Source organism: Macaca fascicularis, chromosome 3 (genome assembly GCF_037993035.2).
Source record: "Macaca fascicularis isolate 582-1 chromosome 3, T2T-MFA8v1.1".
In the NCBI taxonomy this organism is placed as follows: Eukaryota; Metazoa; Chordata; class Mammalia; order Primates; family Cercopithecidae; genus Macaca; species Macaca fascicularis.
Window position 1 is genome coordinate 94,497,581 of NC_088377.1, and position 144,179 is coordinate 94,641,759.

The 144,179-nt window shown below is 40.2% G+C and overlaps 1 protein-coding gene, 3 long non-coding RNA genes and 1 pseudogene across 12 annotated transcripts in view; 2 read left to right on the plus strand and 3 right to left on the minus strand.

The window, feature by feature from the left end:
* Positions 1-15,722: 15,722 nt before the first annotated feature.
* On the minus strand, positions 15,723-18,882 carry LOC107129209 (uncharacterized). Of its 2 annotated transcripts, XR_012432540.1 has the most exons (3): positions 18,654-18,882; positions 18,395-18,488; positions 15,723-16,425 (listed from the first exon to the last, which is right to left on the minus strand). It is a non-coding gene; the product is annotated as an uncharacterized lncRNA (long non-coding RNA). The 2 variants fall into 2 exon arrangements; XR_010585704.2 differs by lacking the exon at positions 18,395-18,488.
* Positions 18,883-41,025: 22,143 nt separating this feature from the next.
* Positions 41,026-97,611, plus strand: HERPUD2 (HERPUD family member 2). 8 transcript variants are annotated; one of them, XR_012432538.1, is made up of 9 exons: positions 41,026-41,361; positions 41,535-41,978; positions 63,008-63,085; positions 65,799-65,912; positions 68,495-68,649; positions 91,764-91,886; positions 94,592-95,133; positions 95,839-95,956; positions 96,419-97,611. XR_012432538.1 is itself a non-coding variant. In XM_045389004.2 (9 exons), exons 2-9 carry the CDS (start codon positions 41,832-41,834, stop codon positions 96,578-96,580), a joined length of 1,221 nt encoding a protein of 406 aa, XP_045244939.1. In that variant the 5' UTR covers positions 41,026-41,361; positions 41,535-41,831; the 3' UTR covers positions 96,581-97,611. The 8 variants fall into 8 exon arrangements, 6 of the variants coding, with proteins under 6 accessions (XP_045244939.1, XP_045244940.1, XP_065398209.1 ...); XM_045389004.2 differs by having other exon boundaries at positions 94,810-95,133; XR_012432539.1 differs by lacking the exon at positions 94,592-95,133.
* A 17,753-nt stretch (positions 97,612-115,364) lies between these two features.
* On the minus strand, positions 115,365-115,581 carry LOC123572350 (guanine nucleotide-binding protein G(I)/G(S)/G(O) subunit gamma-5 pseudogene; annotated as a pseudogene).
* An 18,370-nt stretch (positions 115,582-133,951) lies between these two features.
* On the plus strand, positions 133,952-136,402 carry LOC141409869 (uncharacterized). The gene is made up of 3 exons (XR_012432541.1): positions 133,952-134,083; positions 134,544-134,595; positions 136,283-136,402. It is a non-coding gene; the product is annotated as an uncharacterized lncRNA (long non-coding RNA).
* A 3,149-nt stretch (positions 136,403-139,551) lies between these two features.
* The window catches only part of LOC141409870 (uncharacterized), a 9,231-nt gene continuing 4,603 nt past the window's right edge, over positions 139,552-144,179 (minus strand). The window contains exon 2 of the long non-coding RNA XR_012432542.1: positions 139,552-141,589. This is a non-coding gene — a long non-coding RNA (uncharacterized lncRNA). The remainder of the gene's footprint in view (positions 141,590-144,179) is intronic.

Here is a 144,179-nt window from a genome sequence, read left to right on the forward strand (position 1 = left end):
GAACTCCTTTAAAATCTTCTAGGTTGTTGCTTCCACCACGAACATAGGACTTGGAACAATTCTTATGTTCAAAAATAAGTGTAACACAAGCCCACGGTAGAACCTGTTATAGCTATTTGTTGCAACTCCTTTAAAAGATGTTCAGCTATTTGAGGATGTATGCTGATCGTATGTCCTAATTTTCTAGGACAGTCTGAATTTCAAATATTTCATGCCAAATTCCCTCTAAGACACTCATATTCAGTATAACAGACGATGTATCTTGATTTGGGTTCATAAAATACAGTTGACAGATTAATAAATTTATTCATTTGTTCTTTAGCTATTTTTCCATTCTGCAAGTATTTACTGAGCATCTACTACTGAGTGCCAGGCTCCGTAGTAGGCTCTGGAGAAAGAGATACATAAAATCATTCTTGAGAAGTTAATATTGGAGATAGATAGACAGGCTAAGATATGAATTCAGTTCCTCCAGGGCATGATAGCATACAGGAAAAGCCCAAATCTAAGGCAATTCCTGTACCATAAAATTTATTGAGAAAACTTTTCTACTTTATTGTGTGTATGTATATATTTTAATCATATAAGTAATATAAAGTTGTTTTCTAATACTAGCATTTGGAAGATCTCATTAGACCACTATCTATAAAAATATTGAGTATTTACATACATGTATTATACACACGTATATGTTTTTTAATAGGAGATATTGCACTCTATTCTCAGTGCTTTCGCTAGTATAGCTTTTGGTTAGAAATCTTCCTCTGACTAGCTTGACAACATTGCAATTACTTTCAATAACAGCTGGCAGGTAATGAATTCTGCCAAATGTCAGGTAATTTGCACACACCCTTTCTAATGCTCATACAATTCAGTGGAGTAGGCATCGTTCTCTGCATTTTATAGACTAGGTGGAGACGGGTTTTACAGAAGGTGAGTGACCTGTCTGGAGCCACCAGCCCACTGGAGGTGGCAGGCAATCTAATCTGCCTCTGCCTGACTGAAAGCAGTGTGCTCTTACGCTCTTCTCCAAACCACACAGCCCTCATTGTTGGCATGCTTTTAACTCTGTATCTGGGATGCATTTATTTAAATCTCTGTGGCCACTGGAAAAGAAAGTGAGAAAGAGGGAAGTAATTAGGATGCAGTTACTGCCAAAGCAACCCTTGTAATCCAATATTCTTGCTGCAGCCAGAGTGTTCCCTTTAAATGCCAGTTGGGCCATGTCTCTCCACTGCTCTGAACCTTTCTGGTGCTCCCATCAGTTTGAGGCACACCAGCCCATTCTTATTTATCCAGCTCCATGTAGTTGTACTATCACCTGGAGCCACCTCAGCCACGCAGGGCTCTTTTTGTCTTTTTCTTCCTCCTACGTGCTCTCTCCCACTCCCGGGCCCTTGCTCACAGATCCTTTTGCTTGGAATGCTCCCAGACGCCCTCCCACCTTCTTCCCATCCATTTAACTCTGTCTGTGGCTCTCAGAACCCTGTGGCCCCCTTTAGAAAGCCTGTCCCTGCTGTGCCAACCATCCTTACATATCCTCACATATGCATCCCTCTTCATGGAGGCCATTATTAGGTTGTAATTTACAGATAGATGCAATCGGATTCTCTGACAATGTCTCCTCCGGTTCTAGGAAGACAGAAGACAGGAACTCTGCAGCTTTTGCTTACCTTATTCCAGGCCTTAGCACTGTTTGGACAAATGGTAGGCACTCAAAAATAATTGTTGAAGAAATGAATCCTTCAGATCTCAGTCTTTCCTGTCACCCCCACTAGATTAGGACCCCCTGTCCTACTGTCATAGGACCCTGAACTTTTCCTGTCTAGCCCAGTGGCTATATACTTGTCTGATTATTTGTTTATGTATCTCCTCCCTGAGGGTCTCATGGAGGCAGGATCTGTGTTTACTTTCCCCACCATTTGAGTTTAGCACAGTGGCTGCAGAAAGTATGCCTTCAATAAATTTTTGTTGGATGAATAAGCTTGGGACTGACTGATCTAAAAGGGAGTTAATCAGAAGCGAGAGTGTCAATGTTACAAAAAGTGGCTTATTATCTAGTAATTCAAACTGTATTAATTAATCATCTAGTAATATTATTAGCAAGTTCTTAGCTGAATAAAACATTATTGCTACAAACAATGGCTAATAAATCCCCTTCCTATAATAGAATCAGCTCTCTGGTCATGAAGGTAAATTACTTCTGTTCTAGGCAAAGGCTGATTTTCTATGAGAAGGTTAAGTTTCTGCAGTTCTCCTTCGCAGAACCCCTTCCCAGGCCCTGGGACGGGCCTTTGCAATGTGTACACTGGGTCAGATGGTTTTTGTAAAATTGGCAAAAGGGATTTTAAATCACAATTACTCGAGGCCTCTGACTTTCCTTTCATCATCTTGTCAGGGGGATTAGAGTGGCCAAGGGTATCCTGGGGCTTTGGCCAAGGGGAAGTTGAGTTGGAGACATATTTAGTTTGACTTTTGTGGGATATATTTATGTGGTTCATAGACACTTCTGTGTATAGTTATTTCTAGTAGTCCCATTGTCAGAATGGCTTCTGGGCATAACCCTGCTTTCCGCTGTGACAACTCACCTGATATTGTGACACAAGGTGATGGCCATTATCAACAAGGATCCTTCTGAATCACATGCTTTGGAGCTGTAGGTGTGGAGTTATTGGTAGTGGCTTCTCTCTTATCCCTGTACTTCCTAATATTTTTTTTCTTGAAAATGACCTTTTGATCTTCACTCCCCCAGTCCATCCACTAGCGGAGTCAGCCTCTGATTCCCTGCCTTATCATCCTTTCAGGTATCATCTGAAATACCTGGAGGGACTCCTCTTGTGGATGAGAGGGGTACAAATGCTTTGCTTGTGGTATCAGCACAATCTTCATGGCAGAGACATCTCACTGGGCACCTTCTGCAAGTCATCCCTCCCTGCTTCCTTGTCCTTCTGATATCATCTGTTGGAATGTGACTCTTGGAATCCATAGGCCAAAAGGCTTGCTGCTGTCTCTTCAAGATTCAAAACAAACCTTCAAAACTGTGCCCTTATAAAAACATTATAGTAATAAAAGGAAGACAACAGAGTGAGAAGGAGGCAGAGAGAGAAGAAAGGGGGAAGAATATTAAGGATGGGGTTTAAGAAGATTAGGGAAAATGATGATGATGGTAGTAGATGGATGGTTGAGAAAGATGCAGAAAAGAAAACAAATCTGAGATCTTCCTTTGCTAGCTATGCATGTGTGGATTCAGGTCACAATAGAACACTAATGAGAATCCTTATCCAGAGTTGGTTTCATGTCAGGTGCCAAGATAAGGACATCACACGCATCATCTCTCACCTGGATCATGGTAGTCGTTTCTTAACTGGTTTCTTTGTTTCCACCCTTACCTTCCTAAGCGTATTCTCAACCCAGCCGCCAGAGAGATTCTATTAAAGTGTATGTCATGCCATGCCACTCCTGTGCTCAAAACCCACCAATCTCCTACTCTCTGACCTCATTTCCCTCCACTGTGCTCCACCTTCGGTTGGCTCCAGCCACACTCACTGTTCCTCAAACATTCAGGTTTGCTTCTGCCTCAGGGCCTCTGTGCAGACTGTTCCCTCTGCCTGGAAGGCTGTCCGCCTGGTGTCTACCTGTCACTTTCATGTCCATAGAGTCACCTTCTCACTCAGGCTGTTGGTCACTCCATCTAAAATAAAAGCCCTCCCCAATGCTGCCGAGCTCTTTCCTTGTAACATGATATATAATTATATATAATTAAATATATATATGATATCTATTTATTTTTGTTGTCTATCTTCTTCCACTGGAACGAAAGCTCTAGGGCAAAGATTTTATTTGCTCACTGCTGTATCCCCTGTTCAAGGATAGTGCCTGGCACATAGTAAGAGTATACTAAATATTTGTTCAACAAATGACTCCATGAGGTAGGGAGATAGGTGCTGTTTTATGTTTTTTTGTTTGTTTGTTTTTTTGTTTTGAGACAGAGTTTCACTTTTGTCACCCAGACAGGAGTGCAGTGGTGTGATCTTGGCTCACTGCAACCTCCACCTCCCGGGTTCAGTGATTCTCTTGCTTCGGCCTCCCGAATAGCTGGGATTACAGGCACCCGCCCCCACCCCTGGCTAATTTTTGTATTTTTAGTAGAGATGAGGTTTCACCATGTTGGCCAGGCTGGTCTCGAACTCCTGACCTCAGGTGATCCACCTGCCTTGGCCTCCCAAAGTGCTGGGACTACCGGTGTGATCCACTGTGCCCAGCCAGTGCTATTATTAAGCACATTTTGTAGATGATAAAATTTGGACTTACAGGTGTAAAGTAACTTGCCCAAGATTGTATGGTTAAGTGAAAGAGCAAATGTTGAACCCAGCCATGGCTGTTTTTTTTTCTTTTTTCTTTTTTTTTGACGGACTCTTGTTCTGTCGCCCAGGCTGGAGTGCAGTGGTGCAATCTCAGCTCACTGCAACCTCTGCCTCCCAGGTTTCAAGAGATTCTCCTGCCTCAGCCTCCTGAGTAGCTGGGATTACAGGCGCATGCCACCATGCCTGGCTAATTATCATATTTTTTTTTAGTAGAGATGGGGTTTCACCATGTTGGTCACCAGGCTGGACTCGAACTCCTGACCTCATGATCTGCCCACCTCAGCCTCCCAAAGTGCTGGGATTACACGCGTGAGCCACTGTGCCCGGCCAAGCCATGGCTGTTTTTAAAATCTGTGCTTATAAACACCTCACTGTCATGTTGTCTTCCTCTTGCTACAAGCAGCTGAGCTTAGTATAAGAAAATAGCATTTCTCACACCAGTCTTTCTTTATGGTTAACCAGACCACTAGAGCTTCAGATGGCCTTCCTGGGTTGCAGGTTGAGTGTTTGTTGACAGAAAGGGGTAAAGAACAAAGTCATAATGCATGTGATATATGGGGAAGTGAAAGAACAACTTTAGTCCATTTGGTTAAGAATAGGAATATGAACTTATGAGGCCAACCTCACCTGGGGTTTCTGATGTGGGAAGGGGCTGCCTCATCAGTGCAGGGTCACCCATAAGCAGGCATGGGCACTGGCAGAGCAGGGGCACCAAAAGAATCAGAGTAACATTACGTGGGTAATAGTTGGCTATTTGATATTTTCAAAAACATCTAAAATGTGTCCTTGTAGGAAAAACCAGAACTTTGCTGGACTTCCTTATAGGCATGTGCATGATGGCATTGTTTCCTACATTAAATTACATATGGAAGCACCATCAACTTTGCAGTGCCCAGAGTCTCTGAAGGTCTTAATCTGGCCCTGCTGATCATGGCTGATAGGGCAGTGAACTCATTTCCTCTATCATATACTTTCAAATATGTGTGTGTGTGTGTGGGTGGGTGGGGGAGTCCCATTATGTAATGAGAGGTAAATGGGATAAGAACAGTTTCTGTGTAAATCCTTGAGGAATAATAGTGGTCTTTGGGGAAGGTTGGTCTAATTCAGTTATTAACATTAGGGTTAGTGTTCTGAAAAGTTCCTATTTCTCCTTCAACACCTTCCCTGCTGTTACCTTTGTGAAACTTTCTTTTCCCAGTTCCCTGCTCTCGCCTCCCCCACAATCATCCACCCCTCTTCTGTGCAAAGTATTATTATATTTATCATGTTACATCATGCTTCCTTGTATTCACTTCTGATTCCCTGTGAGGCTCAGAGCTCCTGGAAACATATCTCTTGTTCATTATCTTATCTCATTCATCTTTGTATCGAGCACAGTCCCTGAGACCTACTGGAGGCTCTGAGATTATGCCGCAGACAGTTAAAACCAGACTCTGGAGGCTAGGGGAGTTTCTAAGAAAAAGATGTCCTTTGGTGACTCCACTTTTAAGACATGTCAGGTGTCTAACACTGCCCCCACCCCCAGCAGGATAGATGAGATTGAGCTCCTCATTTCTCCTCACAGCTTTTCTGCTAGGCTGCTTGGTGACTCACAGCAGGAAGAGGAGGCATTGGTGCTAAACTGTCCCCTAACACCTCCTCCACCATGCACCAAAAAACCAAAAATCACAAAAAAAACTAGCTGAGATACCTTTGGGTTGCCAGGCCCATCACTTTCGGCATTTCATTTCCTTATTCTATAGAAGTCATGAGTTGAAATGGGAGACATAAGTTTCCTTCAGACTCTAAACTCTCTGAGTCTTTGATTCTACTGCTGGGCAATGGTCAGCTCATACTCCTGCCCTCCTCCCACTCTGCAGAGCAGATCAGGCCTGGTTCCCAAGGAATAAGACCTGCACCCATCCCAGCCCCTGGGGCTGCCCTTCTGTAGTATGTCTTTCCTTGCTATCTGCCTGTGTGCTCTCCTGCTGTACCTTTCGTTCTGTGGATCAAGCCTGCTCTCAATGGCCATTTTAACCAGATTTTATCTCTGTAAAAATGGTAAGTGATAAATTTAGAACATTACATATACCGTGATGCTATTTATGTGTTTTATTTTAAACTTCATATGCCGGCCTTTTGTCTGCTTGCTCTCAAATCCATTCCAGACCATCCTCTATCTGGGCTTTGTATCCTTGGGAACTACTTTTTCCAGGCTCATTTCCAGACTGGCTAAAGAGAGCCAGTGACAGACACTGGAGAATGAGGGTGAGAAGAAGCCAGGTTATGTCTCCCTTTCTCCCTGCTTTACATGATGTCTGATAGGTCTCGTCCATGTCTCCACCTACTGCCAGATAGCCTCTTCCTCCACTGCTCCCGATTTAGCTGGAAGTGTTGCCATGGTCCCAGATTCTTCCAGTTGACCCAAGCTCCTGGGCTCTGGTCACTCCGCTTCCTCCCTCTGTCCCTCCAGCCCCAGGGTTGATAGTAGCTTCCTGCTGTTCTCTGGCCACTGAACTCCCCCACCATCTGTGTTAAATTCCCTCTGTTTGCAATGTCATATCTAGCACAGCTCTGCCTTTTGATTGCACTCTGACTAAAACACTCTGAATGTATATGCACAAAACCACAAATACTTGAGTATTCATCTGAATACACATGTATGAAAGCACATAATGTATGAAGATATATACATGTATGAAAACACACAGGAGAAGATCTAGAAGTTTACACATGAAACTGTTAAGAGCGGAGCGTGTGTCTGGGAAAGGAATGGGACTGGGCTGGTGTGGAGTTGTGAAGGGGGACCATGGCTTTTTAAAAAGTAGCTTTATTGTGGCATCATTTACATGTAAAAGACTGTAGCTTTTATATGAGTTTGAGTTTTTTACAATGAACTTGTATTCACATGTTGTTTATATAATATGAAAAATAACTAGTTAAAAATATTAACAGCAGAAGTGGGGAATATATTAAGTGCTTTAGCCTAAGCTGTAAGCCATGTAGGGAAAGCTCTGCAGAGCTGCTGACATTCATAAATGTTACTATTTACCGTGTTCCAGGCACTATGCTAGGCCTTGAAGGGCTATCAGTGAACAATATGGGCATGATCCCTCCTGTGTTATCTGCAGTAATTAAATACACAATTTGTGTCAACCTTTATTCATTATGAAGAAGTAAAGAAGGCAACACCAGGCCTAATCTAGGCAGTATAGGCTTCCTTGAGGCCATGACTCACCAGCTAACACCCAAAACTGAGTAAAAACAGCTTAGTTACTGGAGAGACACGCACAGGCAGTGGGGGACAGTCAAGCTGAGCTGATGCTGATTGCTTCCCTGGTTCCTATGCTCAGGGAAGCTGTTCTAACAAGAGAGAGTTCTTTAGAAGGTGTTTCTCATTGGAAACTGGTGGAGGTGTGGGGGTCGCCAGTCCATTGGAAGTGTGTGTAAATTCTGGGAGGAGTCTGTCAGGGCCGTCGCCATGCCTCCCACAATGCTGGACTCACTGTCTGCACCCCGGGTGGCTCTCGCCTGAGAAGAGGAAGCCAGTGGCATGCATCTTGCAGTGGTTGACAAGGCTGTTTGAAGGTGGCTCAAAAGCTAAGGACACTCTGGAATCAACAATGATGCCAAAGGTGCTGATGTCTATCAACCCCCTCTTCCTTTGATAGGAGCAACTGATACTTCTCTCAGTCTTTAGCATAGTAGCATACAATGTTCAGGATGAGGCCTCGGTTCATCTTCCATCCATATTTCCAGCCATAAGTTCTCCTTGAAAAGAAATGCTGAAACTTGTGGTTAAAAGGTGCTCATGGCACAGGTTTCATTCTTCCAGAGCTTGTATTTTTCCTCTTTTTTGCGTAATTCAATTCAAACGTTTTTTGCTTGAGTCTCGGTTTAACAAATTTATAGATGTTTTGGCTATGGCTGTCATCCCCTTTTTTTATTAATCTCCTTATTTTCACCAATCTCCTTATTTTATTGTAAGCCACCAATTTTTTTCATGAGATTAGATTACTTATAAAGTAGCCCATTAATTGCAATTATAGTTTAATTACAGCATGTCTAGGTCTCTCCAGACCATATAAAATCAGGTTACATTTCCTTTTGATGTCCAAATTACAAAGGTAACAACATGCTCTTAGCTTGACCTCAGTGTCCTCCAGCTATTTCTAGGCGTCTCCAATGGGGTGTGTCATTCATGCTTATAAACCAGCTGCCATGACCGCGTGAATCCACCTGGTCCTTTCTCTCCTGCTCTGGTTCCTCCAGGTCTCCTTTCTGCAGGGCCACATGGAAATCCTCAGTGCTGTCACAGCCCATCATGAAAGCAGTGCTGATTAAGCTCAAAACACAGTGCTGCCCTGTGCTGCCTGGTGGGGGTGAGGGGAAGCCGGTCCATTGGAAGTGTGTGTAGATTCTGGGAGGAGTGTGTTAGGGCAGTTGCCATGCTTTCCCCAGTGCTGGACCCACTGTCCATACCCCAGGTGACTCTCACCTAAGAAAAGGAAACTAGTGCCATGCATCTTGCAGTGGCCTGCCAGTCCAGCCAGTCCTCAGGTTGTCAGAGCAGAGGGGGTTTTATGCACAAGCAGGGAAAATGGCCTCTCTTCTCAGCTCTGAGCTACGCTTTGTCACCTGGGAGCTGAAGCAATGATGCTTGGAACAGAGAACCATAAAGGGTTTTTTGTGGACAGTTTCCCTACTTTCTGGCTCGTATGCATCTAACCATTGGGGTCTAAAACCAAATCCAAAGAGCTAGGAAGGAAGAGAATCCATACCATCCTTCCAACCTCCTCCTCTTGGTTCTCAGCTGTCTCAGCAACACTTGGTTCTACTCCCCAGGTCACAAAGCAAAACTTACCAACCATATCAACAGAGACAAACAGATACTCTTGTGTCTGCGAGCATGTAAGTGTGCTGATGGGTGTCTATGCTAACAGTCTACAATTAGGTTCGACTGGTCAAAATATATTTTATATGCTACTTAATAGTTTTAATTCACTCTAATAACTGAAATATCTGGTTTTAAGTAGATTCTGAAGAGAAAAGCTCCACGTTACAATGTCTTTCCCCAAAAGACAGAACCTACATACACCTTGATGTCATGTAATTCACAGGAGCTGCCAACGGGTAAGAACCTGTTTGTTGTGGGAAGAAACAAGAGCTCCTCCCCACTTCCCGTGCAGGGCTGGGGTACGTAGCTGTGGTTTACGAACAAGGCCTGAGGTCTAGCAATGTTCTTGCACATGTGAGGCCTGGTTTTGCCTCAAAGTAGAACTTCTGAAACAGAAAGTTTCCTTAGCCCCCTCGCAGGACATGCGACAGATGTGCGGTTCGCCTGTTCAGTGTTCCACTGCTCAAACCCCTAGGGGGAGCGTGCAGACAGGCAGGTCGTGGGGAGCTCCGAACAACTGACATTTTTCTCCGTCTTTAGTAGAGGAGCGTGGAGTGTTAAAGACGAGTCCTTGGTTCATCTTCCATATTTCCAGCCATGAGTTCTCCCTGAAAAGAAATGCTGAAACTTTTAGTTAAAAGGTACCCATGGAGCTCCGACCTAACAGCAGTGCCTAGGGTTGTCTTTACAGCTCCCGAAGCCCCAGTGGGCGTGTATTACTGTGTGCTCTTTCAGTTTTGTCATCTGCAGGCCAACTGGTGTTAATCAGCTCAATTAGACCCTCTGCCTTATCAAAAGGACAGAGGGCTTTCTGTATCCTCAGTTCTTGCCCTAGTGTACCAGAAAGAATCGGATAACACGTAAGCTTTGGAAGATGGGTGCAAGGTTTTATTGAGTGGTGGAGGTTGCTCTCAGCAAGGTGGATGGGGAGCCAGAAGGGGGTTGGAGTGGGAAGGTGGTCTTCCCCTGGAGTCAGGCTGTCCAGCGGCCAGACTCTCCTCTGACTGCCCCGACCGAATTTTCTGCCTCATCTTGTCTTAAGGGCCTGCTGTTGTCTGCTGGTGACTGTCGGTGTGCTCTTCTGCACCTCTGCTCATCTCAACATCCAACTGCTTGTGTCCATGCCCACTAGGGTCTCGGGGATTTTATGGGCACAGGATGGGGGTGTGGTGGGCCAGAGTGGTCTTGGAAAATGCAACATTTGGGCATGAAAACGGGGTGCCTGTTCTCACTTAGGTCTGTGGGCACAAGCCTGAGGGTGGAGCCCTCGCCAGGAATTCTGCCCTTCTCTACCCAACACTTCTCTGTCCACCTCCTGTCACTTCTACTGTTTCCTGGTGAAAATAGTAATACTGATAATGAGTTGGGGTGGGACGGTGACCTCTCAAAACATTTATCATTTTCTCATTTAACAATGATGGTGTCACTTCCTGTTAGGGGCTTTGGGGAATAAAAATACTTAAAAAAAAATATAAAACATAGGCCAGGTGCGGTGGCTCACGCCTGTAATCCCAGCACTTTGGGAGGCCGAGACGGGCAGATCACAAGATCAGGAGATCAAGACCATCCCGGCTAACACGGTGAAACCCCGTCTCTACTAAAAATACAAAAATTAGCTGGGCGAGGTGGCGGGCGCCTGTAGTCCCAGCTACTTGGGAGGCTGAGGCAGGAGAATGGCGTACACACGGGAGGCGGAGCTTGCAGTGAGTGGAGATTGCGCCACTGCGCTCCAGCCTGGGTGACAGAGCGAGACTCGGTCTCAAAAAAAAAAAAAAAAAAAAAAAAAAAAATATATATATATATATATATATATATATATATACACACACACATTCTCTTTGGAAATTTACAATTTAAAAAAAAAAAAAACCAACACGATTCTTTAGTGAGTACTTATCCAGGCACTGTTTAATTTATACTCAACATGGAGCCTCTCAGTCAATTGTCACATAAGGTAGAAGCTACCATAGCTTCATTTTATGAATGAGGAAACTGAGGTGTAGACAGGTTGAGCAGCTCGCTCAAGGACACAGCAGAGCCAAGATTCAGACCTGGATATCCAGATGCTGAGACTTTTGCTGTTATCTGATGCACTGTTCCCTTCATCTCCTTTAATTAAAAATTCTAAGACTTTTGCCAGTCAGTTCATCAAATTCCCGTCAGTACGTATTTGAACACAGCGCAATCTGTAAGTTGGTGTAAAAGCAGTCATTGACTGGCAAGAATTCTAAGGGTAATCTCATCAAATTACAATGTTCCATCTTTCTGAGTAGAAATTTGGGTTAAAAGCTTTAAATTCTTAAAAGATAACACAGCCTCTAAAAAAACCCTACCACTGGTTTTATTTATATCTACTTGTGTTACGATATGGAAACTTAGTTTTATAAGTAACTGCCAACCTGTCTTCCAAAGTGGCTGTATCATTTTGCATTCCCACCAGCAATGAATGAGAATTCCTGTTGCTCCTCACCCTTGGCAGCATTTGGGATTGTCATATTCTGGATTTTGGCCGTTCCTATAGGTGTGTGTAATGGTATCTCATTGTTGTTTTAATTGACATTTTCCTGATGACAGATGATGTGAAGCATCTTTTCATATGCTTATTTGCTATCTATGTATCTTCTTTGATGATGTGTCTTGTCAAGCTCTTTGGCCCACTATTCAAAGGAGTTGTTTTCTTATTGTTGAGTTTTAATAGTTTAAATATAGAGAGAAATAAAGGAGGTCTGTTTACTAATCAAGATGTATAATCATTTTAAGAGCTAGTTGATAGTAAATATAAGTTATTTTCTCTAAATTTGATAATATAGAAATCTATTTCTAATATAATAATAGTGAGATACTGTATTCTTGTAGGGAAATTTTTTCTAAAAAGCATGGCAAAGCTCTGATGATTCTATAATGGGCTCAAAGCGTTGGATTTGTTAGATGTTGATGATGTTGATGAGTTATGATCTAACATCATCTAACATGATCAAACATGATCATCGTCATGACTCGTGATGAGAGAAAGCACAGCATAGTGGTTAAGAGTATGGATGCTGGAGTTCAAGTCCCAGTGTTGCCACTTATTATTTGTGTGACATTGGGCAAAACTCAACCAGTCTGGCCTCAGTTTCCTAACCTGAAATATGGGGAGACCAATATTACCTACCATTGTGGACTGAATGTTTGTGTCCCCCAAAATGCATATGTTGAACCCCTAACCCCCAGTGTAGCTGTATTTGGATATGGTGGCTCTAAGAAAGTAATTAAGGTTGAATGAGGTGTTAAAGATGGAGCCCTGATCCCATAAATTAGTATCTTCATAAGAAGAGACACCAGAGAGCTCACTCACTCTGAGGAACACAGAGGAAAGGCCAGGTGAGCACACAGTGAGAAGGCAGCTGTCTGCCACCTATGAGGAGAGCCCTCACCAGACACCAGCTCTACTATACCTTGGTCTTGAACTTCCAGTCTCTGGAACTGTAAGAAAATAAATGATTGTTGTTTAAGCCACCTAGTCCATGGTGTTTTGTTATGGCAGCCCAAGCTGACTAAGATACCTGCCTTGTAGGGCTGTTGAAGGATGAAATGAGTCGATACACATGAAGAGCTTTGCACAGTGTCTGACACATGGGAAGCACTGTATAAGGGTTAGCTGGAATTGCTGACCTCAGATCTGTGGATCTGGGGTTTGAGAATTGGTGATGTTCTGCAAAAGTGTGACATACATAATTGTACTGAGTTTTGAAAAACGTATTTGTATAACTAATTTTAAATTAATTAAGTGGGAAGATATTTTCATTCTAAAGTCAACCCAGTTGGATGAGAATAAACATACCAATCTAGGTTAGGGCCAATATCTCATGCCTTCCTCCTTTCCTCCACTTCTCCTTGATCCCCTCTTCCCTATATATAACCTCTAACCAACAATAAGCAAGTTGTAATGGGTCTCTGGGGAAAGAGAAGACAGAACAGGAAATGTCTGCATAGATAGAGGAAGCCTGTAAAACACAGATGATGGTTGTAATTTTAGGAGTTCAAATATAAATGGCATCAAGTTGAACTCTAATTTTAAAATAGTAGAGGCTGAAATGCTTAAATGTTAGTCTTTAAATGATTATTTTTTCCTTTTATTGTATTTGATTTGTACATATTTGGATCTTTAAATCTTTGGATAACTATCATAAAAGTCAATTTAGGATGGAAGAATTATTTTTTTGTGAAGGGTCAGGGAGCCATGAACAAAAAAACAACTGCTTTAGATAATTATTATAATATACTTCAAGTTCCAAAGTATCACCTTAAAGGGGGAAGAGGAAGAAAAGCTCGACAAGCAGGAAGAAAGAGGGAGAAACGTAAAGAAAGAGAAAGAAAAAGAAAGGGAGAAAAGAAATAGAAAAAGAAGAGAAAAGAGGAAATAGAAGCAAGGGAATAAAAAGAACGTTGTAATAAAATTTGGTTCTATAGGTTTTGAGAGGTTTTTGTCAAGGTCATTTGTAAGGTTCCTCCAGGGGAAAGGAACAACAATTTTCTGCACCTTTTAAAAATGTAGATGAACTAATTGGTCAGTGTTTATATGGCTTCCACTGTCCACACCCTTGGAAGAACAATTTTTGGCCTGCCTGTGTGACAGATATCTTGGCCCTCCAGGTTTGGAGATGTAGCACTCGGTCGAATTTTAGCAGTAAGATTTAGACTGGTGAATGACTGTCCCACTTTCTCCTTCCTCAAATACATGGATGGGGAAGACCTTCCCTGTGCTGGGGGATTCCATCTGGCCCACCCGTTGCTTGCCTGGGATTGAGACTCTGCAAGCTGCTGTCTCTACAGGGCTTGGGTCCTGATAGAAGCCAACTGAGAGACAGTGGCATTTAGGACTATACGTGTGGGCATATGAAGGACACAGAGAATGACTGAGAGAGATATCTTTACCTCCCTTCCTGTCTTCTTTAGGCTCCCATCCAGCAAGAATATACCCTTCCAGGTTTTTACAGTTTGGGAGTAGAGAATGAAAATTTTTAATTAGTTCAATCCGTATTTATTGAGCATATACTATGTTACAGGCAATGTGGATACAGATAGGCATTGCAGAAAATATCAAAGTTCCTGCCTCCTTGAGTCTGCAGTCAGGAAGGCAATAAATATCCCTTATTTGGGCAGTTTTGTACTCCTCCAATATGTGACCAAATATGGGCACATCTTCCAAAACACAGACTGACCCCTGTCCCCTTTGTGTAAATAAAGAGAGAAATCTGTGATGACCAGGAAATAAATAATCTGAAAGGCAACTGTTCATGTTCTTATTTGTAAGAAGACTTTTAAGGGGTTGGGTGTGGTGGCACATGCCTGTGATGCCAGCCCTTTGGGAGGCTGAGGCAGGAGGATTGGGAGCCCAGGTGTTCAAAACCAGCCTGGGCAACACAGTGAGACCCTGTCTCTACCGATCAGGAAAAAACAAACAAACTTAAAATATCGTATTTAAAAAATAACCCTTAAACATTATTTCGCTTTAACTCAACCCTCATGCAGTCAAAGCAAAACAAAACAGAAAATTTGCTAACCTTTAAACCCAGGACAGGATCTTTTACAAGGACAGCCCTTGCAACCTCCTGGGAGAAAGTTCATTCTCTGGGTTTCGGCTATAGCAGCCTCTCTCCCTTGTTTCTTACTTAGTTCGAAGTTCCCGCACCAGTGTGGCATGCTGGACCCATTGACCTCGTGGTGTGGAATCAGAAGCAAGTTCTAAAAGTGTGTTCCTTCTGGTCGTTCTGGTTGCTGTGGAGCCTTTCCATCTTCATCACCTTCTGAGCTGGCCTGAAGCTTCACCATGGCTCCTTGGGGAGGAGTTGCCTATTAATCACCCCATCTCTGGTCTTACTCACCAGCAGAGCACTGATTATGTTCAGGCATAACAACCCCCACCCCCATTCTCCTCCATCTAAGAATAATGGCAATCTCTCCCTCCTGGCCAAGTGATCCACTTAAAGAGGTGTTTGTGACTTGTTCTACAATTAAGTAAGTGGGTCAAGAGACTGGCAGAAAGGCCTGCAGGTGTTTCCTTCCCCTTAAAATGAGACTTATGAAAAGAGATACGTTTTGTGTCTGCATACTTTTTGCGTTTGCATTTTGCATGGCATGATAGCAGCCACCTTGCAGCTACCTTTGAGCCAGCTGGAGGACGAAACTGATAGGCTGAGGATGGCAGGGTAGAAAGTGGGAAAGAATTTGGGCCTTTGATTATGAATCAAGCTGCTGAATTAACTGACTCTAGGACTACCCTACTCAAGATGTCTCATTATATAATACTCTGTATTTTCCTTTGCTTATATCAGTTGAGTCAGTATCTTCCATTATGCATAACTGGAGGCCTCCTGATTCACCTGCCTATGTCCACTAATATGGGCACCAAAGAGTCTCAGATGATGGTCATGGGTAGGTTTCTGTTTGGCTATTCTGCAATTTCAGGAAGAAAATGACAGGATAAGAAATTCATGCTGTTACTTGTTAATTAACTGTTAATTAAATTTTTATTTTGAGATAACTGTAGATTCACATGCAGTTGTAAGAAATAAGACAGAGATATCCTGTGTGTGCTTCAAGCATGTTCCCCCAGTGGTAACATCTTGCAAAGCTATAGTACAGTATCACAATGTTGATTTCTACCCCTCTACCTCACTTCAGAGCATATCCATGTATATACATTTTATAATTTAGGCTTCATAAGTTCCTACTTTAAAAACAAACAAACAAAAAAGAGCGGAACTGGTAACCTATAGTAAATACATCTTTGATATTCAAGTTATGTTACTTGGATTGAGCTTTGTACCTTTCCAAGGCACTTTCTAGTCCACTATCTCTCTTAAGGCTTAAGACAGCTGTGATTAAGTGAACAAACAGATGAACAAATGAAACAAACATCTATACAATCAGAAGTTAAGGGAGGTTCAAAATAGGCACTGCCACAGAGTAACTGTTAGAGAAGGAGTTCCATGGTACAAACTCTGCACTCTCCATCTGGGAATGGTGGCAGAGTCCTTGAAGTGTTTTCCCTCTCCAGCCGGTCCCCACCAGAACTGATAATTAAATTCTTCTTGTCAAAGGACAGGATTGGTTCTGGAACAGGTGATTTCAGCATTGTGGTGAGTAGTATTGTGGAAGATGGCAAGCACTGTATAAGATGGATCCTTTTATGATCATCACCTGTCACGCAAAAAGGTTTGTTATTTTGTGATGATTTCCATGAAATCTCGTGGACTCTATTGGGGGAAAATGACAAAGCAAGAATTAACAAATAAAGATAAGAGATGGGCCAAAGTTATCTGTTGGACACACCATGGGTGGACATTCCTTGTCCCCTTGCTGCTCTCCTTCTTATAGGGCAAGAGTGAGAACAACCTAGTGAGTGGGAGGATAATCAGACTTCTTGAGTAACATTGGTGTGGGGTTAGACACTGGCTCTCTGAGTTGCCTGGGAAAGTCAACTGTTCAGCACCTGAAGGCACTGGGATCCGTGGAAGGGAGAAACTGGTCTCATGAGCAGTTTGGGCGAACCCCTCCTGTGGGGACAAGGTTGGGGGCCTCAGGTGCCAACGGGCTTATTATGCAGGCAATGCAGGTGAGCCACCTAGGTCAGTTGTTGCCAATCCTAGGTCAGTTGTTGCCAATCCTGATTGTGGCAGTGTACGTTTTATTCATCTTCAGATCCCCAGCTCTTAGCACACAGCCTGGCATACGATAGGTACATGAGCAATGTCTGATAATGTAATGATTGAATGTGCTTTTGTGCCAATTAAAAATAAGTAATTTTGGTTTTGCTCATGGAAGGACAGGAGGGCTAATAATAGACATTGGTGCCTATGTTTCTTGAATCCCTGAAAGACAGTATGCACATTCTGCCCCTACTTTGGTAAAACCTCTCTGAAGAGTCCACAACTCTATGAAGAGGCTTCCTGGTTCAAGCAATATTTTTATTGAATGTTTACTATTTCCTCGCACCACTGGCCAATAAAGTCAGTGTCTGGGATTTGTTATACTGGCACTGAGACACTCTGTAAAGGAAGGCTCTGCTGGTGACAGCAACTGTGGAATTTCCCACAACCACTCTAACAATCTTTTTGAATCTTCAGTACTTTTATTGAATTAGATATATAGTACAGTGGGACACTAGCCACTGTTTGTAAATTTTTCATAAAAACAATTTGGAAAATGACACCCCTTAAACAATTTTATTTATTTATTTATTTATTTATTTATTTATTTATTTATCTTTGAGATGCAGTTTTGCTTCTGTTGCCCAGGCTGGAGTGCAATGGTGTGATCTTGGCTCACTGCAACCTCTGCCTCCCGGGTTCAAGTGATTCTCCTGCCTCAGCCTCCCAAGTAGCCGGGATTACAGGCATGCACCATCATGCCCGGCTAATTTTTTTTTCTTTTTTTGTATTTAGTAAACACAGGGTTTCACCATGTTGGCCAAGCTGGTCTCGAACTCCTGACCTCAGGTGATCCACCCTCCTCGGCCTCCCAGAGTGCTGGGATTACAGACATGAGCCACTGAGCCCAGCCAACAATTTTCTTTAGAGCAGTGTTTCTTATCACTGCTGAAAAGTCCTTTTAAGACTATTTCCTCCACAGAATCCTGTTCTGAAAGATTTTGTTTATAAATACATATTACATATTTTTGTTAAATAATAATCTTCCCAAGAGGAAATCAAGGAGTCAAGAAATTTTTTTTTAACTAAAAGTATCCTTGAGGTTGTATTTTAAGTAAACAAACAATTATCTTTAAGTTTCCTAAAACTTAAAGTTTCAGTTTCAGTAAAAACTGAAAATAACTAGAAGAATTCTCATCCTCTTTCTACCCTTGCTTCCCTCCCCACCCTCGCCCCCAGACACTGGTTATTACTTTCCTCAGCTGTTGGGATTCTGGGTATTCTAAGTTTGAAACTAGAGTTCCAGAAACACCAGGCAGATAGGGTAAAATTAACAAAGGCCTGTGGATTCTCCTAGGTTTTTTGCTATCCATTTACCCTCCCTACTGTTAATGGGTCTTTTACTGTGGCAGTTATCCCTGCCTCAAAGTCTCCCAAACTAGGGAAGATTCACCCCAGCTTTTTGCTAAGATAACATCAAAAGAGGCCATAAGCAAGCTGGCATAGCCAACACCTCTCACCTTAAGGAACTGTCTCCTGAGATGTAGAATAAGTCACTTGTCCTCTTTAAATCTCTTCACCATGGTTTTGCTTGATTCCCCCATCCTGAAGTTGCTGCTTTAAGATGGGGGGAAATGTTCTCGAGCAAAAGTATAACAAAACAGCAAGTAACAGCAATTTTTTTTTTTTAACAGAAAAAGGATTATTTTTATTACTTTCATACATTGCCACAGCACTGTTTGGGAAAGATTAGAATCAATAGGAGTTTGGAAATCTGACCTTGGCTGGTGGAAGAATAGAAAGAATCTGGTTCTTCTTAATTTCCCATTCAGGTTCTCAGTGTTCCAGGAAGCAGTTTGCTCAAGTTTTTTTTCTCCATTTAGCTCTCCTGAATGCCCGGCTTCAGTGCCTGGGCATTGCTGCCAAGGATCCCGCTGGTGCATTCAGTTGCCATTCAAGGAAACAGTCCTCCACACTGCCTCGCACTTGGAAGTTTGTCTTACAGCATAAAACAGGTGGAAGGACATTCTGCCTTTAGAGTTCTGCTGGCATGTCTTACCACTTCTGCTGTCCAATGCCAAGAATGACAAAAATCTTTTGTGTATGTTTGGGGGTGGGAAAGACCAGATATAACTGGGAACAGCAGTTAACTTGTTGTTCAGACAAGATTCCCAGGGCAGCTGTTATAACTCAGGCAGCAATAACTCTAACACTTGGCTCTGCTGCTAGGATGGATTGATGGAAACTTTGGACAAATCATCAACAGAAATTATGTTCTCATGAGACTATTGAATATACTATGGATCAATTTAAAGATAATCACATATTCACTAGACTTACAACAAGGAAATACAATAAGCATATTAATCAACCGGGGTTGTGTTTACACTTTCATTTCTAAACATCTGCTTTCAGTGAAGTAATTAGTATCTGTTGGCAAAAATTTGAATTGACACAGGACTTGCAATCTGTAGCTACAATTGAGACAGGATTACCTTTTTATGTGCTGACACTCACAATCTTCTTTAAACTAACAATTTAGTCAACTTCATGATGGAATTCTAAGTTCTAATTTGTGAACTTGCCAACTGTTTGTCCTTTGCCAAAGACCTTTACCCCGTGCTTAATTTTTAGTCTTGACACGTATGTGTACACACACATAAACAATCTTTTTGTATTTTTTATACAAAGAAAAAGATTATGTTACTATTCAAATGGTAGTTATTTACACTAAATTAAGTTTACACTTCAGTAGAAGATAAAAATGTGACTAATTGAAATAAATAATTCCTGGAAAGAGAATTCTCAACATAAAGTTACATGAATCTCAACACTGTCTGTTAAATCGCAAGACTTTCTAAATCTTATTAATGTGCATCGATTTAAAAAAGTAGTTCCAGCTGGGCGTGGTGGCTCACGCCTATAATTCCAACACTTTGGGATGCCGAGACAGGCAGATCACCTGAGGTCAGGAGATCAAGACCATCTTGGCCAACATGATAAAACCCCATCTCTACTAAAAATACAAAAATTAGCAGGACGTGGCAGCACGTACCTGTAATCCCAGCTACTCGGGAAGCTGAGGCAGAAGAATTGCTTGAACCCAGGAGGTGGAGGCTGCAGTGAGCCGAGATCTCACCACTGTACTCCAGCCTGGGCGACAGAGTGAGACTCCATCAAAAAAAAAAAAAAAAAAAAAAAGTTCCTTGGTTGTGCCTTCTTCCTTTCCATTTTGTTAAACATAACCAGACCAAAATTACAATTGCCCCCATTGTAGAATGAGTTGAATGTGGGCATTATTGATACAGTTAATGATTCTGTGTCACCAGCAAAGCATAGGATTAAAATTGACCTTGGCTTAAGTTGACTTAAACATTTTAATTTGGCCATTAAATTGATGCTGGAAAGTCGGGACACACCGCATGGTTAACAGCCATCTGGCCTGCCTGTCTCCTATCCTGACAACTACCTTGGCTTACCTACTGGTCTCATCTTTTCTCTCTCATCATTGCCTCCACCAGGATTCCTAAGTCAAAGCCCAGCATGGCCCTCTGCTGTTGTACTGGCCAATCTGGTCTATGCTCTACAGCTGCCAGTCTTCTTTGTCACTCCTGGTGCCTCAACAGGCCCAGCAGCCTCTGCCAGTTCTGCAGTTCACTTCCTAACTGACGCCTCAGCAACTCTTGTGGTGTCTTCTGCCATCATATTTCACTTCCATTAAGGCCCTAAATCTCTGACACATCTGCTTTCTGCCTCTCTTGACAGTTCTCAGCTCAGCTGCTAGCACTTCCATATACCCACATAAAGCCAAACCACAAGGTAAACTCATGGCCCTACCACACTGACTTTGGTTATTTCTCTGACCCCTTGGACATGGCACTGATACTTGATCTTGCTGGGACTCTTCCTTAGAGAATTTTCCCCCTTGCTACCTTGAGGTAGGGAGCACCCACGTCATTTCTGCTCTCGGAATGGACAGTGATGGGGCTGCCTCCTGCCTCCTGTTGCCTTCTCTTACCACCTCTGAGTCAGGCCAGCCCAGCAGGTTCCCTGGTTCAGATTCACTAGAATGCTTTTATTACCACCTGCTTATCTGTCCTCCACAATCGCAGCACTTTTTTTTTTTTTTTTTTTTTTTGACAGGTTGACAATGTTTCCTTTGCTGGGTTTTAGGTGAAAAATGCCCACAGATCAGAGTAGATGTGATTAATGTAAGTGGGGAAATAAAACTTACTGTGGAGCAAGAGGTATGGGAAAGATCAGATGAGAGAATCTAAATGGAGATATTAGTAGGAGTAAGTAAGAATGAATAGAAGTGAAATGAAAGACTTCGGGGGGATGGGAATATGTAAGAATGAGATTGTGAATATTAAGAGATTATCCTTGATCGTGAAATCCAACCTACTCAGAACCTTGACATTTGACTGGTTACATGCCTTACACACTTAACATACTTTAACAACCCATTTTATTTAATAGATAAATGTCCTAGAAAAATTAATGAGAATAAAATTAAGGAAGGAAGTTTTCTAATTCCTTAAATATAATTAGTGAAGTCCATGGAGGTAAGGCTGATATGTAGATCAGAAAAGAAAAAAAAACCTATAGCTTTAACATGAATTTTAAACATAATTTTATCACATCCCAAAGACATGATACAATTGGTGTCTATGAGTGCAAACATCTTGAGTAACAGTGTGCTAAAATGTTACATGCTAGGATGGTTTTTCACAAAAGTAGATTGTTTCTTTTTGAAATAAGACAGTATACCACAACTCCCCCAGCAATAAATTAGGATTATTCCCTCCATGACAAAGAAGGGGAAATGGGTTATTCACAGGCAAATCATTATAAATAATCCATTATTCATATAAATTTATGTTTTTAGAAAGGGAATATTGGTTAAAAAAAGATATTAAATGACTGGGCAATCACCAAAATTTATTTTATAGCTCTAGCACATGTGTTGTCTATATCCCTGATCACACTTTTAAATTGGCTTCAATGTAAATGATGGCTTAAAAAGAATTTTAGGCCGTCTCTTTTGAAATTGTGGACCAGGGTTGGTAATAGTGGGAGGATGAGGGAGGTGGGTTGGGTGTGGCATCCTTTGTGCTACTATAAAGCTCTCAATGTTATAAGGGACATTATATTTTTTATTACACTTAACTACTTTCCAGACCACTAATTATTTGTATCTGTGATCAGGAATTTAAAAAACCTCTACAATTCAATTGTTGTTGTTGTTTTTCTGACGAAGATTGAGGAGGTTCCCATTCCAGCAGGAGTAGCTTAAAAAAATAAAAGCTAAAAAAATTAAAAGATTGAGGAGGATTCTGCAGCTTGCAGCTTTAGTAAAGGGCCCTATCCTTATAACAGAAGGATCCAGGAATAATTTTTAAAACTGCCAAAAAATCTGCAGGTGATTCTAACACAGTATGCCTACATCAGTAGTCCTTATCGTTCACCTACATAGAGAAGTTTCTACAATGTGCTCCTGAATCTCCATGGCACAGATCATGGAAGTGGATCCTATTTCACCCCAAAAGCAATATCATAATCAGGGGAGGGGCCTATCAGCAAGGACTCAGAAGTAAATAAATTATAGATGTGAACAAAGTGTGCAATGTAGGCAAAATTACATGGCTATATAAGCTAAATAGTTAAATATACTCTATGTCCTGAGAAATGGGTACTCATACACGATGTACTTTTTTCACCAGCATATCATAGTGAAAATTTGTTTCATACAGAAAATGAAAGCATGTGAGCTAGAATAAATTTTTGGTCTTCATAGTTTTTATTGTATGAGGTCACAGATCGTTGAAAATTAGCATCAAGGACATCTGGTCCAACCGATTTATTTTATTTTATTTTATTTATTGAGACAGATTCTCACTCTGTTGCCAGGCTGGAGTGCAGTGGCGTGATCCTGGCTCACTGCAACTTCCGCTTCCTACGTTCGAGCGATTCTCCTGTCTCAGCCTCCTGAGTAGCTGGGATTACAGGCGCATGCCACCACGCCCGGCTAATTTTTGTAGTTTTGATTGAGATGGGGTTTCACCATGTTGGCCAGGCTGGTCTTGATCTCCTGACCTTAGGTGATCCACCTCCCGCTCGGACTCCCAAAGTGCTGGGATTAAAGACGTTAGCCACTGAGCCCGGCCAACTGATTAATGTTATAGATGAGAAAATTGAGAGCCCAAAGAAGTTAAATAAACTGTGACAGCAGAGTCAGGACTAGACTACAGGACCACTAAATCCTAGCAACAAACCTCTCTCTCTCTCACCCTTATCTCAGCCTAACTGCTTAGTAATGCATTTACTGGTCTTCATAACATATGGAAGAACTTTTGGGTCATTACTTGAATAGCTTAGATTATTTCTATTTTGCTTTTTTTTTAACTTATATTTTAGGTTCAGGGATACATGTGCAAGTTTGTTGTCTAGGTAGACTGTGTGTCACGGGGGGTTTTTGTACAAATAATTTTGTCACTTGGGTAATAAACATAGTACCTGATCAGTATTCTTTTGTGATTCTCTCCCTCCTCCCCACTTCCCCGTCAAGTAGGCCCCAGTGTCTGTTGTTCCCTTCCTAGTATCCATGTGTTCTTATTGTTTAGCTCCCACTTATAAGTGGGAACACTGTGTATTTGGCGTTTTGTTCTGTGTTAGTTTACTTAAGATAATGGCCTCCAGCTCCATCCATATCCTTGCAAAAGATATGATCTCATTCTTTTTTATGGCTGCATAGGATTCCATAGTGTATATGTACCACATTTTATTTATCGAGTCTACCGTTGATGGGCATTTAGGTTGATTCCGTGTCTTTGCTATTGTGAATAGTGTTGCGATGAACATAAACATACATATGTCTTTATTTTTCAAAACTATATAATACATTCTGAAAATATGCCTTTTTTCGTAATCTGTTTCTTCATGCTAAACAGATGAGATTAAAATCATAGCTGCATTTCAAGAAATTGTCTGCAATCCTTCATTTTCTCCAGTAGATGTAAATTTTTATGTGGCCAGACTGTCCAGTGAACAAGCAAAAGTAGGGAAAACTGAGCTTCGGGTCTAAATTAAAGCGAATGAAAACTGATGGTAAATGTAGCATTACTAGATTTTAAAAAATAAATGTAGCATTTAATCTTAAAAACAAAATGTTAGGTAAAAATAGCAAATTGCAGAAGGCTATGTAGGGTTTTGTGTGGATCTGTGTTCACTTGGTAGAAGATAGCTGAGATCCACTCTCTTCCTGATCACCTAGGGGATTCCTTAATCCTTTCCCCTTCTGCAGAGAACTCTGCGAATTAAGTACGTGATATGAAATTAATGTCAAATCTCGGATCCATAATCTTATATTACTTATTCCTTCTCATTTATTTGACTATTTAAAACAGTGTATTCTTTAACTCATGACTATATGTTTTCCTGATAAGGTGAACTTGATATTTAAATTCTACTTTCCGACTTGAAGTTCTGTCACCTACACCAAGTTCTGTGTTTAGTTACTCTATTTGTAGTTTGTAGAATCAAAAATATGTCCTCTCTAATTTCGCTGCTGTTTGAATTCAAAGTTTTTTCTTCTGATTCCACCATTCATTAGTTTCCTTAAGCAGATAAGTAAATCAGTTATATAGCTAATTTATTATATCACAGTGAATACTAGCTGAAGTATGCAATTGTATTTGTGTTTAGGGAGCATCTTAAACTTTGAACAATTTATATTAAATTTCTAGAATTCCTCTCTTCTGATGGAATGATTTGGGGCTAAGGTAGGATTTTTTAAAAACAATGACTTTCATTCAAAAGAGTTATCTACTCAACCAAGCAAACGAAAAGGGGCAGCAAAGAAAAGATAAAAGTGAGAATGGTAGATGGCAGAAGAAACTGAGAACACAGAAGAAAGCAGTAGGTTTGGAGTGGAAAAATTAAACTAAAAGAAGTCAAGATGAAGAAAAAAATATACCCTAAATGAACAAATTGCAAATTTAATGGCATCTAGAAATATAAACTAAGGTTAAGTTTCTAAATTATAGTCAGTCCCAAGGTTTAGATCTGCAATCCCAGGAAGGGTTAGCTTTTTTTTTTTTTTTTTTTTTGAGACAAGCTTTGTCGCTCAGGCTGGTGTGCAGTGGCATGATCACTGCAACTTCAACCTCTTGGGCTCAAGCAATTCTCCCACCTCAGCCTCTTGAATAGCTGTGACTATAGGTGTGCACCACCGCACCTGGCTCATTTTTGTATTTTTAGTAGAGATGGGGTTTCACATGTTGCCCAGGCTGGTCTGGAACTCCTGAGCTCAAGTTATCTGCACACCTCAGCCTCCCAAAATGTTGGGATTACAGGCATGAGTCACCCTGCCTGGTGGAGAGTTAACTTTAAAGATTACCTACCCAGAGGCCAGTTCTACTACTCTGTAGCTGATTCCTGTCTTTTTCTTCTATTCGCTAGCCCTTTTGGGACACAGTGACATTTCTCAGAGGTAGAAAGCTACCAGCAATGTAGTTTCCTACTTTTCCAAAAGGAAAACATACCATATTCCTGCCTAGTGGTAAATTTTCTTGGTTTTACTGAAGTTATTTCATTACAGAACTCTGAAAATGGTAGCTATGAAAATAGCCAAGATGTCACAAATGAAGAATTTTTGTTTCCTTTAATTTTTAAAGGAAAAATTGGAATAGGAAATGATAGGATGTTAAGAAAAATAATAAATGTTTCCCTTCCTCTCCTTGGCAAATCAAATGCTCAGTTATCAAAGAACGCAAGAAAATATTGCCTACACGAGCAGAAATGTTTCTAAATAAAATGTCTGGCATGTAAATGCTGCATCAGTTCCTAATTAAGAATTCTGTAAATAAAGCTTTGCTCTTCATCTCCTGTTTTCGTTGGAAACTTCCATCAGAGATAGTGACTGGTGTGAAGCAGTGGAGACACCCAGTGGCTACTGTGGTTAATCACAGCAATGGTACATTTCACGCTGCGTTTCCTCCGTTTCCTGTTTTAGATGTATCTATTTCCTTTTGAAAATATGGCGCTAAGTACCTCTAAATAGAAATTTAATAATGTAATAGTAATTGTGAAATTAATGACTTGAATATTACTCACAAATTAGGCCTTAATCTAAAGGATGGAAGGATTTGTGAATAAGCAACATTTAAAAATACAATAAAAGAAAAATATTCAATCTTGTCTAACTTATTTTTAAAAATCATAATTTTTCAAAACATAAAGGTAGATCCCTTTTATTGAAGAACAAATTTTGATTTAGGAAAGGATTTTATATAGAAATTAACACTTGAAACTTGAAATTTAAACTTGAAAATGTTTCCCTGACTTCACCCAAGACTTGCTACTGAATGAAGGAATAAATGAACTTAAAATTTCTTTTAAATCGCTTTTTTCTTATCAAAATAGCAAAATGAGTTCACTTAGAAAAAGTAGAAAATATAAACAAAAGGAAATAAAATGCCCACTACAATTCACTCCATACTTTGGTTTATATAGTTCTAGAAATTCTTAATGCACGGAAAATACATATATATATATATATATGTTTTTTTTTTTTTTTTTTTTGAGATGGAGTTTTGCTCTTGTTGCCCAGGCTGGAGTGCAATGGTGTGATCATGGCTCACCGCAACCTCCACCTCCTGGCTTCAAGTGATTCTCCTGCCTCGGCCTCCTGAGTAGCTGGGATTACAGGCATGCACCACCACGCCCGGCTAATTTTGTATTTTTAGTAGAGACAGGGTTTCTCCATGTTGGTCAGGCTGGTCTTGAACTCCCGACCTCAGGTGATCCACCCACCTCGGCCTTCCAAAGCGGTGGGATTACAGGCGTAAGCCACAGTGCATGGCCGATTGTATAATTTTTTAAGTAAAAGATCTTACTGAACAGAGTTTGTGCAATTTGTTTTTCCCCTTTGTGCTATGAACAGCCTGTATCTCAGCATATATTTATCTATATGTCATTTAAAAAAAGATGCATAGTATTCTATCATATGGATATGCTATGGTTTATTTAACCAAACCCTTGCTGTTGTATTTGCTATTATAATCAATGCTTTGAAATAGCCACTTACACTCTTTTTAAATGTAGGAAGAATTATTTAAAGTGAATAACCATATGTACATTTTAAAATAATTCTTGAATTGTGAAATACAACATAACATACAGAAAAGTACATAGAACTTACATATATGCTTTTTAACAGTTATAACGCGAAAAACCATGTAGCCACCATGTCAAGAAACAGAACATTATTGGTACTCCAGAATGCATCCCATCCCTTCTTATTACAGTCCTCTTTTAGGAGTTTGATATGTCTATCAAATTATTCCCCAGAAATGTATTCATTTACATTCCTGCAAGCACTACATAGCTGACTTTATTTTATTTCTTATTTATTTATTTATTTATTTGAGATGGAGTTTTGCTCTTGTTGCCCAGGCTGGAGTGCCATGGCATGATCTCAGCTCACTGCAACCTCCGCCTCCTGGGTTCAAGTGATTCTCCTTCCTCAGCCTCTCAAGTAGCTGGGATTACATGCATGTGCCACCACAACTGGCTAATTTTGTATTTTTAGTAGAGATGGGGTTTCTCCATGTTGGTTAGGCTGGACTCAAACTCCCAACCTCAGGTGATCCGCTGGCCTTGGCCTCCCAAAGTGCTGGGATTACAAGTGTGAGCCACTGCATCCGGCCCATAGCTGATTTTTAAAAGCCTATAAAACAGTCATCTAAAAATGGTTTTTGTTTTTGTTCATGATAAGTAAAAATGAGATTATGTATAAAAAATGGAGATTTCTAAAGGAAATATGAAAAGACCGGAAACTAGGCTGGGTGTGGTGGCTTATGCCTGTAACCCAGCATTTTGTGGTCTGAGGTGGGTGGATGGCTTGAGCCCAGGAGTTCAAGACCAGCCTTGGCAACAGGACAAAACCCCATCTCTACAAAAAATTCAAAAAATACAAAAAAATTAGCTGGGCGTGGGGGCATGTGCCTGTAGTCCCAGCTACTCAGGAGGCTGAGGTGGGAGGATCACTTGAGCCCAGAAGGATGAGGCTGCAGTAAGCTGTGATCACGACACTGCACTCCAGCCTGGGTGACAGAATGAGACTCCATCGCACTAAAGAAACAAAACAAAACAAAATGAGAAGAGTGAAAGGGAAAAAGAAACTAATATATATAAATGGTGGGAATCAAAAAGTGTCATCTCTCAGATGAATCTGAGCAAAATTGAGTCTCAAGTTAAGCTGAGACTTTTTTTCTTTCTTTAAGCTTATTTACCACCATTGATTCCCTGGCATCCTTAGAAATTTAGGTGGTTTATAAAGAGGATGCCTCAACATTTTCCCTTCCTGAAGTGTGCTATGAACTGTAATTTTGGGTGAAAGTGAATAAAAGATGGTTATGTTAACCAAAGAATGACTTTCATAGACACAAGAGAAAAGCTACAAATATATAATAATTATAGGAGATTTTAGTCATATGTGCAACAACAACTAATACATTAAAATACTTAGTTTGGCGGAGAAGGAGTTAGCAGGAAAATGGCCTCTGGTACGGCCAATCATTAAATGAGAGAGGAATGTGTACAAGAGATAAGACAGGTACAATGCTGAAATTCCTATGGGTTTTCTCTGTTTTGCTGAGTAGATAACAAACAAGTTTATCAGGGATGCTGCTTTTAGCTGCATGAGATTCCTAACAGATGTGTAAAGACCGATGTCCCCCCCATCACTTCTAAACTTTGTATCCATGATGCTTCTGTGGCTTTTTCCTTAACTCTTTTTGCCAAATCTCCTCAATGTGGCTCAGACTCTCCCAGACATACTACTATTATTGCTCACAAGATAGAGGATGTGACCGCACAAAATCCTACAGAACTGCAGCTAGGATGGTGTTAAATAGAAACACTGCCAATAAAAGTCAAGGGCAGCCGGGTGCGGTAGCTTATACGTCTGTAATCCCAGCACTTTGGAAGGCCAAGGCGGGTGGACTGCTTGAGGCCAGGAGTTTGAGACCAGCTGGCCAAATGGTGAAACCCCATCTCTACTAAAATTACAAAAAAAAAAAAAAAAAAAAAAAGCCAGGCGTGGTGGTGCACAGCTGTGATGGGAGGCTGAGACACAAGAATTGCTTAAACCCGGGAGGCGGAGTTGAAATGAGCTGAGATCGCGCCACTGCACTCCAGCCTGAGTGACAGAGGGAGACCTTGTCTCAAAAAAAAAAAAAAAAAAAAGAAAGAAAGAAAAAGTCAAGGGCTTTTGTATCAACAGCTCTATCGATTACTAACTGGAGAACTTAGGCAGATAACTTCCCTATAGCTCATTTCTCTCTGCAAAATAAGTATTATAATTTAGTCCGTAATATTTACTGTTACTCTGCAAAAAGGATTGTGCTAGGCAACAATGATGTTGAAATGGCTGAGGCACAATATCTAGCCTCAGGGAGCACATAGTCTAGTGAGGGAGACAGATTTAAGTCATTACAAGCCAGGTGTGGTGGCTCACCCCTGTAATCTCAGCACTTTGGGAGGCCAAGGCAGGCAGATCACCTGAGATCAGGGGTTTGAGACTAGCCTGGCCAAAATGGCAAAACCGTATCTCTAAAAAAAATACAAAAAGTAGCTGGGTGTGGTGGCACATGCCTATAGTCCCAGCTACTTGGGAGACTGAGGCAGGAGAATCGCTTGAACCCGGGAGGTGGAGGTTGCAGTGAGCCGAGATCATGCCACTGCACTCCAACCTGGGCAAGAGAGCAAGACTCAATCTCGAAAAAAAAAAAAAAGTCATTAAAATATAGTAAATGCATTATTAGATTTCACACGGAAGCACAGAGACAGTGTCTAAGGACAGAATAGGACAAGTTTGAAAGTGGTGGCTCAGAGCTTATCTTAAAGGAATTCAAAGAGATCATCATAAAACACCTAGCACACTCCACATCTGTAATAGGAACTCCACTAATGTTAAGTTGTTTTATCCTAATTACACATTCTTGCAACAGAACTGAGCATTTTTACTACTGGACAATATCAAAGTTGTAAAACATAAATCCCTTCAGGGAGATAAACTCCTGCATTCTTTAAAAATGAATGTTACCAACATTATACTCAGGAAGCTGTCCCATTACTTTCTAAAGCCTGAAATTTAACAAGTTTTCTTAGTCAAAGCTAGCTTGCTTTTTCAAAGATTCAACCTACTTTACAAACCCTAGGGAGTCATGAAGGGAAATACACAAAAAAACTAAGATGGAGAAAAAATGCGAACTCAGCCAAGATTTTTCTCAAGAACTTTGACCTTTTCTCTTGACCAGTTATGTAACTATTTAAAATGTGTTATGCATGTTTTTGGAAATTTTTCAAGATAAGACAGGAAGTATAAAAGTTTGTAACTCTGGAGTGCTAAATCCTTAGAATGAATGAATGAAACGGGTTTCTAGCATGTAGTATTTGAAGTACTTGACTTAGCTGTCATTCCCCATTCCTTACCCTTGTCAGTCAAATTAACCAGTTATTCTGCTGATCCTAGATCTGGTCTCAGAACTTTAACAAAATTAATTAGGAAGGCACTACCAACTTAAAGAAGTTGCTGTAGATACTGGAAGTGACATGGGAGGAGACAGTGCAGAGTGTGATGAAAAAGAATGAGGTTGTTGTTAATAATGGCAGTGGGGACACAGACATTGATATAGGGGAGGTAGATATGTACGCCTGGTCATATGGGGTCCATCTTATTTCCTGGGGCACAGCTGGGTCTCTTTTCCCGGTGGCCAAACTGAAGGAGTCTCAGCTGGGCCTGAGGAAGGGCAGTAGATGAGGTTTTGGCCAGGTGTGGTGGCTCACGCCTGTAATCCCAGCACTTTTGGGGGCCAAGGCAGGCGGATCATGAGGTCAGGAGTTCAAGACCAGCCTGACCAACATAGTGAAACCCTGTCTTTACTAAAAATACAAAAAAAAAAAAAAAAAAAAATTAGCCAGGTGTGGTGGCGGGCACCTGTAATCCAAGCTACTTGGGAGGCTGAGGGAAGGAGACACTTGAACCTGGGAGGCAGAGGTTACAGTGAGCCGAGATAGCGCCACTGCACTCCAGCCTGGGCAACAGTGCAAGATTCCATCTCAAAAAAAAAAAAAAAAAAAGTAGATGAGGTTTTTAAGGAAGGCATACTCTGGGAAAATGTGAGGAAAAGTTGGAAAAGACTGAGGAAAGGAAGAATCTTGTACACCCTTTCCTTACTTCCCTCTTCCACTTTTGGCTGAGACATAAGGTGGCTGATGTACACAAGGGCCTGGGATACCTCCTTTACTCTATTTTGTTTTATAGTCACTTGCATGTGTGTCTTATTTTCTCCTACTAGATTGCAAACTTGTTGAAGGCAAGTATATCTCGCTATCCTTCGTGTCCTCTATAATAGTGACTGAGACAAATATTAATGTAAATAATGGACATTAAAAATTTTTGCAGTCGAGCTTGAATCTGCACGCCTCTCTGCATACAATGGTCTTGAATTCAAAGAATATACTTCATCCTGTAAAACATATCCCCAGCCTTCCATAATGCTGTCTCTCAAGTGGCACAACTAGGAGGTTCATTTAAATGGCATCCCTATACCCCACCTGGTCTACAAAGGGCAACCACAGAGCTTTACAAAAATTCAGGTGCTCCCCCTTACTAATGGCCTTCTCAATACCTTAGTGAAGAGAGTGTCTTATGGGCCTTCTCATGGAATGGTGGAGGGGGAAGGGTGTGCTGGTAGCACATGATACAGTTTAACATTCCTATCTCCCTAAGTCCTTGGATTGCTTTCTCCACATGATGCCAGGAAAGCTCTGGCATCTCAGCTGTATTAAATGTAGGCTGTCTTTGAGTCCAAGTTTCAGTCAATACACCAATAAATTGTAAGAGCCACCTTCAGCTGCATGAGCTAACACATGAAATCTGGAATCTCTAGCAAGTACAAGCATAGCAAGCTGGCTCTATATTTTACCCTCCTTGGTCTAACACCCTTAGGATACACTCTCCCACATATTCCCCGGATTTCTGCCAATATATATTAGCAAAGTCTTACAATTCTTTTGGAGTGTCAGCAAGTTCTTCCTGGGTCAGAGTGTGTACCTGTCCCTGTGGGGCATGCTGAGATGTAGCTGTAGTTATAGGTCTAGCGGCGATAGCGAGTGGTTATGATAGGTCTTGAGAAGGAACATCCTCTTTTAAGGACTCTGCCCCAAGTGAGGTTATCACGGAGTTTTCAGGTAAACAAAGGTTAGCCTCCAGAGGGCAAGCTACTTTCACGAATAGGCAAAGCTTAGAGTGACTTGGAGTTTCAAGATTGTTAGCATCATCTGGGCCTAAGGAGATAGCCCCATTCCAATTTTCAGGTCTCCATTCTTTTCCAATCAGTGACTTATAATATATATACACATATGTGTATACATGTATATTACATATACATATACACATACATAGTGATGTGACTGTGAATTTAACTGTTACTATAATTCAGCAACCCTTAAAATGAAATTCGGTGCTTGATTTTCAACAGTATCACCCCTATGCTTGCAAGAACTAAAAGGTTCTTTGTAGTGCTGGTCGTAGTCTGTGACTTGAGCTGAGAGTTGAAAGACATTTCATTTTCTATCTACAAGTGCTTAAGGGCACTCAGAAGGATCTATCCCATATCACTGTCCTTATTATCATCTTCATTGCCCTAATTGTGAAATGCATCAACTGCTGAGGCAGTCACTTGCTTCAGTTGGCATGTCATCACAATCAACCACAGATGGTAGTCTGATCAATTGTAATGCCCCTGCATGCCATGGATTTCTAGCATCTAATTTCCCTCTGAGGAAGAGCTCAGCCAAAGGGAATGACCAAACCAATTCTTAAATTTTATCTTCATTGTCCATCTCCTGGGACCACCTCTGATACCAATGCTGTATCAACCAGGGTCCAACTAAGAGAGAGAAAAGAGAAACCACACCACGTTTTGAACATGGAAGGTTAAGTATAAAGAATTATCACTTACAGGCTGGGCGCAGTGGCTTATGCTTGTAATCCCAGCGCTTTGGGATGCTGAGGCAGGTGGATCACTTGAGGTCAGGAGTTTGAGACAGCCTGGCCAACATGGTGAAACCACGTCTCTATTAAAAAATACAAAAGTTAGCCAGGCATGGTGGCATGTGCCTATAATCCCAGCTACCCAGAGGCTGAGGCAGGAGAATCGCTGGAGCCTGGAAGGCAGAGGCTGCAGTGAGCCGAGATCATGCCACTGCACTCCAGCCTGGGGGTGACAGGACTCCGTCTCAAAAAAAAAAAAAAAAAAAAAAAAAAAAAAAAAAAAAAAAGAATTATCACATAACAGAGAACACAGTAATAAGGAGGAGATGGCTAGTGAGAAGGAAAGCAAATTCTAAAGAACATAGGAATAGCAGATATAGGGATCAGCCACTGCCCTTAGGGATGAGAGGCTCTCATTGACAAAGTTCAGTGATTCAGGCTCATTGAATGTCAGAGAATTTGCTGAGGATGCAAAGCTGGCCAAGGAGTGTGAGGGGAAGCCATTCAATGGAGGGTGTTATACCAGTGGTACTAGTGGTACTAGTGGAACTCCACTGCAAAGCCACTTGAAGGGTGCCAAGGGAAAGCTCTTCATAGCAGTTGCCTGAAAAGTTACCTGAGAGGGTTCCTGGAGCAGTTGTTCATGGGAGGTGCTACACACTGTTGGCCACTGGTCTCTGCTGGAACTGGGTGCTACAGAAGCCACATGCACTGTAAGAACCTGCCTAAAGAAGCACACTACACTGTACAGATAGAAAAATTCCTTTTTCTAGCGTCCCCTCAAATGTTCTCTACTAACAAAGCTTAATGTCATGCCTGCCAGAAAAGAATTTTTTATGACTTATCTATATTATCACAAAGCAGACAATGATGGGCATATTTGGAGCCTTGAGGGCATAATCTGGTAATTGGCTCATGTAATACATTTCCTTTAACTGGAAAAACCTCACAGTGAGGACTGAATTTCATTGGGGTTCTGAAAGGCATTACGAATGGCCTCTTTGAGAAGCTGATAAAAGCTATGGGCTCTCCTTTAGATCAATGCCATGTGTACACATGCACACAGTACTATAGACAGTACAGGGGTATACACATGTTGGCCATCTATCTCTGAACCCAGATGAAGAACCCCTGGGGTAGGCCAATGACTCTTCTCCAGGTTCATTTCAATTTAGTGATATTTTCTTAACTTTATTTGAATGTAGTAGGAAATGTTTTTCCAAACTGTTAAACTATATTTCCTTTTTAGCAATAACAACAAACATGTGAGAAATATGGAATAATGTTAAGATAGTTCTAAATTTGGAGGAGGAAATTGGTGAAACGCCTTTAGAAAGAGAGAGGCTGAATGCCAGTGGATGGGCAAGCAGATGTGAAACAATCGCAACACTGGTATTGGGATTTGGAATTGGATAGTAGTATATAGAAGGAAAGAGATATCTATTAGACCTGCCATGCTTTGATGAAGTATATTTGGTTAGTTGGCCTCCAATAAGAGACTAATAGTCCTTATCTCCAAGTATTCATGCCCATATTTACTCTCCTCCCAAACTGACTCAGGGCTGGTCTATGTGACTAAAGAACACAATGCAGGTGACAGTATTCATGTAATTTCCAAGATTAAGTCATGAAAAGCATTGGTCTTTTGGCTCTCTCATTCTGGGGGAATCCAGCTGCCATGTTTTGAGGATGCTCAGGCAGTTCTACAGAGAGGCCCACATGGGAAGGAACTGAGACTTCACACTAGTAACCAGCACCAGCATGCCAGCCTTATGAGTGAGACATCTGGAAAGTAGATCTTCCAGTCCCAATCAAGTCTTCAGATGACTGAATGCCACCTGAAATCTTGACTGCAATGCCATGAGAGCCTCAAACCAGAACTCCCAGTTAAGCTGCTCCCAAATTTCTGACCCACAGTTTTGGAGGCAATTTGTTTTACAGCAATAGACAACTAACACATACACTTAGGTAAAAATTCTCAAAGGGTGAACAATGTAAATGATTTTCCCTCTTTCCCCTACTACTTCTCTGGTCACCTAAAAGAGCCTCAGTGAGATGGTATTTAGCTACAATATTCTCCAATTTTTATCCTAAATAAGTCATTAGACTGAATCATCAGAGAAACAAGAGGTTTCTTCCTTAGCCAAATGTTCACTGTAAATACTGACTAGACATAGAGTTCCTGAAAAGCAGGAAACTCAACTGCTAAACCAGATTAGGTAGATTTCTATTAACAAACTAATAGAAATATAGATGTGTCTTTATGAAGACTATTACAGAGAAATCACAATATGTATGAACTACTGTGCTTACTGTGTTCATAATTTATGGGGGAATTTACAAACTAGTATGTTCAAAGGTGAGTCACTATTCTGAGAGATCTGGAAACTAAAGAATTGTTGAAGGATCTAAGGCTATTTAGTCTGCAGAAGATATAAAGAGCATTTTATGGTTGTCTATTTGAAGGGCTGGTATGTGGAATAAGAGTAAACACATTTTGGATTGATCATTGTAGGCCCAATGACAAATTATAGGAATGCAAATTTCAATTCAGTTATAATTACCATGGCTGTTTAAAACCTGTCATGTTGCAGCAAAAACTATGGTGATCCATCTCTCTAGAAAGAGCTAAGTCAATTGGCTCATCACCCTTCAGAGATGTGGTAAGACTGATTCATTCTGGAGGTACCTAGAAGACTGATCTAGGTAACCTCTAAGATGTTCCTGAAAGCCTTTTCCTCCTGAATATGTCTTGTTACCCATGATTATCTTTAAGTAATAAAGTTCAGTGTAGTGGAAAGTGTGTGCATTACAGTGGAGACAGAACTCTATTTGGAACTTACTGTGTGATTTTGGGCAGGATACTTACCCTTTCTGAGCTTCAGTGTCCTCACTATCTCTCAAGACTGTTCTAAGAATTCATTAGATGACATATAATTCAAAACACCCATTTGGCATTTAATGAGTGGTTTTCTTTCATTTCCTACAAGATGGCTTGTGATCAAACATCTGGGACCATTTATGATTTTTAAAGTGGAGTATTGAAATGAGCTAATTTTCTTAGGCTTCCAGTGTAGGTTTTCATTTTTTAAAAACAATAAACTTGATTAAGATTTGATTAGATGCTTTGTGACACAGTCTTTTTAAAATATGACAAGTATGGTGAAAGTAGAAATGAATGGAATCAGAAGCCAGATGGCCAACATCATCTCTGAAACTTGAAACTGCAAGATCATCACTTGAAGTCTTTCCTTCCAAGAGAGCTATCAAACAAACTCAAACTATGCTACTCAACATCATAAAAGTATTTTAGCTTCCTGGAAGGCACTCCAAATTTCAGTAAGAAAAGCTCAGTGACAAGCACTTTCTTTGAATTTTTAAAGGAACCTGTAATCTCACTGAATGAATCAATGTGTGTGTGTGTTTTTTTCCCCCCAAGACGGAGGTGTCACTCTGTCACTCAAGCTGGAGTACAGTGGTGTGATCTTGGCTCACTGCCACATCTGCCTCTTGGGTTCAAGCGATTCTCCTGCCTCAGCCTCCTGAATAGCTGGGACTACAGGTGCGTGCCACCATGCCCAGCTAACTTTTGTATTTTTAGTAGTGATGGGGTTTCATCATGTTGGCCAGGCTGGTCTCGAACTCCTGACCTCAGGTGATCTGCTCACCTCAGCCTCCCAAAGTGCTAGGATTACAGGTGTGAGCCACCATGCCCAGCCACAATATGTGTTTTCTAGCTGTTCTCTTTTACACCTCAAAGAAGTGGAAGTAAACAAACATCCCATTAATTCACAGAAATCCATTATTATTATTTACAAATAACTTTCTTCAAATTTATATTTTATTTGTTAACAAAGAGAGCTACCCAACAGTCAGAAATCACTGAATTGCTAAGCTTACTTACGTGTGCTGAATAGTTAATATGGCTAAAGCAGAGAAGTACTATACTTATTTTTTAATTTTTAATTTCCATAGTTTTTTGGGGAACAGGTGGTATTTAGTTACATAAGTTCTTCGGTGATTTGTAAGATTTTGGTGCACCCATCACCTGAGCAGTATATACTGAACCCAATTTGTAGTCTTTTATCCCTTACACCCTTCTCACCCTTTCCCTGCAAGTCCCCCCCATTGTATCATTCTTATGCCTTTGCATCCTCATAGCTTAGGGACGTATGAGAACATATGATGTTTAGTTTTCCATTCCTCAGTTGAAGTAGAAGTATTCTATTTATTATTAATGATCATGACTGTTTTATTATCTATTACCATATTATATTACCATGGTACTCTTGAGAGTTCTCATTACGGGCTTTTTTTTTTTTTTTTGAGGCTGAGTCTTGCTTTGTCGAACAGGCTGGAGTGCAGTGGCACAATCTCAGCTCACTGCAACCTCTGCCTCCCGGGTTCAAACAATTCTCCTGCCTCAGTCTCCCTAGTGGCTGGGATTACAGGAATGCACCACCACACCTAGCTCAGTTTTTGTATTTTTAGTAGAGATGGGGTTTCACCATGTTGGCCAGGCTGGTCTCAAATTTCTGACCTCAGGTGATCCACTTGCCTCAGCCTCCCAAAGTGTTGGGATTACAGGTGTGAGCCATCGCACCTGGCTGGGGCTATCTTTAGTAACAGATGGTAACTGAGCTGGCAATTATTCTTTGACATTTCCAGTTCTTATCTGCTAAAATGGACGGTGATTTAAATCAGCAGCTCCATGGACGGCCTCTCCCTAACTGCTGCTATCTTGTATCTCCTCATTGGTAATTATTTTTCCTAGCCCAAATTCCACATTAAACACTATCAATATTCTGGGAACCACCCTTTCATACACTGCTCTGGACACATACCTGTTTATACATATTTTAACAACAGTGGGATATTTACATACTGTTATCATGGCCAAGCTCAACAGCATCAAAAGCATTTTTAGGAACTTAATTCAAGTGGCTATAAAGTTAAAAAAAAGTCATTTTTTCTGATACTATAACATCTTTGTACCCATATATTTCAATTTCTTCAATGTTCATTACAATTTTATTTTTACTTTTTATTCTTTTTTGAGACAGAGTCTCACTCTATGACCCAGGCTGGATGCAGTCTCAGCTCACTGCAACCTCTGCCTTCTGGGTTCAAGCAATCCTCCCACCTCAGCCTTCAGAGTAGCTGGGAACACAGGCGTGCACCACCACACCCGGCTGATTTTTGAATTTTTTGTAGAAATGGGGTTTCTCCATGTTGCTCAGGCTGGTCTTGAAGTCCTGAGCTCAAGCAATCTACCTGCCTTGGCCTCCCGAAGTTCTGGGATTAGAGGCAAGCCATTGCGCCCAGCCTTTATTACAATTTTAAATGTTTTTCTCTGTGTTAGCAAACCGCTGATGGACTCTGTTTTAGAGTGTTAAAAAGTATTTGAATCACTGTGAAATGCACATTCTGTCTTAATATTTATTAGGGTAGCTTCATTAATAATGTACATTGCATAGTGCCAAACGAGATCACCACATCACTTCTAAAGGATTCCTGGAAGTCTAAGTCACAAGCATGAGACAACAGCTGCAGGAATGGGTGGTGAAGGTTGTGAAAACTTTCTGGCTTAAACAGGAATTTGACCCAAAACAAGAAGTCTTAGGGAAGATAGCCTAGGGCTTGTCTGGTGGCACAACAATGGCATTAAATGCCCAGCCTCTTTACACTTTTCCGCTCTGCCATCCTTGGCATGCAGGCCATTGTTTGTTGTTTCATGAGTGAACTATCAGTGCTGTAGCTCTTCAAGACAGGTATAGGGCAAAGATGAGCTCTGATTCGCAGAGCCCTTCCATCTAAGCGCTTTCCTAGAAGCCTCAGCAGTAAGTTCAACATTCAACTCACTGGCTAGAAGTGTGTCAAATGGCTGCGCCTTGCTTCAAGAGAGTCTGAGAAAATAACTTTAGCTAGAATTAAAGTTCCATTAGAGTGCCTGGGTAGATAAAGAAGAGTCTGCTACAGAAGGCCAGTATCATAGCAAGTTGTTGCTCCATGACTGGAAACAAAGGAGACTTCACTATTTACTTCAGATGTGCAATTGATAGAGTACAGCTAAGATATGGTATGTGTTCTACCGTGAAGAGCAAGGTGAGGGAGTGTAGGGTGTAAGAGATCCTGGTGCATTAGCTGTTGAGAGGAAGAATCTCCCCCTGGTCACTGTGTTACTGGGAGGTCCTTGCTCCCCGAGTTCCCAAGATGGTGGTGGGCCTCTTCCAAGATGGCCACAGGCCACTTCCAAGGTGGCAAGTCTTGTGTTCTCTGACCTGGGGAGCTCTTGGCCTCACAGATTCCAAGGAATGGAATCTTCGACCATGTGGTGAGAGTTATAGCTCTATTAGAAGCTGTGAGTCATGGAAGAGAACCATGGAACCCAGTGACTAGTGTTTAGCTCAATTAGGACGAACCTGGGCACTTAGCTGTGCAGGAACAATGGCAAGCCTTTAGCCTGATCAGGAGCGGCAAGGGGTGCCTCGCTGTATCAGGAGCACAGTGGACGCCCTGCTGGATCCAGAGGGATGGCAGTCAGCTGCTGGTCTGCGACAGCAGCAAACAGCAGTGGTGGACGGCGAGCGAAAGCTCAGCTTGAGCGATAACAAACACTGACCAGAAGTGTGTGCAGTTGCAAGATTTAAGAATGAAAACAGAGCTCCCTTACAAAGGGAGGGGACCCAAAGAGGGTAACTGTTGCTCGTTCGAATGCCTATAGGTTTATATCCTGATCATTGTCCCTCCTGTTGTGCTCTCAGGCGACAGATGATTGGCTATTTCTTTACCTCCTGTTTTTGCCTAATTAGCATTTTAGTGAGCTCTCTTTACTACCTGATTGGTCGGGTGTAAGCTAAGTTGCAAGCTCCGTGTTTAAAGGTGGATGCGCTCATCTTCCCAGCTAGGCTTAGGCATTCTTAGTCAGCCTAGGAAATCCAACTAGTCCTGGCTCTCAGTTCCCTCTCTCAACAGGAAAACCCAAGTGCTGTTAGGGAGGTTTGACCACTGCTCTAACTGCTTCCTGCTCAGTTGGGGCATAGTAGGGGTTGTGCAATTGAGATTTCCTCAGGAGGGGTACCTTGTCTCTCAACTAATTCAGTGGTGGCTACCTCGAAGCCCTTCTGAAAGTGAGAGGGAAAGAAACCAGCTCGCAAAGTCCCCTGTATTATATATTCTTAAGTGGAAGTCGGGAGCTGTGAAAATGCACTTCCAACAACCCTTAACTTACTATACCGACTCCTAAACCACAGCAGAAAATGAAGACAAGGTTGGCTATGGGCAATAGACTCAACTTTTTGTTCCTATGTCTAACGTATAAAAATAGAAAAATAATACAGTCATCCCTCATCTCCCACCATACTGAACACGCATTAGGTGCTCAATGAATACTTGTGGATTTTAGTGAAGATTAAGAGGAACGAGACGGAAACTGACGCTTGAGAGGCTGGCACACGCTAGAATTGCACCACAGTTTGCTCTCATAGCTCAGTTACTCAGCTTGCGGTCAGGTAGGCATTACCGTCCCCATTAGAGGAGTCAAGGGAGGCCCAGCAAGGACGGCCAGGGTCCCCCAGAAAGTAGAGGAGAACTTCGGGTTTTACCAAAAGCCTGTACTCTTTATGCATGTACCCCACGGCTTCTCCGCCAAAGCTCCTGGCACCTTGCTTTGCAGACAGACGGCGCTCAACAGATTTTGAGCAGAAGTGTGGTTCAGCACCAGGAAGGACATTAGCTTTTGCAGAGACGACTCTTGGGATGGAGAAAGACTTCCTAAATCTTCAGGGTGCGGTCAAGACAGGGTAGGCTAGCGCCAGCCGAGTTAGTGGGTAGGCCTCAGGGCAGCTGGGGCCGAGTCCAAGCAAAGGGCCAGGAGGGAGAGGCTCCGAGGAGCCTGACCTGCCGCTCGGCGACGCGAAGCCTGGCAGCTAGAATCCCGGGCAGCCCGAGCGCGGCCAGCGGGCGACACCGGGACGGTTGGCAGGGCGGGCGGCGACGGAGGAGGGCCATGTGCAGGGGCGTGCCGCCGGTGACGCACTTCCTCCCTGCCTGTTCCGGCTTAAAGGGGCCCCAGACTATCCTCACAATAACAACAAAACCAGCGCGCCTGAGGCCGGCCCAACGGCTCTTGTCCCCGCCCTCCTGCCACCTGCAGTCGCCTGGGCCGTCCGCGGCCCTGCCCTGCCTTGCGCCACCCTGAGCTGTCCAGACTGAAGGGTCAGGCGGAAAGCCGGGCCGCGCCCTTGGGTCAACTTCTCTCCCTGCCACCCGCGCCTCCTCGCGAGACCCGGGGCTGGGCCGTGCCCGCAGCCGCGCAGCAGGAAGGGAGCGGCTGCCGCGGAGAACGCCCCGCCGGACGGTGTGGCTGGCGGCCCTGTCTGGGCGCGGAGGGCGGCGGTGGCGGGCCCCGCGGCCTTCTCTCAGGTACCCCATTCCCGGCTGACCGCCCTGAGCGGCCCAGCCCCTTCCCCAACCCGCACCGCGGGGCCGTGGCGTAGGGGCCTTGTTGCGTTTCAGCTTGGGGGTCGCGGTGGGGCGGGGCAGTGACACCTGGCCGGCCGTCGTGCCCTCATCCCTCCCACCCTTCCTTCTTATAGCTTCCTCTCTCCTCGCGACTGCCTTCACAGTCTGGAGCCCGGCGGAGCCCGGACCTGGCGGGGAGAGGTGCATCCACGGCCCAGCACCCAGACCCCACCGTCGCCGTCGCCACCACCTCAGTCCATCCTTGGTACCGGCAATGGCCTTCGTATCGCCCAGTGCACTTGTAACTAACTTGGACACGGAATATTAAGAACTCACTTCTGGCCGCATCCCAGTCGCGCCGGCGGTGACCACCTCGGCTCTTTTGGGGTTAACTGCTGCTCCTCTTGACTTTGTCTGACTTTGGGGGCACCATGGACCAAAGTGGGATGGAGATTCCTGTGACCCTCATCATTAAAGCACCGAATCAGAAATACAGTGACCAGACTATTAGCTGCTTCTTGAACTGGACCGTGGGGAAACTAAAAACGCATCTATCTAACGTTTACCCTAGCAAACCAGTAAGTGTGTAAAAGCTGGGGGCAGCTGCTCTGACCAGCAGCTTTTCGTGCCGTGTACCCTCCTTTTCCTGCTCCTCCCCTCCAGTCTTGAATCAAATAGGTCTCTTTTGGTAGACCGCGAGATATTTTGAGTTCTGAGGTTGTGTCTCCTGAGTGTTCGAACCATCATTAATATTTTCCTGATTAGATTCAGTTAATTAGTAAGAGAAAGCAGAAATGTCAAGGGACTTAAGAATTGGCAGGCAAGGCCGGGCGCGGTGGCTCACGCCTGTAATGCCAGCACTTTGGGAGGCCGAGGCTGGCGGATCACGAGGTCAGGATCACGAGACCAGACTTACCAACATGGTGAAACCCCATCTCTACTAAAAATTAAAAAATTAGCCGGGTGTGGTGGCTTGCACCTGTCATCCCAGCTTTTCAGGAGGCTGAGGCAGGAGAATCGCTTGAACCCGGGAGGCAGAGGTTGCAGTGAGCCCAGATCAGGCCACTGCACTCCAGCCTGAGTGACAGAGTGAGACTCTGTCTCAAAAAAAAAAAAAAAAAAAAAAAAGACTTGGCACACCTGGAAAAGGGACCTCTCTTTCTTTGGACTTAGAGTCATCAACCTAATATGGGAGTGAGAGATAGATCCTTTCTTAAAAAAAAAAAAAAAGATAAAAGCACTACAACCCGTATCAGAGCTTTTATTGCTTCTTAGACTAACATTCCTTTTTACTTTCAACACTTGACCCAGAAATTTAAACAGAAATTGAAGATTTTTTTTTTTCTTAGAAATAAGTGGCCGGGCGCGGTGGCTCACGCCTGTAATCCCAGCACTTTGGGAGGCCGAGGCGGGCGGATCACGAGATCAGGAGATCGAGACCATCCTGGCTAACACGGTGAAACCCCGTCTCTACTAAAAAAAAAAAAAAAATGCAAAAAATTAGCCGGGCGAGGCGGCGGGCGCCTGTAGTCCCAGCTACTCGGGAGGCTGAGGCAGGAGAATGGCGTGAACCCGGGAGGCGGAGCTTGCAGTGAGCCGAGATCGCGCCATTGCACTCCAGCCTGGGCGACTAAGCGAGACTCTGTCTCAAAAAAAAAAAAAAAAAAAAAAAAAAGAAATAAGTATATGACCCCTATAAAAATTATACTTTCAAGTTTACTATATATATTTCAAGGACCAAAGAATTATAAGTATATTCATTTTCACCACCACCCCTTTCAACATTTTTCTCCTGTAGAGGATACATGGACATTAATTTTAAAGAGAACTGCCCTCCACCCCACCACCATTTGGTGCATTCTTCTCATATGACTTTTCTGTTCTGTGTTCCATTCTGAATCATGTCTGGATATTGCAAAGATAATAAATAAAATACAGTACAGCTCCATCTGTCCCCAAAGTCAGTTTTGAAAGGACGTAGTTGGTAATCAAGGAGTCTTGGAATAGTTTAGAAAAGAAGTGAGTGTACTGTCATGTAGAGTACTGTATATGAAAGTGAGGCTTTCACATTCTCCATTGTATACATTTTTTAATTCTTGAATAAGTAGTGTTTATTAAAACTTTTGTTTAATGAAAAGGATTGGATTTTAGGGTGGGAAATACTTTTGGAATCAGGCACGTTTAAGCATGGATCCGTTGAAAGGCGACTATGCTTTCTATGCTTAACACTTGTTTTATGCACCTAAGTTAAGGAAGACACTTGATCTATATTATATTAATGAATTATGACCGTTTCAGTGTTGTATTAAGTTTAGTTAGGCTTTTAGGCTTGCAGAAGAACCACAGAAATGGGGCGGTTACTGCAAAAACAGGAGGTTTAGAAAAACAACTCTTAGTTGGCGTTAGCTGTGTTTATCAGTACTTTGTGATACAAATATTTTTAGCAGGAGGAGAAAAAAAACCCTGAGGAATTTAAGTACTTGAAACAAACTAGTTAGAGCCCCTGTTTATTCACATCTTTTGTTTGAAAGTTAAGATTTACACAGGGAGTAACAATTTGTTTGAAAATATCTTGATTACAAAAGATTTCCTGTTGCATATGATTAGTTTTATACATTTTTGAAGTGGAAAATAGGTTTTTAGGATAGTCAATTGAAAGTCATAGACTTCCACAATACTGTTCATAACAAATATATGCTCTGGTATGTACTTAGGCAAGATCTTTATTTACATTGTACTATTAAACCAAAGGAGACTAAGTCTGCAGTTTATAGACCAATTTATCACTTTTCTAAAACTTTGTTTTTTAAAAAAGTACCTGAGACGGGAGTGGAACGTCTGTCTGCCTTACCTACCCCTGAAGAGGTCTGCTTTTGGTAGGAGGTGTGTCTGTGCAGCACTGATCACTAGTGGAGGATGTCAGTGCCGCTGTGCATTAGTTAGCTGTCTGAGGATGAGATCTGTTGCAGAACTTCTCTTCTCCTTCACAACCTGCCTGCCTCTTATAGCCACACTGGAGGCACTTTTGGAGGCTAAACCAAATACTATGCAGCCTATTAATGATTAACATGGCAAACCTTTTTTTCTCCTTTGACAAGTTTTCTTTAAGTGAATTGTAATGGCTAACTTTCATTTCTAGGTTGAGAGTGGGTGGAGCTCTGGAGCAGCGCGGGTTATGTGTGCTTATCGTCATAGAATTTCACTGAAAACTTTGTATAGTTACTAGATGTAGTAAGTTTACATTCTTATCACAAGAGAATTGACTTGAAGCATCACAGTTATTGAGCAGCAGTTTAATGGTATCGCAAAGCCATAGGTAGTCCTCAACATAGGAGTTGGAGTCCTAAAAGTTTACTTTGTAAGGTCATTTTTTAGAATTCAGAACAGTTTGCTGTTAAGTAATATTATAAAGGAAGTTTAGGTTTTTCTGACCACCTGCCATGACTAAACATTGATTCTGTGTTTTAGTTTTCAAGTGCTGTTATGTTTAACAGAGATAATTTCTTGTGCATCTTCCTTGCAAATATGCCTACTTTCGTTATCAGTGTGTGGACTTAGCGGAGTAGAGCTGCAGTGTTTTGTAGGAACAGGAGTGTGCCAGTAAGTAAAAAGTTGATGGCTGTCATTAACATTGCTCTAATTGGATCTGATGGGTCAGGGGTAGGTGGAGGGCCTTTGTGCCTGTGGGCAGTGGCTTCTAGGAAAATAAATTGGTGCTGCTAGAGGGGAAAGAATGAAAATTTGAGATTGTCCTTTTAGGATCCTGCAAGGATAAGTCATATGTCTATATGCTGTTAATGGAATTCTGGCTGAACTCTGTGAAGTCGTAAAATCCTAGGATCCTAGTTTCATGGTCGGATACTGATTTGACTAATCACAGTCTCCATATGGATATGTTAAATGCGCTTCTTCCTCCCCTAGTAAACTTAGAACAAATGTACCCCTCCCCCTCAAAGCACATTTTTTTTTTTTGTCTTCATTTATTTATTTAACTAGGATTTTATTGGCCTAGCATTTGAATATTTATGCTAAGTGTGAAGATGATGGTAAGAGTCCTTTGCTTTTATGAAGCTCAGATCCAGTGACATGTAAGTAAATAATCATAATAGCATGTGACTAGTGTTATACAGGAGGGGTGTTCTGTGTGCTGCATAGGAGCACAGGAAGGGAATGGTTGTGTCTGGAGTAGGGGTTAGGGGAATGTGTAGCTGTTTCAAGAAAAGATTCACAGGGACATTTACATTTTCTTCAAGAGTTGCTTACAGTTTTAAGCAGACAAGAATCATACTCTGATAGCTTCGTTTTTTAAACTATTCTTTTTTTTTTTTTTTGAGACGGAGTTTCGCTTTTGTTGCCCAGGCTGGAGTGCAATGGCGCCATCTCGGCTCGCTGCAAGTTCTGCCTCCCGCGTTCAAGCAATTCTCCTGCCTCAGCCTCCCCAGTCGCTGGGATTACAGGCATGTGACACCACGCCCGGCTAATTTTGTATTTTTAGTAGAGATGGGGTTTCACCATGTTGGTCAGGCTGGTATCAAACTCCTGACCTCAGATGATCCACCTACCTCGGCCTCACAAAGTGCTGGGATTACAGGCATGAGCCACCACTCCTGGCCTTAACTATTCTTCTGGAGTTAATGTTTGCACTGATGACTTTGTTTTATATTAGTATGTTACTTAGTAATACAGTATTAGGTAAAAAGATTATAGATCCTTAATGATCTATGAAGGGAAAGGTGTTTTCTAGTTAGGAATTTAGGCAGTTGCCATACAAAGTCATAATTAAAAACCTTGGATGTGGAGTTTTCAGCTCTTTTGGAGTTAACTTTGAATGATATTGATAATTGCTTTAGGACTTGGTTTAGGAAATGGGCAGTGCACTAGTTTATATTAATAGAATATATAGATAATTGTGAGTTGTATTGTAATATGACATTTGACATCACTTCATGACTAGCTTTTCAGATCCTGAAATTGGCCTGCACTGTGAAATAATTCTAAAATTTAGGTAATTGCTGTTTGGTGATAAAGATACTTGGCAAGAAGACCACTTTTACTTGAGTTTCAGACTTTAATCTGAGTTTAGACTTAGTTGTTAGAGATGTAAATATCAAAATGGTTGATAATAGATGGATCATCCTAGAGAAAATTTTAAAAATATCAATCTCTAAGTCCCGTTAGGTACCTTTCTCGTTCTCTTACTGTATCTGTTCTTGTGAACAAGCAGTCACCAAGGTGGACCTAATTCACTCTGAATTCAATTTTGAAGGCAAACCTTTTTGGGGCTTGCATGACTTGGCTCTCCATTTTTCAGTCTTGGGGTCAAAATACCTCTTGATTGTGTCCCTCAGTTCTGGATAGTTTTCCTCTGTCTTTGCCATTCATGCTGTTAAACTAAGCAGTCATTTTCTTATCTACCTCTCCTGATCAGCTAGGCAGGTTTGTGCTGTTTTTTCAAACTGTTCCTTTACTCTCAGATTCTATTAGAATTAAAGAAGCAAGAATAGAACCAATTGTATATATAGGTTCTATTGTGAGATTATAACACTCCATAACCAAATTGCCTGCAATCAGAAGTCTTACTTTTATTATAGGTAGAAATAGCTTATATCATTTGAAATTTTATCTTTCTTAGTTTTGTAATTTCCTATTACCTTACTTAGGTCATTTAAAAAAGTCTACTTGTTTAACCACTTTGGAATTGTTGATTTAATCCATAAACAAAACAATCGATAAACAAAACAATTTTTGTTTTATAAAACTATTGTCTTAGAAGATTTTAATGCATTTAAGAGGGTTTCATGTCACCGGGAAATATAGTTCAAGATTTTAAAACCTCTTTTGAACAAAGGGTACTATCAAATTGAATGTTAAAGTTGATGAAAACCAGACTAAAAGTTTTGAATGACTGCTCACTAAAATTTTACTGCTTAATGTTATTTGTAGCCTTATGTCTTTTTGGAAAATATAATAACATTATTATCAAGGTAATGTTTAATCATTTATCAATACTTTCCAGATAGGATTTTTGTAGAACTTTTAGCTTAAGTTACTTTTTTTAACATAATAAATTCTGCTTTGATTGTCTAGAATGCTTTTATTTAACTGCTCTGACTTTACCATTTACTAAGTGTTTGCCATGTGTGCCAGGCATTATAATAAGCATTTGATATGCTTTATTACATAGACTTCTTATGATGTAAGGTTTATAATTAGCTCTACTTTATAGATGAAGAAACCGAGGCTTGGTGATTTTTTTTTTTTGCTTAGGTCAGACTCTAAGGAGTAGAATTAGAATTGAACTCAGGTTGGACTTACTGTACACATTATATATGATGGTTGTATATAATAAAATGAAGAAAGGCATTAGGGACTCGGCCATCTCAGGTATATACTTGTAAACTAAAAAGAACCAGTTGAGCTATAAAAAGAGATGTATATGTTTGGCAGGTTTGTTGTCTAAAGGCTGCAGCTAAATGGATAACAGCCTTACTGTTGTGCTAACACTTAGCTTAATGTGTGGTTATTTCTCTTTATTCTGAGAAATTATAGGAAAGATTGGATGCATAATATCTGAAGACTGCAGTGCACGTATCTTTGTCCTATCTTCACAGTCTACCAGTTTGTGTGAACCATAGTCATATACTTTGACATGCTCTATTGTACATCAGAGGTGTACATCACTTGCTGTGTGAATATCATATATCTCCACCCATGAGTGGAAGCAGTTAAACTGGGAATGTCTCTTTGGAGTTCCAGAGAACATTACTCTGTAATATTCTGTATGTACAGTTTTGCTTACTGTTACTGCGAGGAGATAAGGGGTAGAGGCAGTTTGGGTGACTGTGCCTCTATTTATAGTGTTTCTGAATTTTCAGGGGTTTTAGATTGGATGCTTTTAGTGGGAAATGGGAAGGAGATGTGTTCTAGTACAATTTTACAGAATTCATTTCCCACAGAAATGATATTTTGTGCACTTCCTGGGACCCAGCTCTTTAAAGCTATTTGATATTTGTGACTGAACTCTATGTAAGTACTTAATAGTTACTGCTTTTAAAGGACTAGATTATAGTTCATTGAACTAACCTGTAAGTTGAAGATTGATTTACTGAACTATTAAGATGATAGGTATTTAAAAAATTTTTAATTAATATTTTTAAATTAGCATATGAAGTTTGATTATGCTGAAGTTGGATATACTAGGAACATGATTTTTAAGCCATACACAATTGAAAGACCCATTTAATCCTTGACATAAAAAATTTAATCATTTGATACTAAGTGACGTTCTTGAAATATAGAATTGTTGGCTTTAAACTCATTTATCAGACTGCAGGAGATAATTTAAATGTGTTAGAGATGTATGATATTTGATCTGTTTCTGATATTTAGTTAAACATTAAAGGGTCAGACACTTTCAATAATGGCATATACACGAACCTTTTAGAAACAACAAAAAAGTCCAGGTTAGGACTTATTTTCACCTGTTATACCAGCAAGTGAACTTTCCTCACCTTGGTTTTTAGCAATGTCTGTTAAGTGGGTAGCAGAGGTTTTTTTGGCCAGTTGTTAAGCAGCTGGTTATTTGGAGTGGGTTATTTCTGTTTCTGGGCCAGATATATCAGGATGTTTCCAGCTTGTTCTTTGTCTTATTAATTTGGCTGATTCTGCACTGCCATATGTGACTAGGCTTCATCTAGGGTGAAGTATTGGTGGTGAAAGTAGTGAACCTGATAGAATTTGCTGACTATCGGATGTGGGGTGAGTACCAGGAAGAATAGTGGTGGTGTTAATGGAGAGGCCAATTATATTTATATATTACTCTGTGGAGCCAGTATCTTATCAGTAGAATCTTTAAATTGACAATTTAACTAGTACTTTTAGATTTGTCAATGCTGAGCCTTCTGAATTCTTATTTTAAAAGGGTACCATGCAATGTTTTTTAAATTGAGAAACGAAGTTTTATTGTGTTAAGCTACTGAGATCTTGGGATTTGTCGTAGCAACTATCATTACCCTAACTAATATAGAAACGGGTTTGTTTTGGTTTTTTTTGAGACAGAGTCTCACACTGTCTTCCGGGCTGGAGTGCAGTGGGACGATCTCAGCTTACTGCAACCTCTGCCTTCTGTATTCAAGCGATTGTCCTGCCTCAGCCTCCTGAGTAGCTGGGATTACAGGCGCCTGCCACCATGCCCAGCTAATTTTTTGTATTTTCAGTGGAGATGGGGGTTTCAGCATGTTAGCCAGGCTCGTCTTGAACTCCTGACCTTGTGATTCGCCCCCCTTGGCCTCCCAAAGTGCTGAAATTACAGGCGTGAGCCACCGCCCCAGCCCAGAAATGGGTTTTTAATCAAGCCAAAAGATAATGTTTTTAGCAGGGCTGGGTAAATAATATTATATTACTTTTTACAAGTCAAATTGAATTGACATCTCAAAATCTGTGCTTTTCCTAATGCTGTAGCTTACAATACCAAAATAACTAGTTGAAAATTCAGTTGATTATTGTCATTTGTTATTAGGTCTAACACATGATTTTCCTGATATTTAAATTATTTATTTATTTATTTATTTATTTATTTATTTATTTTGAGACAGAGTCTCGCTCTGTTGTCCAGGCTGGAGTGCAGTGGTGCAATCTTGGCTCACTGCAACCTCCGCCTCCCAGGTTCAAGTGATTCTCCAGCCTCAGCCTTCCACACCTGCCACCACACCTGCTGCTGCCACATATTTTTAGTGGAGATGAGATTTCCACCATGTTGGCCAGACTGGTCTTGAACTCCTGACCTCAAGTGATCCGCCTGCCTGGGCCTCCCAAAGTGCTGGGATTACAGGCATGAGCCACCGCTCCCAGCCCTGATATTTAAATTAAATTCATTGGTATTTAAACTGAAGAGGCAGTTTTTTTTTAATGGCATAAAAAATATCCGGCCAGGCACAGGGGCTCATACCAGTTATCCCAGCACTTTGGGAGGCTGAGGCAGGCAGATCACCTGAGGTCAGGAGTTCGAGACCAGCCTGGTCAACATGGTGAAACCCTGTCTCTACTAAAAATACAAAAAAATTTGCTGGGTGTAGTGTAATCGCAGCTACTCAGGAGGCTGAGGCACGAGAATTGCTTAAGCCTGGGAGATGGAGGTTGCTGTGAGCCGAGATCATGCTACTGTACTCCAGCCTGGGTGACAGAGCAAGATTCTCAAAAAAAAAAAAAAAAAAAATTCCAAGTGTTACTTTTTACCTAGTTTAGGCACATGAAAAAATTAGTAAGTTAATCTTTCTGTTTTCTTTTCTTTGTTTTTTTTTTTTTTTTTTTTTTTTTTGAGACAGTCTCTCCCTCTGTTGCCAGGTTGGAGGACAGTGGAATGACCTTGGCTCACCTCTCTGCCTCTTGGGCTAAAGTGATCCTCCTACCCCAGCCTACTAAGTAGCTGGGACTACAGGCATGCACAACCATGCCCAACTAACTTTAGTATATTTTAGACAGGGTCTCACTATGTTGCCCAGGCTGGTCTTGAACTCCTGGGCTCTAGCAATTCATCTGCCTTGGCCTCCCAAAGTGCTGGGATTATAGGTGTGAGAAACCATGCCTGGCCAGTTTTTCTGTTTTCAATTACTGTAAAATTAAAGAATACCTTTCCTTTCCTTTTACTTTACTTTTATTTTATTTTATTTTTATTTCCATAGGTTATTGGGTAACAGGTGGTGTTTGGTTACATGAATAAGTTCTTTAGTGGTGATTTGTGAGATTTTGGTGCACCCATCACCCGGGCAGTAAACACTGCACCCTATTTGTGGTCTTTTATCCCTCACCCCCTTCCCACCCTTTCTCCCTGAGTCCTAAAGTCCATCGTGTCATTCTAATGCCTTTGTATCCTCATAGCTTTAGCTCCTACTTATGAGTGAGAACATACAATGTTTGGTTTTCCATTTCTGAGTACTTCACTTAGAATAATAGTCTCCAGTCTCATCCAGGTTGCTGCAAATGCCATTAATTCATTCTTGTTTATGGCTGAGTAGTATTCCATCATAGAGATAGATAGATAGATATAGATATATAGATAGATACAGATATCTCACAGTTTCTTTATCTATTTGTTGATTGATAGGCATTTGGGTTGATTCCACGTTTTTGCAGTTGCAAATTGTGCTGCTATAAACGTGTGTGCAAGTATCTTTTTATTTTATTTTTTTTTAGATGGAGTCTTGCTCCATCACCCAGGCTGGAGTGCAGTGGCATGATCTCGGCTCATTGCAAGCTCTGCCTCCTGGGTTCACGCCATTCTCCTGCCTCAGGCCTCCCGAGTAGCTGGGGCTACAGGTGCCCACCACCAAGCCCAGCTAATTTTGTTTTTGTATTTTTAGTAGAGACAGGGTTTCACTGTGTTAGCCAGGATGGTCTTGATCTCCTGACCTCATGATCCACCCACTTTGGCCTCCCAAAATGCTGGGATTACAGGCGTGAGCCACTACACCTGGCCGCAAGTATCTTTTTTCATATAATGACTTCTTTTCATCTGGGTAGATACCCAGTAGTGGGATTGCTGGATCAAATGGTAGTTTTAGTTCTTTAAGGAATCTCCACACTATTTTCCATAGTGGTTGTACTAGTTTATATTCCCACCAGCAGTGTACAAGTGTTCCCTGCTCACCGCAGCCACACCAACATCTACAATTTTTTGATTTTTTTGATTATGGCCATTCATGCAGGAGTAAGGTGGTATTGCATTTTAGTTTTGATTTGCATTTCCTTGATCATTAGTAATGTTGAGCATCTTTTCATATGTTTATTGGCCATTTGTATATCTTCTTTTGAGAACTGTCATGTCCTTAGCCCACTTTTTGATGGGATTTTTTGTTTTTTTTCTTGCTGAATTGTTTGAGTTCCTTGTAGGTACTGGATATTAGTCCTTTGTCAGATGATTAGATTATGAAGATTTTTTCCCACTCTGTGGGTTGTCTGTTTACTCTGCTGACTGTTCCTTTTGCCTTGCAGAAGTTCTTTAGTTTAATTAAGTCCCAACAATTGATCTTTGCTTTTATTGCATTTGCTTTTGGGTTCTTGGTCGTGAAATCCTTGCCTAAGACAGTATCTAGAAGGGTTTTTCCAATATTATCATCTATAATTTTTATAGCTTCAGGTCTTAGATTTAAGTCCTTAATCCATCTTGAGTTGATTTTTGTATAAGGTGAAATATGAGGATCCAGTTTCATTCTTCCACATGTGTCTAGCCAATTATCTCAGCACCATTTGTGTAAAAGGATGTCCTTTCCCCATTTCTTGTTTTTGTTTGCTTTGTCAAAGGTCAGTTGGCTGTAAGTATTTGGGTTTATTTTTGGGTTCTCTATTCCTTCCATTGGTCTATGTGCCTGTGTTTATATCAGTACCATGCTGTTTTGGTGACTATGGCCTTACAGTATGGTTTGAAACCAGGTAATGTGATGCCTCCAGATTTGTTCTTTTTGCTTAGTCTTCCTTTGACTCTGTGGGCTCTTTTTTGGTTCCATATGAATTTTAGAATTTTTTTTTCTAAATCTGTGAAGAATGATAGTGGTATTTTGATGGGAATTACGTTGAATTTGTAGATTGCTTTTGGTAGTAGGGTCATTTTTACAATATTTATTCTACTCATCCATGAGCATGGGATGTGTTTCTATTTGTTTGTGTTGTCTGTGATTTATTTCAGCAGTGCTTTGTAGTTTTCCTTATAGAGGTCTTTTGCCTCCGTGGTTAGGTATATTCCTAAGTATTTTATTTTTTTTGCAGCTATTGTAAAAGGGGTTGAGTTCTTATTTTGATTCTCTGCTTGGTTGCTGTTGGTATATAAAAGTGCTACTGATTTGTGTACATTAATTTTGTATCCGGAAATTTTGCTGAATTCTTTTATTAGTTCTAGGAACTTTCTTTCTGGAGGAGTCTTTTGGATTTTCTAGGTAAATGATCATATAATCATCAAACAGCGACAGTTTGACTTCCTGTTTACCAATTTGGATGCCCTTTATTTCTTTCTCTTGTCTGATTCGTCTGGCTAGGATTTCGAGTACTATGTTGAAAAGGAGTGGTGAGAATGGACATCCTTGTCTTGTTCCAGTTCTCAGAGGGAGTGTTTTCAACTTTTCCCCATTCAGGATTATGTTGGCTGTGGGTTTGTCATGGATAGCTTTTATTATATTGAGGTATGTCCCTTGTATGCTGATTTTGCTGAGAGTTTTAATCATAAATCGATGCTGGATTTTGTCAAATGATTTTTCTGCATCTATTAAGATGATCATGTGATCATCTTATTTTTAATTCAGTTTATGTGGTGTATCAGATTTATTAATTTGGGTTTGTTAAACCATGCCTGCATCCCTGGTATGAAACCTACTTGATCATGGTAGATTATCTTTTTGGTATATTATTGGATTTGGTTAGCTAGTATTTTGTTAAGAATATCTTTCCTTTTAAAACTTCATTGTGGTTGGTCATGGTGACTCATACCTGTAATCCTAGTACTTTGGGAGGCTGAGACTAGTGGATCACTGGAGCCGGGGAGTTTTAGACCAACTAGGGCAGCATGGCAAAACCCTGTCTTTACCAAAAAAAAAAAATATATATATATATATACACACACACACACACACACACACACGTATATATACACATATATACATACACACATATGTATATATACATACACACGCAAAAATTAGCCAGGTGTGATAGCACATGCCTGAAGTCCCAGCTACTCAGGAGGCTGGGGTAAGAGGATCACTTGAGCCTCAGGAGGCAGAGGTTGCAGTGAGCTGATACCATGCCACTGTACTCCAGCCTGGGCTACAAAAAACCAAAAACTTCAGATTATTTGAAGGCATTTGAATATTCAGTTGAAAGTAACAGTTTTTCTTAATGCAGATATAATTCACATACTGCAAAATTTGCCCTTTTAAAGTATATGACCCAATGGTTTTTAGTACTTCACAAAGTTGTGCTGTCATAATCACTATCTAATTCTAGAATATTTTCATCACCCCAGAAACTCCATACCTATTGGCAGTCACTCCCCATTCTTTTTTCTTCCATCTGCTAATCTACTTTCTGTTTCTTTTTTTTTTCTACTCTGTTTCTATGAATTTGCATAGTCTAGACATTTCATATAAATAGAATCATAGTTATATGGATTTTTGTGCCTGCTATCTTTAACTTGGCATAATGTTTACAAGGCTCATCTACATTATAGCATGTGTCAGTATTTCATTCCTTTTTGTGGCTGAATAATATTCCGTGTGTGCATATATTTATATACACCATATTTTGTTTATCCATTTGTCAGCTGATAGACATTTGGGTTGTTTCTACTTTTTTTTGACTATTATGAATAATGATGCTATGAACATTCTTGTACAAGTTTTTATGTGCACATATGTTTTCCATCATTTTTGGTACGTACCTAGCAATGGAACTGGGCATATATTGTGTCATAGGGCAACTGTATGTTTAACTCTCTGAGACACTGCCAAACTTTTTTCCACAGTGGCTGCACCCTTTTACATTCCTACCAGCAACATATGAAGGGTCTAGTTTCTCTGCATCCTTGCCCATATTTGTTTTTGCTTTATGTATTTTGGGGGATACTATGTAATTTTGTTATATTTTTATGTTCTACATTTCTGAAAATTGATGTGACCTTGCTGTGGAAAGATAAAACCATTTTTTCAAAGTTGACTACTAATTTAAAGAAAAAAATACTACAATACTAATATATGATTGCTTCTTTATCATAATTTGCTAATATCAGTATCATTTGTAGAAATGAATCAGATGAATTTAGCACCAGCAAGTGTTTTAAGTTAGTGTTGTAATTCATAGACTGAATATTTCATTTCTGTTTTTCCTGATTACATGTAAAATAACTTATTTAACAAACTTCAGATTAGGTGGTTTCTCCAAGTCTGTGTAAGCAGTTTTGGACTCATGACACCTCATAAATCTACACTTAGCATGTACTCTGTGAGGCACAGTAGTGGGCTATGGGAACACAGTGACAGCAAGATGGCTATGGACCCTTTGTTCTTGGCACTTTTATTTAAGGGAAAAAAAAAACATGTTGGCATAATTAGAGGTTGTGGTTTGTGTTACGAAGGATATAAACAGGATGTGTGAGAGGGAATACTATACTGTAGATTTATAAGTCAAGGAAGACCTCGCTGAGGGAGTGATTTTAAAACTAAAATCTAAAAGGTGATTAAGAGTCAGGTATGTAAGAGCTAGGGGAGAATACAGCAGGCAGGGTGTCTGAATTGGAAAAGAGCTTGGGATCTAAGTGAATGTCAATTTGGCTCATAAGGAGGAAAGAATACTACTGGGGAGTTTGGAGAGAGACAGAAGCCAGATCTGGCCATGGAAAGGAATTTGAATTAAATCCATTGTAGTGGGACTCCATCAGAGAGTGACAGGATTGATCTAAGTTTTTTTGTTTTGTTTTGTTTTGTTTTGTTTTTTTGAGACAGGGTCTTCCTCTGTCACCCAGGCTGGAGTGCAGTGGGAGTGATCATAGCTCACTGTAGCCTTGAACTACTGGGCTCAAGTGATCCTCTCACCTCATCCTCCCAAGCAGCTGGAACTACAAGCATGCCCTACTACACCTGGCTACATTTAAAAAATTTTTTTGAGGAGATGGAGTCTTACTATGTTGCTCAGGCTGGTCTTGAACTCCTGGGCTCCAGCAGTCCTTCTGCCTCAGCCTCCCAAAGTGCTGGGATTACAGATGTGAACCACCATGCCTGGCTGATTTAAGTTGTTAAAAGATCACTAGAGCTGCTGACTGTAGACTGGAAGCAAGAAAACCAATTAAAAGGTTATTGCAGATGACCAGGCAAGAAATGATGGTTTAGATTAGGGTAATGGCAGTGTAGGTGGAAAGAAGTAGACTGATCTGAGAGGGACTTACGGAGATAGAGTCTATAGGATTTGACAGTGGTTAGATATGGGAGGCAAGGCAAGAGAAAGAAAAGTTGAGGATGATGCCCAGGTTTTTGGCTTAAACAGTTGGTCACAGGTTGTTACAGGACAGGGAAGAAATAAGAGGAAAGATTTGGGGAATTGGGAATTGAAGTGCATTGTAGAATTTGAGTTGCCTATTAAAATATATGAAGATGTCAAATCTCTTAACAGTTGGGTATATGAATCTGGGTCTGAGAGGGTGAGGCCTTGGACAGAGAGACAAATTTGCGACTTGTCTGAAGAACCCTAACGTTTAGAATTGGATGAGAAATTTAGCAAAGACTCTGGCAGGGCAAAAACCAGTGATATGAATGAAATGTACATATGCCTACTAATGGTTTTTCTAAACCTTGATTCCTTTTCTAGAGAAGCAAATGATAAAGACTGTGGTGTCTTTCTTTCTCCTTGCAAAAGTCAGAAACTTTTGCTGGGTGCTATTGCATCTTTTCCTCCTACTGCTGACGGACTTGCTTAGCTATTGCCTAACCTTTCTGTTTAGTAGGTGTAGGTGGTTTTAAAAAAGAAGGACTTGGAGATAAGGGATTACCAGTCTCTTTCTGGGATACTAGTCATACTACTTTAGTTAGCTATATTTTGGGTTAAATACAATATGTGCCTAGCTTTTAAATTTAATAATTATTTGTATGTGTGCGACCCATAGTTCCAGGACTAGGAATTCTCAAAATCTTTTGAGTTTTTATCTTGATAAAAAATTAATATTATCAATAATCTGGATAATCACTTTATAGCTATCATGAGATTTCAGTACCTCTACTTTTAACTAAATGGTTTTCCTAAATTTATTTAACTTGTATTGCATTGCAAAGTTTTCCAAGCTTTGGCTTTTGAAGTCTCTGACTGAAAATGACCTATTGTTTCTGTGAAAAATTTGTTTTAAACCTGTCTACTAACAAATTATGGGAGTAAACATTTTAAGTAGGACTGTCAGTGTGCGCCATTTATGTATATTTTGTTCAGTAGTCCCAAATACTGAGTTTTCCAGAATATTTTTTCCCTATCTTGCTTAGAAGTGATGCTTGTGATAAAATATCTGACAAATTCCATTACTATTACAGTTTAATAGGAAAATGGAGATTATCCATGTAGAAAGCAGATAATATATTAACATCTTGAAGTAGTTGGTAAATACTACATTCTTTCACTAAAAATAAAAAAGCGTAAGTTGGATAACTTATGTTTTGGACATGGACTTCTTTTGACTAATATGAAAGTATTTTTTCTCGTAGAGAAGGTAAAATTAATTAAAAGATTTCCTTTTGTTGTTTATAGATGTCATTTTAAACTGAGACTTTAGGCTGGGCATGGTGGCTCACGCCTGTAATCCCAGCACTTTAGAATACTGAGGTGGGCGGATTACTTGAGGCCAGGAGTTTGAGACCAGCCTGGCCAACATGGTGAAACCCTGTCTCTACTAAAAATACAAAAATTAGCAGGGTGTGGTGGTACATGCCTGTAATCCCAGCTCCTCGGAAGGCTGAGGCAGGAGAATTGTTTGAACCTGGGAGGTGGAGGTTGCAGTGAGCCAAGATCGTGCCACTGCGCTCCAGCTTGGGTGACAGAGCGAGACTCTGTCTCAAAACAAAAAAACAAAAACAAAAAAAAAAACAACAAAAAAACTGAGACTTCAAAGTTCTAATGTGAATTGGGACTTTGTTTTTTTTTTTAAATCACATGAAGTGACAGTCATTGCAACTTTAACCCAACCTGTTTTAGCAGCATCCAAATCATGTTCTTATGCATAATGAACATACACAGCCTGCTGTTAGTCATTCAACTTTTCGGTACTTTTCTATAATCTCATTAGAGCCTCATGAAACTGCATGATGTGGGAGGAGCAGGTACTAGAAATTAGCACCTAATGTTAATTGAATACTCAGTAGGCATTGTGTTCTGTTCTAGTTTATGTGCATTTCCATTGTTACGAAAATTAAGCCCTGTGAGATACAAACTATTATTGCCCTTATATTACAGACAAGGAAATCGAGGCACAGAGTGCTGGTGATGGGATATTGTATAAGTTTCTTATCATCTCTTTACCTACATCTGGCATATTGTGCTGTAAGTCGAACTCCTCTGCACAAGACCCCCATCCCTTATTAGCTACTGAAGGACATTGCTCTTGAAACTGTTTTTCTCTCTTGCATCATCAGTTTTTTCCTTTCTACTGAATTACTCCTATTGGCATACAAACACGTTATTTCTCTCTTGAATAAACAAAAGCACAAAAGAATAAAACAAACCAAAAGCAAGACCCTCTCTTGATCCCATTTCCCTTCTAGCTGTTGTCCTGTTTCTTCCTTTAAGTGCAAAACTGTTTATAAGTTGTATATATTTGCTGTCTTTATGTGTCTCTCCTTTTCTCTTGAATCAATTCCAGTTAGGTTTTTATTCTGCTACACCACCAAGATTACCTTTATCAATGTCATTAATGATCTCCTTGTTGCAGGATGCTGTGGGAAGATATAGAGATACATAGAATAATATGAAGGGAGGACACTGTGCATAATAACGAAAGCCTAGAAACGCTCAAATATCCATTAACAAACTATAGTCCTTTCATATAATGGAGCATTGTGCGTTTGTTAAAAAGAATGGGGAAATATTTTTATGCTGCTAAGCAGTAATCTCCCTGGCTTATTGAGTGAGAAAACAAGATGCAATAGAGTAAGTGTATTGTACTACTTTTTATGTAAGAAAAGGAGGAAAATAGGAGTATGTGTGTATTCAGCTTTGTTGTTAAGCGTTGTAAGGGCAATCCAAAATCACAGAGGGGACAAGGACAGAACTAAAGCCTCTTTGAATGCACCTTGTTTATAGTTTTTACCTTATCGCCATTTTTTGTTATATATAATTATAAAAAAATAGAGAAATCTCTAAATGAAAACACAAGAATTAAAAAACGTCAGGATGGTGACACAGTTACAAGAATTATTATTTCAAGTAACTTTGAAACACTGTATTTTGCCTAGTGACCTATATCCTAAGGACAGAGAAGATCAGTAAGAAATCTTAAACTTTGTTCAATATTGTTAGTAACAATCTTGTTATTGTTATTTTGAGATTACATATAGTAGGATAAAACAAATAAGTACATTTGCTAATGGCATGTATTTATTAATGTCATTAGCAAGAAAGATTTTCAGGGTGAGAAGATACAAATAAAATGAGTGAATACTATTTAATTGGAAATGTCATAGTGAACTCAGGATTTAAGTTTCTCTTTATAAAAATACATTATTTTCTAGCTCTGCTTACTGAAGAAGTAATGACAAGTAAAAATCAGTATTTGTAGCTCCTAGATTTTGGTCTTTAGATACCATTTCCCATTAAAATGAATCATGAATCCTGGAGCAATGGCTGATTCCAGGTCTGGGGCATGGAATGTGTAAGATGAACTTCTGGGGCATTTTGTGCCTGAGAGCAAGGAAGCTACTATTAGAGATGACAGAGGTCATGTTAAAATGCAGGAGCCACCTTGTAGGGACTCCTACTGGTAAAAAATGGTGCAATTTGAGGTCCCCCTTGTCAAAAGTCCTCTTGTCATACAAAAAGGAATTGGAATCTGATCAGCCCTCTAGATCTAACTACATTGTACAGGAACTACAGGAACATGCTGAGCAATACCAGGAGGATACAGTTTGCCTAATCAGACTGGAAAGTTCTATGAGACGAACAATTTCTTCAACACGTAAATAGCCTGGGAAAAATTTTTTTAAAATAGAAACTGTTAAAAGATTAAAAGAGGCATAACAGCCAAATTTTGTGTGTGAACCTTATTTGGATTCCGATTCAAATCATCTTTAAAAAACATTTTTCGGCAAGTGGGAAGAGTTGAACTGCACTGGATATTACATATTAAGGAATTGTTGAATGTAGTAACATTATGGTTATTATAAAACTTACTGAATTTGTACAGGTGAAAAGAAATGATGTGTCGTATTGCTTTAAAATACAGTACTCAGCTGGGTACAGTGGCATATATCTGGAGTCCCAGCTATTCCAGAAGCTGAGGTGGGAGGATTACTTGAGCCCAGGAGTTCGGGGCTGTAGTGTGTACCATGATCGTACCTGTGAATAGCCACTGCACTTCAGCCTGGAAAACAGAGTGAGGCCCTGTCTCTCTCTCTCTCTCTTTTTTTTTTTTTTAAAAAGATTAAAATGCAGTATTCTCTTTGAAGAAAAAAAAAAGCAATGAGGGATGGATGAGACAAGAATAGCAGAATTTGGTAATTGTTGAAGCTGGGTACTTGAGAGTTCTTGAAGATGGTACCTGGGGGTTCATTTTATTCCCTCAACTGTATGTATGTTTGAGAATTTTTATAAAGGAAAAAAATTCACAAAAAGACACCGATGTCCTTTATGCAGAGTGATGATATGACATAAAAGTATCTATCTATTAAATTTTTGGTCTGGTAAAAAAGTGATAGTTTATGATGACTGTAATACTTATTGAAGAAACTTCTTTAGGTTCCAATTGTAATAAGTACATTATAAAGATTTATAAAGCATTGCATAATTCATTTTGGGCAGGAATTAAATCATTGAGTGTATATTTAGCATTCAACTTATGGTCATATAGTTGGCCATTCAGTGCCTATAAGGATATAGGAAAAAACAAACTCAGTTTCTCTTATGCTCTCACAACACTCAATACAGAATTCTTCTGTAATGTCTGGTCACCAAAATGTGTGGGGATTTCTCTCCAACAATAAGGAGTTCTGCAGAAAATTCTCCGGAGGACACCAGCTGAATGTCCTTTAATTCAGTTTACTTCTGACACTATCTACCTGGAGATAGATTCCACAGGTTGAGGGCTCAATCCCACAAGACTGCCCCCTTCATATGTGGTCCCAAGCACAGGTTGTGGCCTGTGTTTTTGACCAGCTGTTTATAAATAGGGGTTCCCATGACCCCCTCCTGGGGTTCAATTAATTTGTTAGTGCAGCTCACGGAACTCAAGGAAACATGTTACTTACATTTGCTCACTTACAAAGGATACAAATGGAAGAGAGATGCATAGCACAAGGTCTGGGAGAAAGGGCTCAGAGCTTTCATGCCCTTTCTGGGCCCATCCACTCTTGAGGAACTTCGACTCATTCTCCTATGCTGGAGCTCTCAGAACTCTCCTTTTGGGTTTTTATGGAAGCTTCGTTAGGTAGGCATGATTGATTAAATCATTGGCCGTTGGTTTATCAACTCAACCTTAAGCCACTCTCCCTTTCTGGAGGTTGGGGGTGGGGGTGGGACTGAAAGTTGCAAACTTCTAATCACTTGGTTGTTCCCCTGGCAACCAGCCCCCATCCTGAGGCAGTGTGGGGTCCCCCAGCCACCAGTTGTCTTATTAGCACACTAAAGATACTCATCTTTCTGAAGATTCCAATGATTTTAGGAGCTATTTGGCAGAAAACAGCATGAAAACCAAATATATTTTACAATACCACAGTGCTCCTCTCTCTCTCTCTGTCTCTCTCTGTATAAACAGAAACCTTTATATATAAATAATAAACCTTTATATATATATAAAGGTTGTAAGACTTATGATTTTAAAACCTGTGCATTGTATTTGATTGTTTATATACAGGAGTTTGTACATGTGCATTTGAGGAATGGTACGCTCCAAAATGCTTCCAGGAGAAACTGGAATATGTGTAATGGTTAAGTATCTTGGAAGGATAGCTATACCTTTGGTGTGTAAGGATGCCTGAACCACAGATCTTAGTATGATAATTTCTATTATGGCTAGTTTTAATATAAGAAGACCCTTTTGTAGTAGCTATGTTGAATACATAATCTTAAAAATTGTTATAGTTGTGGCTTGGATTTGGCATATTTAAGAATTACTGATATGGCTAGTATTTGTTTTGATAAAATGCAAAGAACATTCACCTGTTTTGCAGTTATTAAATAGGCCTTATGTGGAGTATATACAGATGCTTTAATTTTACATAATTTCATATTTTGGTTGCATATAGAGATGGCAACTGACTCTCCATGCACTTGTGTTGATTTTTCTTTAGTCTTGTGTTTTTGAAAAGCTTAACAAAGGTATTTGTGAGAGTGGTAGGAATAATAATTAGAATAGTAAGTAAATTTATAACTAAATCTAAATGGCTCTTGAATTAAAACCAATAAATTGTTCTGCACAATATTAGTAAGGAAGAAAATAAGTCATATATTATCTTAGATGAAAAATTGACAAAATAAGGCAAAATGATTCTGGTGACCTCGAAATTTTATCCTACTGTTGACTATTAATATAAGGCCAACCCCTTTCTCATTTATATAGTCTTGAAGATTTTTTAATGATAGTCATATATGCATTGCATTATAGTTGAAAAGACAGACTTCCAATTTACCTACCCCCTACCCCGCCAGGATAGTATTATCTGTACTTTATTATAGCTGCAATAGATAAATTACCATTTGCTGAACTCTTAAATGTTTTTTCTTAAGTAGAATTTGGAAAAACAAAAGTTCTTAAATTGTGTCAGTTTTCTGCTTACTTGTGCCTAAAGGGAGTTTTATTTTACCCATAATTAGGCATGTTATTCCCAGCCTTCAATTTGCATAATTAGAAAAGTTGAATTCTTTTCTTTGTCCCATTTCTTAGTTGACGAAGGATCAGAGATTGGTGTATTCGGGCAGACTGCTTCCCGATCATCTGCAGCTGAAAGACATTCTCAGAAAAGTAAGCTTTTCTATCACTATTTGATACCAGATACATTCAGAATGTGAGAGGAGATATGTTCTGAAATTGTATTCAACCAGTTCAGTTTTTAGATACTTAAAATCAATCCCTTTGGGTAGCATAACAAGTAAAGATAAATTAGAAAGTAACATGATAGTTTCTTGCTAGTTTAGGTAACGGTTCTGTATATTCATCTGATAGTTAAATCTAAAGTAGGATTATGTATTTGTGTTCAGGTATTTGTCATTTTTTGTAAGAAAATGCTATTGACGTCAGTAGTGCAGAAGTAGAATGTTCAGTAGTGGTGACGGATTTTCATTGATAACAATCTTTCCTCTAAATCTCCTTTTTGCCAGCTGCATGATATTTTTATACAAATTGCTTGAGTTGGGAGTTTAATTTCAGGAGGAAGTTAACTGGTCCATCAGTTAGCAAACTTTGTGGGTGCTCAGAGCTAAAATATATTTCAATACATTTTTATATTTCAATATTTTCAATAAAGTCAGCTTGAAGGCTAGTTATTTTAGTAGTAGCTTTTAGCTCATGTTCGTTTGTGGAATTTATACTTATAGAGCTTTTCAGCATTTGAAATGTTGCTTTTTGTTGGTGAGTATAGCAAAATTGAATTTCTTCTATGTTTTGCCTTAGCTCTTTGACTTAAACTGTTGTTGTAGATATTGCTTATCTAATTTAGAAGATCTGTATCTTCTCCTGTATGTTTATGATCACCTGTGGGAAACTTTAAAAAAAAATTAGTATATTCCTTCTGCTTAGACAGTTGACATTTTAGCTTTGCCAGTGTGACTTCTTGCTGTTATTGGAATTATGTAGTTTCAAATTGCTAACATGGTGCAATACCCACTCCCTCAAAAATAGCGGATTTTGCAGCAGGTTTTTTGTCTTTTTTCTTTCTTTCTTCTTTTTTTTTTTAAAGACATACATTATTACCCAAAGCCTGTAGTTTATGTTTAGGGTGCACTCTTGTGTTGCACATTCTATGAGTTTTGGCAAATATATAATGACTCCACCAGTATAGTATCATTTAGAATAGCCCTGAAAACCTCTGTGTTCTGGCTGTCCTTTTTTTTTTTTTTTTTTCTTGTTTTTATGCTGGTACTCAGAAATAAAATATATTTCAATATAGTCCTTTCTGCCATCTGCTCTTTGAAATACAGATATATTAATTATTTTACCCCAAGGATAGCTTAAATCTGCACATGAAGACTTTTTAAAACATTTTTGCTGCCAGAAATGGTTTCAGGCCAGACAACTTAAAATAAAAACTGCTTCAGTCAAAGAACTCTTGTGCCCCTATATAAAACATGTTGAGTAATATGTTTATATTTTAAATAGTTCTTTCAACTGTTTTTGTTAAAGTCAATGTACCCCTTTACTTTTTTCAGTTTAAATGCTGCCATTAGCTTTACCTATTTAGTCACAAAATGTTTTATGGAAACATTCCCGAGATAAATAAATTCTGTGAATTAATTGTGATTAATAATGACCTTTTGGAACTATGTTTCTAAGAATCAACATCTTATACTTGTATGCTTGTTAATATTCTGTATTAAGAAGCTAAGGGGGGCATTGAAAATTAGGAGTGTCTTCAACCTCCTTTGCCAGGCATACCTTCTGTCGTGCTGTCTCTGAAGCCTTTCTTTAGCATTCTAACCCTTAGTAACTTCTTCCTCCAAACTCCTAAAGTAATTAAGGTTGGACTTCTCAGTTTCATGCAAAAAAGACTGTTCTCTGTTTCTGTAATTGTGCTGTAGTGCACAAGTCTACTCTCTTAATAATGTCATGAGCCTCTTTAAGGAAGGGCCTGTTATACCCTTTCTTGGATTTGCCTCCAAATTAAGCACAATTATAGGTTCGTGGTAGGCAAGTGATACATTCTTAGTTTCTAGTAACTTTGTTTCCCTTTCTCATCATTTGGGTATCTTTCTTTCTGCTCCTTTTTCTTTGTCATTCTGTTCTTTTCTTTTTTAAAAACTTGCTGACTCATCCCTCATTGTTCTCTGTCCTCCTTTATTCCTTCTTTCCTTTCCCCATCTTATTTGCTAGCTTTATGTCTAAGTATAAATAAATATGCTCATGATCTCACTAAGCTAAAATGCCAACCGTAATCGTTATTTGTAACATTTTTCTTCAGTCATATTTGTAGGTTTATGGAAAAACATGGGATATTTACAGAATATAGTTTAAATGTATGCTTTATATCTGCGTATAGGTGTTATAGATGAAAATAGTTTTTGACTCCAAAAAGAGTAAGAAAATCACCTTGCTAAAATTAAGGCAAACATGATTATGATGAAGTTATTTGAGTTTCTTTTATGGTTGCTAAGCCTCAAGTGATGGAAATATATAAACTGTAAAAAGTTTAAGGTGCTAGATGTTTTCATGCTGAAATGATAGATTGTGCTGATACAACTTTCACAACATTGTTTGCTTTAAGACTGCTTTGTATGCAAAATAATTTTTTAATACAGCAATTAGAGTATTTAGATCATTTTCCAAGTATGGAGAAGATACTGAATTCAAAAGGATCCCAAATAAAATGACAGATTTACCTTCAAATGATAACAGTTTATCAGTAATAGAATGGCTAGGCGGTAAAGGGATCTAAGTTTTAAGTATTTCAGTTTAGCTACTGACTTTTTGAACTGTACATTTTGTAGTACTACCCTTTAAATGTAATCTTCTTTAATTTTAGCAAGATGAGTATCATATGGTTCATCTAGTATGTACTTCTCGGACTCCTCCCAGTTCTCCAAAATCCAGCACCAATAGAGAAAGTCGTGAAGCATTGGCATCCAGCAGCAATTCTGTGAGTTGTTTTGGGAGGAGTAAACATTGAACTTTTCTTCTTCTTCATCTTCTTCTTATTTTTTGCCTCTAAAAACTAAATGAAAAACAACAATTGGAGCTTGTGGATTTTGAGATTGCGTTTTGAACTAAAGTTAGACATTTTGTAAAGTTTACGATTTTGAAAGGTCTAATATGCAGTGTTATCCCTTGAAGTCTGTTCACCATGAGTTATAATTTGCTGTATGGCAGGTCAGTAATAGGTTTCATCTTCAAAGGTTTAATTATTGGAATACTTAGAAAACGGAATTATGTTATGGTTATATAATATAAATTCTTAGGCCAATGATGTTTCAGAATATGCCAGGTATTTAAAATAGTATATTTGATTCAAGGTAGATTAAATTGTTTAAAATTTAAGTACCCTAAATCTTCTTGAAGTAGATGACTTGGTCAAGGATTTTGTTTTTTAAAAATGACTGGATTTGGGTGTACCTTCCACCTGCTTGGGGAGGTAATACTTAATGTGCTAATTTTTTTCAGACTTGGGTATTCATTCCTCCATCCTTATTTTTCCATCTGCCTGAAATTGTTTTGGAAATGTTTTGTAATAGTTGACTTTCTCAATTTAGACATTTTCTATAAATTTCAAAGACATTGTCTCCAGTCCTCTTATGTTATTTTTGATTTCCCATAAAGGCTTTCTATGACACCTTTGCAGGTAAGAGGACTGGATGAGTGGAAGCTTGCTTTCAACTTCTTGAGCAGGCAGGGAACTTGTATACTGCTAAGTATGCTTTCCTTGTCAAGAATCCAGCCAAAGCTCGAAAGAGAGCACAAATGACAGGGGTGGGAACTAGTTGAAAGCTCTCTCAATAGATACTAGTTAACTGCTGCTTTAAGAAACTAGCTTCTCCAGTTGCTGTATTTAATTAGTATTCTCTTAATGGTAAGTATTTCCTAGTACCAGCCATGGGAATTTAGCTTACATTAAACTAAATATAATATGCCTTGTCAAAACACCCAAGGGTCTTTATATGTTTCCTGCCTTGGCATGGAAAGGCACAGACATTGGCATTGGCATAGAGTTTTTTTTTGTAGCTGTCGGACGCAGTTGCATTGCTCCAATTTTTGTTCAGAAACAACCCTCTGACTTTGACTTGTCCAGTGGGTTGCTCAGCCATGATTTTGTATCTTTAGTGTGTATATTTGTTTTTTTCAGAGTGTTATGAAAGCCTGAAAAGTATCAAAGGAATGTTAAGTTGAATTCACCTTAATTTTTCATGGTTCAGAAATTTCAAGGGACTTGAAAATGTTTTAAAGATCTAATCATAAAATAATTACCTAATAAGGTCAGAAATCATTAGTTCTAGAGAAATTAGGTTGTGCTGCCAAATGACTAGGCTTTTCTTCTAATAATTGTATTAATGAACACCATATTATGATGGCCCATTTAATGAGAAATCTTACCGAAAAAGCAGCCTTTCCCAGTTTATGTTCCTAAGAATCCAGACTCCTTAGTAAGATATTTGATATCTAATGTGTGTGAAGTAACATTTTAAAGTAAGTTTTTGTTAGTCTTGCAAAAGACTGGTGTGGGCTGTTTTGCAAAAGACTGCTTTGGACCTTTCACATGGCAGGACTTAGCATGGGAGTCATGCAAAAAGACATCCTGTCAATAGGAAGGCAGTACGGGTAAAATACAATTTAATAAACTTGTTAAAGGAAGGATGTTAAAGTAATACTGTACCTAGCTTTTTAAAGTGGAAGAACTGTAATTTATGTAAAATGTAATTGTGTTTTAAATGTACATGAAACACTTGACAAACTATTTTTAAACAAATTGGGATGGTCTTCAGGGAGTTATATTGTTTATGGTTACTGAATCCATGAGCACGAGAATAAAAAAATTTGAGCATGAGAATAAAAAAATCCCGATTAACATTTTGATCCTCATAGTTCATTTTGTAAAAAAGTAATATTTGTTGGTGATTTCTATAAACTAATAGAATTTTAGAACTGAAAGGAATCTTGAAAATTTAGTCCAATCTCATTTTCTGTAGGAAAGTGGAGACTCTGAGAGGTTAAGTGAACCTTTAAGGTTATACTTCTTGTTAATGTCAGAGATAACACTAGATTTTAGATCTTTTGATTTCTAGCCTGTTTCTCATTACTTTAAACCAATGTGTTACCAATAGGATGTTGTACAGTACTTGGCACATAGTAACTATTTAAATGACTCAGTAATTAGTACCATTTATTGAACACTTTATATGTGTTAGGCATCATGAAAGGAGCTTTGCATTAATTTAATCATGTGAAAAGAGCTTTTTAATGCATTAACTTAATCTTCAGAATTTAATATGCTGATTTTGTGTATTATTCTGCTCCTCAGCCATTTCTAGTTGAAAAAAATGGAATATTTTAATTTAATTAAGCAGTTTTGATAAGTTTTGACTGGACACAAGATTTAAAACAGTAAATTTCTGAAATTTCGTTGTTTTGTGGAGGGATTTCATGAATGCATTTTTAGTAATGTGCCTGTAATTTTATGATTGTAAAGAACTAAATCTCCTTTTAAAGATTACACATTTTTGTTTGTAGAGTTCAGATCATTCAGGATCAACAACTCCATCATCTAGTCAAGAAATGTTGTCTTTAGCTGCGGGTTCTTCCTCGGAAGGATTGAGGCAGCGTACCCTTCCACAAGCACAAACTGACCAAACACAGAGTCACCAGTTTCCATATGTAATGCAAGGGTAAGTGAAATTGTGGTAGCTGTGGAAAGTGATTGGGGCCCCCTAAAAATGAATTCCTTTTGATTTTTACCATAGCCTCTTTGCAGCAATTAAAGTACATTTTAAATTTATTCATATACTTGATTTTATATTTTGAGAACTAGAGGGTTAAGAAGAGCACTGCTTTTGAAACCTGACTGCACATCAGAATCATGTAGGGCAGCGCTTTCAATCTTGAATGTTTGTCCTAATCACTGGGAGACCGTGCTGAGCTTCAGGTTTATATTCAATAGGTATGATGGGGCCTGAGAATCTGCATTTCTGACAAGCTCCCAGATGATGCTGATGCTTCTGATGTTTAGACCACACTTTGAATAGCAAGGATCTATGTAACTAATTTTTTTTTTTACTCAGTCTCATTATAGATCTACTCAATTTAGTCTTCAGGGGAATGTGGTTGAGTGAAGGTATATTTGGAAGAGTACAGATCCCAGCAATCTGTTTTTAAAAGTTTTTAAAAGTTCCACAAGTGTTTCTGATCAACTTGGTAACAGCTGTGCTAGAGTAAAACCATGATGTATTACAGGGATATGCTAACCGCTGCATGTTTTCCAGGATCTTTGTTGTATTGATAGTTTTATAAAGCAGTTTTCTTAAGAAGCTTGCCACAGTCACCCTATATTTAGCAATTACAGCAGGCCCTTTGGGTTAGGCACTTCTAGAGGAAATGCAGCCACAGGTAAAGCAGATCAGAGAGTAGGATCTTGGAGAACATGGTTTGGACCAGGGTTGTGTCGAAAGCAGACTGTTTTACTGGGGTATTATTGTTTGTCATTTTTGAGCTAAAGGAAGCTTGAGTAACAGGTAGTGATAATTTCTGTGTTGCATATCAATCCACGGGGCTGCAGTGTGTGTCACTGGTCTGGATCCATGATGATGGAGCAGGAAATGAGAATATGGCTAGGACCTCAGAATTGTAATGTAGGTGATGTAGCCAAGGAGTAGCTATTGACTGCTGTGCTAATAAACAGGATAGCATAAACACTCAGGTACTTTTTAGTTAGAACTTTTAACTTAATTCAGTTATTAATATAGAAAAACAAAGCTGAATATATAGCAAATAGAAGAGAACTAATTTGTCTAAGATTTCTTGAATGTGAAGCCTTTTCTTTCAAAATAAGTGTTTAGATGAGGCTGGTTGTAGACTTTCATAAAGTACCTGTGAAACTATTTTTGTTTTCAGAAAGTAATTACTATTAATATAAACCAAGATTTATTTGTAAAAAGCAGTGTTCTCAGGGTTTATATTATGGAACAGTAGCTTAAAATACTTCCTATCTTATGACAGTAATTCATTTCCTTTCTTTTTTACAGAGTAAGTTCCTCTCAGTTTTTATAGAGTGATTTTACTTACTTTATTTGGTGGTAGTGGTGGAAGGTGGGATTATAAATAAGCCTGGAAGAGTATATAGTGCCACGTTAATAGTGGTTATCTCTGGATAAAATTTTTAACTCTTTCTCATACTTGTAGTGAATATATTTTGTAATAAACAAATCAAGCTTATAAGATTACAGGTCTTCAGAATAAGACCATAGATACATTGGTAAAAGATTAATAATTTCTCTAAACTAGGCTATTGAGAAAATTAATAAACATAAAAGACAAAAGCATTCAGCTCTTCGAAATATATTAAGCAGATTAGAAAAATCTGAAATAGTGTTTATTTTGCCAAAAGTGAATGTTAAAGTACTGAACAACAAAGATATTTGAGGTTCACTTAGGGAATCTATTACTAGATGAATAATATTTTATTTTAAATAATGAAGGCAGTATCGCTTAATGATTGTACAGATTCTCAAGCCAGCCTGTCTGGGTTTGAATCTTGTGAATCTGGGTCTGAATTTAGTGACTAGTTTGGACAAGTCTCTTCTCTACTGTGCTTCAGTTTTCTCATTATTTGAGGGATAATGGAACTCTTACAGGATTTCTATGTGGTTTAAAAGAGTTAGTGTATATAAAGTGATTAAAACAGTAACTGGCACGTAGTGATGTATTAGCAATTACTTATAAATTCTTTCATCCTCATAAGTGAATGTTATACATTCAGCAGACAAATTTATAAGCATATCTGTGTATGGTACACTAAAACAGTCGAATGAATGCTTGTGTTAGGTGCCAGAAAATAAGGCTTTATATTTGGAGAGAGTATTTTGTGATTTATGAAGCAATTGATGTGACAGTTCAGTAATTAGGTTATTCAGTTCAACAATGAACATGATTTAACTTATTCTCATAGTTGTCATTTTGTACTAATGAAGACTTTATACTTGTCTTTAAGTAAATTTTATTTAACATAGTCTTAGCCTTAAAATGTGCAAGAGCAGTAATTGAGTGACCTTGAAGAATTCGCTATCAAAATAAAAAAGCTCTGCTCTTTATTTTCAAACTTCAGTATAGCTTATATTTAGCTAGTCTGCATGTGTTGTTTACCACCATGTAGGTTGGTATTCTCAATATTTAGTGAGTGTATTAAAACTGAAAATTGCTCATTTCTGGTCCCTGCTTCCTGAGGTTTTGAATCACTAGTTTTGAGATGGCGTTCAGAAGTCTGCCAATCTAACAATATCCTGGGAACCTCACTTTGGGAAATCCTGATGTAGTTGATTGTTTGCCTACCTAGCTCTTGAGAAAACATGAGAAGGACAAAGCAATACATCACCTACCACACTGTCTGTTCATTTACAAAGTTCCATTTATAAGTCTTGACGGTTTTTAGACTCAGTCTGTTGTGCTGTTTATTTACTCTAACAATTACTGGCTGGTTTATAAAACACCCAGTTTTGTACATTCAGTTTTTCCTGCTGAAATATTAACAGCCTTGTTTTATAACAAATCTGAAAAGTTACTTATTGTACCCATCTATATTGTCTGTTTTGTTAGAATTTATTTTTAAAATTGTTATTCGCACATATTTATGGAGTTCATGTGATGATCATTACACATGCATAGAATGTGTAATGATTAAGTCAGGGCATTTATGGTATCCATCATCTGGAGTATTTATCATTTCTGTGTGTTGGTAACATTTCAAATCTGCCCTTCTAGCTGTTTTGAAATTTACAACATTGTTGCTAACTGTAGTCAGCCTACTCTGCTATATTTATACCCATTAACCAACTTCTCATCTTCCCTTCATCACCTCACCCCCACCACTCCCAGCACCCTTCCTAGCCCCTTGTGTCTATCAGTCTACTCTCTACCTCCATGAGATGAATTTATTTAGCTTCCATATATGAGTGAGAATATGAAATATTTGTTTTTCTGGCCTAGGTTATTTCACATAACATAATGACCTCCAGTGCCATTTGTGTTGCTGCAAATGACAGGATTTCATTCTCTTTTATGGTGAAATAGTATTCTGTTGTGTATATGTAGCACATTTTATTTATCCATTTGCCCATTAACGAACACTTAGATTGATTCCATCTTTGCTATTCTAAACAGTGCTGTAGTAAACATGGGAGTGCAGGTATCTTTGACATACTTTTCCTTTGGATAAATAGCCAGCCAGTAGTGGGATTGCTGGATCATATGGCAGTTTTATGTGTAGTATTTTTTTTTTTTTTGAGAGAAAGTCTTGCTCTGTTGCCCAGGCTGTAGTGCAGCAGTATGATCATACTCCTGGGCTCAAGCAGTTCTCCCACTTCGGCCTCCCAAAGTACTGGAATTACAGGTATGAGCTACCACACCCAAACTGTGTTTAGTTTTTTGATAAATCTCCATACTGTTTTTCCATAGTGGCTGTACTAATTTACATTCCCACCAACAGTGTATGAGGTCCTTTTTCTCCCCATCCTAGCCAGCATCTATTGTTTTTTGTCTTTTTAATAATAGCCATTCTAACAGGGGTAAAATTAAATTTCATTGTGGTTTTGATTTGCGTTTCCCTACTGAGTCATGTTGAGCATTTTTTTTCAGATACCTGTTGGCCATTGTATGTCTTCCTTGAGAAATAGCTATTCATGTCCTTTGCCTACTTTTTAATGGGATTATTTGTTTTATTAACTGTAAGAAAAGTTGTATGAGTTCTTTATATATTCTACATATTAGTTCCTTGTCAGCTGAATAGTTTGCAGGTATTTTCACCCATTCAGCAGTTGCCTCTTCACTCTGTTGATTGCTTCCTTTGCTATGCTTTTATGCTTTTTAGTTTAATATAGTTTCATTTGTCTAGTTTTGTTTCTGTCATCTGTGTTCTAGATGTCTTAGCCATAAAATCTTTGATGAGACCTATATCCTGAAGTGTTTCCCCTGTTTTCTTTCAGTAGTTTCATATTTCAGGTCTTAAGTTTAAGTCTTTAACCTGTCTTGAGTTGAATTTTTTATATGGTGAGAGAAAGGAGTTCAGTTTTATTCTTTCGCATATGGCTAGCCAATTTTTCCAGCACCATTTATCAAAGGGAGGGTGTTCTTTCCCCACTGTATGTTCTTGACACCTTTGTTGAAAATTGGTTGGCTTTTTGAGAAACATTTAGAAAAAAGAAAAAAGGAACTACATGGATTTATTTCTGGCTTCTCTGTTATGTTCCTTTGGTCTTCTGTGTCTATTTTTATACCAATACCATGCTATTTTGGTTACTATAGCCTTGTAATATATTTTCAAGCCGAATAGTGTGGTGCCTCCAGCTTTGTTCTTTTGTTCAGGATTACTTTCACTGTTCAGGCTCCTTTTTTGTTCTTTATGAATTTTAGGATTTTTTTTCTAATTCTGTGAAAAATGACATTGGTATTTTCATTGAATTTATAGATTGCTTTGAGCAATATGGTAATTTTAGTGATAGGAGCTCTTCTGATTCATGAGCATAGGGTGTCTTTCCATTTGCTTATATCCTCTTCAATTTCTTTCATTAGTGTTTTATAGTTTTCCTTATAGATGTCTTTAATCTACTTGGTTAAATTTATTCCTAAGTATTTTATTATTATTATTATTATTTTTTTTTTGTAGCTATTGTAAGTGGGATTGTCTTTTCAATTTTTTTTCTTTCTTTCTTTTTTTATTTTTATTTTTTCGAGATGAAGTTTTGCTCTTGTTGCCCAGTCTGGAGTGCAGTGGCACAATCTCAGCTCACTGCAACCTCTCTCTCTCTGGTTCAAGCAATTCTTCTGCCTCAGCCTCCCAAGTAAGTGGGATTACAGGTGTCTGCCATCGTGCTGGGCTAATTTTTTGTATTTTTAGTAGAGATGGAGTTTCACCATTATGACCAGGCTGGTCTCGATCTCCTGACTTCAGGTGGTCTGCCTGCCTTGGCCTCCCAAAGTGCCAGGATTTACAGGCGTGAACCACCACACCCGGCTCGATTTCTTTCTTAACTAGTTTGTTTTTGGTGTGTAGAAATGTTACTGATTTTTGTATTTTGATTTTGTGTCCTGTAACTTTCCAAATCTAAGAGTTTATTGGTGGAGTCTTTATCTACAAAGAGGGATGGTTTGACTTCCTCTTTTCCAATTGGGCTGCGTTTTCTTACTTTCTCTGGCCTGATGGCTCTGGCTAGGACTCCCAGTACTGTGTTGAAAAAGACTGGTGAAAGTGGGGATCTTTGTCTTTTTCCAGCTCTTAGAGAAAAGGCTTTCAGATTTACTTATTCAGTATGATGTTAGCTGTGGGTTTGTTATATATGGCCTTTTTTATGTTGAGATGTTCTGTCTATGCCTAGGTTTGTTGAGAGCTTTTATTATGAAGGGATGTTGAGATGATCATATGGTTTTAGTCCTTCATTCTGTTAATGTGATGTATCATGTTTGTTGATTTGCATATATTGAATCATTCTTGCATCCCTGGGGTAAATCCCATTTGATTATGATGTATTCCCTTTTTGATGTGCTGTTGGATTTGGTTTGCTGTATTTTGTTGAGAATTTTTGTGTCTGTGTTCATGGCTGACCTGTAGTTTTTTGTTGTTTTTGTTGTGTTCTTCTCTGGTTTTGGTATCAGGGTAATGCCTTGTAGAATTCCCTCCTCTTCAGTGTTATGGAATGGTTTGAGGAGAATTGGTGTTCTTCTTTATAAGATTGGTCAAGGCTGGGCACAGTGGCTTATGCCTGTAATCTCAGCACATTGGGAGGCTGAGGTGGGTGGATCGCTTGAGGCCAGAAGTTTTGAGACCAGCCTTGCCAACATTGTGAAACCCTGTCTCTACTAATGCAAAAATTAGCTGGGCGTCATGGTGCATGCCTATAATCCCAGCTACTCGGGAGGCTGAGGCAGGAGAATCGTTTGAACCCAGGAGGTGGAGATTGCAGTGAGCTGAGATTGTGTCACTGCACTTCAGCCTGGGCAACAGAATGAGACTCTGTCTCAAATAAATAAATAAATAAATACATAATAACCACAAAAATTAGCTGGGCATGGTGGTGTATGCCTGTAATCCCAGCTGTTCAGGTAGCTGAAGCATGAGAATCACTTGGACCCAGGAGGTAGAGGTTGCAGTCAGCCAAGATTGCGCCACTGCACTCCAGCCTGGGCAACAGAGCATGACTCTGTCTTAAAACAAAAAACAAACAAACAAAAAAACAGTTTTGCTCAAATTTGGCAGTGAAGCCATCCAATCCTGGGCTTTTCTTTGTTGGGAGATTTTCTTTTTATTATTACTGATTCAATCTCATTACTCATTATTGGTCTGTTCAGGTTTTTCTGTTTCTTCCTGATTCAGTCTTGGCAGGCTGTGTGTGTCTAAGAATTTATCCATTTTCTCTAGATTTTCTAGTGTATTAGTGTGCAGTTGTGCATAATAGCTTGATTATTTCTCTTTTGTATTTCTGTGGTATCAATTGTAATGTTTCATTTTTCGTATCTGACTTTATTTATATGGGTCTTTTTGTTTTCTTGGTTACCTAGATAGTGGTTTATTGATTTTATCTTTTAAAAAAACCAAGTTTTTATTTTGTTGATCTTTTGTATTTTTTTTCAGTCTATCCTGATTTTTATTATTTCTTTCCCTCTACTAATTTTGGGTTAGGTTGTTCTTGCTTTTCTAGTTCTTTGAGGTGTATTGTTGGATTGTTTATTTGAAATCTTTCTACTTTTTTGGTGTGAGCATTTGTTACTATAAACATCTCTCTTTGTCGTATTCCATAGGTTTTGGTATATTGTTTTTAGACTTTCATTTGTTTCAAGAACTTTTTGTTGTTTTAGAGATGGTCTCACTTTGTTGACCAGGCTGGAGTGTGGTGGTGTGATCCTAGCTCACTGCAGAACTCCTGGGCTGAAACAATCCTTCTGCCTCAGCTTCCTGAGTAGCTGGGATTACAGGCACATGCCACTACACACCACAAACATTTTTTATCTCCTCCTTAATTTCTTCCTTGGCCCAATGGTCATTTAGGAGCATATTGTTTAATTTTAATGTATTTCGTACAGTTTCCAAAGTTTCTCTTGTTACTGATTTCTAGTGTTATTCCATTGTGGTCATAAGAGATACTTGATATGATTTTGATTTTTAAAAATTTGTTGAGACTTGTTTTGTGGCCTAACATACGGTCTGTTCTAGAGAATGGTCCATGGGCTGATGAGAAGAGTGTATTCTGTACCTGTTGGATGAAATGTTCTGTAAATGTCTGTTATACCCATTTGGTCTAAAGTGCAGTTTGAATCCAGTGTTTCTTTGTTAATTTTCTGTCTAGATGATCTGTGTAATGCTGAGAGTCAGGTGTTGATGTCCTTAGCACTTATTGTATTGGATTCTGTCCCTCCCTTTAGGTCTGATCATGTTTTCTTGATAGAGCTGAGTGCTCTGTTGTTGGGTTCATATATGTTTAGAATTGTTACATCTTTTTGTTGAATTGATCCCTTTATCATTATATAATGACCTTCTTTGTTGTTACTGTTTTTAAATTAAAGTCTGTTTTATCTGTTATAAAGATAGATGTTCTTGTTTGCTTTTGATTTTTGTTCACTTAGAATATCTTTTTGCATCCCTTACTTTCAGTCTGTGTCTTTACAGATGAGATGAATTTCTTGTAGGCAGCATATGGTTGGATCATTTTAAAAAATTCTTCAGCCCCTCTGTATCTTTTAAGTGGAAAGTTTAATTCATTTATATTCAGAATTATTATTGATATGACAGGGCTTATTCCTGTCATTTTAGTAATTGATTTCTGGTTTTTGTGTAGCATTTATTCCTTTCTTTCTCTAATATTGTTTTTCATTGTAGTTGGTGGTTTTCTGTAGTGATGACATTTAAATTATTTCTCTTTTTTATTTGTGTATTTGCTCTACCAGTGGGTTTTATATTTTGATGTATTTCCTTCCAGGTATAGGGCTCCCTTGATTATTTCTTGGAGGGCCGGCGTAGTGGTGATGGGTTCCTTCAGCTTTTACTTGTCTGGGAAAGACTTTATTTCTCCTTCATTTATGAATGATAACTTTGCTGGGAATAGTATCCTTGGCAGAGAGGTTCCTTCTTTTCCTTCCTTTTCTCCCTTCTCTGCTTTCCCTTCCCCTCCCTCCTTCTCTTCCCTCTCTTCCTCCCTCCCTCTGCTTCCTTTTCTTTCTTTCCTTCCTTTCTTTCCTTCCTGCCTTTCTTTCCTTTTTTCCTTTCTTTTTCTCTCTTTCTTTCTTCACTTCAAATATATCTGCTTATTCTCTCCTGGCCTGTAAGGTTACTGCTGAGAAATCTGCTGGTAGTCTGCTGGGGGTTCTAAGCATTAAGTGACTGGATGCTTTTCTCTTGCTATTTTCAGAATTCTCTCTTTGACTTTGACAGTTTTACTATAATGTGCTGTGGAGAAGACCTTTTTGAATTGTATCTATTTGAGGATTGTTGGGTGAGGTGTCAGAGCCCTGGCACCAGGAAGTGGTCAACTCACAGGTTGGTTAAAAGAATTTACTGACAACAGTACAGGTTTGAAAAAGGAAACTTTATTAGAAAGGAAGGATGCTGCAAAATGGTGCAGCGGGGTGCCTCAGTGAGAGGACTGAGCGCACCGTGGTGGATTTTCCTTAGGAGCATTTATAGACTTTAAGACAGTAGCTTAGGGTTGTAAAATTAGTTTCAGCATGGCATTCCAGAGATGTATAGAAATTTTAGTTACTTATAAAAATTGAAAGAAGCCTGGAATCAGATGCTGACTTTAGATACTAGGGAGGTTTGATTACCTCTAAATTCCCCAGATAAGGAGTCTTGCCTCTGGATGGCCTGTTTAATGGTCACCAGGTAGTCTTTGCTCCCTTCTAAATTGCTCAGATAAGAAGTTTTTATCTCCGGGCCTGTTCAGTGGTCACCAGGTGATTTTCACTCCTCAGGTACTTTTTAATGATATCAGTGTCTTTGGTAAATTTCTCATTTATATCCTGAATTGTTTTTCAGATTTTTAAATGTTTATCTGAATTCTCTTGTATTGTGCTTCTTTAATATCATTATTCTGAATTCATTTTCTGGATTTCACAATTTTATTTTCACTGGAATCAATTGCTGGAGAATTACGTTCTTTTGGAAGTGTCATATCTCCTTGCTTTTTCATGTTTCTTCTATCCTTATGTTGATATTTGTGCATGTGGTATAACAGTCCCTTCTTCAGTTTTTTGAATTTGCTTTTGTAGGGGGGGCACATTTTCCTAAAGATGTGTCTATGCTGTTGTTTGGTAGGCCACTTTGGCTTTGATTCTGTATATATACCATAGTATAGTCTCTGTATGAATTTTGTCAGGAACAGTGTCAGTAGTGTCTGATTTCCTCAGTGTCTCAGGGTGCAGTTTTTAGTGGAGGCTGTGGTGAAGTTTTGCTGGGGACAGGGGTGTCAGGTGGGCCAATCTTTAGGTCCTAGCGATGGCAGTGGTAGGCTGAGTATGCCTGTCCTTAGGCCCCAGTGTGGCATACGCTGACACCAGTGTGAGATGGTCCAGGTGGGCCAATTCTTGGGGGGCCTCCAGCCAGTTTGTTTGGATGCCATCAGTGACAGTGGTGAGCTGGGCAGTTTGGCATGTCGTCAGGCCCCTAGGCAGTGGATATGCCATGGATTATGGCAGTAGTAGTGGTGGGACAAACCTCTGGCTCCCAAGCGGTCTATAGTGGTGTTGGTGATGATTGCAATGGGTTGGATGGGCCAGTTCCCAAGCCCACAGATAGTGCATGCACATGGGTGTCTGCTGTGGTAATAGTGGCAGGTTGGGTCCTCAGGCCTCTGGGAGGAGTACTCAGGTGCCAACAGTTGCGGATGGGGTAATCCACAGGCCCCTGGATGGCACGCTTAGTCACTGGAGGTGGGTGGAACTGGGCCAAGCTGGCTTGACTTCAGGCCCCCTGTTGGTTTGTGCAGCTGCTGGTTCTGGTAGGCGAGGATGGCATGATCCCCAGACTTCCAGCACAGTGCTCGGGAGATGTACTGTAGCCTGTTACTGGGAGGGCTGGCTTGCTTTCAGTGACAACAGTCATAAATTGGTGGGGGGTACACTTTGGTCTCAGATGGCAGCTGCAAGCTTGTAGCCTGTCCTCAGGGTACATGTAAATGCTCAGTAGCACCATTCACGGGTATGGGGTTGCTGACAATGTCTTGCACTTTGGCCGAAGATACATCAGTTAGCAGCACCACCTGGGAGTGCACAGGGGATCTCAGTGAGGCTCCAGGGATGTGAGATTCAGGGGTTCTTGGGCCCCAGGGCAGGATGCAGCCCGGTGGGGGTTGGACTCTGAAAATGATACCTTGCTGTAGCTATTTAGGACTTAGGAGGTGTGTGGGACCCATTGTGAACTCCTCTTGAGCAGCGCCTTCGCGTGGTCTCCTGTTAGTCTCGGGGCCGTGTGTGTTAAGGGTCTCTCTTGTGGCTAGGATTACAGGAGTCTGCAGTGGGAATGTAGACTGCTGGGGGTCCCCACTTAACCTTTCCCTGCCCTGGGGAGCCTTTCCAGCCTCCCAGCCCATCCAGTGCAGCAGGCTGCCTTGCTTCTCTCTCCTTCCTTGCCTTAGGTGTTTCCTGTCACTTCTCTATTGAATTCCAGCTTTCTGGTGATCTACTGGAAGTGTAATTATCTACTCAGTATTTTTGTTCTTTTTTGTGGAGGAAGTGAGTATCAGATGCCTCTAGTTAGCCATCTTGAAGCCCCTCTTAGAATCCCTATTGTCTGAAATTTTAAAAGTAAAAATTTCTTACAGCCTAACACTCAGAAATAACCGTATAGACCCAAAATAAAATTCTCAAGTCCCCCAGCCATCTGAGTGGATCTCTCCTCTTAGCCCAGGCACTCCAGAGTGAACCTGAAAAACTGGTCCAGGCCATGATGGGAAGGGAGGGTTGGACATCCCTCATTATACCCTCTTCCTTTTTGGAATTCAGGAAAAGCTGACCAACATTTAACATCAACACAGACCTTAAGTCTAATAAGAAACATTTACAATCGATTCTCTCTGAAGACTGCTACCTGGAGCTTCATCTATATGATAAAACTTTGGTCTCTACAACCCCTTATCATAACTCAGACATTCTTTTCTATTGATAATAATTTTTTCACCCAATTGCCAATAATATTTTTAAAAAATCTACCTATAACCTAGAAGCCCCTGCTTTGAGTTATCCTGCCTTTCTGGACCAAACCAATGTATATTTCACATGTATTTGATGTGTCATGTCACCCTAAAATGTATAAAACTAGGGTATCCCCTGACCACCTTGGGCACGTGTTCTCAGGATCTCCTGAGGGCTATGTCACAGACCATCAGTCACTCCTATTTGGCTCAGAATAAATCTCTTCAAATATTTCACACCATTTGACACTTTTTGTTGACAACCATTACTAACATTTTAGTAACTATCCTTCTAAACACTTTTCTACATATACTTTTAAAATAGAAACATCATACTGTTTATTTTGTTTTGTAAACTTAAAAAAAAAGTAATATAGCTTGGACATATTTCCAGGTCAAATATAAATCCACAACTTTTTTTTTTTTTTTTTTTTCTGGGATGGAGTCTCGCTCTGTCACCCAGGCTGGAGTGCAGTGACAAGATCTCAGCTCACTGCAAGCTCCGCCTCCCGGGTTCATGCCATTCTCCTGCCTCAGCCTCCTGAGTAGCTGGGACTACAGGCACCCGCCACCACGCCCGATTAATTTTTTGTGTTTTTAGTAGAGATGGGGTTTCACCGTGTTAGCCAGGATGGTCTTGATCTCCTGACCTCGTGATCTGCCCATCTCGGCCTCCCAAAGTGCTGGGATTACAGGCATGAGCCACTGCACCTGGCCGTAAATCTACAACATTTAAAGTCTGTATGATTTTTCTTTATGTAGATTTACTAATTTGTTCACACATATATTGATGGAGAATGTATTAGTTTTGCTGCATGATAACCTCAGAATCTCAGTGGCTTACAATACATTTTATTTTTCTTGCTCACAGATCTTTTAGTCACTGGTACAGCTCTTCCTTGGGTTGTAGATTGAGTTCAGATCTGTTTCAAGTTTCTCATTCTCTGTAGATCAGTCATTTCCTAGCACACATTCTTCTCATGGCAAATGACAGGAAAACAAGAGGGCAAGCTAATGTCTGAGCACATTTGAAGTCTTCTGCCTGTCACATTTACTAATACTACATTGGCCAAAGCAATCACGTGACCACTCTCAACAGCTCAGCTGCGTTTAGAGGGGGAAGTATTGCAAAATTACATCCGGTGCTGTGCTGGTAAATGCTTACCAGCTGGCTTTGGGGGGTGAGGGAAATAAAGCACTAGATTTGTAGCATTTGCTGATTTCTATGGTGTAAATACACCCATCATGGCTCAGCGGTGTGCTGTTATGAGCTAGATGAGCCAGCGTAAACCAGTTTTGCCACTGTGTGGCAGATAGTATGCATGTATAATCCTGTTATAGAAGACTGAAGAATTGGGGCAATCTTTTACCATAAACATTTGGGTCAGTCTTTTTTCCCACGAAATATTACCATAATCAGCATTCTTAAATATGTGTGCTTACATATTAGCAGTTATTATTTTAGGATAAATTGTGAGAAGGGGAATTCCTGAGTGTTCTGCTACTGTGAACTTAGGCAAGCTGCATAACCTTTAAGTCTTCTTAAGTGTTCAAAGTGTTCTTAAGACTTTTTGAGGCCCTTAAAGACTTTTGCAAAATTGCAGTAAAGTTGTACTAGTTTACTTTCTCAGTAATGTTAAAGATCCTGAGTATCTTTACTTGTACAGATACGTACTTGCTAAAGTGATAAGTTGGAATGTCCATGTTTTAATTTGAGACATGATAAAGAGGCATTCTTTATGTTTTATTTGTGAGTTTCTTATTTGTTGGTGTGGTGGTATCTTTAAAAATTCATTTACCACACTTTATCCAAAAGGATATTAATAACTAATACTTATTGAGCATTAGCAGAAGTTAGGCATTGTATTAAGCACCTATATGTGCCTTACTTCACCATATTTTATACAAACTCTGGTCTCAGCACTGTTATCTGCTGCTTATGGATGAGGAGAATGAGACTTAAAGGTTATGCAGCTTGCCTAAGTTCACAGTAGCAGAACTAGAATTCAAATCCATTTTTAACTTGGAGGCCTATATTCTTAACAGCATTGCCGAAGTGACAATTTTGTCTATCATTTGTTTCACTATTTTTTCCTAGGTTATCATTTGTATTTTAACTTTATTCGTAATGGTGGTGTCCCACCTCCAACCACAATTCAAAACTTTTTTCTTGTCAGATCTACCAGTCAGATTTTAAGTATTAGTGACTGTGTGAGCAAATCTATTTGCATGAAGACCCTGTGACTTCATTCAGTAAATATTTACTTTAGAATCTGCTTTGTGCTAGGCACTCAGGAGAGGAAAATGAATTCTGTACTTTCTCACTGGAAGTAGGTCAGATAGGCAAATGAATTACCATCTGCTGATGGGCTGTCATGGCCTTGAAAAAAATGCTGGGGGAGCCTGGAGGAGGGAGGGACTATCTCTGCTTGGAGGAGTTGGAAGGGCTTCAGAGGTGATAACGTTTGAACTGTCTTTAAGGGTGTTAATAGGGAGAACAAAGCAAGTGCAGAGTCTTGAAAAGGAGGCTTCTGGGAACACAGTGGGATTCCATGAGGTTGCTGCTTGGTCGCTTGTATGGAGTGGTGGGGGAAGCAAGGATAATTTGACGAGTTTCCTATGAAAGTTTGTTCCTGAAGTTTCCAGTTCCTTTAATCTCCTCTCCTCTGTAATTTTAACTTTTTAAAACCTACAAAGAGTGTCTTTTGGTATAGCTTTCGAGTATATAATTGCGAATAACAGTCTTTCTACTTCTTGTTTATTCTTTATAATTTCTATAGTACTCCACCAGTTTTATGGGTTTCAGTGAATTTGCCTTGCTCCTTTTTTTGTGTTTAGTTATTATCCTACAGTGCTAACTAGTATAGCCTATCTGAAAAGAAAAAAAAAAAGCTGTCAGAACTTCTGGCACCAGCTGTGATTTCCTCCAGCTTGTTTATTTCAGCTATTTCCTCACTGTGACTTTCCTAGGGGCAGAGGGAGAAACCAGGTTATCATCTTACTTTTCCTTGCATAAAGAATATGACATTTTCTATGGGGACAGGCATATTACACATTCCAAATAGTTATTTTCCCCATGTTTCTGCTATTTTATTTTGCTTTTTGCCAAAAAAAGAAGACAATTAATTTAACATTTTGTGTTTTCTTCCAGTATCCTTTCTTTGTTTCTTTCTTTTTCTTTTCTTAAATAGATGGGGTTTCGCTCTGTCACCTAGGCTGGAGTGTGGTGGTGCCATCATAGCTCACTGCAGCCTTGAGCTTCTGGGCTCAAGTGATCCTCCCGCGTCAGCTTCCTGAGTAGCTGGGACTACAGACATGTGCCACCATGCCCAGCTAATTGAAATTTTTTTTTTTAGAGATAGGGTCTTGTTATGTTGCTTAGGCTGGTCTCAAACTCCTGGCTTCAAGCAGTCCTTCCATCTCAGCCTCCCAAGTAGCTAGGATTATAGGTTTGAACCACTATGCCCAGCTCAGTATCCTTTACTTTGTAAATGTTTTTATTTAATATAGTTGAAATTTTTACTGTGTTGGTAACCTTACATGTTTTCATTTAATGTTGAATAATTAAGTTGAATTTACAAATTACTAGATTAAATAGTTGCTTATAATCAGTATTTTATTTTCAATATTTTCGTAATGCTCATATGAAGTTGTTCAATACATATTTATTGTGGTAGATGCTAGAGATATAGTAATAATGTATAAAGCCCATTCCCTGTTCTTAGGAACACAGAGACTGGTCAGAGAGACAGTAGATTATTTTTTAAATAGTAGGTAATTTATTTTTAAAATTATTTTCTAAGAGGTAATATATGTGATGAGTAGTACCATCTTCAAAACAAAACGAAACAAAAGTATGTAAGAGTTTCATTTCTATGTCTTATACCACTTGCCCTCCTTAGAGGCAACCATTATTAGCTGTTTCCCCTGTATTATTCTAGAGATAAAATGTGCTTACACAAGTATATGTGTATGTGCGTGCATGTGTACGTGTGTTTATTTTAACACATAATAGCATACTTTCTATATAAGAAGTCCTCACTTAACATCATGATAGGGTCTTGGAAACTGCAACTTTAAGTGAAACAATATTAGCAAAACCAACTTTTTTTTCATTAATGTTATAACAAAATGACATTATTCAAGGACCTGTTATACATCGTTTTGTTTAAAGTCACAGTTTCTCAGAACCTACTGACAATGAAAGTGAGGACTTACTGTACACACTAGCCAATATCTTGTTTTTTCACTAAGTATATTAACAACTGCACCACATTAATACACAAGAGCTGTACCATTCTTTGTTTATATAATATATATTTTTTAGTTTTTATTTTAATTTTGTTAGAGATGGGGTCTCACTGTGTTGCCCAGACTTCCATGAACTCCCGGGCTCAAGCAGTCCTCCTGCCTCAGCCTCCTGAGTAGCTGTGACCACAGGGTAGCCCAGCTGTCTCATTCTTTATTAATTGCACAGCATTCTATTATACAGATTACTATACTTTAATGAACCAGTCCTTGCTGATGGATATTTAAGTTAAACAGTCAGTATTTTTATATACTGCTTTTTTATTTTTAAAGACTTTATTATACTTTTTAAACATTCAGAAAGTACAGAAGATACTGTAATGAACCCCAGTGTACCTAATACCTAACTTCAACAATCAACAAACCACCATTGTTCATCTAGTTCCTCTTCTGTTTCCTTTTTTATCCTTGGGCTGGAGTTTAAAACAAAACCTAGACCTTATAATTATATCTTTAAACAGTGTGTATTTGTAACAGATATGGTAGCTATGGGCTTTAAAAAAATCTTAATCACAATACCATTAGAAAACTCAACAAAATAAATCTTCAATATCATCTAGTATTCAGTTTGTGTTCAGATTGAATCAATATTTGAAGAGAGTGGCATGGTGTATTTGGTTGATGTTTCCTTTTTGTTGTTGTTGTTGAGACAGAGCCTCGCTGTGTCCCCCAGGTTAGAGTGCAGGCGTGCGATCTTGGCTCACTGGAACCTCTGCCTCCTGGGTTCAAGTGATTCTCCTATCTCAGCCTCCTGAGTAGCTGGGACTACAGGCACACATCTCCACGCTGGCTAATTTTTGTATTTTTAGTAGAAATGGGATTTCACCATGTTGGCCAGGCTGGTCTCAAACTCCTGACCTCAAGCGATCCACCTGCCTCAGGCTCCCAAAGTTCTGGGATTACAGGCATGAGCCACTGCGCCTGGCAGGTTGATGTTTCTTAAAGCTTTTCTAATCTAATTCCCTTTCCTTCCTTTTCTTACTTCATACTCTTTCTGTAGTTGTTCTGTGTTATTTTCCACAGTGGTCTAAATATAGCTGACTAAGTTCTCATGGTGTCATTTAGCATTTTTCTTTATCCTATATTGCCTGTAAACTGGTAGTTAGATCTAGGGCCTGATTAAATTCAATTAAGGTTCATCTTTTTTGTTCTTTTTTTTTAAAAAGGAATTCTCCCATGGGTGGGTGGTGCTATGTATGTTTTAGAAAAAAGGAAAAAAAAAATCTTGAGTTCATACCGATATTTCAAATTTAGGTTAAAAGTTAAAGAGTTTTCTTTTTTCTTTTTTTTTTTTTTTGGAGACGGAGTCTCGCTCTGTCGCCCAGGCTGGAGTGCAGTGGCCTGATCTCGGCTCACTGCAAGCTCCGCCTCCCGGGTTTACGCCATTCTCCTGCCTCAGCCTCCCGAGTAGCTGGGACTACAGGCGCCCGCCACCTCGCCTGGCTAGTTTTTTGTATTTTTTAGTAGAGACGGGGTTTCACTGTGTTAGCCAGGATGGTCTGGATCTCCTGACCTCGTGATCCGCCCATCTCGGCCTCCCAAAGTGCTGGGATTACAGGCTTGAGCCACCGCCCCCGGCCAAAAGTTAAAGAGTTTTCACAAATCATCTTGGGTATGTGTATTTATATATCTTATGTGCTAAAACATCCTAGTCCCTAATGAATTAGCATAATTACTTATTTGCTTTATCTGTATGTATATATGCGTATGTTTTTCAAATAGTTTTAAAATAGCAATACTATTTCCATTTTTGTAAGATCACTGAGTGTGATTTAAAACTTTTATTGTTCTTTTTGTATTTAGTATTTACCCTACTAGGGATAGTTAAAATATTATTTTGAAGTCAGTAGAATAATTATCTGTATGGTTGTACTATTAAACTTGAAACTTCTTTAGTTTTTTTTTTCCAGCTTTCTATTTTTTTCTTTTTAGTTTAGTTTTTTTTTAATTGCATAAAACATTATTAATGTTCCAGTGTCAAAACAAGATACATTCAGAGAGACTTATTTTCATTTTCTTCACTCCTCTTTTTCTCTTCCTTTCCATAATAATTATTTTATTTTTATTATATATATTTTTTCCATTGGTTTCTTTGTGGAAAATTCATGAAAATGTGTGTGTGTGTGTGTGTACACACACATGTATATATACACACACATGAAAATATATCCTCATTCTTATACAAATATTATACATATTCTTCTTAACATTGTTTTTCAACAAAAGTTCATGTAAATGTCTAAGAAGTCACTCCATAGGAGTAGAGAGAGATCGTCATTCCTTTTTATAGCTGCATACTAATTCATTCAGTGCGTAAACTGTGACATCCAACCTCATATTGACAAATATTTGAGTTATTTACAATCTTTGCTGTTATAAATAGTGTTGTGATGAATAGTTTTGTGGAAATATCCCTTCATGTTTTTGTTATGTTTTGGCCTTGCTGTATTTAGGGTAGATTTCTGTCTTAAAGTAGGAATGGGCCAAAGTGGATAGGTCAGAGAGTAAATGCCTACATAGATGTGCAGTTAAAAAGGCAACTTCAATGTGGTGGTAAGTGCTATAACATTCTCTATTTTTAAAAAAATTAATGAACTATTGTCCCTGTCTCCAGTTTCTCTCTATTACTAGAGGACAGCGGGCTGGAAGTGGGAGTATGTATAAAGGTTTTATTAAAGGGCAGAGATGTGAAGTTTTTTTCCTTATTTCATAGTTCTATATAAGCTAATTTTCAAAAGCAGAATTATTTGGGCAGTTGGGCATAAGAGCAAAGCTTTTTAAAAAACTTTTAGGTTCATGGGTACATGTTCAGGTTTGTTACATAGGTAAACTTGTGTCATGGAGGTTTGTTTTACAGATTATTTTGTCACCCAGGTACTAAGCCTGGTACCCAGTAATTTTTTTTGATTCTCTCCCTCTTCCCACCCGCCACTCTCAGTAGGCCCAAGTGTCTGTTGTTCTCCTTTTTGTGTCCATGTGTTCTCATCGTTTAGCTCCCACTAATAAGTGAGAACATGCGGTATTTGGTTTTCTGTTCGTGTGTTAGTTTCCTGAGGATAATGGCCTCCAGCTCCACCCATGTTCCCGCAGAAGACATGATCTCATTCTCTTTTATGGTGGTGTAGTGTTCCATGGTGCATATGTACTTTTTCTTTATCCAGTCTGTCATTGATGAGCATTTAGGTTGATTCTATGTCTTTGCTATTGTGAATCGTGCTGCATGAACATTCACGTGCATATGTCTTTATGGTAGAATGATTTATATGTCTTTGGGTGTATACCCAGTAATGGAATTGCTGGGTCATATGGTAGTTCTGTTTTTAGCTCTTTGAGGAATCACCACTCTGCTTTCCACAATGGTTGAACTAATTTACACTCCCGCCAACAGTGTAGAAGTGTTCCCTTTTCTCTGCAACCTTGCCAGCATCTGTTATTTTTTAACTTTTTTATCGTAGTCATTCTGACTGGTGTGATATGGTATCTCATTATGGTTTTGATTTGCATTTCTGTAATGATCAGTGTTGTTGAGCTTTTTTCCATTTACTTGTTGGCCACATGTATATCTTCTTTTGAAAAGTGTGTGTTTGTGTCCTTTGTCCACTTTTTAAATGTTTTTCTTGTCTTTTAAAATTGTTTAAGTTCTTTATAGATGCTAGATATTAGACCTTTGTGTGATGTATAGTTTGCAAATATTTTCTTCCATTCTGTAGGGTGTTTGTTTAAATGCAGAAGCTCTTAAGTTTAATTAGATCCCACTTGTCAGTTTTTGCTTTTGTTGCAATTGCTTTTGGCATCTTTGTCATGAAATCTTTGCCCATTGCCTAGGTTGTCTTACAGGATTTTTATAGTTTTCAGTTTTACATGTAAGTCTTTAAACCACCTTGAGTTGATTTTTGTCTATGATGTAAGGAAGGTGGGTCCAGTTTCAGTCTTCTGCATATGGCTAGCCAGTTATCCTAGCACCATTTATTGAATAGTTTTCCCATTGCTTATTTTTGTCAGCTTTATAAAAGATCAAACAGTTGTAGGTGTGCAGCCTTATTTCTGGGCTCTCTATTTTGTTCCATTGGTCTGTGTGTCTGTTTTTGTACCAGTTACAGTGCTGGTTTGGTAGCCGTGCAGTAGTTGGAAGTCGGGTAACATCATGCCTCCATCTTTGTTCCTTTTGTCTGGGATTGCCTTGGCTCTTCAGGCTCTTTTTTGGTTCCACATGGATTTTAAAATAGTTTTTCCTAGTTCTGTGAAAAATGTCAATGGTAGTTTCATTGGGATTGCATTGAATCTACAAATTACTTTGGATAGTATGGCCGTTTTAATGATATTGATTCTTCTTATCCATGAGCTAGATTTTTTTTTTTCCATAGAGCAAAAGATTTTTAAAGGTCTTTAATTTTGTAATTGTGTTTTAAAGGCTTATTCCAATTTATACTGCCACTAGCAATCAAAGAGTTAGGTTTTACTTGTACCTCTTGCCAATAATGGATATTTTTATTTAATCTTTTCTACCTTGGCAAATAAACTTAAAAATGCTATCTTTGCTTTAATTAGTATTTGATATCCTAATGATTATTCTGTTTCTATCAGTTCTTTATATAGAAAAGATATTAACTACAATTTATTGGCCATTTCTTAGCCGTTTCTCTCTAAATTTTGTTGTCAAATAGGTTGATTTTTTTTCTCTCTAAGAAATGTAAAACTACATTTCTTAGCCATTTCTCTCTAAATTTTGTTGTCAAATAGGTTGATTTTTTTTTTTTCTGCTTTCTTCTATTACTTAAGTTAGGAAAATCCTTCCTCCAAAGGGTTGGTAAATAATTCTAGTTTCTTCTAGGCTATCTATGGTTATACTCTTAATACTTTATTTCATCTCTCTTATTTGAATATATAGAATGAGATGAAGCTTTTTAAACTCCCTTCTCCCACAAATTTGGTAATCTTTTTTCCTAGCACTAAATAACAATTCTCTTTAACTGGTTGTTTAATGATGCATCCTCTAAAATATATTAAATTCTTAAGTAATGTGTTTCATTGTATCTATTCCTATATATTTTATTAATAACTTTATAATTTAGCATCAGATCTTTTATTCCTTGTTTCTGGAGCATACCATCTTGTCTGAGGGTAATGAACACAACTGAAAATTATAATGTGTCATCTTGGGTCTGGGATGTATTTGGCAATTATATTGTCCGGTTGTTTTCTAACTTATTAGGGAAAATGGGAAGAATACTTTGGGCAGGTTGTTTATTTTGGCAACGTATTTTCAGTAATCACCTTATATTCTCCATATGTTTTGGGCAGCATGCAGGAGGGTGAGGTGGGAAACTATGACTTTTTAAAAAAGTAATTGTTAGTGTCTTCTTTTTCTTCCTTGAGCTTTAAAAACAGTGACAAAGTCTGGCCTTCCCATTTTACAGTTGAAGTAACAGACTTGTTTGACATTCTTACTAATGATAGTGATTGGTGGAGATTTACTTTCAAGGGGATGGATTTTTTCGTAATGGGGAATACTAATAAAATTTAAAATATACACCTAGATACAGCATATTGCTGTAATACATGATTTGGGTAGTTTTATAGATTTGCACAGAGATGCATCAGCTCCCTGGTGTAAATGCTGAATTGTATAAAACGAATGTTTTTATAATACTTCTCTGCCTCAGTGGTATGGCTTTCTCTCCAGAGTTGATCACTAACTGACATCTTTTTAAAGGAATAGCTGGGTTGAGATTTGCTTTTTTTTAGGTGGGGAGGTGCTGTGTCGTCTGTTGTCCTGTGTCCAAGAGAGCTGAAGTTTTTTCCCCCTTATACAGGACCCTATATGAAGGTATATATAATATATATATAATATTAGGAGATTGAAGGGTCTTTTGAGGATGGGACCCTCTGTGGCTGCCACAGCTCCATCAAGAATAAGGAAAGTTCAGGTAATATGTGGGGAAGGTGATGCCTTACCTAGCACCAGGTTTCCTTAAGTATAGCCTATTCAGGCTTAGCTCCCCAAGCTCTTCTAAAGTTAGGTTTCTATAATCAATTATTACCAATTGTATGTGTAAACAGTCTTTAGAATATAAAATTACAGCTAATGAATTTAATTATTCTTGTCTCACTCCAGATAGACCAAACTAGTATTAGCTAAAGATAAAAATCAAGTAATGTGAAGAAGACTTAGCAAATTCATAAAGAATTCTGCATTTACTTACCTGTTTATCTCTGTAGTTGTTTTGATATATGTGATTTTCTACAAACCTCACATTATACACTTTGGCATCGTGTTCGGTGTTGGAATGGGAAAGAATAAAAATAAAGCTAGCTAACATTTCATGAATACAGGGTGAGAATCCTGTGAGGAAGAGTCTATTATTAGATCCATTTTAGAAGTGAGGAAACTGTAGAGAAGTTAAATGTGACCTTCTACAATTTTACTGAATTAATAGAATTTGGCCAGGTGCAGTGGCTCATGTCTGTAATCTTACCACTCTGGGAGGCCAAGGCGGGAGGATCACCTGAGGTCAGGAGTTCGAGACCAGCCTGGCCAACACAGTGAAACCCTGTCTCTACTAAAAATACAAAAAAAATTAGCCGGGCGTGGTGGCGCATTCCTGTAGTCCCAGCTACTTGGGAGACTGAGGCAGGAGAATTGCTTGAATCCAGGAGGCAGAGATTTCAGTGAGCTAAGATAACGCCACTACACTCCAGCCTGGGTGAAAGAGCAAGATTCTGTCTCAAAAAAAAAAAAAAAAAAGAAAAAAGAAAATTTTAGCCTACTTTAAGAATGTATATGTAAATATGTTCTGCTAATCTTGTCTCTTTACAGAATATTTTACAGGTTTTTGTAATGTTCATTTTTTATTTTACAGCTCATAACTGCTGTATTTTAATAACATTTTATTACTAATATAAAATATCATTTGTCTATTTCACCATTCCCCAAAATATTTTGTCATGAAATTTATCTTAGGGCTTTGTTTCTTAAGGAAAATGTACTTAAAATGAAGGTATTTTTGGCTTCATGTGATGAAGTGAAAAGATAATAAATGTTCAGATTGGCTCTATATTTTGTGGTGTTTCTCTTTGTTTTCCCTTTAAAACTGGGCTAAAATGTTAGTTATTCTCTATAGTTGGGCCCTGGGTCAACCTATGTAAGACATATTATCTTATTTGAAGAATAGTTGAAAATAAGTATTTTTCTTTTCAGTGAGATTTAAATATATTCTGTCAATGGTTGACTTGGGGTTCAGGAATGAAAATTTAGAATAATACTTTTAACTGCTAGAGCATTAAAAGAGCTCATTATTTATTTCTTGCAGAAATGTAGACAACCAGTTTCCTGGGCAAGTTGCTCCACCTGGATTCCCAGTGTATCCCGCGTTTAGCCCACTGCAGATGCTGTGGTGGCAACAGATGTATGCTCATCAGTATTATATGCAGTAGTAAGTTAATCTGAGTTCATTTTTTAAGTTACTCACTGTGTTACTTGCTTTATTTTCTTTTTATCCTAAGTAAGTTGATTTGGGATTTCATTTTTTTATGTATTTAATGTTGTTTTGACTAAAGGAAAAAGGGTTCACCTCCAGTTCCCATGAGCTAACCCTGCCCTTGGCTCCTCCCTATCTTCCCTAATTACATTTAGCAGTATTCAGATTCTTTAATACAACATTTTATAAATTCAAGAGGAGAAAACTTAGGAATGTTTCACTGGAAGGCAGCAAATGTACATGAAGAGTTAGTCAAATAAAAAAAGAGATAGAATCATGTCAGGAGGCCATAGCTTATGTAGGGCTCAAATGTGGCTAATATGCTTACTGGACTCTCAGTATTTAGTCCGTTTTGATTCTGGTCAGCATGGAACAGTCCTAGCATTGAGGACAGTTTCTCAGCCTTCATTCTCCCCAACTCATTCTGCATTCATTTAACATTGATTAGCTTCTCTTTACCGTTCTCCTCTCCTTGTTTCTGTGATTCTTTTGTCTTCCGTATCTTTTTATCTTTCTGTGTCCTTTAATAGCTCATTTTATTAACATATCTTTCTCAGTTCATCATGTGTTTGTTACTACGTGCTTCTCAGCACTCATAGTCGGTAGAGAGGATGGGATTTAGTTGTGGGGTAGTTCTCTTGGATTTCTTTTTTGTATGGCGTTAGTTGTTAGCTCTCTGTGAATGAATCCTGGTTCTTCATCTCCTGTGCTTCATCCTGTGTCTCTGCTTTATTGTTGGAAGATTTCCATAGGGGAATGAGCCTTTACCTCAAATTCAGTGCATCTAAAATTCGATTCCTCTGTTCTTTAAGTGCCTTCTCCTTTCTCACTTCTTTGTCAGTGATACTAGCTCTCTTCTTATTACCCAAGCTCTTAACCGTAAACAGCTTTGATTCTGGCTTCTGTTACTCCTGAAAGCAGTATTTTATGAAGATGAGTTAATAGAGCTTTTGTCCTTCCCCATATGCTACCTCCAATGTTTCACCAGGTCTTTTCTCATTCTAAGTCCACTTGACTTCAATAGGTTTCTCCTTTTAGTCTTTTCACTATATTTCCTTATACTACTGCTGGGTTACTTTTTTTTTTTTTTTTTCCTTCCTTCCTTCCTTCCTTCCTTCCTTCCTTCCTTCCTTCCTTCCTTCCTTCCTTCCTTCCTTCCTTCCTTCTTTCCTTCCTTCCTTCCTCCCTCCCCCCCACCCCCCCTTTTTTTTTTTTTGACAGAGTCTCACTCTGTTGCCTAGGCTGGAGTGCAGTAGCATAATCTTGGCTCACTGCAACCTCCGCCTCCCGGGTTCAAGCGATTCTCATGCCTCAGCCTCCCAGGAGCTGAGATTACAGATATATGCCACCACACCTGGGTAACTTTTGTATTTTTAGTAGAGACAGGGGTTTGCCACACTGGCCAGGCTGATCTTGAACTCCTGGCCTCAAGTGATCCATCCGCCCGCCTCGACCACCCAAAGTGCCAGGATTACAGGCATGAGCCACCATGCCCGGTTTGCCAGGTTACATTTCTTAACACATAATTAAGTCAGTCATTCCCGCAGCCACCCAGATATCCTCTGATTCTCTTGCCCACTGTGAAGTCTACATCCTCAGACTTTTCCCCGTAAAGCTAAGCTGCTTTATGAACCTTGTATCCTAAGGCTCTCTTTCATAAGCCCTTGGCTCCAGGCAGGATACTCGTACCTTACATGTTGCCATGGTAATGGTTATCATTTGAGTGACTGCTTTGTGCTCAGTACTTTGCTGGATGCTGTACCCCACCTTGTCTCGTTTGTGAACCTTACGAGAACTATGTGAGATAAGGGGAGCTTATTATGCTTGCTGCTAAATCATATACTCTTATACACATCATTTAACTTCAGAGCCTTAGTTTCTCCCCTTTAAAATAAAGTAACTCACCTGTGTATCAGAATATTCATGAAGTAGGAAGTGTTTTCTAAACTAAAAAGCCCTATACAGATACAAGATATTAGCATACTGGCTTAAATAGGATTTTGTAGCCTGGAAACCATTTATTTAACTTTCCTGTGCTCCCTTGATTGTTAACTTCTTATTGTAGAAAAATTTAAAAACATAACAAGGTAGAGTAGTAAAAGGAATCTGTGTGTACCTATCACCCAGCTTTGACATTTATCAATTCATGTTAGTCTTATTTTACAACTTTCTTCCTTCTGTTGGATAATTTAAAGCAAATCCAAGATATATTATCACTTTTCTGGGAAATTTATTCTTTACTGGGAAATTTTAAGCAATCAAATTATAAGCAAACCTCAGAATCACAATTCTTTCTAACTTGACAAGGACCAGTGGTCCCCAGTTGGAGTTCTTCCAAATCAGTATTGGGGTGAAAGGGTTGTTACCTGAGATGTATTTAGGATTTTAGGATACTAGTACAAATCATTTATCACTGGCAGTAGACACACAATGTAATAATAGCATGTATTTTTAGACAAGCCTTTCAAAACATGGGTCTGAGGGAGAGGTAGGTGGTGAGCTTGGGAGTATTCATCCCATGTAGAATAATAAAAGGGGGCATTCATGAAAAGGTTTGGACATCTCATTAGCTTATAAGGTAATTGATTGAAAGAGAGAGTAGTGGTTAACATGGCTGCTCTCACATCTTTTGCCTTTCCCCTGTCATCTTACACTACCAGGCTAAGAGAACATCCTTTCCTGTGTGACATCTACCATCAACCTTGGCTCCACTTTTCCGTTGGAATTTGTGCTTACCTAAGAAATGTGGTACAGGAGTTGGGATATTCCATATTAGGTTTATGAAAAATACATATAGCTCCCCAAGAAGTTTAAAAAAATATGGTATGGTAAAGTTTTTTTTTTTTCTTTTTAATATTTATTTTGGTGACTATTTCAGTCAAGCTGCAGTTTCAGCTCAGGCCACATCAAATGTCAACCCAACCCAGCCTACTACTTCACAGCCTCTAAATTTGGCACATGTTCCTGGAGAAGAACCCCCACCAGCTCCAAACCTAGTGGCCCAAGAAAATCGACCCATGAATGAGAATGTTCAAATGAATGCACAGGGAGGTCCAGTACTAAATGAAGAAGACTTCAATCGAGACTGGCTAGACTGGATGTACACGTTCTCACGAGCTGCGATTCTCCTTAGCATTGTATACTTCTATTCTTCTTTTAGTCGGTTTATCATGGTAATGGGAGCCATGCTGCTGGTTTATTTGTGAGTGATGTTCATTAACTTTTTGTGGTTTAATGTCTGAAACTATTCAGCACAGAATCTGGTGTAGGGTAGTCTGTTGTGAATGTTGAGTGAAGGAATTTGAATGCTGGACTTTAGATATCTGGCATGTTTTTGATGCCAAAAGCAAGGGCAGGTTTTGTTGAGTGAGAATGTTTATCAGAATTATTTAGAAGCAGATTTTTTGTTTACTGTATTTTATAAAAATTGTTCATTCAGTGAGATATACTCTATCCGTTATTTAGAACTTAAGAAGTGTATGATGCACTCCTGCATAAGGTTGTCCTCTTTCATTAGACTTACCAATAGTAAGTCCTATAGGTATAAGCCAGATTTTTTTCATAAGTAGACTGTTTTTCCCCTGCTCCCTTCTCTCCAAGGGGCAAACAGATATCTAAGTTGTATTTCATTTTGAAAAATACCAAAAGAGATTTATGATTCCTGATATGTTTTAATAACTAACATAGAGCCAGTGAAGTCCATGATAGACTTAGAGATTTGAGTTGGTTTTGTTTTGCTGTCATTGCTTTGAGAAGGGTGGTTCCCTGTCCTGAAGTGGGAGATTTGGTCTTTTTATTTATTGTAGTTCTAATCATTTTTCTCTTATAGGACACTAATAACATTTTATAGTGTTACAAATAAAAACAACTGTGACTTATTTTATTTTCTCTTTATTTTACTGAACAGACACCAAGCTGGATGGTTTCCATTTAGGCAAGAAGGAGGTCATCAACAGGCTCCCAACAATAATGCTGAAGTTAACAATGATGGGCAAAATGCAAACAACTTGGAACTTGAAGAAATGGTATGTGATTGAAGCTTTTGTATACTTAAGTTATTGAGATTTTCCCAGCACTGTACGGGACCAGTGTGATGAAAGAAGATTGGATGTTCCATAAGTATTTGTGAAATGGTACGTGAAAGAAAGCTAACATATAAATTGTGATGGTTTCATTTGGGAGAGCTTAGAATATAATACCAAATCAGTCATATATTATAACTAAATGGGAAGAAGTAACTTTTTTTTCTTGAAAATAGTCAATAAATAAAATTATACACATGGTAAGAATTTATTGTATTGCATTGGCAGTTGTCCCCTTTAAACTAGAACACTGAGGAATTTACCAATTTTGGCCTTAAAGATTTCTAATGACCACATATGTACCACTTCATATTCCTTTGTTCTACAAAGAATTTAACTGTCTTCTATTATGAGCTAATGCTCGTTCACATCACTCAGGAGTATGTTTCTTGTTTTGCTTGAAAGGAGCGTCTTATGGATGATGGGCTTGAAGATGAGAGTGGAGAAGATGCAGGTGAAGATGCCAGTGCAGTTCAAAGGCCTGGATTAATGGCTTCAGCTTGGTCTTTCATCACCACCTTCTTTACTTCACTAATACCAGAGGGGCCTCCCCAGGTTGCCAATTGACCTGAAAAACTGTGCCAGCTACAAGGAGGGTCTGACTTTAGGAAAGTGGTTTAAATAACAGTGCAATTTCAAAAAAATTTATAACTTTCTTTTGATCATCATGTACAGAGGTGTTTTTTTTTCTTTAGGCTTCTCATGCATATGAATATTTTAAGCACAAATGGACTACTAAATGTCTGAATTTTTTTTTTAAGATCCTAACAGAACATAGCGTAACAATATTGGTCTTCCAGGTGTTATTCATTTCAATTATGTGTAGTATACCAGGACAGACCTATTTTCATGTCTTATTTCTTTAAAGAGCTGCTTCATTGGCCGGGCGCCATGGCTCACGTCTGTAATCCCAGCACTTTGGGAGGCCGAGGCGGGTGGATTACTTGAGGTCAGGAGTTCGAGACCAGCCTGGCAAACATGGCGAAACCCCGTCTCTACTAAAAATACAAAAAAATTAGCCGAGTGTTGTGGCACGTGCCTGTAATCCCAGCTACTCGGGAGGCTGAGGCAGGAGGATTGCTTGAACTCAGGAGGCGGAGGGTGCAGTGAGCTGAGATTGGGTCACTGCACTCCAGCCTGGGTGACAGAGTGAGACTCAGTCTCAAAAAAAAAAGAAAAAAAAAAAAGAGCTGCTTCACATGTAAATGTCTATAGCTAGTAGCCTGGCCCTCTAATGTTTAATTTGAATAAATATATCTATTTTCTGTGAATTATCTTGAAAGTTTTAAACAGAATGACCTCATAGTTTTTAATAAAGAATATTATTTACCTAAAATGTACTAGTAGCATCTTGCCCAGCCATAAAGCAATAAACTTCTCAATAATCTTAATTTTGACATTTGAATAAATAATGGAAACTTTCTATTTTAAGGGCATATATCCCATCAATTGGAATCAGTACCTTAACAGAAAAAGGCAGCTCTTCAATGGAATTAACGTGATATAAAATGTTTGATATAGGCAGTACTTTTATAAAAAAAAGATATGCTGGAAATTGCTCAGTGTAATTTTTTAAATAAAAAGTCAATTATGGTAAACAGTTTTAAGGGGTATTTGTTCAAACTCTTCACCTATTACATGCAAAAATTATATAAATTTTAGTAGTTGTTTGGAAGGGTTGCTGAAGTCTTAAAAGTCATTTACACCTGTTTCCATCCCAGATGGATATCTCCTAGTTAGATTGTCTGAAACCTCATTAGTTTGTTTAAAAATCCCTGTGAAAGCCAAGTTAATGTATCATGAGAAGGCAGTAAGTTTCTTACGGGATAGCTAAATAAAAGAAATACGGGCAGGAGAACTTTATCTCACATGAAATGCATTATAAAATTATGAGTGTGGTACTGGCCCAGGAAAAAAAATTATGTATATGATTAGATAACAGAGAAGATTAAGAAAACATCAATAAATTATTTTCTGATTTGTTTACTTATAATGATAAAAGTGAATTATCAGGGATGACTAGTTAGTTAACCATTTGAAAAGTAAAGTTAGATTTCTATTTATAAATGTCAAGACATCATGATTGAATATGAACAACCAAATCATGAGAATACTAAGAATATATAGGTGAATATATAACATTGGAGTCAGAGGACACTTTTATAGCAGAATCTTTAAAGATTGCTAAGAATATAATGTTTTGACATAAGTAATTTAAAGGCAAATAATTAGAGCGAAAAAGATAGAAAAGGTAATAAATGAAGTCTTAAATTCAGTCCAGTAAAAAAAAATTTGTATCCAGTAAAAGAAGAAAAAAAAGCACTCCAATAGGAAATGGGTAATAAAGATGAAAAAAAGTATCTAGTAGTTAAAACTACCAAATTCATAAGATGATATTCAGTGTTGGTGAAACTGTAGGGGAATTTAAAATAGAATATAGCCATTCCAGCAAGTATCAGATTTTTAAAATGTGCACAGAATCATTCAGTGTCATCCTGTTATTCCTAGAATACAAATCAGACTAATAATGAACATGGCTTACAAAATCCTGAAAGGTTGTGCCCTCGCTTCCTGTAAGTTTGAGCTGCCCCTTAATTCCTGTTTGAGCTAGGCTGCTCTAACTCCAGCACCTTCCAGCCCCGGACTTTTTAAATTGCTGTTCTTTTTGCTGCAAACACACAGTTTCTTCCTTCTCTGCCTCACTAGCACTAATGACTCATCAGATCTCAGCATAATTGCCAGTTCTTTGGGAGGCTTTTCCCTGGAAGCACAGTTTATTACTTTGCCGTTAACACTGTTGCAGTTTACATTTATTTCCTTATTTCTCTCACCATATAGAAGGGATGAAGTTGGGGAGAATCTGGTATTTAGTTCAGTCCTGGATGAGTGCCAGCAGAAGTTTGAAAGGATGTCATGCATGTGTGAGATTTAGCTTTCCAGATATTCATTGCATTGTTGGTAATTAGAAAAAAATCAGAATTAGCAGATGTTCAGCAGAGTGAGCTATGGCCACATTTGAACACTGTTTGGGTCCATAATTAGGGATGGCTTATTTCAAGACTGATGTAATTATTGCATCCAGAAGAAAGGGCTGGATTTTAACCTGGAAGCTAAGTAGATAAACTACCAAAGCTGGCAGAAATGCTCCATGGGTCAGAGCCTAAAGCGGGTACAGGGTGGGGAGAGAATTCTGAGTTAATTATGAGACTGATCAGTTTCATTTCTCTTGGGTGCTGGAGAGAAGAGAATTGGAGCTGTAGAACTCATTGAGGGTGGGCAGCATTGTGGGGACACCCCTCTGGAGGAAATGAGCAAGTCCCTGCCTCCTAGCAGCAGGCTGGGGCCTAAGGAGAATGATCCTGGTTATAAACTCCTGTGAAGGGATGTTGTCACAGGTTCTAAGAACACGGAATTTGTGACCCACTGTTATTTTCTCTACATTGTTAATTCCCTTGTGTTAGCCTCACATTCATTAAGTCTTTGTCAAAAACTACAGCCCAATGTCAGCTGTGTTTTGGATGATTCAGGGAGGAACTGTGTCCATTCTGGGGCCAGATGGTACCTAGGTGGCTGGGGTAATCCAAACACTGGTCTTAAGGCTAGATTGTGACTAGTAACAACCTGTTTCTGGAATATAAACACTTGCTAGGACTTATTACATTATTATACATTACCATAAAGACTAGACCTTCTACAGTGAGAGGGTCAGATTATGTTAGGTGGGTAAAAGAAAAGAGTGATCTGTAGGGCTGGAGAATTGGAGACATTCGCATCATATTTTGTTAACATAATTAGATGCCACAGCTCACCAGTATTGTAACTGGTTTCTCTGGCTCTTTCTACCATCGCTATTGAAATTAGGCTTTTCAAATTTGTGGGAGGAAAGACCATATTTGGAGTTTCAAATATACAGTCCCAGTGGAAGTTTTTGCCTCACTGTTTTGTTGTTGTTGTTGTTTGCTTGTTTGTTTTGAGACGGAGTCTCACTCTATCACCCAGGCTGGAGTGCAGTGGCACTATTTCGGCTCACTGCAACCTCTGCCTCCTGGGTTCAAGCAATTCTCTGCCTCATACTCCCAAGTAGCTGGGATTACAGGCACCTGCCAACACGCCCAGCTAATTTTTGTATTTTTAGTACAGATGGGGTTTCACCATTTTGGCCAGGCTGGTCCTGAACTCCTGACCTCATGATCCACCTGCCTTGGCTTCCCAAAGTGCTGGGATTACAGTTGTGAGCCACTGCGTCCGGCCTTGCCTCACTGTTAAAAGACTATAATGTGATGTGATATACCAGCTTTTTCGAAGTCCGGTGTACGTCAGACCCTAAGGCGTGCAGTATCCGGAATGGTGTTGCTGGATGTGCAAAACTGCCAGGCTCTGGCATGTGGTGTTCTCATCTACCAGATCATTCCTTGGGTTCACTTCTGCGGGTGGTATTGCTAGCACTGCACATTGGAACTGCAACTTGGGAAAGTGATAGAAACCGACTGCATGATAGGTACAAAGTAAGTTTGTTGTATTTTATACACATTAATATTTTGGATGTTTCAATATTTAAACATTTCACAAAGGAAAATCAATGATAATGCTTCTTGAATGTGTTGTGAACAATGCAAGTCTTTTATTAAAAATTATGGAATATTCGAAAGAAATGTTTTTCTTACAGAGAGCAGAGAATAATTACTCAGGGTTCCTGTGTCAAGGCCTCTAGGGCCCCTTTACTGTCTAGAATTCTTAGTAAGTGGAAAACCTTTCCCAAGCACACAACCTAGATCCCTCACATGCACAGTTCACAGTAGGATTAGCACTCCTATGAGAATCTAGTACCACTGTTAATCTGAGAGGAGGTGGAGCTCAGGTGGTAATGCTTGCCGGCTTGCCACTCACCTCCTGCTGTGTGGCCCAGTTCCTAACAGGCTACTGACCAGTACTTGTTCACAGCCTGGGGACTGGGGACCCCTGAGTAAATGGAATTAAAGTATTCTGAAGTCCTTGAATTGTCTTGAAAGTGAAGATGGTGGAGGCACTGATTTATATTAGAAATGAATAAATCAGGGGTACATGTTTCAGTTTCTACAGTATTTTCTAAAAGAATAAGAGAATGTAAAACTAACAAGATAACAGAAGGAGAATATGAAATAAAATAATCCCAAGGAAGCAAAAAAAAAAAAAAAAACCAACACAGAACAGATGGGAACAAATAGAAAACAAACGCCCACATGCATCAATCTCTACATCAAGCATATGTGGACTAAATATTCCATTTCAAAGGCAATATTACCACCCCTGGATAAAGAACAAATATAATTATCTGAGACTTCAAAACAGCATACCTTAAACAAGGATACAGAAAGACTGAAATTAAAAGGATGGAAAAAGAACTATCATGCAAGTATTAACCAAAAGGAAGCTGGTGTATTTAGTACACGAAGTAAACTTTCAGGCATTACTAGAGTATGAAGGATATTTCATAATGATAAAGGGCTCACTTTACCAGGACTATACCAATGGCTGAGGTATTTGGGCTGTCTGTGAAGCTCAGATGGGCTGCTCGTGGCCCAGCCTCACCTTGGTGATGGCCCAGGAAGCTAACTGAGACTTGGTTGAAGAGAAGCCAGACTCAAAATAAGTATTTGAAGAGTGTGTGTGTGTGTGTGTGTGTGTGTGTATGTGTTTAGGGGAAAACATGAGAGGTAGAGTACTATTCAAAAGGACAAAAAGTGGAACATTTTCTTTTATAAATTAAATAAATGGTGGCTCCGAGCCTTCCCCCGCCTCCTGCCTTTTTTGGGTCCAGATTGCTAAGAAATGTTATTAATGATAGTTCACCCTTACGAAATTCTTACCTTCTAAGTGCTTTGCAGGTATTAATTTAATCCTCACAACAGCCTTAGGAGATAGGCATCATCACTACCATCGCTATTTTACAGATGGAAAAACCAGCAACCGTCAGAGCTGGTATTCAAAATAAGCCAATTCAGATTCCGAGTCCCGGCTCCTAACCATGGAGGGGCCTCAGGGTTTTACAGATTGTCCGGCTCTTTGGATGAACATCACACCTCATGGAGAAGAGTCCCTTCCATTTTAACGGCTCCAGGTTGTCATGGAAATCCTCTGTATACAGAGGGTAGGGAGGAGGATGAGAAGCAATACATGTTTATTGGGACTTTCTATCACCCCAGGACTTATCCACGTACGTTATAACAATATTGAATACAGTGTTTAGTCCCATTTTAACTATGAGGAAAATAAGGTTTGGACCGGCAGAGACAGAGCAAGGCACATTGGTAAGGGCAGACAAGGGATTCATCTGACTCCAATGCCTCTTCCCTGCTAAACCACACTGGCTTGTCACACCGTGAAATTAGAGTCAACTTGTTAAATCTTGGCACGTTGCTAAATTGTTAATTACACCCCCAGGAGCTGTGACTGGAGCGGCAGGGATGCTATGGCTGCACTGTACTATTGTTAGCACTAGATGGTGCTGTAACACTGCACATCTCTACTGCGGTGGTCCTTGGAGGAAGGTTACTTCAGGGCTTGGAGACGCTGGAGGGAAGGATGCTACACTACCACACACGAAAAAAACATGGAAGACAGGACACTCTCGGGCCCTGATATTCTGGTTCCTGATGGCGAACTTTGGGAAAGCTGGAGACTGTAGCCTCCAGGTGACTCCAGGATGTGCAGTACTGGCATCTGGGTTTTGCTCACACAACGGTGAACTCCTGGTCCCCCCAAGCCCTAGCGAGTGGATTGGAGCACACACCCACCCACCTCCTCAGATGCTCCTACGAGTGGGGGAGGTATCTAGGCACGTAGGAGCTTGGCGCCGTGTTAGGTGCTCAGGATACTGGTTGTCTGTCCGGAATCCCAGTGAAGTGCAGTCCCGCCTTTGTTGTGCCACTTTCCCATGCGCCTCCTGCCACCCTGAGGGTTGCAGAGGCTGCAGAGTCGTCCAGCTTGAGAAACTGCATCAAGGTTGCTCCCTGACGGCCTGGCAGCTCGCTGAAGAGCTGCCTTCAGTTCAAAACAGTTTTAGGGAGATTGTCATAAACTCAATGGGTTTAAATGATTTTACACTGACTCTTCAAAAGTGTCAAGGTCATGAAAAACAAAGAAAGGCCAAGGAAATGCTCCAGACTGGAGGAGAAGGGCGACATGGCAGCTGTGCATGCACCGTGGGTCCTGAACCAGAAAAAGGAGCTCAGTGGGACGATTGGTAGCTTTTGGATACAATCTGTAGGTGAGCTAATACTATTGCTTCGATGTTAATTTCTTGGTTTTGATCACTGTACTATAACTATACAGAAAGTTAACATTTGGGGAAGCTGGGTAAAGGGTATGTGGGAATTCTTTGTGCTATTTTTGCAACTTTTCTCATCAAGTTTGAAATTATTTCAAAATTGAAAGCTAATAAAAATTATAAAAATGTTCTTAACATTATTATGGAATATTTCAAACATATAGAAAAATATAGAGAATAAACCTGGCCACTTTTACAGGTGACTTAAGGGTGCTGTTGGCACCAGACAGACGAATGAAGTTCCTGTAGGAGTTAAGCATTGAGCACTGTTGTCTCGCTCTCTGTGTCCAGAGGTGGCTCCTGGTAGTTGAATTAGACCATTATATTTTGGGCAAGAGCTATTTAAATTTTTGACAGCCTCCACTTTAGAACAAATCAGCAGACAATCCACCTCTATGGCCATAGTATTTGCTTAGTGAGATAGCACCTTATTCCCATGCCCTACTTAGTAATTCTCTTGGGAGACATTTTTTTTTCCAGACCTTGTCTTTTATTACAGGGATCTAAATCATTACTGTCGAAAACAAAAACATATAAAGATGGCCCCAATTGCTTAATGATGCTTTTGAAATTTTTCTTTAACTTCTTTAACTTTCAAAAATGAACTTTTAATTTTAGAACAGTTTTAGAGTTTCAGAAAAATTGCAAAGATGATACAGAGTTACCATATTCTCTGCACCCAGTTCCCCCTGTATTATCAGGTTACCTTAGTAGGGTACATTTGTTGCAATTAATGAACCAATATTGATACATTATGATTAACTAAAGTCCATACTTTATTTAGATTTCCTTAGTCTATCTAATGTCTCTTTTCTGTTCCAGAATCCCCTCCAAGATTCCAAGATATCACATTAAATTTAGATGTTATGTCTATTTATGCTACTCTAGGGTGTGACAATTTCTCAGACTTCTTTGTTTTTGATGGCCTTAATATTTTTGAGTAGTATGGGTGGAGTATTTTTATAGGATGTCTCTTGACTTGGGATTTGTCTGATATTTTTCTCATGATTAAACTGGGGTTATGTATTTTTAGGAGGAAGACACCGGGGGTAATGTGCCAAATATTTTCATCACATCATATCAAGAATACATAGTATGGCCGGGCGCGGTGGCTCACGCCTGTAATCCCAGCACTTTGGGAGGCCGAGGCAGGCGGATCACAAGGTCAGGAGATCGAGACCACGGTGAAACCCCGTCTCTACTAAAAAAATACAAAAAATTAGCTGGGCGCGGTAGTGGGCGCCTGTAGTCCCAGCTACTCAGGAGGCTGAGGCAGGAGAATGGCGTGAACCTGGGAGGCGAAGCTTGCAGTGAGCCGAGATCGTGCCACTGTATTCCAGCCTGGGGGACACAGCGAGACTCCGTCTCAAAAAAAAAGACTCCGTCTCTGGGCATGGTGGCAGGCCGTTAAAATTAGCTGGGCATGGTGGCAGGCTGCTCAGGAGAATTCCTTGAACCCAGGAGGCGGAGGCTGCAGTGGAACAAGATTGTGCCACTCACTCCAGCCTGGGTGACACAGTGAGACTCCATCTCAAAAAAGAAATACATGATATTGACCTTCACCACCTGGTGAAGGTCACCTGGCCACCTGGTAGTGTTTGTCAGGCTTTCCCACTGTAAAGTAATTCCCACCTGCCTTCCACACTGAGCTCTTTGGAAGAAAGTCACTGTGTGCAGCCAAGAAGGAGCAGGGCGTTATGCCTCACTGATTCGAGGACGGAGTATCTACGTAAGTTATTTGGAATTCTTCTCTATGGCGAGATTTATCTCTTGCCTCCCAATTATTTATTTATTCAATCTATTTATTTGTGTTAGTGTGGACTCATGGATATTTATTTTATACATTGGGTTTTAATCCAATATGACTTTGTTTTATTGCTAAAATTGTTTAAGCTTTGGCCACTGGGAGCTCTTTCAGGTGGCTCTTGTGTTCCTATTTAATTGCTACATAATAATTGTACATATTAATAGGGTACATGTGTCATTTTGATACGAACATACAATGTGTACTAAAATCAGGGTAACTGGGATATCCATCACCTCAAATTTATCATTTCTTTGTGTTGGGAACATTCCAAATCTTCCTTTCTTGCTATTTTGAAATATACAGTAAGTTCTTGTTAATTATAGTCATTCTACTGTGCTATCAAACACTAGAACTTATTTCTTTTATCTAACTGTATTTTTGTATCCATTAACCAACTTCTCTTCCTGCCTCCACCTCACCATTTCCTGGACTCTGGTAACCACCAGTCTACTGTCTTCTTGAGATCCACTTTTTAGCTCTCCCATGAGAGTGAGAACATGTGATATTTGTGTTTCTGTGCCTGACTTATTTCATTTAACATAATGTCTTCCTGTTTCATTCGTGTTGCTGCAAATGACAAGATTTCGTTCCTTTTCATGGCTGAGTAGTACTTTATTGTGTCTATATGCCACATTTTTAAATCCATTCATCTGTTGATGGATACTTAGGTTGATTCTACATTTTTGCTATTGTGAATAGTGCTATAATAAATATGGGAGTGCAGATATCTCTGGTATACTGGTTTCCTTTCTTTTGGATAGATAGCCAGTAGCAAGATTCCTGGATCATATGGTGGCTCTATTTTTAGCTTTCTGAGGAACCTCCACACTGTTTTCCATAGTGGCTATACTAATTTACATTTTCACCTGTTTGTGCAAGCTTGCCCTTTCTCCAAGGCCTCAAGCATGTTATTTTCTGTCTTTTTGATCATAGCCATTTTAACTGGGGTGAGATGATAGCTCATTGTGGTTTTGATTTGCATTTCCATGTGAATTAGTGATGTTGTGTTCCTTTGATATATCCCCATCATTGAGACTTTTCTTTTGAGCACTTGCTTATTTCCTGGCATAATAAGATGTTCCAAGCTCATCTTGTATATTTTCTGCTCCGGTGCTAGAATCAGCCATTTTTCCAAAGAGCTTTTGGAAGATATTTGCTTTCTTGATTACAGTTAGGATTTTCTCATGAGGGAAGTTTGTTGATGGCCTGCAAACAAATAGTAAAATACTACGTGATGTCATGAAAATTAATTGCATCTTTCCTTCTAGATTTTGCATATAGAAGATGGTAATTGTAAAAACAGTGAAAGAAGAAATGTATCTGAGAATTCAGTCAATAGACTTTAGAGTGAATATGATTTTTGTGTGCTCAAAGGCATCTTTTCAGTTTGGCTTTGTAAGGTTTCATTCTTTTTCTTGATAGGAAAATATAAATAAAAGGAAGGAGCAGGGAAAGTGGAGAGTCACCTGCGGGACCAGCTATACCCCCTGTGGCTGCCCTCAAGGCCTAAGCTGTCTATAATAGCATCAGTTTTCTCTTTCTTTTCCCTTTTGTTTTTAGATGGTGTCTTTCTGTGTTGCCCAGGCTGGAGTGCAGTGGCATGATCTCGGCTCACTGCAACCTCCACCTCCTGGGTTCAAGTAAGTCTCCTGCCTTGGGCTCCTGAGTAGCTGGGATTACAGGTATACACCACGACGCCCAGGGAATTTTTGTATTTTTAGTAGAAACGGGGTTTCACCATGTTGGCCAGGCTGGTCTCGAACTCCTGACCTCAGGTAATCCACCTGCCTCAGCCTCCCAAAGTGCTGGGATTGCAGGCGTGAGCCACCGCGCCCAGCCAGCCTCAGTTTTCTTTGTGCATCTTTTCCACAGCCCTCTCACTGCAGATGTTTTCAGTTTTTCCTTCTGCTTGGTATACTTTTCTCCACTCATAGTTTCTTAGTAAGAGCTGCCTGCTATGACCCTTCATCCTCCCATTTCTGCCTCGTGTCTTGGTTCTCTGCATTTTTCCAGTTTCAGCCCTGTTGTTGACTGCTAGATTCCTACTGTGTTTCCCAGTTAAAATTCTCAAAAGAAGGAACCTGACTGGCTCAACACAAAGTTTCTTGCTAGACAATATCATGTGTCAAAAGTCAGCGTATCGACTGGTTGCCTGGGCTTAGTGTCAACGCAGTTCCATCACCTGCTGCCTGAGAGTGAGGTGGGATCAGTTGCAGGGCTCATTTAGTCCTGCCCCTTCAGCAGAGGCTTTAGCATTAGAAGAGGCTGTGGGTACCAAGGCTGGCCTTCTGCTTCATGGCTTGGTGGGGAGGAACACAGCAAGAGTAGTTAGAGACCCCTGAATAGGATCAGGAGTACCCGGTACTAATAAAGCCAAAATTTGTACAACACTCTAGCATTTGCTAAGCACTATAAAGTCATTATCTCATTTTGTGCATACCTGGGAAACACTTATTCTCCTATACTGTGATTGCTCTTTCCTTGGGTCTCTCTTACAAGCAGACCACAGGGACCCTGCAGGTAGGAACTATGTCCTGTTATTGTGATATCCTTAGCACCAACTCTACAGATAATATTCTAGAAATATTTATTAGATGTAAGAATTAAACAATAGCATGTCTTCAAGGTGGACAGCTGTTATTACTGTTTTACAACTGAGGAAACTGAGGTTCAGTTAAGTAATGCAAAGTAATTTGAATAAAAGACTGGGTTCCTTGTAGCCCAGTCCTTTTACAAAGTTGCATTCAGAGAGAAGCGTTTGACTCTTTTTTCCCGTCATCCTGTACTTCCCTCCATTTTTCTTTCCCATGCCAGTCACTGCTGGGGCTTCGGGGCCCTCTGGGTGCTCTGAGCCCCTCTAGAATGACTAAGAGTCTTCGCTCACTCCTGTCAAAGGGCAGTGGGTAGCAGTCCCTTGGTAATATTTTAGCCGTCTTCACTGATTTTTTTGTGAGAAACCTCCAGAGAATAAAAGTCTTCCACCTCATTAAATTGGCTAATATCTGGTAGATTTATAATGGAAATAGAATCTTCATATCCTAGGCTGGAATAAGGGTTAAAGACAGGTTTGAGGTGGATCAGGGACGCTGTGTTCAGTTCTGAATATTATGAGTTGGAGGCAAAAGGGAGGAATGGTGGAAGACATACTTCCAGGAGGAGGGGTCCAGGTTTGGATGCCAGACTGGAACCAGAGAGATGGATTGTATAATGCATGGATGTGGAGGTTTCAGAGAAGTAGCAACTAAAATTGGTGCCACAGATGAGATAACTGGTAAGTAACTTAAAATATTATTATTCAATGTCAAAACCATCATAGATAATTATAGATTAAAATGGAAAATTACCGTGTGTAATTAAGTCACACACAAAGACCTCAGAGAACTTTAGTTTTAGCGGGAGACCATTTTGTACCCCAGACTCTTTGGAAAACATAATCATATGTTTCTCTGTTAGGCATGCATGCATGCGTGTGTGTGTGTGTGTGTGTGTGTGTGTGTGTGTGGACATATACTTGCTTCCCTTTGCTGTCATTTTCTTGTTTTGTGCCCACTAGACTGTGTCCTCACTCTTTCTCCATAGTGCCCACCAGGTTACCTTGTCCGTGGAGGGCATCCGTATGTGGAAGGATGCTCATTGCAACATTACTAATAGTAGTGAAAAGTGGAAAACAATATAAAATATCTTTAAAAAGGGCATGGTATGGTAAAATAGGATGTATTCACTCTGTGTTAGTCCATTTTCAGATTGCTATAAGGAAATACCTGAGACTGGGTAATTTATAAAGAAAAGAAATTTAATTGACTCACAGTTCTGCATGCCTGGGGAAGCCTCAGGAGACTTACAATCATGGTGGAAGGCACCTCTTCACAGGACAGCAGGAGAGACAGTGAGAGCCAGCAGGAGAAATGCCAGACACTTATAAAACCATCAGATCTCGTGAGAACTCACTATCATGAGAAGAGCACGGGGGAAACCGCCCCCATGATTCATTTACTTCCCACTGGGTCCCTGCTACAACACATGGGGATTACAGGGATTACAATCCAAGATGAGATTTGGGTGCGGAAACAGCCAAACCATAGTACACTCGATGGAATGTCATGCTGCCATTCTATGATGGTTGTAAAAAATGTGTTGCAAACTCAAAAATGCATATATATTTTCTCAAAAAACGTATCTCTCATACACCATGTCTTAAGAAGCTGCTGGACGGTATGTTTCCGGCAGAAAGAACAGACAATGGAAAAGGCCCTCAGGACTCCAGACATTGGAGTTATGAGTTACAACTTTAAAATAACAAAAGCTCCCTATGTTCAAAGAATAACAACTCATAAAGAGTAAACCAAGGAAGAAAGAGCTGGGGGCACTGGAATCTGGAGATTCAAAGCAGGGGAGAGGTGAAGGAAACCCACAGGCTGATGATGAAGGGAGCTCCCAGGCTGGTGGCCAACAGCGGAGCTGGAAGGCAGCCTCTGTGAGTTGAGGGCCATCATCGCAAGATCCCTGCTATCTTAGTGCCGTCTGTGAGACCCGAGGAAGAATGTCTGGGGGAGGCTGGTCCTGATTCTTCTCTTGGCTCAGTGCTATTAAAGCTGCTGCTCTCCCCTTGATGCTTGGGTTAGCTCTGAACTTCTCTTGAGGGCTGACAGAGGAGCGCTGTGAAGTTAGAAGAAAATACAGAGCAGCCTCCTCCCTCCGAAGCTCTTTCTGACAGGTGTCTAGTAGGTGGTTCAAATTACAGTTCTGTCTGATGCCCCAGTTGTGTTAATTTGTGGTTTCCATGACTCAGCCATGACCTTGCCTGCAGACATGCCTAGAAAGTGCTCTCATAGATTCTCAGGGAAGCAGAAGCCAGCCTGTGACGCCCATTTTGCCACCTTCTCTTCTGTTGGGAACCCTTGTAGAATAGCGTTGATATTTTCCTTCTCTTACACAGATTTGTGCTTCCTAGGCAATTTTTACAACACTATTTAAAGAAAAGCAAGGGAGTGACTAACACAGAAGGCAGGAAGGGTTTATCTGTCGGGGATAAGGTATCTGACTGTGGCAGAGGCAATTTGTGATGGGCAGTGTTGTTCAGACATAAAGGAAGGCCACATTTCCAACCCCCTTTAGAGTTAAGTCGAGGCCGTGTGGCAGCTCTTACCGAAGAAGGCAGAGATGTGTCACTCCTTGAGAAAGGCAGTTAAAAGCAGATGTAAGTTCTCTGTGTCCTCTCTTATTTATTCTACTTAACTAAAAGCAAAAATTCCAAGATGGTGAAATGATGAGTCTTAAATTACTGTTAAGACTCTTAACAGTCTTAAATTTGTTCCAGAGCTTGTGTTTCAATGGGGCCAGAGCCAGGGTCTTAAATTTCTGTTGGAGGTGGCAAAGACAGCTCCTGAGCCTGCATGGACTGTGATGTGAGAGGGACATCAGTGTATGTGTACGTGTGTTTTACATCAATGGCATTTTGAGATCTGTCTGTCGCTGCTGTGATACACTAATGCAGGCACATGAGGGGCCGCTAATGTGGTCATAATAGTCTATTTCTTAAACGGGATAGTGGGTACATGGCTGTTAATTTTATTATTATTATTATTATTATTATTGAGATAAATTCTCGCTCTGTCGCCCAGACTGGAGTGCAGTGGCATGATCTTGGCTCACTGCAACCTCTGCCTTCTGGGTTCAAGCGATTCTCCTGCCTCAGCTCCTGAGTAGCTGAGATTATAGGCACGTGTCACCACACCTGGCTTATTTTTGTGTTTTTAGTAGAGACGGCGTTTCTCCAAGTTGGCCAGGCTGGTCTTGAATGCCTGACCTCAGGTGATCCGCCCACCCTGGGCCTCCCAAAGTGCTGGGATTGCAGGCATGAACCACTGTGCCTGGCCATTATTATTCTTTAAACCACAAAAATTTTATATACTTTTCTGTATGTACTGTACATTTCATAATAAATATTTAAAGTCAGTCTCTTATGTACATTGTGACCACCTAAAATTACAAGTTTATTGATCTTTTTCACTTTGGTCCAGCTGACAGTATATGTGGGAACGTAAAGTAGAACAGTGTTTTGGAAAAGCTGTTTCACAGTATATCTCAAAAACCTAAATACTCTCCTTTATCCAGCAGTTCCACTTTGAAGAACTGAACTAAGGAAATAGTCCTAAATATTGGAAAAGCTTTTACAGAAGGATGCTTATTGCACCATTATTAATAGTTAAAAAACGGAAAGAAAAGGCCATGGTTTATTAAAATAGAGTATATTGACTGGATGGAGTGCCATGCGATATTTCTAAATGATGTTTATAGAAACAATGTTGTAACCTCAGAAATGCACATGACAGATGAACAAGAACAGGATACAAGATTGTGTCTCTTGGGTGATTATAGCTATGTAAAAAATGTATGAAACAAAGAACTCTGTGCCTGACATCTGCAAAGCCTATCCTATGCCTAACTGTTCTTTGAATCATTACTTTAAAATACAGTAATTTAGGCATAATCCAGTCGATATACTTTAGGAGGAAAAATTCAAACGTGTTTGAGATTCTTTTCTTCTTCCAGATTAGGTTTTTAAATTCAAACACAGATTTAATAAATCTAACTTGATTCAGCAATACAGTTGGAACAATTGAACACATTTGTATGTGAGGATGGAGGAGGGAAGAATGAAAAGGAGGGATTGGGAAGGGGATGGGGATGAAGTTCATAAAAGCACAGTGGCTAGACCTGTAACTCATGGCAGTGTCCAGCTATTTGTCCAATGAGCAGTAAATGGCTCTAAAGTTTCTCCATTGTGTCTATGATCTTGCATTTCAGCATCTGAAAAGAAACCACAAGAGGTTGGGTTGGTGCAATGTTCCTTTCTTCCCAGGACTTTCTGGTCTTCAAGGCTTTCTTATGAGACGGAAGACCGATGGATGTAGAAGTTTCTAAGAGGACAGGTAAGCCTATCGTCCCTAGATCCTCCTCTTTCCCACTGAAAGACCAAACCACCATGGTCAGTTCAAGCGTTCACTGTTCATTGTTTCCTGTCCAGTGACGCTGCCATGTTTTAAAGCAGGAAGACTTTACCACTTCTCAAAGGTCTTTAATTGCCTGACGACTGCTTCTCTTTGGAAGGCTGTCAGGGTGATGGAATCCCAGATCACAGCACAGATAAAATGGACAAAGAAAGAAAGATACAAGAAGAATGTAAAAATGTCCATAATGAACTCATGTATCTTGCGGAAACCTCTAATCTAATGAGAATGGATTTTGTTGAGAAGATTGTACACCAACAATTAATTATTCATGGCAGAGACATCATTAAGATTTCATTTTGTTTAAAGGCCTCTAAGTGACTTAGGAAATTGGGTTAAGCTAGAGAAGAATTTCAAGAAAGAGACAAGGGAAAGCTTTTCGTTATATTGACTTTTTGTAATATTTTCCAGATAGATATTTTGACTTGGCACATAAATTATACTCTGACTAAAAATCTCCAATGATCTGTCTGAGTAAGAGTCTCCACATGGGTGGATAGTACACCAGTGTGGTCAGATGGTAGCAGATTGACAGAGATTTGTGAAAGGATTAGGAGATTTATTCCAGAATTCTATAATAATTCAATTTGGCTTTTTGGTTAGGAATGCAGTGAGGAGTCTCCTTGAAATAACAATGGGATTTGTACAACCTGTGACATTTTGCACTCAAGGATACTTTTCCCAGTGCACTATGGGATGTGAGCACCTGTTCACTTATAGTACATGTAAGATAAGACACTTTTAATAAAAACTCTGGAGACCTGGAGTAGTATAGACCCTATGCCTGCTTATCTTAAAGACAAACACCAGAAACTGGTGTCAGGTTGCGAGTTCAATGTAAGATTGATTCAAAGCATAAAGCTAGAGATCTAGTGTAAATTTTCAGAGGGATATCGATTACAGGGTCAATTTCTATGGGCAATTAATGCAGGGATTTGGTTTATGTTTGAATTCCAAGCACCCAGTGGTATTCAAAAGTAGCACCCAATTTTATGTAAAATGTAAAATTACATTTTGTGTTTGATTTGGGCACCCCGTAATGATTTACAATAAAGGGTTGGGCTTTCGTTTTCTTGTTCCTTCATTAGAAAGGTTAGGACTTGCCTTTCCTCCTTGATCACTATCCCAGTGTCCTGGGTGCTTGGGATTCAAAACTAAACTAAAATTTATTAGCGGTTGAGAAATGTTAAGGTTGAAATAGTAGATCAGGGCATGTCTGCGTGGAGAACATCACAGCAACTGAGAACCGCAATAGAAGAGGCTTGGTAAAGGGAGAGTCTCTTCCCTGTTTGTGAGTTAAAAAGTCCTGTAACACCTTTAGGGTGATAAAGAATTAGGGTTGGCGCCCTACGCCTGCACAGCTAGAGTTGGGGAGAAAATAGAGCTCCAGATGTGGAGCCAGGAAGACCTGGGTTGAGTTTTCAGCTGTGTCCCGGGCCAACAACCACAGCAGCAGCAACACCTACCACATGCACTGATCTCCATCTGCCTCAAAGAACTACACATTGTACACATTGTAGTAGAGGGAAAGAGTCAATAATCAATAAATGCACCAAATAGGTAAATTACGTAAATTTATATAAAACAGTCAATAAATAGTAAGTGCAAAAAATAAGTAAATAAGTACATCTATTGTGGTAAAAAGTGATAATTGCTATAGAAAAAAATAGATGTGTGCCTGATAGTTTGTTTATGAAAATCTGCTTTAACGTTTTTCAGAAAGCTGTCTCCTGGAAAAACAAGTAGTCTCTTAACTTTATACATTTCCAGGGACAAAATGTTATAACCACTGCTTAACTGATGGTGATATCAAGTCAAAATGTATGCAGCTTTTATACGGTGGCAGCTCTAATTTCCAGTAGCACGGAAATTCTCCCAGTGGTTCCCTTGTTTTACTATCACAGCTAACCACCTATTTATGTGTTTCTTTATCTCAGCCTCTCTGTACCTCTGTGTTACATGGAGAGACAAGATGGCATATTGTTTTCGTAGCTTGATACATACCACAGCCAGAATTCCAGAACACTACATACTTTACAGTTAAATGTTTAGACCTCAAAAACAGGAATCAAATACTTTGCTTTCAACACTGCTTCCTTCATGAGAAGGAGAAATCTCACCTCTGAGGCTGGCTCCAGGGCCGTGGCCCCCCCCCCCCCCCCCCGGCCCCGGTAAAACGCAAGCCCTGGAACAAAGCAGAGGCCTGGCTAAAAGGAATTGTTTGCTTGGTTAGCTTAGCTTGAGGCCGAATACAGGGAATTTGTTTTCAAGCCAGACAGGTGCACTTGAGGGTGCAGGAAGGGAGACTGGCATTTGGGATTGAGCCTCAGGGTGGGTCCATCTTGACCTGTTTTTATTTTAACTGATTAGTCAATCATGGCTTGTTGCTTCTTAAGTCCTAAGAATTTTAGAATTCAGGCAGCCAGTCATGGTTTACAATAAAGGCTTGGCACTTTGGGAGGCTGAAGGAGGTGTATCACCTGAGGTCAGGAGTTTGAGACCAGCCTGGTCAAGATGGGGAAACCCCATCTCTACTAAAAATACAAAAATTAGCTGGGTGTGGTGGCAGGCATCTGTAATCTCAGCTACTCGGGAGGCAGAAGCAGGAGAATCATTTGAACCCAGGACGAGAGGTTGCAGTGAACTGAGATTGCACCACTGCTCTCCAGCCTGGGCAACAGAGCGAGACTCTCTCAAAAGAAAAAAAAAAAAAGACTTGGACTTGTGATTTCCTTATTCCTTCATTGGAAATGTTAGGACGTGCCTTTCCTCCTGGATCTCAATATATTCCATCCAGCCCTTCCCACCTCCCTCACCCCTTCTCCAGCAGGGTCTCCCTCCTGCTGGTCACACAGCTGGCGACTGTAATTAGTCCTCAGGGCTGCAAGGAGAGTCTCAGCAATCCCTTAATGAATCGCCCCGAATCTAATAGATAAGAATTGCACAGGAATATTCAGGATGCAAGAAATGTTCCAGTTCTTTTTTTTTTTTTCATACTAAGTTTTATTGTATGCTGCTGCCAGTGTTTATAAAACAATTACTCTTGTGAAATAGAAATTCATGAAAATTCAGAGAGGTAGATGTTAAGGACTGACAAAAGCAGAATTTTGTATATTATGGCCCATGTGTTACAGGGATAAGCTTTTGTGCAGGTTTCAAATTTAGCTCTCTTGAATATTCACTGGATCATAAGAAGCGATTTGGAAAACCTTTGAAAGATTCATTTTACTACAAAAAGGAACAGACTTTCTGGGGTCTGAAGGGATTTGTACCTGAAGATACTCCAGTCAGCAGAGGGTCATGTTGAGCATTCAGCAGACCGAATTGTTTTAAGTCTGCAGCTGCCTAGGAAACTTGTACGCGTTTGAGCGTGGTTGAGCCCGGCTTCCAGCGGGAGCTGCTGAACCACTTTCTTCATAGCGGCGATGCGGGAGGAGCCAGGCATGCTGCACATGAGGGCCAGGCCGATTCGTGGGTTGGTGAAATGTTCCAGTTCTGTATTAAAGAATCACAGGCTGGGCGCGGTGGCTCAAGCCTGTAATCCCAGCACTTTGGGAGGCCAAGACGGGCGGATCACAAGGTCAGGAGATCGAGACCATCCTGGCTAACACGGTGAAACCCCGTCTCTACTAAAAAATACAAAAAGCTAGCCGGGCGAGGTGGCGGGTGCCTGGCGTGAGGCTGAGGCAGGAGAATGGCGTAAACCTGGGAGGCAGAGCTTGCAGTGAGCTGAGATCTCGCCACTGCACTCCAGCCTGGGCGACAGAGCGAGAATCTGTCTCAAAAAAAAAAAAAAAAAAAAGAATCACAAATGGTGAAAATTCCAATGTCAAACATGAAACTCCCAAAACCTTGAAGTCAGGGTTTATCTCTCACCCCTCTTGACACTTGTCAAAACAGCATGCTGGCTTTGACCTCCTAATGCATCCAAACCTGCCCACTTATCAACAATTCCTGTGCCACCACTTGGGGCTCAGTCCCTGTTCTCTCTTCCCTCAGGTTACTTCAGTAACGTCCTACCTGATTTTCCCACTTCCACTAAACCATTAGTGCTCAGTCTTGAGATGGAACAGGGCTCCCTTTGAGGGTCTGTCGAGGCCCTCAAGCGTAGAAATAAAGAAAAATCCTAGTTCCTTTAAGGGAAATTCCAGGTACCTAGGTCACCTTGAGAAGTAAATGAGCAACCTGATAAGTAAATAGGTAAATAGTAGCTTTTTTTTTTTTTGAGACAGAGTTTTGCTCTTGTTGCCCAGGCTGAGTGCAATGGCACGATCTCAGCTCACCGCAACCTCTGCCTCCCGGGTTCAAGCAATTCTCCTGCCTCAGCCTCCTGAGTAGCTGGGATTACAGGGATGTGCCACCACCCCTGGCTAATGTTGTGTTTTTAGTAGAGATGGGGTTTCTCCTTGTTGGTCAGGCTGGTCTCGAACTCCCAACCTTAGGTGATCTGCCCACTCTGGCCTCCCAAAGTGCTGGGATTATAGGCATGAGCCACTGTGCCTGGCCAATAGTAGTTTTAAACAACAGCCAAGGAAACTAGAGCCACAAACTCTTTGGTTCCCTATAGAAACTAAAGATAACATCTTCACATATGTCTTTGAGTTGTTTTTTATAAACCCAAATCCCCAGCAAATGCAAAATGCCATCTGCCGGCCTGTAGATCTCAGATAAGGGGAACGAGGACTGAACTCTGCCTGCCAGTTATTCTAAACTTCTTCCTGAGGTGCCCAGAGGAAGTCATGCCCACAGGCCAGAGCTCAACATTCCTTTTGACTGACCCCAAGTTTTTAAACAAAGCTTAATCAATCACAAGTCAGGAAATCTTTGAATTCACCTATGACCTTTGGTCCTCCCAACCCCATTTCAAGATGTCCTGCCTTTTTTAGGCCAAGCCAATGTATAGCTTCATTGTGTTGATTTATGACTTTGCCTGTAACCTCTGCCTTCCTGCCTATATTAGGCAGTTCTTGCATTGCTATAAAGAAATACCTGTGACTGGTAATTTATAAAGAAAAGAGGTTGAATTGGTTCACAGTTCTGCAGGCTGTGCAGGAAGCATGATGCCGGCATCTGCTTGGCTTCTCAGGTGGCCTCAGGAAGCTTACAGTCATGGTGGAATGCAAAAGGGGGGCAGTTACCTCACATGGCAAAAGCAGGAGAGAGAGAGAGAGATTGAGAGAGAGGGATCGGGAGGGTGGGGGGTAGGTGCCACACAACATTAAAGAACCAGATCTCATGTGAACTCAGGGCAAGAGCTCACTCAGCACCAAGGGGATGGCCCAAGCCATTCATGAGAAATCCACCCCCACAATCCAGTCACCTCCCACGAGGCCCCACCTCCAATACCGGGGATTATAATTCAACATGAGATTTGGGCAGGGAGAAAATATACAAACCATATCACTGCCTTAGAAAAACCCTTATCTGTCAGCCAGTGGGGAGTTCTGGTCTTAAGCATGAACTGCCCAATTCTCCTTGCTTGGCGCTTTGCAATAAATGCCTCACTTTTTCTTGCCGTAAATCCTGATGTCAGTGTTTGGCTTTGCTGTGCCGGGTAGGTGGGCCCAAGTTCTGTTTGGCAATATTCTCATCTGGTTCCTCTTGTGCTCAACACCTCGCAGTGGCTTCCATTCCACGTGGAGTAAAAGTCAAAGCTCCCCTATGCACCTCTCTGAGACTTACCCCCAATGATGCCCTCTCCTCGGCCCCTCCTCTCTAGCCACCCTACCCTCCTGCTGGTTCCTGAACACCTCTGGCAGTCTCCCACTTGAGTAGGAAGAGTAGGTCAGGGGTCAGGACCTACTCTTATTCCCCTGAGCTTACCTCCCCACACACCCACCCCTACATGTCTCTATTTACCCCTGAGTCCCCATCACCATCTAGCAGACTGTATGTTTTACTTGCAGATTACATTTAATGATTTAATGCTTAATCTGTGGCTCTGCCTGCTAGTGATGTAGCTGTGGTCTTTTATTTGCTGATATATCTCCAGTGTTTAGATCAGTGCCTGGTACATAGTAGATGCTCAATAAATATTTGCTGAGTGTATGAGTGACTTTTCTGTGACTTCATCAATTATCTTTGAATTAATCTAGGACCTGGAGCTCAAGAACGTGGCTGGGAGAGGCCTGGGATCATGAACATTCTCTAGGCACCACCTCCACTACTGCGGGTGGAGCCCAGGTACTAGGTTTATTTTTTGGCACCGTTGTCTAAATAAGCTCACAGCAAGCTAATTGTAGGGACATTCCTTGTCAACTGCTGGCCTGGCCACTGGACTCCTCATGGCTGTTCTCAAGGTAGGGGCCTTAGGTTCCAGCCTTTTTTAGGTCCCATGCAGCTGTGTCCATTTAGGGTCTGGTCACCTCTGGGAGGCTCCTGTCAGAAACCTGCAATGTGCAGAAGGGAGGAGCCCCGTTTCCCTGGAGGAGGAGGGGCCCCCAGGCCTGTCCCTCTTAGCCTAGCTGCTGAAAATCCCCCAGAGACTTAAAAAAATACCCTGTCTGGGCCCCACTCTAGGCCAAATGAAATTGGAATCTCTGGAGATAGAACCTGGTAATACATACATTTTTCACATTTCTAGATTATTTTAAATGCAGCCAGGATTCACATCAAGTGTCCTAGGACAAAGGCCTCCTGGGAGAAAAAAATACGCATGTCCTTCCCCTCCTCCCAAAGGCAGCCAGAAAGGATAAAGAAATGAGCAAACAAGGCACTAATTCCCCAATGTCTAAGCCTGTTGTTGAAAAGATGAAGAAGATACCATTTGCTTACTTCCTTAATTAAATCCTTAGGTTAAAATTTTAGATGTGAAGTTACAGGATATTTTTGACACTTAAAAAAAAAAACATAATTTCACTAGAAGTGAAAAAGGTGTGATTATTTGGGCCCTTCCAATTCTGGAAATTTTCAGTTTAAAAATCTTTGTCCATTTGGTAGATGAAAAATAGTTTCGCATGTGTGCAACACATATTTCTTGAATGTTTTCTATATGCCATTACTCCATTGGACAGTGTTACTTTAATTTCAAAGTGTGTCGATCTTCATTGAGATTCAGCATATTTTCATATACTTGGTAGCTAATTATAATTCTTTTTTTTTTTTTTTTGAGACGGAGTCTCGCTTTGTTGCCCAGGCTGAGATGCAGTGGCGTGATCTCAGCTCACTGCAACCTCCACCTCCCAGGTTCAAGCGATTTTCCTGCCTCAGCCTCCTGAGTAGTTGGGACTACAGATGTGTGCCACCACACCCGGCTAATTTTTTGTATTTTTAGTAGAGACGGGGTTTCACCATGTTAGCCAGGATGGCCTCGATCTCCTGACCTCAAGTGATCCACCCGCCTCGGCCTCTCCGTTCTTTTGTGTATAGCTCACTCTAGCTGAGGTGAGAGTGGATGGTTGGAGGGGGAGGGGGCCAGAATGGCAGACAGAGATATGTCCAGAGGCCATTGCAGTGGTGCAAGTGTGAGAAGTGGGTACCGTGAGAAGGGGTCAGGTTTGGGATGTATTGCATAGGCTGGGCTAATAGCATTTGCCGATGGATTGTGTGTGAGCTATGAAGGGAATCAAGGATGACTTGGAGGTTTTCAGGCTGAGCAACTGAGTGGGCAGTGGCCTCACTTTCTGAGCTGGAGAAGGCAGGAGCCTGAGGTATAGTGGCTGGGAAGAGGAGGTGGTGGCTGGTCTTGCTCAGCTGGAAGCTCAGGAATGCTGGGCCAGGTTTCCAGGCCTGCTGGTCTTTGGGGCTGGGAGAGATGTACTGTGTTGTGGAAGCTGGTTCAGGGGATCAGTCTCTCTCTGCAGGTAAGGAAGGACACACAGCAGCAGAAGCCTATTCTTTCCACAGCCCAAGACACTCTCTTTCATATATATATTTTGTGAAGATTTTCGTCCCTGCTTCTCTATTTTCTGATTTTTAAAAGTGAATCTTACAAGCATTTTTATTTATTTAAATACATACAAATTATACATTTAAAATAGAACATGGCATGACGGGAAAGTATAAAGATTTGCTCATTTATGTCTATACTGTTGGACTTGTATGATGTTTCCAAATCTTTATAAATAGATGTTGCAATGGACATTTTTGGGTATATGTGTGTGCTTATATATTTGCTAAATTATCCTTTAGGATAGATACATTTCCAGGATTTCAATTGCTGCATCAGAATATAAAAGGTACAAAGCCATTTCATTGATTCTTTTGTTTCAGTCCCTGATGCCTCATCGAATCCGGGGCCAAGTTCAATCCTCCTTCTACTGCTCCAGACGGCTCCCCTTTCTCCCTCTCCCACCAGGACCCCTAATCTCCCCCGTTTCCCCAACGCTCCTTCTCAGAGCCAGGCTTCCTCTCACTACCAGCCAACCCCTACCCTTCTGGAAGTCCACCAGTAATCTGAACACATCTCTTGTATCTGCACTAAAGCCACCATTGAGGATATTCAGAATTTTGCTGTGGAATCTGCTTGGAAAACTAACAGAGTATTAATAATATTTAGAAGAATTATGTAATAGAGGAAAAGTTATGAGGGATCAGAGAGATTTAAGTGTGTATTTTTGTCTTACCCCTTACTAGCTAAAATGTAAATGAATTTGAAGCCTGTAGGCATGTGCTTAAAAAATCACCGTGGGCAAGTCATGTATACTCTGTGTGAGCCTCAAGTGCTCAGTTAAAATGGGAAGAATAATCACTATATCCTAGGATTAGCGTGAGGGGTGCACGAAAAAGCACGTGAAACACACAGCCTCATATCTGGTGTACAATACCTTGTATTTATTTGGGTTTGCTTTCCTTCCATTCAATTTTCCCTTGGTTGCATCATCTTAGAAATTATGGCTAAATATTAGAGCTCTTTGTATCCTCAATAAAAAAGACATGGACTTAGATAACACTTTACCACGAAATCAGCTGAGGTTTGTGTTGCTTCTCAAATCTAGGAAGCACATTAGTCAGAGGCTGAATGCCTCTTTTCTCTGAGCCACAGTGGAAAAAAAGGAGATTTTCCTGTATCACTCTGATAGTATTCTGTTTCCTTCACCAATGTAAGTCTGTTATTGCAGCGAAGAAAATGCACTGATACCTGGATGAAAGGGGACTCCATGGAATATGAAGTTGTTTGAAAAGATATGAGTGGCATGCATTAAGATGCCAGGTTTTTATTTTATTTCTCTTCAGCTTGTAAACACTTCGGTAACCTGCAAAGATGCTGGAGCCGGTGGGGAAGAAAGTCCAGCCAGGATGTCCAAATGCCACTGCCACATCAGGATTACTAATGGGCATGGTCATCTTCTAACCAGTGAGCTTCTTTAATTTTGGGGAGACAACAAAAATGAATCAAAAGAATAATGTGGTTCTAATGTCATCTCTGAGAAAAATGATATCAGCCAAACCCTGTATCCTTAAGCCAGGCTGATCTGCCCGACACCATAAGGGCAGTTGGCAAATAGGCACACAGCAGTGCATTAGCTCAGTGGGCTTAGTTTTGGATGCTAAATTCCAGTTTCACTCTCATTGCCCTTGGCTTCTGCCAGGGACTTGGTCTCAGTGTCAGCCCTACTTTTGCCACATAGATTTTGTGTTTGAACTGTTTTTCCGACTTTGATGCTCAGATCGCCTCACAACTCAAGCTCTGGCCTCCTCCTTCCTGACTGCTTTGAGTAGACACAGACCTACTTTTTCTCCAAGGACAAAATACTTATCTGGGCTCTGATCATGCTACCTTAGTCACCTAAATATCATCAGTGCTGATTCCTAACCACTCTGACTATTGTCACCAGAAAGTGGCCTGATAGTGTTGGGAAGTCTTGCTCCTTGTCTGGGGCCCGAGGCCCTCTTTTGAAGTTTGAAGGCTCTTCTGTAGGTAGGTAGGTGGGGTTATCATTTGCTTAGCAGCCAAACCAAAATGTTGTATACTACCTGTGGTAGGTAGAATGATGACCCTCCAACAATGTCCACATCCTAATCCCCTGAACCTGTGAGTATATCGTGTGACATGGCAAGGGGGAATGAAGGTCGCAGAAAGAATTAAGTTGCTAATCAACTGATCTTATGATTGGGAAATTATTTTGGATTACTGAAGCAAGTCTAATGTAATTATTAGGGTCTTTAAGGTGGGAGAGGGAAGCAGAAGAGGAGGTCAAAAGGAGAGAGAGATTTGAAGATGCCCCACCCCTGGCTTTGAAAATGGGGAAAGGGACCACAAGGAGCTGGAAAAAGCAGAGAAAGATTCTTTCCTAGAGCCTCCATGAGGACACAGTCCTGCTGACGCCTTGATTTTAGCCCAGGATGATCAATGTCTGACTTCTGGCCTCTAGAATTGTAAGACAATGCACTTATGTCCTTCAAAGCCTCAAAGTGGGGGCTAATGTTATAGCAGTAACAGGACATTAATATACCCTTCAAACAACAAAGAGCTTCTTTCTATTCAATAATGAATTTTTATAAATGAAACAAAAAAAATCCATCCTTGAACATGGAAAGTTAAATTGTCACCTCAAATGCCTGGATTACTGAATATAAATTGGTGTTTTTCTAGCCAAAATACTGATGTTTGAGAAGCAGAGAGGATGAGCTGCTCCTTCTCTTACTGAGATAGATGGGATCAGTAAGAGGAAGTCCCCTTTGATTTTAAACAGAGGCTCTAGGAAGGTCCAACATCTGTTCTGCCTTGATCTTGTCTCTGGTCATCTGATGGCAAGGAAAGGTGAACCCAGAGTCAGCAATTGGTTCAAAAGATAGTGTGCTCCAGTGCCTTGGCAGCCTGGCCTGTCTGCCACCCCAGGTCTCTGTAGAGCCCAGAAGAGCCCACCTGAAGCTCTCTCCAGATCCCTCTCAGCAGCCTGAGGGAGAGCAAAGGACCACAGGCAAAGATGTTTGTTCTAATTCACAGTGTCCATGTTTTTCCTGCCAACGAGTCACCCTGCTCTTGTAATTGACCCCTGCATGTCCTTGGGGGAGAAGTGGTAATGGTGGGAGAGGCCAGGGGAAGATCCAAAGGAGAAGCTGACTCGGGATCCCCATCCTGCCATTCATCCAGCAACATCTGCAGGCTGTGCAAAGCCCTGCCTTGCATTTCTGCAGGCAAGCTCAGGCTGCAAAATGAATGCAAGGCAGGTGTGGCAATGGGGAAAAGAAGGCAAGGGGAGGAGTAACTGTGTAGCTTGATTTCATACTCTTAACCTTTTAGGAATTCTAACCTGAAAAATGTTGCCAGCTAAGGATAAGGTACTTTGCAATTTGTTATCCCGTTTTACTCTCCACCCATTTTATAGTAGAGTAAAGTGAACTTTTACAATGTATCTTAGTCCATTCAGGCTGCTATAACAAATATACCACAAACTGGAGGTCCTAAAGAGAAATATGTATTTATCTCAGTTCTGGAGGCTGGGAAGTCCAAGATCAAGGTTCCAGCGGATTCGTTGCCTTCTTCCTGGTTTTCATATGACCATCTTCTCACTGTGTCCTCACATGGTGAAAACAGATCAAGAGAGCTGTAAGGGCATGAATCCCATTTGTGAGGGCTCCAGGTTCATGATCTAATTACCTTTCAAAGAGAGTCATCTCTACCAACACATTAGGGGTGAGGATTTCAACATGTGAATGTTGGGGGTACAGATTCAGTTCATAACACCATGTGACAGGCAATATTCTAAAATATTCACAGAAAATCTAACTAATTTAGGTACTAGATTTTGGATGGCAATTTGGATGGAGTCTGAAAAAACTTCCCCTTTACAATATTGCTTTATGGAAAAGAGGCTTGTTCTATAAGTGAAGAGTGGATGAGGCTTTTCCCTCATGACAGATTATCTGAACCAGGATTCTTAGTTGCTCCTGTCAAGTCAGAGGGGCTTAGGATGTAGCCCCTTCAGTTCCTACACAGCCATGCCCATCGCAGGCAAAGTCACTTGGGGGGCTCCTCTCAGAAAACTGCAGTGTGGGGAACAACCCTTCTTGCTGTGGGTGAGGAAAATCCAGGTCAATCCTTCTCAGTAGACTACTCTGAGAACTCTGTAAGGAGCTTTAAAAATATCCTGCCTAGGCCCCACCCCGAACTAGTGAACTCAAGTCAGGGTTGTGAAACATTGGCCTCTCTTAGGACAAAGGCCTGGAAAACGTTTCTGTGTCACATGACAAAAATCCTTTTTCTTAACCCCCGACCCATCTGGAGCGACAGACAAAACGAGCAAATGGACACACCAAGACACCAACTGGTTTCTGAAGGTTTCACCTGGTTACATCAAAGATGCAGAGGCTACAACTTTGTGCACATCCTTAGTCAAATTCTTAAATTGAAAATTTAGATATGAAAGTAATTGATCAAAATATATGGGCACTTCGGAGACTTTTGAGACAAATTTCCTGATAAAAAACAGAGTCTCACCAGAAGTGTGAAGAGTGCCATTTCTCTGAGCCCTTGCTAACACTGTGCTTTATACTTAAAAAGTTTTGCCAGTTTGTAAATGAAAAATTGTTTTTCATGTATACAATAAATATTCATTGAGAAGTCACTTTGTGCCAAGCACTACATTGAGCAATGTGTTATTTTAATTTCTTTTTTTTTTTTTTTTTTTTTTGAGACGGAGTCTCGCTGTGTCGCCCAGGCTGGAGTGCAGTGGCCGGATCTCAGCTCACTGCAAGCTCTGCCTCCCGGGTTTTTACGCCATTCTCCGGCCTCAGCCTCCCGAGTAGCCGGGACTACAGGCGCCCGCCACCTCGCCCGGCTAGTTTTTTGTATTTTTTAGTAGAGACGGGGTTTCACCGTGTTAGCCAGGATGGTCTCGAACTCCTGACCTCGTGATCCGCCCGTCTCGGCCTCCCAAAGTGCTGGGATTACAGGCTTGAGCCACCGCGCCCGGCCGTGTTATTTTAATTTCAAAATGTTTAGTTGCTTGCTGAGATTGAACATCTTTTCAGAAATTCAATATTATACATATATATTTTCTATTTGTAAAGCTCACTCTAGCTGTGACAAGATGATAACTGCACAGTGGGAGGGGACTGGGGGGCCAGGATGGAGATAGCGAGACACATCCAGAGGCCATTGCTGTACTGCAGGTGGCATCCAAGGGTGGCTGGGCTGAGTGTGAGAAGTGGAGGTGGTGAGAAGGGGTCACAGTTGGGACATGTATTGTAGGGGGAGAGCTAATAGTGTGTGTTGATGGACATGGACTATAAGGCGAAGTGGGGAAAAAAAGATGACTTGGAGGTTTTCAGGCTGAGCAACTGAGTAGTTGGTGGCCTCATTTCCTTAGGTGGGGAAGACAGGATGGAATAGGTTAGAGTGGGGAAGGGTGGACCAAGATTTCTTTTATGTGCAAGATGTCTATTAGACAAGTGGAGATGCTGAGTCAACAGTTGGATTTACAAGCTTGGAAATCAGGAGGGATTAGTTTGGAGATATAGATTTGAGAGCCAGAGTACAGATAGTTTCTAAAGCAGTGAGAATGGGTGAGATTTCTTAGAGAGAGAGAGAAGAGATAGATAAATGAAGACCAAGAACTGGGGAATGTAATAATTTAAAGTTCTGGGAGAGAAGCAGAGTCTAGAGAAAGAGAGAAAATGAACAACTGGTGAGACAAAATATCTAGTGAGTTTTCTATCAAAGAAACCTAAGGAAGAAATATTCCAAAAGTGTCAGCCGGGCGGGGTGGCTTGCACTTTGGGAGGTGCTAGGTGGGCGGATCACCTGAGGTCAGGAGTTTGAGACCAGCCTGGCCAATGTGGTGAAACCCCATCTCTACTAAAAATACAAAAATTAACCAGGCTTGGTGGTGTGTGCTTGTAATCCCAGCTACTTGGGAAGCTGAGGTGGGAGAATCGCTTGAACCTGGGAGGCAGAGGTTGCAGTGAGCCGAGATCATGCCATTGCACTCCAGCCTGGGCGACAGAGTGAGACTCTGTCTCAAACATCTCAAAAAAAAAAAAAAAAAAAAAAAGTGTCAACTGCAGTCAGTGAGATGGGGACAAGAAATTGATATTAACTTTGACCATATGTTTGATAAGAGTTGCTTTCATGGTGCAGTGGGGACAGAATCATGATTACAATGGTTAAAGAGGAAGAGGAGATGGTGACAAATCTCTTGAGGAATTTTGTGTTGAAGGGAACAGAGAAATAAAATAAAATTTGTATCTGTTCTTGGAATCTAGGAAAGATTTAAAAACAATATGTTTGTAGGCTCATGGGAATATTCTTCTCTGTGGGAGAAATGGATGATGCCAGAAGGAGAGGGAATAATGGCAGAACCTTTTACTTATCAATGAGAAGTCAAGAGAGAATGGGGTGCAGACTGCAAGGGGAAGGATTATCTTTGGTTTGCTCAGGGATATTTGTTAGACAGTGAAAATGGAATATGGGGTACAAATGCAGACCAGTTCATGGATTTAGTGGGACTGAGATGTGGGCATTCACTTTGCACTCACATATGTTGACTGCTTTGTCTGCAACAACCTAGGTACCTCAAGACATGGAGATCAACTTGCTCCTCAATGCCACATTCCAAGCTATTTCATCTTCAAAAACCTCAGACTGAAGAATCAAGCCTTTTCTCTTATCCACTGCAGCCATCTACTCAACACCTTCCAATACCCCACACCCTGCTTCTTGAATCGGTGCATTTAGCATTTGGATCACTGGCTTTCTGTACATGGTTGCTCATGTAGAACTTTGGGCAACTCACTGTGCCCACAACTCCAGATTTCCTCAACTCCAGTGCCCTTGAAGTGAGGTCCACCTCACTCTTCTGATAGTGGCAGGAGGCAGTCAAATGCCTAGGCAGATGGGGTGGGTCCCCAGTGAAACTCCCCTTCAAACCAAAGACAGTTCAAAGCCTGAAAGCCAAGCTACAAGTCTTGGATAAATCCATGGACCAGACTGAGAACCTCTCTTCTCGTTTGGCATGCTTTCCTCTGATTGATCCCCACCTTTCACCCATTTTGCATATAGCTACCCTTTCCTAAGTGGTTTCTTGCACTGTGTTTCTTACCCACCTTTGATTGGTGCCTTTGTTTTAGCCTTTCTTGCATACTCATAAACCAATCAGCATGCACTCCCCCATTCTGAGCCCATAAAAGCCCTGGACTCTGCCACAGTTGGTGGGGACAGCCTGCCTTCAGGTGGGGGGAGCTACCCAACTTCAGGTAGGGGGCTGCCTTCTCTTGATCCCCTCTCTGCTGGGAGCTGTTACTCAGTAAAACTCTCTGCCCTGCTCACCCTTTGACTGTCATCATAATCTCATTCTTCTTGGACATGGGACAAGAACTTGAGACCTGCTGAATGTGGGTATGAAAAAGGCTATAACATCCCCTTTGGGGCTTCAGGGTCACTGGCATCCCTGTTCAAGCACCACCACATTCCCCTTGTTGGAATGCTGGTGCACAGGGCGGAGGCAGGTCAAGGCACCCCCAGCCTGGCCCAGCTGTGGGCTGAGTGTGGATCCTGTGGTGAACACGGGATCCAGCCAGAGTACAAACCAGGTGTGGCCTGGCTCGTCGAGTGGCCAGGGTGCCTCCTGTTGTGAGCCCAGGGCTGAGTGAGGCTCAGGTGTGGGTTTTGCCGGCTGTGGATATCTCCAGCTGGCCAAGCAGCACTGAAAAATTCCTGCATCACTGGTACTTGCTTGTAGGGTCATAATGAAAATCAGGGAGTGCATCTTTTAAGGGGACCCAGGTAAAGCATGTCCTCCAGTGCCAGCCACGTTTCACTCAGAAGAAAAAAGGGAAAACAGGCTGGGAGTAGTGGCTCGTACCTGTAATCCCAGCACTTTGGGATCTTGAGATGGGCAGATCACCTGAGGTCAGGAGTTTGAGACCAGCCTGGCCAACATGGTGGAAACCTGTCTCTACTAAAAATGCAAAAATTAGCTGGGCGTGGTGGCACATGCCTGTAATCCCAGCACTTGGGGAGGCCAAGGAGGGCATATCACCTGAGCTCAGGAGTTTGAGATCAGCCTGGCAACATGGCGAAATCCCATCTCTACTAAAAATACAGAAATTTGCCAGGAATGGTGGTGCATGCCTGTAATCCCAGCTACTTGGGAGGCTAGGCAGAAGAATTGCTTGGACCCGAGAGGCAGAGGTTGCAGTGAGCCAAGATCACACCACTGCACTACAGCCTGGGTGAACAGAAGGAGACCTCTCAAAGATAATAATAATAATAACTTTTAGGATATGGCTGGAGATTAAAAGTGATTTTGCTGATGAGAGGTGGTTAATTTGGGACGATGAAGAGAGGAGGTGATTAGGTCCAGTTGGGGCATTACAGATCAGAGTGGGGTAAGCACGTCTCTGATTATGCTGAGGACTGAAGCAAATGGGATGTGTGGTATAGTGGAATTGGTCCTTCCTTTGAGGAAGGAGGGCCATCAAAGGAAAGCTGTAGATTATTTAGCTGTTGAGCATGTAAGGTGTGGGACCTTCTCAGTAGCAACTGAGGCAACTCCCAGAGCCCTGGCAACCTCAGGGAAGGACCAGGGTGGCTGATCTTTCTTTCAGATGCCCTCAGGCAAAGTTCTTGGGGCTGGTTCCAGGTGTCCTCTTGTGGCAGCTAAGCATCTAGTCCAGGTGACTGATGTCTCCCTTGAGGGTAGGGAATGACTTCTTAGAGCAGATGGAAGGTTTCTCCAGCAGCTTTGTGTGTGACTCTCATATATGTTTTATTTTTTCCTGCTTATTTGTTTTCTGATTTGTGTGTAACTGAACCTTAGGCATTAAGCATTTTTCTATTCATATATTATTCACAATTATATTTTTATGTTGTATAATATTGCATGGTATAAAGCATAAAATGTGCTATTTTATTTCCTTATTGTTGGAAATGTATGCTATTTCCAAATCTTTGCAAATATATGTTACAATGAACATTTCTACATATATATGTATATTTTATTTGCTAAATTATTACTTAAGATAAATTTCCAGGGTCAGGATTATTGGATTGAAATATAGGAAAGGGACCAGGCGCAGTGGCTCACACCTGTAATCCCAGCACTTTGGAAGGCCAAGGCAAACGGATCAACTGAGGTCAGGAGTTCAAGACCAGGCTGGTCAACATGGTGAAACCTCGTCTCTACTAAAAATACAAAAATTAGCCAGGTGTGGTGGCAGGCACCTGTAATCCCAGCTACTTGAGAAGCTGAGGCATGAGAATCACTTCAACTTGGGGGTGGAGGTTGCAGTGAGCCAACATCACACCACTGCACTCCAGCCTGGGCCACAGAGCAAGACTCGATCTCCAAAAAAAAAAAAAAGAAAAAAATATGTGAATGGTTTACGGCCATTTCCATGACCCATTAGTTTTAATCCTAAATACATCATCTAATGCAGAAGGAAGTTTAGTTCTCCTTTCATGGCTCCAGGCTGCTCCTCCTTCCTTTATCCACCTCCTAATATAGTTCCTCAATTTCCTCTGACCCCCAAACATGTCTCTTTAGCACCGTATTTCCTGTTACCAACAGCTGTCACTCTTAGCCTCCAGAATTCCACCAGTAAATTTAACAGATCTCTTGGATTTTTGTTGAAGCTGCCACGAAGATAGTCAGAAGAATTTGTTCTTGAATCTGATTAAAGCAGTGTAATAGTATTTGGAGGTATCAGGTTATAGAGGGAAAGATTTGAGAGCTGGAGAAACCTAAAATTGAATTTTAGCCTTAGCATTTCCTAGCTAAAAATGCTATAAAACATATGCAAATGTAGACATGTTATGAAAATTACCTTAAGCAAGTCTTTTATACTCTCTGAGCTTAATGTGTTGAACTATAAAATTACTCTAATGAGAACGCTTTCATATAATTGATGCATGAGATAAAGGCAAATGTGAAAATACCTTCTGGCACATGTCTGGTGTGTGAAAATTATTATTGCTGTTTCTCATTATTTTTCCGTATTGACTGGCTTTTGGTCATTCTTGGATCAGATGACTCAGTGTTTGAGTCATTGGTGGTATCATTGCCTGTCAGTCAAAACTCCCAAGGAATACATCTGCAGTGGAACATATTTGCCTGTGTTACTTGCTGCAACAAAGGAGACCACACACCATGAGGAAATCAGGAAGCATTTCAGGATTTAAACCTGTTAGGTGGTTTTGGGGGGTGTCTGAAGAAGCAGGGTACTCTCCTGGGTTGGATACTGTCAGGAAGTAAAATTAAATCTATGCATGGACAACTTAATGTTTTACCTTGGAAGTGGGAGAAATGGAATGGAACTGAAGATGTAATTGGCGAAAAGGCAATGGCCACTCGTGAGCTGAGAGAGGAAGAAATTGGATTGTTTTTATAGTATTTCCAGTATTCTCGTGTTTGTATTCAGACATAACTTCAGAGGGATTTGACTTTTTTCCTACTCTATCATGGTCACACGTTGAATTGATCTGATGTAGGTGTTCTGTGAAATTGTTTATCTTCAGTAGAACATCATGGTCGTGCTGTTAGTGCAAGCTGACAGCTTTTGGATACGTTTTTCTTGTAATTCTTACTTTTGGTCAACAGCAGATGAAGTTAGGCCACAGGTAATTAATCTATGATATTGAGGTTTTTCACCATTACTGAGATTCTGCCTGTTGGGAGACTGTCTAGAGAACATTCTTTGTATTTGGACAAATTAGTACCTCTTACTCCATTTGTTATCAGATGAGTTGTTGAGTGATCTCACATGACAATGGTGATGTATTTTAGACTCAGTACAAGATGCATCAGTCAAGTGGTTTCTAGGCAATTATGAAAGACAAAATGACTATTCATTAGTTTTCCAAGGCCAGGGGCCCAGGTGACTAACCCCAGGCCATGAAAACATGAGTCAAAGTCCAAGTGGGTCTGCTGTAGGGATCTAAGCCATGACCCTTTCTTTCAGTCCAATCACAGACTATTCCATCTCTCCAATTGTACATATGTTGATGACACAGGGAGTGTTGACTATAGCATGAATTCCCTATTAACTAGTCCATTTAACTAGTTTATTTTGGGCCTTCACAGTAGAGGTAGTTTGTACTTAAGAGTAATACTGTATGGAGCACAGACCTTATTGAATGACAGTCACTTTAAAAAAAAAAAAAAAAAAGGAAAACCAAACCCTCTACTTCTAATTTTACTAACTTTATAAATTATTTATGTAACAATTTGCAGGGAAAGATAAATAAACCTTCATGGCTGTATTTACATATATGCATATAAATTAGCATAAAATTAAATGATAAATGTAAATATTTTAACTATAACTTCAAAATATAATTGAACTGTTGATATTTGTTAAAACAATATATATATAAAATACTATCTTAATACACTGTAATGCTTTTAACAATCAAATCACATCAATTATCTTATATACATATTCCTTTTTTCTGTAATTATTGCACTAGTCTACTCAACCATTTATATTATTATATGTAGCCAAATTAACCTGCTTTTATCCCCAAACAAAAAAGCAAACTAGAAAACTGTTGAATTGTTTTAAAATTTTGCCATTTTTAGCAAATTTAAGATAGCAAAACAAATGTAGGTAATCATAAAAGTCATTTGCATACCCTGTTAATTTGTAGCCATCTCAAGAAATAAGGGTAAATTAAAATTATATTTAGTCTTTTGAATCTTGTTCTTAGGAATTGTCTAGGTATCAAAAATTATTTCTTGATTCAATTTAATATTTGTCTTAGGTCTTAAAGTTGCTAAGGTTATGATTTTAATTAATACATTAGTTCTTTCTGTTTTGTTTGTAATATTAAAAGAAGTTTTATAATATTAAATGCTTTAAAATAGCATCTATTTTTACGATTCTATTTAATTATACAATGACTCTCTTGATGAGAGGTTCCCATTACTAGTTCCTTTTCACAGATAAGTAAACTATCGACTAAGTATTTATAAACTATTTAGTATTGTTAGAAATCATTCTGAAGACTTTACAACTTAATTTCATTTTGATATTGTGTTTTATACATTGTGGCTATTTGGTCCGGATCTGGACAAAGATTCCCTTTTGTAATTTCATTTTATGGATAAATTTTGTCACATATGCTAAGAGTGTAAGCGAGCTGCTTTGAGTAATATTAGAAAGGTATGTTTTGAAGAAAATAATTCACGTGTCTGTTTTTTAAAGCCAATCAATATTTATATAGGTATGAAACAATTTTTACACTTGCCTTTTAACTATAATATAGCATTTGGGCAAACAAAGACAACATTTAAAGTGAAAAATATTTTCTCTCACTGATACTCATACTACTCACATTATTGTTGAGGTTATAATGGACACATAAATAAAATTAAAATACAGTTTTTATACTCTCAAAAGGGCAAAATAAAAAGTAATTATATGTATAATCATTTTGTAAATGATATACTTATCATTTATAAATCTCTGGATATTATAGCTTCATCTAGCAAAAAATATAATCTCTTAAGCAGAAGCAGCTGCATAAACTAATAAGGAGAGAGGCACGATTAAATTTTTTTCTAAGCAAGACAAAGGAAAGCTCCAAGTTTCCTGGCGTAGTTTTGGAAGTGCAATAGTTGATTTGTTTGAAGACTGAATTAATTTTGCAGGCACACATTTCTATTTTCAGGCTGTGAAGTTTGGGGGAGGTCTTGACGGTGGTGGCAGTGGTGGGATCCATGCACGGCGTGTGGAAGAAGGAGAGAAAGGAAGAGAAAGAGGCAAGGAGGGAGGAGGAAAATGAGGCCTTGAAATATCATACACAGTTCCTTGGATGGAAGGAGGAGCGAGGTGAGCATAACCTGGCAGCTTAAGTGGAAGCTGAGCAGAGGGGAGGGGAGCTCTGTTTTCCAATTAGGGAGGCCCCCTTGCTGTGAGGGACCAGCTGTGCACCAGCGGCTCTGTTTGGAAGAGCTACTTGCTGTGGGATGACTCATAATTCCTCTTCTAGAAACTGGACCTTTCCCCTGACTTCAGCTGTCTCCTCTTGTTCTGGGCCTGGACTTCTCTTCCTACAGGTCCTCCTAAGGAACTAAGTTGACCCTCTTCAGTTCTTGGGGTTTTCTGGCAGGCTCCAAGTTCCTGCTGACATCCTAAAGGCTAATGCTCTATAAGGAAGATTCTAGCTCCACAGCCTCCTTTTTGTCGGAGCTGAGATTATCCGTGGTTTTGCATTTCTCCTGAATCAGTGGGACATGTTTTTCTTCCAGCTGTGTCTCTCTTTTAACGAAAGGTTGGATTTCAGCTGATTAATGTATCTGAAAAAAGAAAAAAAGGTATGAAAAGTCTACATATGGCTGCACATGTCCCAGACTCTCACAAGAGGGGGAGGAAGTCAAGGTCAGGCTCAGGTTGGGTGGGGTCATGGCAACCTCCCTACTCACTTTCCTAAGGACATTCTCCAAGGGGTGCTGCAGAGAGGGCACCCTGAGCACCATCCTGTAGCCACGGCTTCACAAGGTCACACTCCACACGTACCACAGAGCCACCCCAAGGGTTCAGCCCGGAGTCCTCCTCAGCACCTGGGAAGCAGTGCAGAACCGTAGAACCTTGGGAGATGGCCGGACAGATTCAGCGAAGAGTACCTATGCTCTGGGACTGGCCAGCACATCCAGCTCCCTCCTTCCTCTCTCTCATAATTGCATACATGGGTACATAAGGAAACGCTGAAAGACTAGTACAATGGACATCCCTATATGTACCTGCTAGATAGAACAGTTGACATTTTCCTATATTTACTTCTATCTCTGTCTCTTTTTTTCTCTGAAACATTTCAAAGTAATAGATGACTTGACATTTCAGCGTGCGTTTGAAAATCGTGTGCACATTGTACTCCATTTCCATATGTCACTGTGGTCCTTTGTTAAGCTCATTTTCCAGATGAGGAAAGGAACTGAAGCACAGAGAAAGAAGTTACACAGGAAATTGCAGACCTGAAATTTATATCCAGCTTTCACTAGCTCTGAAGGTTGTGAGAAGATTTTACAGTGATCTCTCCGACTGCGTGGAGGAGAAGGCCTCAGGTCAGTGCCTATCCTTTCTCACGTCTCCCTGGCACTCCCTTGTCTCCCTTTTCAGCACAGAGGGCACTTCTCAGGTGTAGAATGATTGCAGGCACAAGATCTCTCTCAAATTGAATCATGTATTTTAAAATTTATATTTAATTTTATACTTATCTATCATTTATGGCTATATTTTTGCATATGCCCATGTTTTATATTTTAAAAATGCATGGCAGTGGATATAAAGAAACTTTTTATACACATCTACTTAAATAAAAGTGTTATAATATTGGTAGTACATGGCAGAAATTATAGCAAAAATTGTCCCTTTGATAGGTGAATTATTCAAGCTTTAGCAATAATGTTGCAAACTCTGTGAAAGGGTTGCTGTGGGTATACACCACCCTTCCTCTGGCGGGGTCTGAACTTTAGGGGGCATTTCTGATTCCTAGTCCTGTCCTTGGCTGTCTTGGCTGTCTAGGGGAAGAGGAGAACCAGTCATTGGTGTGGCCTAAGTCGAAGGAGGAACTGTGGTGAGTCTTCTCCCTGACCCCCTTTTCCCACCCATCCTGACATATTTCTTCTGTTTTGCATTCCCAGTGCCAGGGACTGTTTGTGCGTCAAATACGACATAAAATGGATATCTTTCCCATGAGCAAAGGAAGAGGTGGGGGTGCTTACCCATCCCTAAGCCTTGGTTGCTTTCTCAGACACATTCTAAATAGCAAAGCAGTCTCCTCCAGGGGACCTTTAGAGGATGGGCTTCAGTGGCCCTCTGTGCAGCTCTCCTTGGTGGTGGTCCTTGGGAAGGTGAGCAGGGAGGGACTATGACATCTAAAGTCCAGGCTCTGACTACTTCTGTCCCTGGGAATCAGTGACATGTGAAGCTATGGCTAGATTTTTCATAGATCTCTTATTTGTATTCAAAAAGCATTCAGAAGTTTTTATTTAGCTAAAAGTTGGCTTTATGTTAAGCGGGAGGCAGTTGGCACAGAACTTGTCTATTGATTAAGGAAATATGTAAATCCTTGACAACCTCATGTCTGATAAAAGGGAATATGAGACACTGGAGTCTCCTCTAGGGGGCGCTAACCTCCAGAATCAGCTGTGGGGAGCCACGTGCAGGAAAGCCACCCTGAGTTGAAGAGGACTCACTGAGTGGTGCGCCCCCTGCCCCTGGCCATCTCTCCAAGGCAAAATGAACAGGCACGGTACTCACAGTCCTGCGCACTGGGAGGGTTTCCTTTCACTACTGCCTTTCAGAGCTGTCTCAAAGTGGGGTGGTAGTGCTGCCGCCCACTCCCAGATGGTGTCTAGATATCAGGCCGAACTGCCTGTCCAACAAGCCTGTCAAGTGATCATAGAGGAATCCTCATGGGGCCATACACATGGGTTGAGGGAGAGGATGCAGTGTAGCAAGGGAAGGGGGCCGGGGTTTCTGAGGGCCAGTGTAGCCAGGACGAGGGCAAAAGCACCTGCTGGAGCTCAGTCCATATATAACACTTCTGCTTGACGATGGAGCACTGCTTCATATTCTTAACTTTATGGCTTGGGGGGTTAGAAAGCACCCAACACGTGACATGGAGCTTAAGGCACATGGTGATGGGTGGCCCATGGGCAGTTTTGTCTCTACTAAGGCCCAACAGAAATCTAAAAGCTGTTTCTCTAAAGGAGAGTAGTTACCAGCAGAGAGCCACAGAGCTTCCGCCAAATCCTGTGAGTCTTCACTGTGATTTAGCCTAGAGAGGTCTGCCAAACACTCCACGCAGAATCCCTATTTGCCATTGACCCTTCAAGCAGCGTCAGTTCTTATGGGTTCTATGTCCCAAGTGAGAAGCCTGTACATCAGCCTGGACCTGTTGCAGAACTCTCTCTTGTGGGTCTCACTCAACACTGGAAGCTTTGTGGCTCACTAGGTAGATGAGTTGGAATAATATGCCTGAATGAGGAATATATTGCCTGCCAAACCCAGAGAGGTTCACCAGGGGTCGTGCCTCTTTCTTAGTGGTAGGAGGGGCCAGATACAGCAACACGCTCTTCAATATGGAAGGAATATGCCTCAGATCATTAAATCCTTCAATTTTTCACAAAGATAGAAAGCTTCTTTTTTTTTGTAGCATAATAGTATGATTTTTTGTTGTATGCTGTTGTATGCTATTTGTGGATTTTTTGGTGATATCTTACCAATGCAGCTAGAAGTCATTTCTTCCTTTTCATCAGATCCAGTCAACATAACATCATCAATGCAATTGACCAGAATAATGTTCTGCAGCATGAAAAATGTGATCAACATCCTATACACTAGGGCTGGAGAGTTGATATATCCCTGCAATAGGACGGTGAAGGAAAATTGCTGGCCTTCTCAGCTGAAAGCAAATTACTTTTGATGATGTCTACTAACAGTAGAGAAACAAAGAGTATTCGCCAGACCAATAGCAGCATGTCAGGTGCTAAGGGATGTGTTGAAACTATGTTTGGAATATGCAATTGAAACTATGTTTGGCATAACAGCAATTGTGTCACCATCTGATTAAATTTCTGATAATTGGAGTCACCATCTGATTAAATTTCTGATTATTCACTGCCATTCTGTTTACTGCACAGGTCAAATCAGTGAGTCAAATGGGGATTGGTAAGAATCATCACCTCTGATCTTTCAGAGGTCCTATGGTGGCACTAATCTCTACAGCCCCTCCAGGAATGAGACATTGCTTTTGGTTTGCTTAAATTCTTATGGGTAGAATCTGTTTAGTGGCTTTTACTTGGATTTTTCTATTATAATAACCTGAGCATACAAATCAAAATGGCTGCCACTTCACTTTCACCCTCCAAATCTCATGTAAAACATCTCTTGAGGCCCACCTGAACCAGAAAGGAATTCTGGGAAGCATGGCTCAGCCTAGCCAAGTTGATATTTTAAACCGTTTCAAACTATGGTCATCTTTACACTTTACACTTCAGCATGCTTTTGCAAATGATGACATTCTACTGTGTAATTGTATGCCGTTGTGGTACTGCGTTATTTTATTTCACAGATAAGGAAACTGAAGCGCAGAGATAAGAGAACTTGTCCAGGTTACACAGTAAGTGGGGGAGCTAGAGTTTATATCCAGCTCTGTCTAGCTTCAAAATCTGTGCTTTCTTTTCCTTCTTTCTTTCTCTCTTTCTTCCTTTCTTTCTTTCCTCCCTCCCTCCCTCCCTCCCTCCCTCCCTGCCTCCCTCCCTCCCTCCCTCCCTCCCTCCCTCCCTCCCTCCCTCCCTTCCTTCCTTCCTTCCTTCCTTCCTTCCTTCCTTCCTTCCTTCCTTCCTTCCTTCCTTCCTTCCTTCCTTCCTTCTTCAGAATCTCGCTCTGTCACCCAGGCTGGAGTGCAATGGTGCCATCTCAGCTCACTACAACCTCCGCCTCCTAGGTTCAAGTGATTCTCCTGCCTCAGCCTCCCGAATAGCTGGGATTATACGTGCGCACCACAACACCCAGCTAATTTTTGTATTTTTTAGTAGAAATGGGGTTTCACCATATTGGCCAGGCTGATCTTGAACTCCTGACCTTGTGATCCACCCACCTTGACCTCCCAAAGTGCTGGGATTACAGACATTAGCCACTGCACCAGGCCAACCTGTGCTCTTTCTACTGCACTCATGCCTTAGGGTGTGCACATCTAATGGTATTTACAGGGACTTCATAGTACAATGGTATGCTACATGGACACAATGTTCAATCATATAATGAAAAAACATAAGTTATTTTTATTATTGTGTCAATGAAAAAGTCTCAAGTTAGAACCAGTATGTTTCTAATACCTGTCACCTCACTAACCTTTTCTTTGTTCTTTTTTTTTTCTGAGACAGAGTCTCACTCTCTCACCCAGGCTGGAGTGCAGTGGTGTGATCTTGGCTCACCACAACCTCTACCTCCCAGGTTCAAGTGATTCTCATGCCTCAGCCTCCCAAGTCGCTGGGATTACAGGTACACACCACCGCACCTGGCTATTTTATTTTATTTTATTTTAATTTATTTTATTTTATTTTATTTTTTTTTTTTAGTAGATGGGGTTTTGCCATGTTGGCCAGGCTGGTCTCAAACGCCTTACTTCAGGTGATCTGCCCACCTGGGTCTCCCAGAGTGCTGGGATTACAGGCGTGAGCCACTGCACCCAGCTAACTAACACTTTCGTATCTCACTTGAAAAAAAGAAGGATCAGACCCTAGTCTTGGCAGTAACATCCATACGCGCGCGTGCACACACACACACACACCCCTACACACACACACACACACATACACACACACACACACACAAACACTTAGTTAATTTTGTGGTAGGAGGTTTGCAATTCCTTCTGAAGTAAATTTATTTGAAGAGAAAAGGAAAAAAGAAAAGTAACTTTCTAAAAGAAGAGCAACCAGTTCATGTACTGGCAAAAGTTGTATCCAAAGTTGTGAATTCTATATGTGAATTACGTTCAGAATGTTTTTCTCAACCATGCATCTTTTCCTGGGCAGGAGCACTTTACTTGAGAAAGAAAACATGTTTTATCCATAGTTTCAGTAATGAGGCCACTAAAATATTAATTTTCTGAGCATTCTTAAACATAACTGAATCAGCTTCAATTTGCCTGGATAGATAGACATTTTAGTGGTTTATAGCAAAATGTAATAAACTGAATAACTGTAGGCTTTAATGTAATCTCACACAATCCTATTACATCCCAATTACTTATTTGACATTTTAAGGATAGTTCCTGCCTAAATACACACAATCCTGCAATTCCGAATGTCTTCTTCCTGTGTTGTTCCAAGGCAATCAATAGATCAGAAAGAATTAGTATCTTGCTGTGTCCTCCATTTGTAATATACACTGTCCCAGGAAGGCCTAATGCATCCCTCCCAGGCATAATAAATGTTTAGTGAGCACTGTTTGTGATAAGCTCTCCACTTTTCATTCCCACGAGTTTCAGGGCCATCATAACATCTTTTATTTCCCTTAAAGTAATGAACAAACCCAGGATCAATCCTACTGCTGCTTACAATGCATCAGAAATGTGGGAGGGTGGCTGAGTTCAGCATAGCTTTTACACTGTAAAGAAGCTCCTTTTGAAAGTTAAACTTCAGGGAGTTGGGGAGAAGGGTGAGAGAGGGGGTGAGGGATAAAAGATAAAATAGGGTGCAGTGAATACTGCTCGGTGGTGGGTGCACCAAACTCTCACAAATCACCACTAAAGAACTTACTCATTTAACCCAACACCACCTGTACACCCATAACCTATAGAAAAAAAATAAATAAATGAAAAAGAAAGTTAAGTGTATAATGTATTTAGAGGTAGATGACAGGAGCAGTGAGTCTATATAGAATTATGCAGATTGAGATCTGTGGATAGAACAATCAACATGAGGTTCAGTTGTCCCCAGTCACTTCCACATAAGTGATGAGTTTGCTAAATGATTATGATATTATATGATTATGAGTCAGTGAATGTACTTATCCAAAATTAAATAAACTACCATTTATTGAACATCTATTATGTAACAGGTTCAGAGCTGTATTTGTGGTAAACAAAGCAACATAAAATGTATCTGTCCCTGGAGACTCTTGGTTTAGGTAGGATGAAAAGTAGACTAAATAAATCATAGTATAATGCGATGGGGACAAAAATAAAGGTGAGTGCCAGTTGTGAAAGTGGCACCAAAGAGGTTGTGATGGGCTCTACTTGGAGGAGTCAGGGCAGAGGGGCATAAGTGGGGTCTTGAACACTGAGTGGGAGTTATAGAAGCTTGAAACAAAGGTGAAGGGAAATGGAAACTGATTCCAAGCAGTAGGATTCATTTTAAAATGTAATGAAGTCTTTCTAAAATTGGTACTATCCTGGAAAAATAACTGTGTTTGAGGTTTGTTAGGACTGCACTCATTTGCAGCTTGCAGGAAGCCCAATTAACAGCGCTTTCAAAAGGTAGATAGTTATTTGTTTCAGGCAACAAGAATAGTGATTGTAGGCCAGCTGGGTCTGGGATGATGGTTTAGTGGTGCATTTGTAAAGTAGGCTCTTTTCATATTTGCCCTCCACACACAGTAGAGTCCAGCCTTAGCCCTCGCATTTGTGTTTCTTGGTCAAAGATTGCTGCTGAGGCTTTGGGCTCATGTTCACATCACAATCAGGAAGATGGAAGAAGAAATGAAAGGGAGAAGGGATGTCACACCAGGTCTTTTCTTTTTTTTTTTTTTTTTTTTTTTTACAAAAAGAAAAAAAAAAAAAGCTTTCCTGAAAGTTTCTTCAAGAGATTTCAACTGATGTCGCTGTCTAGAAAGAACTTGGCCATCCCACTTAAGCACAAGGGAGTCTGAAAACCAAGAATGTTAGCTTTCCAGCCCATCACTGAGGAAGGAGAGAGAAAGAGAAAGAAAGAGAGAGAGAGAGAGAGAGAGAAAGGAAGAAGAAGAAGAAGAAGAAGAAGAAGAAGAAGAAGAAGAAGAAGAAGAAGAAGAAGAAGAAGAAGAAGAAGAGGAAGAAGAAGAAGCAGAAGAAGAAGAAGAAGAAGAAGGAGGAGGAGGAGGAGGAGGAGGAGAGAGGAGAGGAGAGGAGAGGAGAAGAGAGGAGAGAAGAGAAGAGGAGAGAGAGAAAGAGAGAGAAGTTGTGGGGGGACCTGTGGCTTGTTTGTGAATAGCTCGTTCACAAAGTATAGCAAAAGGTCTTGTGAGACAGTTTTAAGCCAAAATCAATAATTTTAGCACTAAATGTTTAGGTCTTATATTAGTCAAGGTTCTCGAGAGGGACAGAGCTAGTGGGATATATGTATATATGAAAGGAAGTTTATTAAGGAAAATCAGCTCACATGATCTCAAGGCAAAGTCCCACCATAGGCCATCTGCAAGCTGAGGAAGAAAGAAGTTGGTAGTGGATCAGTCTGAGTCCAAAAGCCTCAAAAGTAGGGAAGCCGACAGTGCAGCCTTCAGTCTGGCCAAAGGACCTAGATCTCCCAGCAAACCACTGGTGTAACTCCAAGAGTCCAAAGGCCAAAGAACCTGGAGTTTGATGTCCAAGGGCAGGAGGAATGGGAGGAAGCATCCAGCATGGGAGAAAGATGAAAGCCAGAGCTCAGCAAGCCAGCTCATCCCACCTTCTTCCACCTGCTTTGTTCTAGCCTGGCTGGCAAACAAGTGGATGGTGCCCACTCACACTGAGGGTGGGGCTTCCTCTCCCAGTCCACTGACTCAAATGTTAATCTCCTCTGGCAACGTCCTCACAGGTACACCCAGAAACAATACTTTACCAGCCATCTATGCATCCTTCAAGTCAATCAAGTTGACACCCAATGTTAACCATCACAGGTCTAAACATCTAAAGGAGGTAAAAACATCTTCTGAGTTCTTCATTTTGTAGATGAAATAACTCACTTGCTCAGGATCACACAGGTAGCTAGTGATACGGCTGGAACTTGAATTCAGGTCATCTGGTTTCCAGTCCTGGTTTTTTTCTCATTGTATGACTCCGTTCTCACACTGCTAGAAAGAGCTACCTGAGACTGGGTAATCTGTGAAGAAAAGAGGTTTAATTGTCTCATAGTTCCACAGGCTTACCAGAAAGCATGATTGGGAAATCTTAGGGAACTTACAGTCATGGCGGAAGGTGAAGAAGAAGCAAACACCTTCTTCCCATGGCAGCAGGAGAGAGAGAAAGAGTGAGGGGAGAAGTGCCACACACTTTAAACCATCAGATCTCATGAGAATGCACTCACTATCGGGAGAACAGCATGGGGGAACCGCCCCCGTGATCTAATCACCTCCCACCAGGTCCCCTCCCCCAACACTGGGGATTACAATTCAACATGAGATTTGAGTGGGGACACAGAGCCAAACCGTATCACTCCTGTACACTAAACTGCTGTGTTGAACTTAGATTGTGGTTTACATTGATCTCAAATCAAATTGTTAGTTACAAAATATTAAAAGTTTCTATAATTATTATAATCTGCATAGAAAAACAATAGCTATAAGAAATAAAAAAACTCTGGAAGAACCAGAGAAGACACCTGAGCAAATATTGGTAAAATAGCTCAATGCACTGCAGGTATCTGGTTACTTACTTATCCCTGGAAGGGAGATAAAAAAATACCAGGCAAGAATAAAGCTTCCCATCTTTTGAGGCACAAAGATTGAAAACAAAGTTGGTTCTTCAAGTGGAATTCAACTAGCCTAGAAAGTGATTGTCAATTCTTTCTCCTAACCCTTCTTCAGATCTTCAAAAACAAGGTAATATTCCTCCACAAGAAAGCTACTTTTCAGACCTGTGGAGCCTGTTCCTGAGGAAGCGCTCCTGCTTATCACAGAATGTCTAAGTGTTTGTCAAATGATAGTTTGCAGAAAGGAAGAAAATAGATGGGAAAAAAAGTCCACAAAGACACTTCTTCCCTTTGCAGTAACAAAACCTGTTGCCAAATTATTGCCTCTTATAATAATAAGGGAAGGCCACTGAACATTCACACTGCAATTTAAACGATGGAGAATGCAGGTTATTTTATTAAAATGCATGTAAATATTGATTTGGAAAGAAAATTATGTGAAAATGTTGCAGTGACTCAATAAGGAAGCAAGTGTGCCAAATATAACCTTCCACTTCTAAGCATTTTGAGAAAGAAACATAATAGAAACAGATACACAATTCCTGTATACATTTCTGCACATTCTATCCATCATCACACATTCATGCAAATGGTTAACCAGATAGTCTGTCTGAAGTCTGTCACCTTCATGAGTCAAGTGTGTTGGTGGCTTATTCTTAAATTTATCTTTAATGTCTTTGTACCCCAGTAGCATTTTGCACTTTCAAGTAATATTTTAAAATTTGTGTAAATTACTGTAATGTCCTCTCTGAATTCCAACATTTTGAATCTCTACTCTTGAATCAATGTGGCAATTCATGGTTCCTGTGACATACCACTGATGCAGGTAGAACTTTATTATAATTCCATAGTAAAATAATCATATTTTATTTACTTGTGCTTGGCATATTGTAAGCACCCAGAGATTGATGGGTTCAATCAATTTATGCATGTCTTTTCAGCATTCAAATGGTGTGCCTTGCAGTGAAACAGAATGATTCGTTTTACTGAAACACTGTGTGGAACTCTAGGTAGACTTTGAGTGTGACTGCATTCCTCTCATTTCGTTGAGGTGAAGCCACTGAATGAATTTAAAGTGTAAATAAATTGTGTATAGTATATGTATTATATGCACATCAGCAAGCATGAATCACTGCATTGATCACAATCATGGGAATTTTACACCTATTGTCAGTTCTTAGACTTTGTTTAAGTCTCTGGTTTCTGGTACAGTCTTCAGTGCACTGAATGAAATGAAATACTTGTTTTGAGTCTGTTCATCAGGTTGGAAGGGGATGGAGTTGAGGATGTGATAGAACAGAAGCTGCAAAGTGACATGGTCCACACTGCCTACAAAAAAGACTGGGGTGCCTATGGCTTTTGGAAAATGAAAAATTCCAAACATATACATATAGAAACAGAATAATAAAATCCCAGGTACCCATCTCCAGCTGTGACTAATATCCACTCACAGCCAATGTTTTTGCATTGATATTTCTCCTCACCTCCTGTTTTGATGCAAGTCTATATTTACATTCATAGCTTTTCAGAATGTAATTCTAAAAGACTCTTTATGAACATAATCACAGTACCAATATAAAATCTGTCAAAATCAACAGTCCCTTACCATAATTAAACGATTATCCAATATGTGTTCCAATTTTCCTGATTTCTCAAATTATATTTTGTGGTTTCTTAAAATCAGGATATGAGTAGTATTGCAATCCGTTGCTGTGCCTCTTAAGAGTCATTTTATCTAGAGTCTTCTCTTCTATTCTTTTCCTACAATGTATTTGTTGGAGAAGATGGGCTGTCTGTCCTGTCCCAGTCTGTATTTTGCGGAGTGCACCTGTGGCATTGTTCCCTTCTCCTCCACATTTACTATAATCTAGTAGTCAGATCTGATGCTTTGATCAGTTTCAGGTTTGATTTTTGCTTGACAAAACCACTGTGCAGGTGCCACTGTGTTCTTCTATCAGGGGCACGGAAGATCTGGTGGTCTGTCTTTTTGTGATGGTGCCAT

Coding starts and splice junctions, on each gene's coding strand:
- HERPUD2 (XM_045389005.2), top strand. CDS start 41,832: ATGGACCAAAGTGGGATGGAGATTCCTGTGACCCTCATCATTAAAGCA. Junction 91,887..94,809: donor CATCAGTATTATATGCAGTA/GTAAGTTAATCT, acceptor TGACTATTTCAG/TCAAGCTGCAGTTTCAGCTC. Junction 95,134..95,838: donor GCCATGCTGCTGGTTTATTT/GTGAGTGATGTT, acceptor TTTACTGAACAG/ACACCAAGCTGGATGGTTTC.